This window comes from Lycium barbarum, chromosome 11, assembly GCF_019175385.1.
Source record: "Lycium barbarum isolate Lr01 chromosome 11, ASM1917538v2, whole genome shotgun sequence".
Classification (NCBI taxonomy): Eukaryota; Viridiplantae; Streptophyta; class Magnoliopsida; order Solanales; family Solanaceae; genus Lycium; species Lycium barbarum.
In genome coordinates this window covers 122,089,571-122,233,749 of record NC_083347.1, presented here as the reverse complement: position 1 = coordinate 122,233,749, position 144,179 = coordinate 122,089,571, and the positions used below count along the sequence as shown (strand labels likewise).

General features: G+C 35.3%; 5 protein-coding genes and 2 long non-coding RNA genes across 8 annotated transcripts; 5 read left to right on the top strand and 2 right to left on the bottom strand.

Annotated features, from left to right (window-relative positions):
• Positions 1–6,985: 6,985 nt before the first annotated feature.
• On the top strand, positions 6,986–8,497 carry LOC132618785 (uncharacterized). Its single transcript, XR_009574319.1, has 3 exons — positions 6,986–7,157; positions 7,324–7,777; positions 8,191–8,497. It is a non-coding gene; the product is annotated as an uncharacterized LOC132618785 (long non-coding RNA).
• Positions 8,498–17,163: 8,666 nt separating this feature from the next.
• Positions 17,164–19,176, bottom strand: LOC132620257 (disease resistance RPP13-like protein 4). The gene has a single exon (XM_060334934.1). It carries the CDS (start codon positions 19,171–19,173, stop codon positions 17,164–17,166), a length of 2,010 nt encoding a protein of 669 aa, XP_060190917.1. The 5' UTR covers positions 19,174–19,176.
• A 9,293-nt stretch (positions 19,177–28,469) lies between these two features.
• On the top strand, positions 28,470–30,159 carry LOC132619339 (uncharacterized). Its single transcript, XR_009574693.1, has 3 exons — positions 28,470–28,676; positions 29,015–29,070; positions 29,981–30,159. It is a non-coding gene; the product is annotated as an uncharacterized LOC132619339 (long non-coding RNA).
• Positions 30,160–71,300: 41,141 nt separating this feature from the next.
• LOC132620255 (uncharacterized mitochondrial protein AtMg00810-like) lies at positions 71,301–71,702 on the top strand. The gene has a single exon (XM_060334933.1). It carries the CDS (start codon positions 71,301–71,303, stop codon positions 71,700–71,702), a length of 402 nt encoding a protein of 133 aa, XP_060190916.1.
• A 9,608-nt stretch (positions 71,703–81,310) lies between these two features.
• On the top strand, positions 81,311–93,794 carry LOC132618246 (probable LRR receptor-like serine/threonine-protein kinase At1g53420). 2 transcript variants are annotated; one of them, XM_060333305.1, is made up of 26 exons: positions 81,311–81,511; positions 82,156–82,288; positions 84,022–84,093; positions 84,877–84,948; positions 85,129–85,200; positions 85,412–85,483; positions 85,590–85,661; positions 85,758–85,829; positions 86,377–86,448; positions 86,592–86,663; positions 86,750–86,821; positions 86,902–86,973; positions 87,076–87,147; positions 87,934–87,999; positions 88,146–88,208; positions 88,652–88,717; positions 88,811–88,846; positions 88,961–89,025; positions 89,626–89,996; positions 90,070–90,262; positions 90,356–90,469; positions 91,132–91,253; positions 92,150–92,477; positions 92,588–92,807; positions 92,909–93,056; positions 93,164–93,794. In XM_060333305.1, exons 1-26 carry the CDS (start codon positions 81,343–81,345, stop codon positions 93,404–93,406), a joined length of 3,129 nt encoding a protein of 1,042 aa, XP_060189288.1. In that variant the 5' UTR covers positions 81,311–81,342; the 3' UTR covers positions 93,407–93,794. The 2 variants fall into 2 exon arrangements, with proteins under 2 accessions (XP_060189288.1, XP_060189287.1); XM_060333304.1 differs by having other exon boundaries at positions 85,400–85,483.
• A 2,289-nt stretch (positions 93,795–96,083) lies between these two features.
• On the top strand, positions 96,084–99,915 carry LOC132618430 (E3 ubiquitin-protein ligase RSL1-like). Its single transcript, XM_060333485.1, has 2 exons — positions 96,084–97,557; positions 99,645–99,915. Exons 1-2 carry the CDS (start codon positions 96,944–96,946, stop codon positions 99,715–99,717), a joined length of 687 nt encoding a protein of 228 aa, XP_060189468.1. The 5' UTR covers positions 96,084–96,943; the 3' UTR covers positions 99,718–99,915.
• Positions 99,916–108,672: 8,757 nt separating this feature from the next.
• Positions 108,673–141,985, bottom strand: LOC132620254 (uncharacterized). Its single transcript, XM_060334932.1, has 3 exons — positions 141,292–141,985; positions 116,701–117,109; positions 108,673–109,012 (listed from the first exon to the last, which is right to left on the bottom strand). The coding sequence occupies exons 1-3, from the start codon at positions 141,983–141,985 to the stop codon at positions 108,940–108,942; spliced, it is 1,176 nt and encodes a 391-aa protein (XP_060190915.1). The 3' UTR covers positions 108,673–108,939.
• Positions 141,986–144,179: the final 2,194 nt, after the last annotated feature.

The following is a 144,179-nucleotide window of genomic DNA, read 5'->3' as shown; positions in this document are numbered from 1 at the left end:
CATTGACTTGTCAATGTTATCCTCCAATATCTTCATTCCCATTGGAGAGATGTTGCCTATCCAAGATTTTGTAAATTCACTTAGCCTAGCTAATCTAGTCATCACTTTTACTCTAATCTCCTCAAGCATGGTAATAATAGTTTTGTGTCTTACTGCCAGAATCCAAGCATTGAATCTTTCACACATGTTATTGTCCACTGAATCACACTTGACTTCACTGTTAAAAAACACCTTGCACCAAAACTCTTGATCATAGTAGAGAAGATCATCCACTATTTCCTCACCAAGCTTGGACAACAATTTCAGGTTTTCCCTATATTCTACTTCATAAGTGCTTCTAGCACACATCCAAAATAATTGCTTCCTTTGAAGCCCTCTCCATTCCTTTGACCAATTTGCATAAATGTGCTTAGCACACCTCCTTCTTCACAAGCTGGAAAAAGTTCCCTAGCTGCTGATTCCAGTCCCTACAAAAATAGAAAGTATGAAAAAAAAAAACAGAAAGAATGAACAAGTAATTTGTTGGCATAAACAAAACAGAAAGAATGAAAAAGAACATACCTTTTGCATGTCTGACATTATAGTGTAGCTTGTGCCATCTACTAATCCCAAGTCCTCCTTCAGCTATGTCAAAAACCAAGTCCAAGTATTTTTGTTTTCATATTCCACTACTGCCCAAGCAAGTGGAAACATTTGGTTATTCCCATCTTTAGCAACAGCAACTAGTAATTATCCCCTACTTATTACTTTCAAGAAACAACCATCTATGCCTATGCATTTCCTAACATGCATGAATGACTGCTTGAGTGCACTAAAACAGATGTAAAATGCTTCAAAAACTGGCTGACCAAGTTCATTAGCATCACCAAGCTTCACAACACAAGTACTCCCAATGTTTGTCCTTAACAACTCATCCCTATAATCAAGAATTTTCCCAAACTTAAGAATATGATCACCCATGATCTCCTTCAACAACCTAGCTCTTGCTCTCCTGGTTGTGGTCTTACCAACATGTACTTTAAACTTCTTCCTAACCAACTCTTGCAACTTAAACACTCTTATATTTGGTTGTTCAACTATTCTTAGAATTGCACAAGTAATTTCTAGTGGACTTCTCACACTTGTGTACTGGAATATAAGTCCTGATGACAAAGTTATTAGTTTCATTATCAAGGCTTCTTACAACACCTCACTCTTACTCTAGTTGGCTCATTAAGTTACTTTTCAATCTGCACTCTTCTCTGAACTGCATACTTAGTAACTGCATCTCTAAACTCATTCACACTCCCAAAAATCATACCTAACTACCACACTATTTTCTTACAAGTTTTATCAAATCTCACACCCTTTGTAGCAGTTTTGTATCTAGATTTTGAAAGTTTTAGCTTCCTATTTTCCACTTCTTCAAAACACTATTCATAATCATCAGATCCTAAGCTAGAATCATCAGAACTTGGGTGATATGGTTCATCACCCCCTAGCCTCCCTTCAAAACTTTTTTTTGCTTGTTTTAGTCTCATCAAACCCCAAATCTGGTCCATCTACACCACATGGCACTTCTTTAGTATCTGCAGGAATTCTCTCCCTTCTTTTCCTCCTCAGTGCTTCCCTTTTCTCAGTCCTAAGCTCTATGTACTCCTCATGTACATCACTGAAGTAATCATCATCTCCAAGTATGTCCCCATTTTCAGAAATTGGACTATCATCAGTTGATTCATCAGATCCCTTTACTGAAAAATCACTAATTTCAGAATCTGATGGATTAGTTGCTGGATCTAGTGGATCTTGAGTATTTGGATATACTATTTCTAATGGAGGAATAGTGTTTGGGATAGTATTTGTAGATGAAGTTGCAGCATTAAAAGTATCCTCACCAACTTTAATATTTTGACTACCACTTCTTTCAATGGTCCCTACCCCTTTATTAAAAGTTACATTAGATTCCCCCTCAGTCATGTGCACATATACATCCAAAATCTGCCCATTTTGCAAAAGTCTAGCAACACTAGAAAGAACCCTATCATTGTCAATATCTCCTAAAATGCCACTGTTAGGTGGCTGAATACTATGTTTGCAACTTGAGCTGTACCCTAATTCTTTAATATAGTCCTTCAACTCAAAATAGGAAAGTGTATCCACATCAACATTAACATATTCACTCATTATCCCACCAACATATTTTGGTTCATCATCCTCTCCAAACACTAAGTCCCCACCATGATACAATCTATGAGTTATGAATGTAAATCCACTCATAACTAACTGCAAACAAAGATAAATAACAACAAACTAAGTAATCAAAAATTTTGAAAATTCTATTTTCGATTAAGCAAACTCACAAACCTTAAAAACCCTAAATTAACAAGACTCCAATTAAATGTAATAAAGAACTAACCTTTGGACTAAATGCAAACTTAGCCTTCCAACTGACCTTGAATTTACAAATTGTAACACCGAAGAAATCACAATACTATTCTTGTTTTGAACTGGAGCGAAATTGACCCTTTTGGAATGAAGAACTTAAGATGTTAGATGCTTTTTTCCACTCTATAAAATGCTGAATTTTAAGATTTTGGGATATAATCTTCAATGATCGAAGAAGGTTTTTTATCAGTTGATTTTTTGGTTCGGGTGAATTTTTTGATCGGGTAATATTTTGGGAAATGCATGGATACTGTTACACCCCACACCTTCAGAGCATGATCATGCCACGTACATCACAGTGGTAATGGAGTATCGGAGACGTCCCATGATGTTTTGGAAGGTACAAGTCATGGGATGTATGTAACAATGAAGTAAAGGATGAATTACGATCTCGTAAGTCGTAATCGGGAAAGACTATTTTGAAACACAAGAACATGGACATTATCATGTATAATAAATAATAAATATCATGTATGGAGAGTTTCGGAAGATTTCGAGATCAAGCAAATTGAAGAAAATAAGTTCGACGAAAATTTGAGAAATGTTGGGCAGATTTTTTTTAGTCAACTTTGGAGGGACATATCTCCTAGTATATTAGGAGTTTTAAGGTGAAACAAAAGCCTAAAATGAAGTTCGTCGAGTCTAGTTTCTAATGCAATAAGCCGCTCATTGATAGGATATCGAAGTAGAGAATTATAGACGTTACAAACTGAGCTGTCAACGCAGAAACAGTACCACTACAGTACTGCTACAGTACCACTACAGTATTGCTACAGTCTGCCGACTTAGCCACTATAAATCCCATTTTTCTTCATCCAAATTCTCCAAAATGTTCCAGAATTTTCAGCCAACAAAAGGGGCTCTTATTCCCTCTAGAAGTGAGGATTTTGAGTGAAATTCAAGCTACGGAATATCAATCGAGGTCCGGGCAACGCGTAGACGCAATTATAAATTCGTTTTGTGTTGGAATGAGCTTGGAAACAAGTGGATATTGAAGATCTTGCCACTTTAGTAAAAATAAGGTATGAATTATTGAATCCTTTTCTTTATGAATATTTATTAAGGAATAATTGCAAGAATAAAAGTTATTGTTTGTTGTGTTGGTGTTGTTGGCTTATGGATTGAGGTTTGAAGAGGATTTTGGATGAAAATACATATATTTATCTTGTAGAATGTTGAGGATATTGTTGTTTATGTTGTTGGTTGTTGAATTGGAATTTCGGGCAAGGCATATAAACAGGGGAGATGCTGCCCGAATTTCGACAGAATCTAAAAGGATTTTAATTAAGGGCTAAAGACGAGCGTATGATGATGATCCTAACAATAGTATGAATGGTTGTATATGTAGATTACGAGGATACGAATGATCTTAAGTGAATTGCAAGACAGGAAGTAGGTTGGAAGTCGAGAAATTATCTTCTAGGTATGTTAAGGCTAATCCCCTTCTTTCTAAAGGCATGATCCTTTCGTTATAAACCTTTGTGTCGTACCATAATATCATTGGTTCCGCAAATTCTAGAAGTCCACGAATTTCGTGATCCTTATGATGTTATTGAGCTTCTAAAGCATGATTCTTTTCCTACCAAACCATGTATGAATTCCATAACAATTTTTCATTTCCAAGAATGTTAGAGATTCATGACTTTTAAAGTTTTCATGATGCTAAAGATGAATTATTTTTTTATGATAACCATGACGATGATTATGAGGGATTTATTTATCAAAGCTCGAAGGCATATGGATTTCATGATATTATGAGATGATTTTATTCATAGAGATTTTCATGTACATGAGCTTTATATTATTATAATGACTATGATGAGAATGATTTTATGTTCAAAGGTTCCAAGTTTATGATTTCAATGACGATATGAGAATATTGAGCTATCTTTTGATCTTTCTTAATTTTATTCCTTGTTGTTGATCTCACCTTATAATAATTGTTCCTTCAAGGTGAGATATAGCGATGATGATTGCTTCATAATATAAATCGGAGGTTACCGACCTTACGTCACTCCGATAGAGTCGTAACTTTTATTTGGCTCCCATGCATGCTTTATAAATATATATGTGTGTATTACTACACCGAGCCGCGCTATAGTCGGCCGGGTACGACACCTATTGTGCAACCACTGATCAGTTGGTATTACACACCGAGTCCCGAAAGGGCAGGGTACGTTACACACCGAGTCCCGAAAGGGCCGGGTACGTTACACACACCGAGTCCCGAAAGGGCCGGGTACGTTACACACCGAGTCCCGAAAGGGCCGGGGGCGTTATGATGATGATATTATATATATGTATGTAAGAAAAAGTTTTTTTTAAAAGACTAAGCATGCATGAAGTCCGTCTTATGAGGCATTCAGATGTACATGTTATCTCTCTTATTCCTTGTTACCTTTCATATCTATATTATGTTGTTATTCATGCCTTACATACTCAGTACATTATTCGTACTGACGTCCCTTCTTGTGGACGCTGCGTTTCATGCCACGCAGGTGTATACAGATGAGTAGAAGATATTGCTAGAAGAGGTTCCAGCTAGATTGGCGAGCTCCATTTCTTTCCGGAGTGTTGCCGAGTCAGAGCATCTATGTTATGGTATATTGACTTATGTTAGAGACTTTGCAGACAGAGTCACGTGTATAGCATGTCAGTCTTGCAAGCGGCTCTGCAAGCCGATGTATCACTATGCATTATGTTACAAATTTCATATGACTACAAATTTTACTTGATTTGAGAAAGACGAAAAAAATGTTTTTGAAAAGCTTTCATTATGCATTTCATTTCGTGAATTAAGAGTCCAGTGAGATTATGAATATAACGAGAACCAGCGGGTTCGCTCGACTCTAGGTAAAGGGTCGAGTGCCCATCATGCCCTGGGGTATGACAAATATGATTTAACCAAGGTAAATAAATTAAAAGGGAAAAGAAAGCTGACTTGGGGGCCCACAGCACGTGATCACACAACCACAAATATAATTGGGATAGTGTACAATAAGCCTCCATGTCAGCGTTAACGGTGCAAAGAATTAAGGAAAAAAATAGTTTAGGCGGGTAATAGGACCCAGGGAAAGGAAAGGTGTGTCGTAGGAACTTAGGGTATAGTTCAGGGGGATAATAGTGCTTTATCCCTAATTTCTTACTATAGAATGAGATTAAAAAGAAGGATATGACGACTCAATATAGAGGTTTTGTTGATCTGTCAAATGTCTTAGCATAATGTGAAATTAAATATGTGGATTCAACAAAGAGTTGTTACCACTAAACCAAAAGTTATCAACTATTCCCTCTGTTTCATGGGAAGCTACCTTATTCTTAAGGTAGTGACGTAAACTCCAGCTTTGCAAGCTATTGTGTATTTAATTTAGTAGAAAATTCTATAATGGACTTAATATTATAATGAGTAAGACCGTAGGGTACTAATCTATTGAACCTTTGGACTAATTAGCATTGGGCACATATAATATGGGTAGGGCTAAATAAAAGGCATAAAATCCGATTTTCGGGCTGCAGTGGTGCCATATCTGGTGCTGTTTTCTCTCTTGAATTCTTTGAATCATCTCTATTACTATGGCAGATTGATGAATCTGGAATTGGATGTCTTCTTTACTTGGTAAGCATCATTGCTTCTTCTAATTGATATTGTTAAAAGAGGTAACTTTATGAACATTTCTCCTTTCCAATAGAGTAAGATCCAATCTGTACTCCTGAGAGAAATGGGGCACAATTCAAACAAAATGAGAGAAATGTAAGTTGTGTTTCATGATCCATTGGCATTTGATTAATTAATAGAACTCTTGAAATGTACAGATGGATGTAATTGCGAACTTGGCCAAATTTGAGCTTCAGTGGTCTCCATTGAAGGAAAATGGCGAAGAAGAAGAAGAAGAAGAAGGAGAAAAAGGAAAATAAAAAATGGAATCAGATTTAATGGATGGAGGGTAAATATGACCAAAAAATAGAGTACAAGGGCAAATATGGCTCCAAACTTGGATGACAAGGACGAATATATCAAAAAAGGTATAATGAGGACAAATGTAGCTTATTCTTGAGAGTACAAGGGCAAATCTAACCCTTTTCCCTTTTTTTGAAATATAGATAAGAGAAAAGGGTAAAAAATGCCCCTCTACTTTGGGAAAAGGGCTAAGTATATAAGGAACGATGAATTAGCTCATTCGATATAGTTGCTAAAGTCGTCTATTTGACTTCCAACCAGATGTGAGATTGCCTTCTTAGGAAAATGGAAAAGGCATATCCTATTTCCACTTCCAATGGAAGTCATCGACCCCTGTTATACTGCGTTAAATTTACAACTTCAGGTTGCTAAAGACGCTTGTTCTTTTTTATCGTTTCTAGACTCTTGATACTCAGGAAACTACCAAAAGAAGGATAAACATGCCTTATGTTGTCGTCAGAATATAGATTGGCGGCGGATGTCTGGCTGATTTTGTTGTCGGTGATCATATTAGTTAGTCTGCAGATTTACTGTTCTATCTATATTCAAAAGATACTTCTTCTTCATTCTTATGTAAATGGATTTAATAAGTTGGATGTGATTTACGCAGTGAACTGAAAATTGCTGCAATTTCTTTTGTTTGCAGGTCCTTTCTCTAGAAGAACTTGATATAGAAGATGAGGACCTACTCACAAAGTGGATGGGAAGTAAATCTATCAAGAAACAGAATAGATAATACTCGCAACGAAGTGATTTAAGCTCAAACTTGCTGCAGGTTCCAATTGCTTCTTTTCTTATCTTTTAAGATACTACTAACACTTCCAGTGACATCTGAAAACATATTTAAAATATTTTACTGGGAAAGAGTCATAATTACAAGTCATATAATTTTTGTATCGGTTTGATTTCCTCCTCAGATTTCCTTCTCTATGGCTGAACAGGTAGTGCATAATATGGAAAACGGAGATTTCTTTCACTTGCATAGCCTTGACATAATTGATTTGGCTGGCAAACCGCTCGAAGGAAGACGGTGGTGGTTGAGTGCAGATGACCCCTTTCAGTGCCTGACTGCATGCACCAATCTTAGTGAAAATGTTAGAACTTCATCCCCGGGGCGACGACTATTAAGTTTCACCATTAATTGAGTCCTACAAATTTGATTTGTCTGGCGATGTTCGGCTCACATTGGAAGTATTGTAGTACGTTCGTTTAAAGTGATTGCTTCAATTCAAGTTATGAGAAGCATGTCAGGTAGATTAGAAGGTGTAGAAGTTTCTGATATATTTGGTCCTTAATAAATTTATTTTTCCGCAGAATTTAGGTATTCATGTGAATCTCATGATCTTGAACAATGAACATACATAAAAGTGTTGAGCCTCTTGTTTTCTGAAGATGGTAAGGTCCGATACATAAACGTGTTGAGCCTTTTGTTTTCTGAAGATGGTAAGGTCTGTTTCATTTTGCTTTAAACTATAGTTTTCATGAATGTTTTGTTATGAATTTTAGCATGTTGACATTGAGTATTGCAACTCTTCTATACAGAGGTGTTCACTGTTTGGAAGTCTATTTGTCTCCCTTTAAATTACTGCAATTTGTTTTACCACGTTTGATTACATATGAAACTCTTTCCTACTTTTAACTTCTAAACTGCTATCTCTGCAGATTCTATTTAACTCTTGATCTGCAATATTGCTGGAATACTAACATGCTCTTTTTATTCCTTCATCCAGAAGTTTTGACAAATGTCTATCGTCTTTATTCCCTTCTTTGTTTGAGATATAACCAGTAACAATTGATAATTACTACAGGTGTCTTGTGTCAAAAGTGGCTAAGAAGGAGGCTTCAACTAAGACTAAACGCCGGGAAAAAATGCATTACCGATTTGCAATAGGTAAATGGTTGTGGTCTGTAGATAGTTCTCCCATATATGTTGTAAAGAATATGTACTATGGCATTTACCAGTATGATGCAATTGCTGATGTTATTCCAAAAAATGTGTGAATAGCATCCATCAAATTGTTGTTCCAGCTTTTATAACATTGGGCCCGATTGAGGAGTGCACTGCTCCATACAGTTGTGTTTAGTGATAGTTCATTAAAAATTTAAAAATGTTTCTCATTAAATTGCCATTTTCTTTACTATCAGCTGGTTACATATCAATCTATACAGTGTTTTTAACTTCTAAGCCGCCATTTCTACATATTCTGTTTAACTCTCTATCAGCAAAATATTGGTTTAATGTTAACATGCTCCCCTTTTTCCCTTCAACCAGCACTTTGGCAAATATATATGTTATGTCTATTTGTCTTTAAACCTTCTTTGCTTGAGATATACGCACTAACAATTGATCATTACTTCAAAAGTGCAATCTAATATGTACCAAGCTTATCTCTTCGTTCTTAGTATCTTTGCATTTCAACAACTTATGCGATATGCTCACAAACTGAATTGGTCAACTTCCAATTGGTATCAAGTTTTGGACATTCTATCTAAATTTAAAATAGTCAACTTTCTGCAAATAAAGTTGTCTATATATCCGTTAAACCTCCTTCATGTTAGCACGGGCCATTCTCTGCTAGTTACGTTTATATTTATTGCTGCTGTTGCAGATGAAGAAATAAAATATTTTGCAAGCCCAACGATTTTCCAATTTGATGAAGCACCGGCCTCGGTTAGAAAATCTCGCCAAAACATTTATTTTGGGTATTTATTGATAACGTTACAACATCAATCTTCACGTCTCTTCAAAAGAAATGAATAGTTCGCTAGGCTATTATGAGGTCATACTAATTGATATCAGCGTTTTAAAAGGCAGTTTCAGGACTCGCCTCGGGGTGGAACACTGACAAAATGTCTCGGGGCTCACGTGCAGGGCTTAGTTCCGACTGTACTCCCTAAGCACGCCTAACGCTCATGCTCGGGGCTCGCCTAACAGTTCTTACACAAATTATATGTTGAATTCCTTAATTAAAATCGTTGACCTTCATAATTCATTGATACTTAATAGGTTTTCATCCATAAAAATAAGAAGATTGGGTGTAACTCAAATAACAAGTCGTAGTATTGCATATTTACCATTTGAGACTATCGTGAGGGTGAATATGACTTGATATTTCTTTTAAAAAGACATAGCCGAATTGTAAATTTTCACTTGTCATTGGTCTTTTGTCATATGCACCAAATTGTCATATTTTATTATTTCGCTATTTGAAAATAACTTTATTTTTATTCATGAAGGAGTTATGTTTTAATTATAATACTGATAAAGTTTATTGATTATTTGCTTACAGGGACATAAAATGAATAATATGATAGTAATATTGTTTTAAGAAACTGTGATTTTTTTATTGTTTGAAAGTTAAGATGCTAGAGTTGATTTGCATTTCATAATAGCTTTTATTTCATTATATATTTTGTACTTGTAAAATTATGTCAAACTCCTTCAGTTTCAATTTATGTGAACCCATTTGATTGGGCACGACATTTAAGAAAGAGTGAAAACTTTTTAAACTTGTGGTTCAAAATAAGTCTTGAATATTTGTGTGGCTGTAAATCACTTCATAAAGCGAATTTGTTTCTAAATTAGGAAATAGATCATTCATTTTGGCACCGACTAAAAAGGAAATAGGTTCACATAAATTTAAACAGAGGGAGTATATGATTACAATTGTAAGTGGCATATAATGGATTGCTTTGATTAGCTTTTGTGGGGATCGAGAGCGCGCGCGCGCGCGCGCGCGCACACACACACACACACACACACACAGATATATATATATATAGTTTTATTTTATTTTTTTAATGTAATTTTACCTATTTAAAAATATTTATTGTAATTATATTATTTTATGAAATGTTAAAAATTAAATATCCGTGGGGCTTAAGCCTCACAAGCATATCTAAAACGCCTTTCCTTACGCCCCCGCCTTTTAAATCACTGATTGGTACTACCTCACTTTCATAATAAGTAATGATTTACTATTTTATTTTTTTCAAAATAAGTGGCGTTTTACAAAATTAAGAGGTCATTAATGTTCTTTCTTCCAAATTTTCCCTCATTTAAATGAGTGGAGTTTCACATAATTAATAAACATGAAAGAGAGTAATCCCTGTGTCCCAAATTATATCACACACTTTACTATTTAGTCAGTCCAAAAAAGAATAACACATTTCTATAGTTAGTAACAATTTAACTTTAAATTTACCTTTTTACCCTTAATAAGATGATTTCTAGCTAACAAAAAAAAATTATGGTTCCTTTTAGACCAAAAATTTCAAAAGTTTTTCTTAATTTCTTAAATTTTGTACCTAGTCAAACACCTTTATATAAAATTGGACAGAGGGAGTACTTCTTGTTCAAAGCATTTGATTAATGGTAAGTTAGTAATAAAACTTCTTAGTTTCTAAGTGAGTTGTTTTCTTTCAACTTTCTTTTCTGTTCTAATTCGACAGCAACAACAACAACATACCCAGTGAAATTCCACAATCTGGGTCTGGAGAGGGTAAAGTGTACACAGATCTTATCCCCACCTTGGGAGGTAGGGAGGTTGTTTCTGAAAGATCCTCGGCTCAAGAGAAAACAAGACAAAAGTGCAAATATTTGATTAAATGCAGAATATAACCAAAAAAAAAAAAAAGATTTTATTATGTGTTAAATGTGTAATCTAAAATATGTCATATACTTTTGTGTGAGTATAAATTATTTTACAAAGATTTAGGAGTGAATGATAAGTTTAAAAATTAATTATTTTAAATAAAAAAGTAAAACATTTTTTAAACATGATAATAAAGAAAGTATGGAAAAGGGTAAAAAAAATACCCCTGAACTATTCGAAATAGACCATATATGTTACACCTCTCATTTTCATACGTTGAGTTTCGCCGAATGCTAATTGTCCTAGTCTTGGGAAGTAGGACAAATTTTTCGAGGTCGTGAGGATAGATATGTCCATCTTGGGTATATAATGAAGTAAACCCATGTTTAGTAAGCCTTGGGAAGGTTTAAGACTCGTCGTATCATTGGAGTTAAGTTTCGGCGAAAGTTTGGCAAAATGTCACATTATGGCGCAATATGTGGTGCAATATGCTAGTAGCAAAGCACGCTTTGCGGTAACGCAATTGCTTAGCAAAGTGTGACAATGAAATTTGGTGATGTTGTGAGGTCTGCGACACAACATGCGGCTAGCAAAGCACGCTTTGCGTCTAGCAAAGCTCGCAGCATGTTGTGTCGGTCCAGAATTTTCTAGACCACTATAAATAGACCAAATTCGACCCAAAATCATATTTTCACCATTTTTGGACATAGAAACCTCTAGAAACTCTCTCAACAAGTCTTTTTATGAGCTAAGACCAAAATCAAGAGCAAATCCAAAAGAAATCAAAGATCAAATACCAAGAATCAAGAGACTCAAGCGCAAAGAGGCTCAATATGGTTAGTGGAAGTCAAGAAATCCTTTGGTATTGGAGTTGGGGTTTTTCTCAAGCAAAGTATCTTCATCCAAAGATCATTCCTACATAATCAAAGGTGAGTTTTACATCTAGCTCATGTTATTCAAAGTATTGAGTAGTTGAAAGACTTGGATTAGAGAAGAAAGTAGAATATGAGCTCAAATAGGGAAATAATGGTATTTTGAGTAGTAAGTTGAATTGAGCCATGATTTTTAGTATGAGATGAGTGTAATCTTGTTATGAATAATGCTAATGACCTTGAGGAAATATTATGGGAAGAATGAATATGTTGTTGTATTGTAGTCATGGTTATGGATGACTTTGAAAGTAAATTTGAGAAGTGAACAATGTTTAGCTAGAGAAATATATTGATTGTGATATTATGTGAGTTGCTATTTCTATTTGGGAGTTGTTTTATTACATGGAGAAAGTCGTTGAAACAAAGGAAATGCTGCCTAATTTTCTCTAGCTTTAGTTGAGCATGTTCATGTGATCGATTAGCGAATGTTAATACGAACTCTCTTGAAGGTAGAAATGTGAACATTGGAGGAGAACTATCAAGCGATAAAGTAGCTAAATGAAAAGGTATGTAAGGCTAGTCCCTTATTTTTCTAAGACATGATTCCTACGACACGACGCCCTTTATCTTTCCATGACCTTCTTACATTTAGGAAAATATGAGTCAATGTTTATAAAGAGCTTCCTGTGGAATAAAGATAAGAGATATGTCATGAGTATGGTAATGATGGTGATGAGTCTAAGCCTAGAGATCCTAAAGCTCCCGGTATGATATTTCCACAAAGTTAATGATCCTTATACGATTCTTTGATGTTATTCATTGTTGCTAGACCCAACTTACAATGTTAGTTCCTTCAAGGTGAGATATGATGAATATGATCACTCCATAATGTGATCGGGGTTTCTCGACCTTATGTCAGCCCGATATAGGTACAGGTTGTCTTTAAGCTCTAAAGTATGTTCTACGACAAATGTATGATGATGGTGAGTTATGGTGAGTTCATGATGATACGATTACACCATGCCTAGATGGCCGGGCATGCCACCGCTAAGGGGGGCTGCATACGATTACACCGAGCCTAGATGGCTGGACATGTCACCGCTAAGGCGGACTGCATATGATTATACTGAGCCTAGAGGGCCGGGCATGACAACACTAGTGGGCGGCGTATGATGGTTACCCGGACGCGGGTAAGTGACGATGGTACATGAGATATGTTATATATATATATATATATATATATATATATATATATATATACATGATTTGTTTACTCTTAAAAGTTAAGCAGGTTATATATTCATCTCATGTCTTATGATTTCTCTATTATGTTCATTTTATTCATGCCTTACATACTCAATACAATGCTCATACTGACGTCCTTTTTCTTTGGACGCGGTGTTCATGCCCACAGGTAGACAGGGAGGTGATCCAGATTCGTAGGAACTATCAGCAGACTTTGAGAGCACTCCATTGTTCCGGAGGTGCCATTAATTACTATTTTGTGTACATATATTTTGGGCACGGCAGGGCCCTGTCCCGTCCATATGTCTAGTACTCTATTAGAGGCTCGTAGATACGTATGTGTGGGTAGTATGGTCTCACGATTTCCCATTTGTATATATGTATTATTTTGATAGCCAAAGGGCTTATGTACATAAAGGTGATTATGTTTCAAAGTGAAAATGGTTGCCCTATGAATAGAAGCATGAGAATAATGAATGAACGCAGGATGAGTATGATGAATAGTAGTATGAGCTGTGCTCGGTGGTCAGCCCCGGGTACCCATCATGGCCCCTAGTCGGGTCGTGACAATAGATACCCTCTGTGGATGGCCACGTGGAAGTATTTTTACACTTGGGCATGCCACGTCTGCTTTTCAACAGGTCCATTAACGCGAGGGGTATTTGTGATCCTTTGGATAGACGGCGAGGGTATTTTTGCTACCAAATGCAAACGGAGGGTATATATGGTCTATTTCGTATAGTTCAGGGGTATTTTTGACCCTTTTCCGTAAATTTAATTACCTTGAGCTTTTAGTTCCTGGATTTTTTGAGATATTAGATTTGGTGCTCATCTTAAAGTCTATGACTTTGGATAAAGATTCAAAATTTTACAGAATAATAGGCATATCTATTGGATGAGTGATAATTTATGCAAGATCACTGTGAGTGATATACATGCTGAGATTTTAGACATGCATCTTCGACAACAATGTAATAACTCATGTTGAGATTGAGTTATCCAAAGGTGTAATCTTGGTAGCGACAGAATAGAATTCTAAAAAATAAGAATAAAAGAAAATAAGGAGATAATAACCCGAAAAATAACTCTCTTTACCAGTCACATAGATGTTATAAAAAGAGAGTGAAGAGATACCATTGATGATTTGAAATTAGGTATTGTTTTCCTGAGTCACAAATATTGGAGCAGCAAGGGACATACACAACAAACCGCCTGAAAGAGCGACAGAAATTTAATGTGAATATGAATATACTATAGCGTATTCCGAACCACAGGAAAAGACCCCAAAAATCCATCTTCAAGTTTCAATAGAATCCCCAAACCCAGTTTGACAACCGAAAGTTCAATAGTTATAAACTTTAGAAAGGTTGTCTGGCGATGGTCCTCAAGTGGCGGGAGCTTCTTCATCGCCCTGTTTATTTGTACATATAGATGGAGTTCTTCCATATGTATAAGATCTGAAACGGAATGGTAATAAATTTGAAGCGTTGCAGTTTAGTGAAGAGACAAAAACATGGGAGCGGAGACTAAAATGTGGGAGAGAGGGAAGTGTTATGAAAACAATTTAAGAAGTGATTTTTGGTGTTTTTAATAGAACATAAATGGGAGAAATAAGAGAAAAGAAAAAACAATTGAGAAAAAAGACAATGTGAATGCTGCTAAAGAGAGGTGTCACATCACCTCTTTTTTCCAAATTTCTGATGGATAGATATATAATGATACTACTGAATCAACAAACATACTGATGGATTGATAAAGAAAGAAACTACTAAATCAACAAACCGAGCAACCTAAAATCAATTTTCTTTTTAAAATGCAAATAAACAACACTTGTTATTCACACCTAACCTTCCTACAAATTTTAAGACCCAAATCTTTAGAACCTTACTGTACTCTCATTAATAGATTTGTTTTAAAATCGACCATTTTCTTGAAGAATTTCCAAATATTATTTTGAAATAACTTTCATTTTCCTTTGAGGGTTATTTCTGAAAAACTAAATTAAAGGAGGCCTTGATGTGCTTATTTCACTAAACATGTTTTTTCATCTTTACAACTAGTAATGAATCGCTCTAGATCCCGAGTTGATTGAATTTCTTAAATTAGGAAACTAAAACTTCCGACGCGGTGGGAGATTGGGAGTTGAAGATGATGGTGACTATTCTATTCTCTCCCCCCGCGTCGGTGGTTTTACCTTCCTAATTTAAGAAATACAATCAACTCGAGATCTAATTCAATACTCCTTGTAAAGATGAAAAAACATGTTCAGTGAAATAAGCACGTCAAGGCCTTCTTTAAGTTAGTTTTTCCAAAATAACCCTTCAACTTTCTTTTCTGTTCTAATTCATGTGCAAATATTTGATTAAATGCGGAATTTAAAAAAAAAAAATTATTACGTATTAAATGTGTAATCTAAAATATGTTATATACTTTTGTGTGAGTATAAATTATTTTACAAAGATTTAAGAGTGAATGATAAGTTTAAAATTTAATTATTTTAAATAAAAAAGTAAAACATTTTTTAAACACGATAATAAAGAAAGTACAAAAAAGGGTCAAAAATACCCCTGAACTATTCAAAATAGACCATATATACCCTCCGTGGATGGCCAAGTGGATTTTTTTTACACGTGAGCATGCCACGTCAACTTTTCAACAGGTCTGTTAACGCGAGGGGTATTTGTGGTCATTTGGATTGACTGCGAGGGTATTTTTGCTACCAAATGCAAACGGAGGGTATATATGATCTATTTCGAATAGTTCAGGGGTATTTTTGACCCTTTTCCGTTAAATTTAAGGTTAATCAATGGATTAGATCAATATTCATCCAATAAAATGCAAAGATAGTCCAAGCAACTCTATCTATAAACCGTCATTCTTCTTGTAGTTTTATGCTTCGACTTTTTAACCTCTCGGTTGATTATAATTCTTGTATAACAACTTCTTTGGTTACATAACTAATACAGTGATTGATTGCTCTCTCTTTATCTGATGCTCTTTTGATAGCTTCAGGTCCATCATTTAGCACCATTTAACTTATTTGGTTTTACATCCAGAATTGATCCTTATGTGCAACAATGGTTTGGAACTAGAGCATTTATATATTGGAGCAACCTCATCAACATCAATACTTGCAACTTCTTTTGGAAGTTCAAATACTCTTGGTGGTAAGAAATTGAATCTGACTTGCGTAGTTCAGTTCCTTTTTTCCTAACGGATTTTGGAGAAGCCAGTACTTTTATGCTTTGTGTTGGAAATGTAGGATTTCATGTGTCATGTTGTGAAACCTTAATTGGAGAACCCAAAAGGTATTGCTGATTTCTTGAAAATCATATAAAACACATGGTTTCAACGAATTGCATCAGTTGTGATTATCTGTAGTATCAAATTGAATTTGCGTGATTAGGAAAGAAGTTTGTAGCTTACTTTTTTCCTTTTTCTTATTGTTCAGGAGAGTTTTTGTTACAAAAAGAGTTGGCAAGAAAAATTGGTCCCAGTTAAGATATAATTAAAGTTGAGCGGAGCCTCCACTATATCGCCTGGTATTATTCCGATATTCAAAAAGTCTCCGGGGGGAGCACTAGATTCTTGGGTTTGACACAGCTGTGGATGGTTGCTATGGTGAAAAGACACGAGTTATGGTTGGTACTGAATTTTAAACCAAACAAGCAGCAGAATTGATATGGTGAAGGAGAACAAACAGTGAGTGAAGTAGAATTCCTCAAAGCTTTCTTTAGTACAAGGAATACTATATATCTGTTAAATTTTTATTTTATGGGTAGCCTTATATACGTATTTTCATTTCCTAAAACTCCATGAATGTTTCTCTTTGTATGGATATATAATTGTATTAGTTTCCTGTTAAAGACGAATATATATCCTGTGTTACCTTTCTTTCTGATAGTAATGGGAAGGTGTTTAATTGAAATGAAGCTAGAAGTCCTATTTTTGAAGTTTTTTCTTTCATTGTGGTGTTTAAAGATTATATTTTAACTTGTATATATTGAAAAATGAAAGTGTGAAAAGTTTCACTGTCAATGATATTCTACCTGTTATAAAATGTCTTTTATCAGTTGTTATAGTTCAAGAAAGAAATACTGGTTCTTAGAGAATGCCAGGAACTGAAAAAGCTACCAACATCAAGAATTGCCAATCTTGGAAGTGTTGTGATTGATGTTGGTAGCTTTTTCAGTTCCTGGCATTCTCTAAGAACCAGTATTTGGAGACCCCATAACTTCCTAACAGAATCTGGAATTTCGTCCAACTTATCAACACCTCGAAGATTTAAATAAGCTAGTCGCTTTAGTGATGTGATCCAGCTCCATAGATCGACTAAACAAATGTTTTCTAGCTTGACACATGACAGGTCCAAGACCCTGAGAGTCTTGATTTCAGCTAGAGCGATTTTCCTGTCGAAGCCGATGATATTTGTCGTAGTGAGAAGAAGTGTTGTAAGCTTTGAATTCCCAGCCAAGGATTGAAAAGTTGTTTCTCTGGTGACCCCCAAGTGCCTAGAGTTAACTGTGGCTATGTTCCTGCCTCTTTTAAAGCTACAAAATGACTCTTCTTCTGCAACCAGGATTACCATGTCCCGAACCATGTCATGCATTTTGCAACTGTAAACTCTACGATCAAAGTTTCTTCTTTGGGCAGCTTCAACCAAGCACCTACTCACCAGTTCAGACAAGTAACTAAAAGCTACATCTGTTGCAGTTTCTGTGCCATTGCCACGGACTAATCCTTCCCCTACCCACCAACGAACCAATTGTTCCGCCTCAATCTCATGGTCATCTGGATAGATTGAGAAGCACAATATGCACTGCTTTAGATGAGTTGGAAGCTCATCATAACTTAGTTGCAAAGATGCCATTACGGATATATTGCTCTCACTATCCAGTACCAATTTCTCTCGAAAGTTTTCATATATTCGCGTCCACTCCCCGAGTGAATGTGGTTTTGATGATAACACCCCACCTGTGGTCTTGATGGCTAGAGGAAGACCACAACATTTGCGCACGATCTCTCTCCCAACATCTTCCAATTGAGCATTACACTTCCCTTTAGTTGACAAAAATGCAAACTTGCAAAACAATGACCAACTCTCTTCATCATCAAGCAATCTTGGTCGATGAATTCTTGTTTCTGTGGCTCCCATTCTCTTAACAACATCCTCATTTCTTGATGTGATTATAATACAACTATTGTGCTCGATAAACTTGGGTAATCCCCTTGAGATCCTATCCCACCATCCATCATCAATGCTCCATACATCATCCATGACAATCAAGTATGACTTATGTGAAAGTGCTTCAAGAATTCTGTTAAGCATCTCTCCTTTGTCAGTAACACTATCATCTACATTTAGCTGTCTCAAAATTCCCTTCATGATTGCCAGCTCATCATAAGTTTGAGATACAGAAACCCAAACTTTCTTTTGAAATCTCACATTCACTTGTCTGTCGTGGTAAACCTTTTGCGCGATTGTGGTTTTACCCAAACTGCCCATACCAACAATGCCAACACGATGTGATGACTCGCTGTTTGAGAGGATCCATTCTTTGATTTTTCTTGTATTTTCTGATAACCCCACAATTTTAGATTGGTCAAAAATGTGTGAGGTCCATCGTGTCCGTCTGCTGCTGCTATCCTCGCTTCTAGATTGTTCAGTTATTGGACCAACAAAAGTCCTCAGCCTCTGATGCATCTTCGCTATCTCCTTGTTGAGTTCTGTCAGTTTCTTTCCAGTTTGGTATCTGAAAGAAATTTCCCTTGGGGATGGAAACAAGCAAGAAGAATTCCCTTTTATCTTTAGATAATCTTCGCGAATTTGGCAATCCGTGATCACGTTATCTGCTTCATAAGTTAGTTCTTGAATATCAGATAAGCTTGACTTGACAGAATTATTGTTTCCTTTCAGACTATTTGCTTCAGCGAGATAACAACGCATGAGATTCAGCTCTTTCTTCATCTCTTCAAACTGACTTTCAAATTGCATAACATATTGAGCATGCCTATTCACTTGTTTTGCCAAGTCTTTCAGAATGAGTTCAGTTACAGCACTCGTGATTGGTTCGCCCATTTCTCAGCTGCAAATTTATCAAAATAGAAAACTTAATGACCCCTCGTAAACATTCAACGAAGCAGAAAATAAGAGTTTTTGATAACTATCGGTTCTGGTTACACAACATGGCTCGAGTACATGTCAAGCTTAAGGCCTTGGAGTGCTTTAAGAGATCAAGGATCAAGCTTAAAAAAATAACTAGTTTTATAATTAAGTCCTAAGGTCCATTTGGCCATTTATGTAATAAGCTAGTGGTACTATAAATAGTGACACTGAGGATTATTTTGGGAACATAGTTTTGGATGATTACTTTTTTGTGAGTGATTAGGGTTTTCATGTATCTCTTTACGAATCTTCATTGGATTCATCAATGAATGAATTCTTGTATGTTTTCTTTCTTCTCTTTCTTGAATTATTCTATAATTAAAAGTTAATTTAATTGTTACAATTATCCTTTCTTTATTCTAATTGCTTGTTATATTTCTTTCTCCCAATCTTATTCTTAATTTCTTCCTTCCGCATATTCGATTGTTATATTTTGGTATCAGAGCTTGGTTAGTGTTTGTTTTTTTACATACACTGTCTAGCTTTTTTAATTCAGAAAATCAATTCAAAAAAAGAAGTCATTGTGTCATTGTTTTTTTTTTAATTCCCTGTGTCATCTCTTGTTCCTGAAACTTTGTGAAGTGATTTAGAATCTACATTTGAAGTTTGGTTATTGAGTGAAATTCATTTGGGTTTCATTGTTTGAGCTTAAAATCGGAGGTCACGAACGGATCCTTTTTGTTTTTTTTTTTTGTTGTTTGCGGTTCTTTGAATATCATTTTGGGTTCATTTGTTGAACGTAGCTGCTAGTTGTTGAAGGAGTTCACCGGAGGCTTATAAAAAAGAATTTGATTTTTTTTTTAAATCTGAAAATTGTTGGATATTGATTGCTAAGCTAAAGTTTGAAGAACCCAAATTGAAAATGATGGAAAAAATGGTTCAAATCATGTTAGTCATTGTTAGAGTTTGAGGCTTGAAGAAGAAACTTGAAAATGATTTTTGTTGATTTTGTTTTTGTTTGAAGAAATTGGTGGTTGGGATTTGTTCACAGAATTGTGGGGAAGTTGTATCTCAAATTTGAGCTCATTTGATTGAGAGTTGTAGCAGATTGAATCAAATTTTTTGAGCTTCTTCTTAGAGAAGAAGATGAATTTGAAATTTTCAGATTTGCAGAAACAATCTGTCACAATTTCAAAATGGGAAAAGGGCCAAATTTACCCTCCAACTATGGTCTACAGTTTAGATTTACCATTCATTCGAGTTTTGGTTCATATTTACCTCTCCCGTTAAGTAACTTGTTACATTTTCCCTTATCACTGACAAGTTACTGACTAGGAGTTTTTTATCCACATAGAAGCCACGTGTATATATCAATTTTCTTTTATTTTATAACATACGCAATTGAATTTTTCCATGTAATGTTCTTTTTCTACAAAAAAATAAAATAAAAATACAATACCTAATCTTCTTCTCCATTAAACCACCACTCTCGTTAACCAGCGGCGGTGGACGGTGGCGGAGAAGAAGAAGGGGAAGTGGTGGTTTGATGGAGAAGAAAATTAGGTATTGTATTTTTTTTTTTTTATAGAAACAGAAAATTACATGGTAAAATTCAATTAGTATGATATAAAATAAAAGAAAATTTATATATACACATGGCGTCTATGTGCATAGATAAGGACTCCAAGTCAGCAATCTGTTAGTTATAAGGGCAAATGTAACAAGTTTCTTAACGGGAAGGATAAATATGAACCAAAAATCTAATGAAGGGTAAATATAAACTACAGGCCATAGCTGGAGGGTAAATTTGACCCTTTTTCCATTTCAAAATTGACCACTTTTGTCTAATAACCAATTTTGGCCCAATTTCAAATATAGCCCCTTTTTTAGTTTGTTTTTCCTTGTTTATTTTAGATAGTTTACTTAAGTATTAGTTCATACTTAGTAATAAATTAGTTTCTTTTGTGCTTCTATTTTATCTCGTGATATTTTTTTTGTGCATTTTTTCCCTTTAATTTTGTTGTGAATAGGCTTGTTTCCTAATCTGTTAGTTTGATTATCCTTCTTTCATTTAAACATAAACTCCATTCCGAACTGATACTTGGAACATACCTGGTGTTTTTTGAGGTGTTGGTTCTTAGAGAGATATTTGGGAATCCCTTGAGCGGAAAAGGCAAAGAGTAGTGAGAACATTTGAGTGTGGTTTAAAAGCCATCGACCTTGAGCGTATACACGAGAGGAAGTAAAATTGAGTGCCATTGTAACATTCCGTAAATACAGATTAGGTGTGGAGGTGTTAAATGAGTATTAATGTGACATTTTAGACATGTGAAGTACTATCGGGATGATTATGGGTGGAAATAGTTGTTTTGGAATCAAGACAGATAGTGAGGTGTTTAAGATTCGATAGAATCGGCTAAGTTTTCGATACGTCTGTATTTCAGCTCAATTTCGTGAAAATCCGTTGAGGATTTGATAAAACTTAAAACATGAAAGTTCTATCTCTTTGAAATACCTTTCCAACGATATATTATGGAGCCCAAAAGGAGCTCTGTGGTGGGAGTTATGCCCATTTTTCTGAACTCTGCCAGAATTGCCTAGCGCCCCGCGAGGCTCGCCAGGCCAAATTTCCAGGAAAATTCAAAATTTTGATGCCGTCAGAAAATACACCATGCTTGAAGCTGGCCACTGCGCCCCACGCGCCGCGCCAAGCCATTTTATGCTTGAAGCGATTGTTCCTGAATTTTATAAAAGCCTAATTTCGTAAAACTTTTCCCACTTCGTTCTAAACCTTCTTTTTGGAGAGAAAACACCCTAGGGCTTCCACAAAGCATCCAAGGTGACTTCCTACTCAAACCCCATTGATTATTACATCATTCTAACAAAGATTAATGCTAAAATCCTCATTGAATCTTCGTCTTGGACAAAAGAACCCTTGAATCTGAATTCGAGATACTTGAACGTCTAAAGGTAAGACTTTCCTACTTCAATTTATTTTAACCTTGTATCGGTGATAATAGACTATTCAAGAGTTTTGAATTGATGAGTTCTTGGGAGATAAGTTAATAGGTTTGATAAAGAGAATCATATGAATGATTGTAGGGTTTTGGTTTGTTGACTTATGATTGTTATAATCATATGGGTGATGAAAAATGGTGTTACTGCTATCTAATTGAGATTCTAAAATCACCTATAAGTAATAGAATGGGAATTAGGTGAAGAAAACACCATTTATGAAGGTTGTGGAGCTTTATGCCCACCAAATGTTTGATAAAATGCCTAGATGGCAAAAACATGAGTATTGTTGCTAATGTTGATTCCATTGACATGTGTTTATATAGATTAAAGTCGAAAGGAAGCATGGATGTTGTATTATGCTGAAGATCAGGAAGTTGAGGTATGTGAGGCTAACTCTCTATGTTTGGGAATGTTAATGACTCTCCCTATGACACGTTCTTGTACAGCGTTACAAATTGCCTCAGAAATATAGTTAAGCTTAGTTCCTTGAATAATTGCAGAACTTCTATTCTCTAGTTTCGTAGTTCATTCAAGACTTTCATTCCGAACGTTGTGATGAGCTCAGCACGAATCAAGATAGACTTGTTTTGATACCCATGAGTCTCAGTCTAGAATCCTCAGCATGTTTTTAAACAATTAAAGCTTCGGGTTTCATAATTAGTTCACGAATACATGTCTCAATGAGTCATTGCTCAGTATGTCAGTGTTGTACCTTTGAGCATAATTCTCAGTTCATTTATGTAACTTGTTAAATGTTGAACACATGTGTTTTGGGCCTAAGGCCACAATTATGTATACATACTTGGGCCTGAGGCCATAAACCTGTGCACTTATATGGGCCTGAGACCACACGTTATATGGGCTCGAGGTCATATGTTTTATAGGCCCAAGGCCATATGTTATAAACAGGTGATTCCACATTTAGAACAGAAAGTACTCATAACTTTACTTCTTTGTTCATTTCAGTTATCAGTTTCAGTTTCAACACTTACTATATGTTTATTGATTTGGGTTGCCCTTTCCCCGAGCACCCCACTTACAGTTCTTTCTTTTAGTTGTTTTACATACCATTGCAATTCAAATGTACTGATGTCTCTTTTGCCCGGGGCCTGCATCTCGCGATGCAGGTAACAATTTATAGGACGACGAATATGCTCGCTAGGATTTCCAGTATCAGCTTATTGGTGAACCCCAGTCTTTCGGAGAATCATCATTACTTTACAGTTTTTCAATATTTACAGACAGTCAGGTAGGCTGGGGGCTTGTCCCAGCAACAAACAGTGTTTTCAGTACTTCATTAGAGGCTTCATAGATTTGAGTGACAGTTAGATAGAGTCGTAGGCTTTTCATGTTAAGCCATGTTGGCTACAGTTTATGCTTCATACTTATGTTAACATTTCCACATTTTGATTTATGTCATTCAGACTTTTCAGTATATCAGCATGTGTTGGTTTATTTAGCATATTCAATATGTTATAATACCACATGCTGATTCAGTCAGCTAGTTGGTTCGCTCGGTCACATGGTGGGTCAGAGTTCAACTGAGTTTAGGCAAATCTCGGGTAGGCGAGGCAAACCTTAGTGTTGAGTCTAGGAAAATCCCATACCGTGGGGCAAACCTTAGCGAGAATGCTGAGTCCATAAGAGGGGGTGTATGTGATGCCCCAACTTAGGAGGAAAGTCCCAGATTGGTAAAACACAGGAGAGATGTTGGGTATATAAGTAAGCAGGCCTTACACACTAGTGACGTATTTTAAAGCAGTGTGGGCCTAGGCCCAAAACGGATAATATCACTAGTAGGCTGGACTGTTACAAATGGTAACAAATCCACTCTTGTGTCACCCTTGGCGATGATGGGTCAGAATTCAACTGAGTTTAGGCAAATCCCAGGTAGGCGCGGCAAACCTTAGTGTTGAGTCTAGGAAAATCATATACGGTGGGAAAAATCTCAGCGAGGACGTTGAGTTCATAAGAGGGGGTGTATGTGACGCCCCAGCTTAGGAGAAAAGTCCTACATCGGCAAAGCACATGAGAGATGTTGGGTATATAAATAAGCAAGCCTTACACCCTAGTGACTCATTTTAAAGCCGGGCGGACCTAGGCTCAAAGCGAAAAATATCACTAGTGGACTGGACTATTACAACTATCATTTTGAGTGATACACTTGAGAAAGTGCATTGTTGAGGTCCTTTCGTTACTAACACTTTGTTTATGTTTGAAATATTGTCTATTGCTTCGGATAGTCCTTGTGACAATGATTTTGAAGATTATGGCTATGATGAAGATGGGGAATATTATGATAATGATTATGGAACAAATGAAAATTGTGGTACATACAATGAAAGGGAAGGTTACTATGGTGAAGATGTTGGAGAACATGAATATTATGGAGCTTATGAAAATGAATGTGAGCATGAAAAGTCCCATGCCTCTAGTCAAGAACATAAGGTTGATGATGCTACAAGGTATAATTCTTTTACATACTTTGCTTGTGAGGAATATGATCATAGAGTATAGTGAAAATGAGTATGATGGTTAGAGGATAATTCTAGGGAGTATTCATCTTCTAGTGGCTATGGTAGTGTCGGTGAAGGGTATTCAAGTTCATCTACCCCTAGTATTTTCAATCCTAAACATAATAGTAGTAGCGGAGGATGTTACCTTTCTTTTGTTGGAAGAAGTGGTAATAGACATGTGAGAAGAAGAGAGTTCACAACTCCTACTTGTGCTAAAGTGTCTAATGTTTTTCATTCTAATACAAGTTTGTCTTATGTTAAGTATGAGCGTGATTGGTATGATCCACAGTGGTATGCTAACCTTAGTGTTGTGGTTAAAGGTGATCATTTTGTTAAGAATCATGGGTGTGATGAAAGATGTATAGATAAACTTGTGGAAGCAAAAAAACACTTGTTTCATTCTAAGTATAGAATTATGCAGGGCGGGCGGATCTAGGGCCCAACGAGGGTGTTCACTTGAACACCCTCGACAAAACATTACACTATATGTATAATTTATTTTTTATATTGTATGTACATATATAGTTTTTGAATACCCTGAAGACAAGAGTAGAGGTCAGTTCAGTGGTTTCGAAACCCCCCCCCCCCCCCACCCCCCACCCTCCCTCTGCAGTGAAAATCTTAGATCTGCCACTGGAATTAGGGATAATGTTTGTGCCATAGTCATAAATGAAAAGAGTTGTATAAGTGTTGCAAGTTTGAACATAGTTGAACAATTTAAGTTGAAGACTTGGAATGATCCTCAACCATACACTTTGCCATGGTTGAATGAAAAATGTGCTTTAGAGTTTACAAAGCGTGTATTGATAAAGTTTCAAATTGGGCATTTTCAAATTGAAGTAGTATGTGATGTCATCCCAATTAGAGCTTGTTAATTACTACTTGGTAAGAATTTGACGTATGCAAGAAAGAAATGACCGATGATAGCTAGACTAACAAGTGTCAAGCCGTTCTTGAACAACAAAGGTATGCTTTGAGACCTTTAACACATGTGAAGGTGAAAAAAGGTTATTTGGGGATGTTGGCAATGACAAGAAAAGCAAGAATTAGTGCATGAGACACAAAAGCTAAATGTCAAGTTGAGTTTGGAGATTCTCCAAGTAAAAAATACAAGGTCATAGTGAAAAGTCACCCCAATCCTTCTAAGGTAATTCTTGGGCCTTGTCCAACTTTAATGAAACTTGAGAGAGAAAAGATTGAGAGGAGTAAGAAAGTGACAAGTGGCATCTCAAGAGTGGAAAAAGGAGAGCTTGTGTTGAGAGTTGTGAGTGGGTTGCCAAAAGAAAGGAGAGAAATCGTTAGAAAAGAGAGACATGAAGTTGAAGTGAGTGAAAACCAAGAGAGTTTGAGTGAGGTTACTTCTTATTCTAACTCACTCTTACTCTAATGCTAGTCCGTCTTCTAGTTGTGTAATTTCTTTTGTAGGTACTCTTGGAGGTGAAGATGTAATGAAGCCAATCTTGGGAGACTTTCCACACATGAAGGAATCTCAAAAGACCAAATCTACTACTTCAAGAGAACAAATGAGATTAAATGATGAAAACAAAGGTAAAGAAGAACTAATTAAAGCTATACAAGATAAAATCACTAATCCTCTTACTTTCTTTCCTTCAAGTTCGCTTGATGGAAATTCTAATTGGATTATAGTCATTCTTCTTATGAGTCATGTGATTCTTTGCTTTGTAATAAGAGTCAAGATAATTGTTGTGCACTAATTGAATTTTCTTATGCATATCTTATTGATGACTCTTTTGAGTATAATGTATTTGCAACTAGTGTTGAGTAGTTGCTGATTTGAGAGAAATGAGAATGATGAGTATGATTCACCATCTATCTTTGATATTGATGAAAATGAATTGTTCTATACTAATAATTTTGTATTCGATAGCACTTTTGATATTGGCGGTAGTTTGTGTCAAAATGGAACGAGTGAGAACATTGAGCTACTAAATGGGGGAGGGGATTACAACATGAGAATTCGAACCCTCACCAACAAGGTGAAAGTTCAGGTAACCAACCAACTGAGCTACTAAATCCCTGCATTCTGAAGCTTTTAGTATATGAATAGATACATTTTATAGAACGTATTCCCAATAATCCAACACTTAAGTGATGTATCACATCTCATGTATCATTCTATATTCCCAATAGAATGATACATGATACGTCACTTAAGCAATTGCATCTATGAACAGATGTTTAAAGTTGAATTCCAGATTTCACTTTTTGTGATAGACACTTGGGTGAAACATTAGAAGGTTTCCGGATCAAAGTTTTAGCAATACTAACAGTGGAACTATACATGCTGGTTCACAGTGCTATTGGAATGAACATGTTTGGGAAGCAAGGGAATATAATTGGTTGAGAAAACTAAATCGATTTATCACAAAGATGCTCTATTAATATAATTTATGATGCTCTATTAATATAATTTATGAAGAAAATACTCTGTTGGTGAGATAGCATAAAATGGGAAATTAGCACTACCAAGAAACTAAAAGAGAAACAAGTCTGAAGATTTCTTACCTCACCGTCAACTGATACCTGATAGTTGTTTTACTCAGAGAACTATGAAATTCAGCAGTGTCTCCGCAAAACTCTTCAAGACCTAATCAACACATTAACTTTAAAAAAATAAAAATGGAACTGGTTATATGGCAAATTTAAAAATAATTAAAAAAAGATACTATGACACGTTTTACATCTACTGTTAGAAATGAAGTGGATTAGATGACTCATGTAACCAAGAAAAACTCATTTAACAGCTGGTAATTAGTTTAAAGTGAGGTCTCCCTTGACAAATCTTTTACAAAACAATAATATTTTCAAGTTAGTAAAAAGATTTAATTATAAGAAAATAAGAAGCATGACATGTTATGGATAGGAAACATTAAAACTCTGAAACATTGCAAGGACCTGAGAGAAGCACAAAATAAGAATGGATAAAGGAATTGTAACACCTCGTAACTTCGGACGAAAAGTTTGACTCATAAGATGATAATATAATGGAACCAATATGACGGTTATAGGAAGTGTTTTGAAAACCAATTATGTCATAAGAAATGTTTTTGAGCAAAGAAAAGTTGGAAGCCACTCTATGGGGCATGTTTGCAAGTGAGTTTATAGATGGTCTTACTTCCAACGACCATAACCCCATTATTAATTTGGTATTTGGGAAAACTTCCTTGATAAACGTTGTAACCCTTTGAAATAGCTTTCCAACGGTATATTATGGTCCTTAAACGGACATCTGTGCAAAGAGTTATGCCCATTATACGACAGACTGTCTGAGCAGAAGAATTTTGACGGTTCATTTGACGGTCCGTAAAACATTTTGACGGTCCGTAAAACATTTATACGGTCCGTCAAATGGTCACAGAGGATCATTTTTTTGTTGGTCAGTTTTACGGTTCATTTTACGGTCCGTATAACATTTTGACGGTCCGTAAAATAACTATACGGTCCGTAAAATGGTCACAGAGGATCATATTTTGTTGGTCAGTTTTACGGTTCATTTGACGGTCCGTAAAACAATTATACGGTCCGTCAAATTGACTCAAGCCAGCGTAAAATGGTAACAGAAACTCGATTTTTGCTGGGTAGTTTTACGGACCATTTTGACGGTCCGTCAAACAGTTTGACGGTCCGTAAAAATGGGCGTAGAATTGCCCGATGGGTCAGATTTTAAGATGTTAATAAGAGACCCAAACCCATTTTTTTCATTCCCATTTCTCCTACACGACTCAAGGGTTCTCTAGAGCCATCCAAACACTTCATATGCAAGAATCCAAGTGAAACTAAAGATCCACTTCATCAATCCACAAAACTAAGTGTGAGAAACACATCAAATCCATTCAAGTCAAGAAATTCCATAGAAGGTGGAACTAGGGTTTTGTTGAAGTGAAGTATTTCAACTCAAGGCTTATTCCTACAATAACCAAGGTAAGTTTTATGATGTTTCATGATGATTAAAGTGTTGATAAGTTCTTGGGAGAATAGTAAATGGGTTTGATAAAGAGAATTATATGAACTATGCTAGGGTTTTTGGATTGTTGACTTGGGATTGTTGTATTCATATGGGTGATGAAGAATGATGTCAATTACATCTAATTGAGATTGTAGAATCAGCTAGAAGTAATAGAATGGGGATTGGGGGAAGAAAACACCATTAATGAAGGTTGTGGAGCTTCATGCCCACCAAGTGTTTGATAAAATGCTTAGATGAACAAAACATGGATATTGTTGCTAATATAGAGTCCCTATGACCTGTATTGCTATAGATTAAAGTTGAAGGGATTGAAGGACGTTGTGATACGCTCAAAAGCAGGAAGTTAAGGTATGTAGAACTTCCATCCACATGTGGGAATCTCTACGTTCTTCCCATGATCCGTTTCTTAAAATTCTATGAAGTTCAAATCCTAGGGCATTAAACCCAACATATTGGTAGCCCGTAATTACGTATGTATGTACATGAATTTTGTATCTATGTTCGTTATTGTATTCCTAACCTTCCATTACGGATATTAGGAATCCTAGCTTACTCCATGAATCATGAATTCTTTCTCATGCGTTCTCATTATGTTCATATGAAACGGTATGATTTTATTTTACAAGTTACAAGCATGTTTTCAAGTCAATTACAAATATATGATTATGAACTATTGTATTACTCATAAATCAAGAACATGTTTGCAAGATATTTCATGAAACCATGTTTACAAGTTATTTCGTGAAATCATGATTTCAAGACAAGTACAAGTTAATTCACGAAAGTCATGGGCTTCTTAGCCAACTATATTATGTTCATGTTTTGGGAGTTGCACGAATTACCGAGAAGGCTCAGATAGCCTGAAACTATGTAGCCACCATAGGACAAGGATCGCTCCGCCCAGTTAGGACGATACCTTAATTTTTCACTGAATGGATCCATCAGGTACGTTACTACCTTATACCCTGGCAAGGTATAGGGGCTCTGCTGGTCCGGCGAGGTACCAGACTCCACGTATCCACGTGGTGATATCATGTGTCGGTTTATGAAATGCTCTCCCTACTTATCATGTTTTACTCATGTTATATATATATATGTACTCATGCTCATTCTCATGTTCATGTCCAAGTTTTCAGTTTCAGTTCTTATCATGTTATTCCATGTCCCATGTTGTTTCTTTCGGTTGCTTTACATACCAGTACATTCAATGTACTGACGTCCCCTTTTATTGCTCGGGGGCCTGCATTTCACGATGCAGGTACTGATATACAGGACGACACATCTGCTCAGTAGGACAACATTCGTATCAGCTTATTGGTGAGCCCCATCTCATTCGGGGTTTAGTCAACTTTTGTTTTATGATTAATTATGCATCTAAAGGTATGCTGGGGGCCTTGTCCCAGTAAGTATGTTTTTCAGTCAGACTCATGATAGAGGTTTCATAGACTAGACAAGTCAGACATTTGGAGTCGTATAGCCATTTTGGCTCACTCATGTTTAAACAAGTATTTTATTAAGTATTATGACTTAACATGTTTTATAAAGGCTCATCATGCATTCACGTTATATTCCGCATATGTTATGTATCATGATGATTCAGCAAGCCATGTGGTTCGCTCGGTCACATGCAGTCAGGCACCGAGTGCCGTGTTACGTCCAGGCCATGGTTCGGGGCGTGACAGGAATATTTACCTTAAACTAGAGATTACAAGTCTAGAATTCAGAAGAAAAAGAAAGGTTTGTGCTCCTTCAAATTTGGGAAGTGCCTATTTATTAGAAAGGGAGAAAACTACAGATAAGAGCAAGACCCCTTTTCGTAAATTTGAAACCTTTTTGTCACCCATTCATTGTCCCACTTTTATTGATTCAAATTTGGAAAGTGCCTATTTAATAGGAGATTTGGTTTTATTTGTGTTTCAGTCACAAATCTTATTTTAGTTATATGACTTTTTCTAGGAGATTAGTAAATAAAACGCATAAGAACTTTATAGGGTCATTTTCTTCTATTTGAATTGTAAGTGATCCTTTGTGAGCCGAGGGTCTATATGAGATTAGTAAATAAAACGCATGAGATCTTATAGCGTCATTTTCTTCTATTCAAATTGTAAGTGGTCCTTTGTGAGCCGAGGGTCTATCGAAAATAACATCTCTACCCCACAAAGGTAGGGGCAAAATCTGAGTACATACTACATCCGACCCTCCCTGAACCCACTTGTGTGCACTGAGTATGTTGTTGTAAATTGTATATGGTCATAGGAAATGTCCTCTGGTCAGTGTTGTGTTGACACAACTAAAAAAATGTCTTATTCATTTTATTTTTTAGTAGCTCTAAGTCAGAAGTACTTAGTGTAGGTCATGGGTTCGGAACATGGAATCAGCAACTTGTAAATTTGCACTAGGGTAGGCGGTTTGCATTACACCCTTTGAGTGCGGTCCTTTTGTGGATCTTACGTAAATGCGGAATGGTTTGTGCACCGGGCTTCCTTTTTTAAAGTCAGGATTATTATGACTAATAATTGAGATTTAGTGGGCAAATTAACAGAATAAGCATTTGCTTGCGTTACGATAGATGTTTCATGCACCTACTCTTTAATCAATCTTGCAAAAAGTAAATTCTAAAAGGAGTCCTCTTATTGTCTTCCGTTAAATTGAAGGTTAGGGGAATTTGATCCTCATGAATTTTTCTGCTATTGTAATAAGGGCCCACAAATGTATTGTAATTCCAGTTTCCTTCATAATATATGTGTAAACAAATAATTTTTTGGCTGGTATAATTAAGCCATATTGGGTAAACATATAACACCAATTTGGTTGTGCGATGAATATTTCCATTTCAGGGAAACTTAGCCTTTTGACTTTGGAAAGAACTTGTAAAGCAAAACACAACCTGCAATAATAAAAATAACTATCAGAATTTAAGTGCAACTCATCACTTGTAACATCATTAAAATTTGATTAGAGTTGCTGTCTGATAGTTGTAACTTCACACTGTATCAAGCAGTACATGTTTTCAATTACACGAGAAATCCATCCTCCTCCTTTCTTCTATGTTCGACAATCACGGTGCTATCTTATCTTAAAAAGTGAATAAAATCATAATCTTTATTAGACAAAATCCCTTGTAATTGTGTAGCAGAATGGCAACTGATCAATTCATAATTCATGGTATTGCAAACAATTGCGGAGCTAGGAATTTAAAAAACAATACTCTTATGTCAAAGGAATTCAACAATTTATATGTACTTAATTTGTTTTTACACTATTTACATAGTATAATTTTTCAACCAATAGATTCAAGTATTGCACACCTCTCTTTCGTCCCTAATTGCAATCAAGTCAGCAGAATATGGCAGTGGGCCTCGGCCTTACAGAAATGAGTACTGTATAATAAAGTTGACACAAGTGATAAAAGTATAAACGCAGGATTTGTTTTTGTTTTTTATTCGAGCAGTGCTAGCATAGTACAAAATGAAAAGGTGAAATGTATCGCTGGAAAGTAGTTTCTTTAAAAATGTAAAAGATTGTTTTGGATATATTATTTATAAAGAAAGACCAAGACTATAATATTGGGGTCCTCTTTCTGGAAGTCTAGTAATGGAAGACTAGCTATGTAGTTTTCATTGTGGAAAATATGGAGGATTCCTGGGGGACAGATGCCTATGATAATTCTACATTATTGGAGAAAAAGAAGAATGTCACAAATGCTTTCCTAAAAAAAGCTGATTGAATCAACATAAAGTTGCTCTTGTGGAAAACTTTCCAATAAAGATGGAGTTAATTAGACAGAAACCTGGAGAGAAATATGAAACACGTTGATCGTTGGGCGTTGGAACATTGGGACGTTAACGGGGAAGTCCATAGAGCTAGTTAAGATTCTTAAGAAGAGGAAGATTAATATAGCTTGTGTCCAAGAGACTAAATGGGTAGGTCCTAAAGCTAAAGAGGTAGACGGGTATAAGTTGTGGTTCTCTAGTAGGTCGAAGTATAGAAATGGGGTGGGCATTTTAGTAGATAGTGATTTAAGGGACCAGGTGGTAGAGGTTAGGAGAGCCACTGATAGGATGATGTCGATTAAAGTGGTCGTCGAAGGGCTCACTTTGAACATTATTAGTGCATATGCGCTGCAAGCGGGCTTAGGCGAGGAGGAGAAGAGGCGCTTGTAGGAGGATTTGGACGAATTAGTGGGAGGCATACCGCCTACTGAGAAGTTATTCGTGGGAGGTGATTTCAATGGGCACATCGGGCCTATTTCGGGAGGTTATGATGATGTGCATGGAGGCTTTGGCTTCGGGGACAGGAATGGAGGAAGAGTCTCACTTTTGGATTTTGCAAGAGCTTTCAGGTTGGTGATAGCCAATTCGAGTTTCCCAAAGAAGGAAGAGCACTTGGTAACCTTCCGTAGTTCAGTGGCTAAGACCCAAATAGATTTTTTACTCCTTAGGAAGGACGATAAAGGTCTGTGCAAAGACTGTAAGGTCATTCCGAGCGACTATCTTACAACCCGACATAAGCTCTTGGTGATGGATTTAGGGATCGAGATGACGAGGAAGAAGAGGGTCGTGGATGACCGACCTAGGATCAGATGGGGGAGTTTGACCACGACTAGTGCTGTGGAGATGGGAGAGAAATTAAAGGTTATGGGGGCTTGGGATAGTATTGGGGATGCGACAAGTATGTGGGATAGGACGGCTAGTTGCATTAGGCCGGTAGCAAGGGAAGTGTTGGGGGTCTCGACAGGTAGTCGTGGCCAGCATCGAGGGGACTGGTGGTGGAATGGAGAAGTTCAAGGGAAGGTGGAAGCAAAGAAGGTGGCGTATGCGAAGTTGATAGAAAGCAAGGATGAGGTGGAGCAGTGGACGAATAGGGAACTTTATAAGATGGCGAGGAAGGAGGCGAAGTTGGCGGTTTCGACGGCAAAAACGACAGCTTTTGAACGCCTTTATGCTGAACTAGAAGAGAAATGAGGGGATCAGAAATTGTTCAGGCTAGCCAAGGCGAGGGAGAGAAAGGCATGTAATGTGGTTAAGTGAAGTGCATCAAGGACGAGCATGGCAAAGTATTGGTAGAGGAGACTCTCATTAGACGGAGATGGCAGTCATACTTCTCCAAACTCTTAAATGAAGAAGGGGACAGAGACATTGTGTTGGGAGATTTAGAACATACAGGAAGGCATCACGATTTTGGGTATTGCAGGAGTATTAAGGTTGAGGAGGTTAAGGGTGTTGTTCGTAGGATGCGCAGGGGAAGAGCGACCGGACCTGACGAGATTCCTGGGGAATTTTGGAAGAGTGCGGGCCCGACAGGTTTGGAGTGGCTGACTAGGTTGTTTAATGTCATCTTTAAGACGGCAATGATGCCTGAAGAATGGAGGTTGAGTGTAATGGTCCCTCTATACAAGAACAAGGGAGATATCCAGAGTTGCAACAACTATAGAGGTATCAAGCTGCTAAGCCATACTATGAAAGTGTGGGAAAGGGTGGTGGAGATGAGGGTGAGGAAAGGCGTGTCTATTTCAGAGAATCAGTTTGAATTCATGCCGGGACGCTCAACTACAGAGACCATCCATCTTGTGAGGAGACTGGTGGAGCAGTATAGGGAGAGGAAGAGGGACTTACACATGGTATTCATCGACCTAGAAAAGGCTTACGACAAAGTTCCAAGAGAGATCCTATGGAGATGCTTGGAGGCTAAAGGTGTACCTGTGGCATACATTAGGGTGATCAAGGACATGTATGAGGGAGCCAAAACCAGGGTAAGGACAGTAGGAAGAGACTCAGAGCACTTTCCAGTTGTGATGGGGTTGCATCAAGGATTAGCTCTTAGTCCGTTTTTATTTGCCTTGGTGATGGATGGATTGACGCGGCAAGTTCAAGGTGAGGTGCCATGGTGTATGCTTTTCGCGGATGACATAGTCCTGATCGACGAGACTCGTAGCGGAGTTAACACTAAGCTGGAGGATTGGAGACAAACTCTGGAGTCTAAAGGGTTTAAGCTGAGTAGGACCAAGACAGAGTACTTAGAGTGTAAGTTTAGTGAAGCACCTCAGGAGGCTGGCTTGGAAATGAGGCTTGGTACCCAAGCCATCCAGAAGAAAAGTAGTTTCAAGTATCTTGGGTCTATTATGCAAGGTAGCGGGGAGATTGACGATGATGTCACACATCGTATTGGGGCAGGGTGGATGAAATGGAGGCTTGCTTCTGGAGTGCTATGCGACAAGAAGGTGCCACCACAACTTAAGGGCAAGTTCTACAAAGTGGTGGTTAGACCGACTATGTTGTATGGGGCGGAGTGTTGGCCAGTTAAGATTTCTCACGTTCAAAAGATGAAAGTTGCTGAGATGAGAATGTTGAGATGGATGTGTGGCCACACCAGGAGTGATAGGATTAGGAATGAGGATATTCGGGACAAGGTGGGAGTGGCCTCGGGAAAAATAAGTACTTTTGGGAAAAAATAAGCTTAGCGAAACAGGCTATTAGTTATACATAGGTTAAAAACAGCACCAAAAAAAAAGAAAGGGACAACCCAATGCACTAAGCTCCCGCTATACGCGGGGTCTAAAGAAGGGCCGGATCACAAGGGTCTATTGTATGCAGCCTTACCTTATATTTTTGCAACAGGTCGTTTTCACGGCTCGAACCCGTGACATCCTGATCACATGGCAACAACTTTACTAGTTATCCAACACTCCCCTTCTTAAAAATACTACAGGAATTAGATAATACCTAAACTGATACCATTATTATTTTCTCTAATACCTCCTATCAAATTGTACAGCTATAGAGCACTAAGGAGTCGTTTGGACATGGTTTGAAACCATGTTTGGACATGCAATTTGAATTTCTTAAGTTGTATTTTTTCTTATAGACATAAAGACCCCACAAGTTGTGAAAACTATCAAAATATTTTCAATTCTTATACAATCTTACCAAATGAGCAAGGCATAGTTCATAATAAAATTAATACGCTACTAGAAGACCTTTCTAAAAAATACAACATCAATTGATCAAACTTTAGTTCAATGAAAAAGAAAATTTAACATGAATTGTTATGTAACTACTCTTTAATATAATCCTCCCACAAGGTAGACATAAATAAAGGTTGGTAAATGCAGGGGCGGATCCAGCCTATTAATTGGGGGTTCAATTGAACCCCTAACTTTCGACACGGAGTATAAATTTATGTGTAAGTAAATATTAAAATTGTAATATATAGTAAATATGAATCCATAACTTTTAGAACATAAAGGGTTCAATACTAAAAATCTTAAGATTGAACCCACAAGATTTAAATCCTGGATCTGCCTCTGGGTAAATGGTTGATGGGAGTAATTGTTAAAAATATCTACCAACTTATGAGTCTTTTTTTTTTACAAAATATAAATTTATGGGTCAAGTTTTATATTTAAAAAACTTGAAACCATAGTTTGAAATCCCAAATTATGCCTTTTTGGATGATTTGTGTTTTCAAATCATGATTTAAAATTATGAGATGAAATGCATGTGCAAACGCTGATTTCATATCATGATTTCACATCGCATGTCCAAACGCCTATTAACACTAGTGAAGAAATGCGAATATTGTATGTCCTTTTCCTTTTTTAGTTTTATTTTATTTTGTTTTTCTAAACTCCATTTTAGGTTGACCATATCTGACCAGTTCAGCTCTATAATGATGTATGTTTGTATAGTCACAGAAATATATCACATGTAAGATTACAACCAATTCCCTCCAAAAGTACATTTATGAGCGGTTTCTTTACTGCATCTGAGTTTTGAAGCCATAATCAGTCTGTATTATTATGGTATTTCAGTAAACCGTTTCTTCCATTGCTCTATACCGTTAATAGAAAGGTATGCCCTGAGTGCTCTTACTAATTATTGCTATTTTGAGATTCTTACATATCATACTCTTACCCAGTAACTTGCTCTTTTTACTTGCTGAAACAAAGATCAGTAGCTTCATTTTTCTTTAAATTAATTTGGCAGGGTTGCTATCGGCTAATATCTGCACTTTACCCTGAAGAAGTCAGGTAAAAAGAATTCACATCTCTTGTTCTTCAAGCTGTGTATTAGACCAAAATTTTACATTACTGTACTTGTTTTTCCTGCATCTCCCCTTCTCTTTTTTCAAGTTTCATGTTTGTCCTGTATCCCCTAGTCTATTATTGGACTTAGATTTCTAGCCAGTGGCGGAGCCAGGATTTTCACTTAGGGGTTCAAAAATATAAAGAAGTAAATACGCGAATGGGTTCAACATCTACTATATATACATAAGAAAATAATTTTAACCTTAACGAGGGGTTCACCAACCTACCTAGCTCTGCCTTGTTTCTAGCTACGAGTCTTTCAAAATTCAGTAACTTTGGCTAAAATTTTACTTTGGCTAAAATTTTGTATTTATATTAAGAAATTCACTTAATAGGTATAAATAATATATTCAAAAACTATAAACTATCTTTTCTATAATCTAGAAACCACAAAGTCAAAATTTTGAATCCGTCTGTCTTTTTCAAATTGGCTTTGTGTGATTATTGATTATCGTTTAAGAATAATCGTTTCTCCACTACCTTAATTTATTTCGCATGTAATTACCTGATAGTTAATAATATGGATTCTGGAAGTGAATACTTTGCCAAATATTGTGCAGGTGCAGTAGAAGTTTGAGAAAATAGTCAAATGCCCCCTCAATGTATACTCGGATTAATTATGACGCGTCCAATCTTTGCGGGCGATAATACGCTCAAATTATACCTTTTAATGGCATAACGCGGACGTTGTCAAATATAGTAACCCAACAAGGTAGGAGTCGAATCCCACAAAGAACAATATGTAGGCAATTTAAGCAGATTAGGAATTATCACTAACAATAGCTAGACCGAACGCATCAATGGTGGTTTTTGATAAGGTTTTGATAAAATCCTGAAATATAAATTCTAATATAAAAAACAAGTAAATTGATCAATGGCCACAAGCAAGGAATTAAGGAATGTATTTCTCAAGTAACGATCCAATCTATTTCACGAATTATAAATAATAGCAAGTTTATGTTATTTAGCCCCGGATAATGACTCTAAATTAATTTCTCCCGAAGATTAACTAGACTACCCAATTGAAGATCCCTCAAGCAATTAGGAGCATTAAGAACACCTGAATATGGCTACAAGTGGTATCGCCTATTCCTAGGTTAATTTCCATTAGATGGGGGTTAACGCCCCAAATTAATGTTAATTATTCTATCTCAACCCCGTTCTTCGTCTTCCGAGTTTCAAACAAAGTAAATGGGTGAGCCTAGGGTTAGCTAATCCCTTGAGAAACGTTAAAGAACAAGAATAATCAAAATAACAAGAACTTACTTGATTAAAAATAATGTCAATGAATAAATAATCAAAACAAGAGTATCAATCTCAATTGTCACAAAGAAATTTCCATAAACAATGTTCGAATAAAAGAAAGAATATTTACGTAGGAACCCTAGCCTCCAAACTCGAGTTTTATGCCAAAGATGTCTAAGAATTGTGGCTTATGAAATATTTATAGGTGTAAAAAAAAAACCCAAATAAAATAACCAAGTCCATAAAGGAGTTGGAAATAATTTAGGTCTATGGGTACGCAGCACCTGTGACGAACGAATTCATAGCGGTGTTTGTTCACATAGATAAATTTCAACCTGCCTCTTTTATTTGTTTGCTTCTTCACGTCAAATTCCAAAGTATTCATCCTTTTTCATATCAACATCTTATGTCATATAGATAAAAATCTGAAATGCACTCCTTTCAGCTAAGTACTTCAAATTTATTCCATTTTGTTCTCCAACGTGAAGTCCTCTTTGTTTTCTTTTTATTAATTTCACTACGTTACTCCAATTTTAGCTCCAAATCTTCTTATTCTCACAATGCTTTATTCCTACATAGTAAAAATATAATATTAAGCACAACTCATTATAATTAATACTCAAAAGACAATTAAAAGTACTAAAATGTGAGACAACAATGGCTAAATATATGCATTTTTGGCCGAACATCACTACCCCACACTTAAATTCTTGCTTGTCCTCAAGTAAGCGCTAAAACCACTCTCGATAAATCAAGACTAGAAATACCACCACTTTGATTGATACTAACAATTAGGCTCTATAGCAACTCAAACCGTCAAATATATACTTCCTGATCATCATGCAAGATATACAAATCAACAAACAAATAACAAACGTCTAAAATCTCATAGACGGACTCTAACTCATCAAATTTAAGCTCGCTCACCTACTCTGTCAAAGAAATCTAGTAACATCACATATCTATCATGAAACAAGTGTCCTCACAAGAAGAAATAGTCCACACACTCAAATCAAGGAATGAATGTAAATTAAGGACTTAGCATCAAAGCACAACTCTCACGCTCACAAAGAAATTCACATGTATGCACAAAGAATCATAGGACTGCCCATTATGTACATCTTTACTAATTAAGTGTGCTCGAATAGAATCAAATAGGACTTTAACGGGTTGTAATGTTGGCTAGGGGACGGGTAGGAAAACTATTTAATAGTGACTTACACTTCCCTAAGCACTTTGCACTTTTAGACTTCATCACCCATTATTTTCTAATCTTCACTTTATTTTTCAGCCATCTCTTCATCAATTATTTCACTATACGCTCAAATTACACCTTTTAATGGCATAACGCGGACGTTGTCAAATATAGAAACCCAACAAGGTTGGGGTCGAATCCCACAGAGAACAACTATACAAATATTCACAAGTTCGGTTCAAAGCAAGTTAGCTTATTTCCTAAATTAGCCAAAATACGCCAATTGTTCCCCGGCAATGGCACCAAAATTTGATACGCTCAAATTACACCTTTTAATGGCATAACGCGGACGTTGTCAAATACAGTAACCCAACAAGGTTGGAGTCGAATCCCACAAAGAACAATATGTAGGCAATTTAAGCAGATTAGGAATTATCACTAACAATAGCTAGACCGAACGCATCAATGGTGGTTTTTGATAAGGTTTTGATAAAATCCTGAAATATAAATTCTAATCTAGAAAGCAAGTAAATTGATCAATGGCCACAAGTAAGGAATTAAGGAATGTATTTCTCAAGTAACGATCCAATCTATTTCACGAATTATAAATAATAGCAAGTTTATGTTATTTAGCCCCGGACAATGACTTTAAATTAACTTCTCCCGAAGATTAACTAGACTACCCAATTGAAGATCCCTCAAGCAATTAGGAGCATTAAGAACACTTGAATATGGCTACAAGTGGTATCGCCTATTCCTAGGTCAATTTCCATTAGATGAGGGTTAACGCCCCAAATTCATATTAATTATTCTATCCCAGCCCCATTCTTCCTCTTCCGAGTTTCAAACAAAGTAAATGGGCGAGCCCTAGGGTTAGCTAATCCCTCGAGAAACGTTAAAGAACAAGAATAATTAAAATAATAAGAACTTACTTGATTAAAAATAATGTCAAGGAATAAATAATCAAAACAAGAGTATCAATCTCAATTGTCACAAAGAAATTTCCATAAACAATGTTCGAATAAAAGAAAGAATATTTACGTAGGAACCCTAGCCTCCAAACTCGAGTTTTATGCCAAAGATGTCTAAAAATTGTGGCTTATGAAATATTTATAGGTGTAGAAAAAAAACCCAAATAAAATAACCAAGTCCATAAAGGAGTTGGAAATAATTTAGGTCTATGGGTACGCAGCACCTGTGACAAACGAATTCATAGCGGTGTTTGTCCACATAGATAAATTTCAACCTGCCTCCTTTATTTATTTGCTTCTTCACGTCAAATTCCAAAGTATTCATCCTTTTTCATATCAACATCTTATGTCATATAGATAAAATCTGAAATGCACTCCTTTCAGCTAAGTACTTCAAATTTATTCCATTTTGTTCTCCAATGTGAAGTCCTCTTTGTTTTCTTTTTATTAATTTCGGATGACACAGTTATGCCAAAAGGGATGTACCATACTCAAGATGGCCCATTTCATGATGGCCCTCCTATGCAGGTTGAAGATGCTAACTACGTGAATAACTCTCAAGGGAGTTATCAAAGACAGAACTGCCAAGGTAGTTACCAGAATCAGAATCAATGGATACCTCAGCAAGGTCAAGGTGCTTATAACAACTCAGGAAACTACAACAATAATTATGGTGGTGCGAACCAAGGAGCTATAACAATAGTAACAATTTTGGGAACGAGAGTTCCAATCCTTATATACCACCGAAAGGGCAGTCAACAGAGCAAGGTAGTTTGAAGGTTGAAGCAATGCTTGAGAAGATTCTGGGAAATCAGTCTAAGTCTGAGAGGACTCTATCTAGGCTGACAGACATAGTGGGTTCCCATACAGCGGCTATTCAGAAGCCTAAGTCATAGATGATGGATATTTCTAGAGAGCAGCACCCTCCTAAAAAGGGAGGACTTTCAAGTAACACTATTCTGAATCCGAAGAATGGTCGTGTGTTTGCCATCACTACTAGGAGTGGTAAAATACTCCAAGGGGCTAATAAGAAGTTGGTTGATCTTGAGCCGATAAATGAAGAGGAAGAGGTGCAGTCTGAAGCACCCATTATTGCTGATGAGAATCCTACTGACAAGAAGGTTGCTGATACCATGAGCAAGCAGACTGTAAAAAGGGCTCCGCCCTTTGACTCAGCTTTTCAAGTCCAAACCTCCCTTTCCTCAGAGGTTGGTAAAAAAGAAGGAAGATGCTAAATTTGATATTAATAAAGAGAGAGATTCAATGATTCATACCTTATCTTTAATAAAGTAGCAAGATCTTCAATATTTAATTTGTACCCAAGCCTTTCCAATGCAAAACAAAATTATAATCGCGACTACATGTTACCGGGACCGTGACTAGTACTTCGTTACTTGAAATTACTCAAAATTCTCGCTTTTATGATGTATATATGCTCTCTTATGCTTGCTAAATTTTTTAGAATATTTGGGAAATTATTATGACAAAAAAAGAAGGGTTTTAACCTTTATATAGTGTGGTTTTAACCCTTATATAGTGTGCTAAAGTCAGTGGCACTGTAGCAGCACTGTAGCAGCGCGTTTCTGCTCTGTCAGCCTAACTTGTAACGTTCATAATTCTCTACCCCAATGTCATATCGACGAGCGGTTTGTTGCGTTGGAAACTAGACTCGACAAACTTCACTTTAGGCTTTTTCAACACCTTAAAACTCCTAATATACTAGGAGATATACCCCTCCAAAGTTGACTAAAAATCTGCCCAAAATTCTGTCAACTTTTTCTTCCAAATTTTTTGACAAATTTATTTTCTTCGATTCTGTTACACCTCGCATTTTCATGTGTTGAATTTTGCCGAATGCTAGTTGTCCTAGTCTTGGGAGGTAGGACAAATTTTTCAAGGTCATGAGGATAGATATGTCCATCTTGGGTATATAATGGAATAAAACCATGTTTAGTAAGCCTCGGGAAGGTTTAAGACTCGTCGTACCATCGGAGTTAAGTTTCGGCGAAAGTTTGGCAAAGTGTCACATTATGGCGCAATATGTGGCGCAACATGCTAGCAACAAAGCACGCTTTGTGGTAACGCAGTTGCATAGCAAAGTGTGACAGTGAAATTTGGTGATGTTGCGAGGTCTGCGACACAACATGCGGCTAGCAAAGCGCGCTTTGCGTCTAGCAAGGCTCACAGCATGTTGTGTCGGTCCAAAATTTTCTGGACCACTATAAATAGACCAAATTCGATCCTAACTCATTATTTTACCATTTTTGGACCTAGAAATCTCTAGAAACTCTCTCAACAAGTCTTCTTATGATCTAAGCCCAAAATCAAGAGCAAATCCAAGAGAAATCAAAGATTAAACACCAAAAATCAAGAGAATCAAGTTCAAAAAGGCTCACTAGGGTTAGTAGAAGTCAAGAAATCCTTTGATATTGGAGTTGGGGGTTTTATCAAGTGAAGTATCTTCATCCAAAGATCATTCCTACATAATCAAAGGTGAGTTTTACATCTAGTTCATGTTATTAAAAATATTGGGTGGTTGGAAGACTTGGATTAGAGAAGAAAGTAGCATATGAGCTCAACTATGGAAATAATGGTATTTTGAGTAGTAAGTTAAATTGATTCATGATTCTTAGTATAAGATGAGTATAATCTTGTTATGAATGATGCTAATGACGTTGAGGAAGTATTATGGGAAGAATGAATATGTTGTGGTATTATAGTCATGGTTATGGATGACTTTGAAAGTGAATTTGAGAAGCGAACAATGTTTAACTTGAGAAACATATTGATTGTGCTATTATGGGAGTTGTTTTATGACATGGAGAAAGTTGTTGGAAACAAAGGAAATGCTGTCCAATTTTCGCTAGCTTTTAGTCGCTTTAGTTTAGACTCAAGCATGTTTGAAACGATCTAATTTAGCATGAATTCTCTTCATGTAGAGTTGTGAGCTTGGAAGGAGAACGCTTAGTCGTTAAGGAGATGTAAAGGTATGTAAGGCTAGTCCCTTCTTTTCTAAGGCATGAATCATATGACATGATTTTCCTCATCTTCCATGATCTTCCTATATTCTGGAAAAATATGAGTCTATGTTACAAAGAGCTCTCATGAGATAAAGTTAAGAGACATGTTCTATGATAATGACATTGATTCCATAGTTATCAAACTACATACGACACTCACGGCGCTCCTAAGCCCAGATATACTAGAGGTCCACAATTTTCATGAATCTTACGATAAAATTGATAGTGGTTCTTATGATAGAAATTTCTATGTTGTAACCCCACATGTGATTTCAATATGCCCTTACTCCTAAATGTTAGGCTTCCATGATTCTTAAAGCCCTCATGATGATGTTGATGAATGTTTTTCATGACAACAATTACGATGGTCGTTCCCCTCTCAGTGATACCCAAAGACTAAAGTTCCACATGTCCTCATGGGACGATTGAGCATACCATATGAGTCTCTGTCACATTCATGATAGTTGTCCTTGTCTTATGTCATTATTTTCTTCAAAAGTGAGACATGCCAGTAATGATGATCATGATAGCGGAAATGATTGTGCTTTCCAGGGGATATAGAAGCATAATTCCCTTATCACAAATTCAGTTAAAATGTCTGAAATGTCCCACTCCCAAGAAAAGCTAGAATTTACGACTTTCAAGACTCTTAAGATAATATTGATAAAAGACTCCCATAGTGATGGCAATGATAATGATGAGATATACCGAGCCTTGTTATGGCCGGGTATGAATGACGTGTATGTGAATCTGTCAAGCCACTATGTGGCCGAATACGGATACTGTCGAGCCACTACGTGGCCGAATATGGATATTGTCGAGCCACTACGTGGCCGAATATGGATAATGTTTAATGTGTATGAGCAGATACGGTACTATGATATGTATATGTATGTGCATTCCACGATTCTTGAGAAAAGGTAAAGTAAGCGTGACGAACACCTCGAAAGGTATTTGGTCTTTTATTTTATGTTGTCCTTCACGTTTTACTTATGTTACTACTCATGCCTTACATACTCAGTACATATTTCGTACTGACGTCCTTTCTTTTGGACACTGTGTTCATGCTCACAGGTAGATAGGGAGGTGATCCAGATTCGTAGGAGCTATCAGCAGACTTTGAGAGCACTCCGTTGTTCCGGATATGACATTGATTTATTATTTTCTATATATAAATGTTTTGGGCACGGCGAGGTATTGTCCCGTCCATATGTCTAGTACTCTAGTAGAGGCTCGTAGATAAGTATGTGTGGGTAGCATGGTCTCGCGATTTCCTCGCTGTTTATATATTATTTTGATAGCCGAAGGGCTTATGTATATAAAGGTAAATATGTTTCAAAGTGAAAATGGTTTTCCTATTATTAAAAGCGTGAGAATAATGAATGAATGCAGGATGAGTATGATGAGTAGTAGTATGAGTGGTGCTCGGTGGTCAGCGCCAGGTACCCGTCATGGCCCCTAGTCGGGTCGTGACAGATTCGCTTGGTCCTGGAACCTTTAGGCACTTGCTTGACACTTGTTTAGAGTATTCATTAACCTTATAAAGGTTCCATGACCTCTTGATGTGCCGGAAAATTGTGGCATAATTGATACTCTTTTACGAGAAGTTTTACTTGTTTTTAGGCAAGTATGTGTTGTTTTGATGTGTTTTTGTCATGTTTCAGGTAAATCATAAAGTTCGGGTTCAAGAATTAGAAGTTACAGAAAAGTTGCACTGAAGCTTGATTTTCACGGTCCGTGGAAAGTTACACGGACCGTATCTGTGGTCGTACAAAAAGAAGAAAGGCAGCAGAATGTCGCAGTTGGAAGATGTTGAAACACGGACGCTTATACGGACTGTATAATAGTGTACGGGGTGTATAAGTAGATTCGTAGAAATGTTGAAGAGGAGACAAAAAGTTGTGATTGGAAGAAGAGTTCCACGAACAAGTTGTACGGTCCGTATAAAGTTATATGAACTGTGTAATACCAAGTCGTATTTCACTCTGAGACCTGAGGCTGAAGGTCGTAGAAGTTTTATACGGTCCGTACAGTATTATACGGACCATATAAGTGCCGCATGGGACTGAAGTGCAAATTCTGTAACTTTACGTTTTGAAACCTATAAATAGTCTAATGTAGGGTTTTATTTATCATGAGTTATTATATTTTGACTTTTGGCTTAGAACATTAAATACTCTCTAGTTTTCGAAGGTTCAAACATCAATTCAAGTATATTCAATTCCTCTTTTCTTCCAAAGTAAGCAATTATGAATTTTTCAATTTCTTATTTCTTGTTCTTTGTCATGAATAGCTAAATTCTCTTACTAGGGTTGTGAACCCAATGATGGGTGTTTTGTGATTGGGTTTGTGATTGATATACACATAATGGGTTATTAGGATTTATTTATTCTTCATTCTTCATTCATAATTAATGGTTGCAAACATTGATTAAAGCCTTAACCCTTGATTTATTTGGGAAAATAATTAGGGTTAGTAAGAATAAATAACAAGGACTCAAAGCTTTAAACTTTGTTTAATAAATTCACTTAGGAATAAGAAGAATTTACTTAGCATAATTAATCGTTTTTATAGTTACTTTCTTATATTTGGGAAAATCATAGAAAGAGATAATCTTTATTTATTGTAAAATAGTAGAGACTCACCTAGAGGTTAAGTGCATTCATATAATGATCCATTAGAAGTATATCAAGACCAATACTCATGATCATACACTCTATCAAAAGGGGACACAACCTTAGTTTCTTTTGTCATAAATTACAACCCAAAGCAATTAGTTAGCCTTTAATCTTCAAAAAAAAAAAAAAAAAAAAAAACAACTTTTACCAAAATCATCGGATTAAGATATTAGACCTAAATTAAGCATCCTACGACTTTAGTAACCTTTTCACACCATATTCCCTGTGGGATTCGACCAAAATCTCGTTTGGTTACTATGTTTGACAACGTCCGCATTATACCATTAATAGGCGTAATTTGAGCGTATCACCTCTCCGAGCTTACCTTAGTTTACTTACGATGCAAACGACGCGAAAATTTTTGAGGTGCAACAGGTTGAAGTGTTAGTTATAAGAGTATGCTGAAATGAGAAAGTAATAAATGTGCTAAGTTGGATATGTGCTCATAAGTAATGTGAACTATGCAATGATTAAGGGGGAAGACGTGTTGACAAATTGTGCTGAAAATTCACAATTGTGGGAAGATGTGTTGAACACAGGAGAAGAACTGGAAGACTGATATGTGATGATATTGTGGCAATTTTTGTCCTCCCGCTGAAATTGGTATTATATGTTGCTAACATATTGCAAGTGCCCTGACAATGATGGTCAGCTTCGTCGAGGGAACAAGTAGGAAGCTAGTTCTCAGGGGGAACATCAGTCTATGAGTTTGTCATCATCAAAAAGGGGGAAATTGATAGTTCCAAGTTCATTTGTGTTATGATGATTGTCAAACTATTTCAGAACTAGATAGAGGCCTCGTCTGTAATTTGCTCTTTATGCACCCTGCACTGTCTGTAGAGAACAGTTGTAAAGCCAAGCCACTTGCTGCACACAAGTATAGCTGTGAGTTGGCCCATGTTTTAGGTAAAAATGAATGAGTAGTCTCTATCCATCCCACATGCTCCCACTATATACACAACATGTTACAATATATTGTGTATCACATGGAAAACCTAAAAATCACTGAAAAGGTGCAGCCGTCATAAGACACTATAAGGGTTCAACAAAGCTAATTACAAACTAAAGGATATGTTTCCAACACTGAAGATGCCTTATTCTCTTAGTTTGTTTTAAGCTTTGGTTTATGTGCTTTAACTTGTAAACCTACTCTCCTCTTATAAGAAGTTGTAGGTATTTCAAATTCTTAGTAGTTGTTAGGTAGTTTACCTTTCAATCTATTAGTGGTACCCTTGGCTAGTGTGTAGTCTTAGGTGTATTAGTTGGGTTTGGCTTGAGGTAGCCAACCTTAGTTTCATTGGCTAGAGTTAGTCAAGTGGAGGTGTTTGCAATTGGTGTATTGCAAAGGTTGAGGGACTACGGGACTTAGTTCCTAGGTTGATACTGTTGTAAGGGTTGAGGGATTATGGGATTTAGTTCTTAGCTTACAATAGGTTCTAATATAAATTTGCTCGTGTAGCGGAGTTGAAATCCTACTGGGGTAGGTTGTGGTTTTTAATCCCTCAAGCAAGGAGTTTTCCATGGTGAAAACAGTGCCTTCTTTACTTACTGCATTGCATAGGGGAACTGGTACACAACCAGGTCCCTCACATACACTATTTGGCGGACGCATAGCCGACAACAGTCATCATAAAGTTTATAAAATTAAATGTTTGACCTTATTAAAAATCAAATTGAACTACTAATGTCATATTTTATTCATCACACAAAATTGTAGTTTTGGTTTTTTCGGAAATTTTTAGTTTTTATATCTCTTTCTAATTTGTCATTTCTGGTGAAATGAGACTACAGGTTGATCATACGGGTAAGCTGCTAGGTTATCTTTTTTAATCTCGCACTTTTAAGATTTAACTCTGTTGAATTCTGAACATCATAACTCCCCGTTTAATTTCTTAAGCTGTTATTGTGTTCTAATACTTTTAGTTCATTAAATTATTATTATTGAAAAGATTTATTTATTTTCTTAAATATGTTTATTGCAAATTGCTTGTAGATCTATGGCAGATTGCTTGTAGATCCCTACTTTTTCCTTAAATTTTGCAAAACAATTTCACCCCTCTTACAAAAGGAGTACTGATAATTACGAATTACAAAATAAAACCTTTAAGAAATAACAGATATCTTGTCATTACAAATAAAATAAAATAAAAACATATCAATTCTTTCTTAAGATAAAGTAGAAATAACTACTAAAAGTACAGTAAGAATATTTGAATGCCAAAACTAAAATATTACAGGCTAGGATAATAAAATATGCTTTTAAACATTCCTGTACAATTACATATAGAGTACTCCAACTGCTCTAGGTACTTCCCATCATCTCAATCTTGCTTTTTTCTGCAAAAACAAAGAAGAAGATGAAACCTGACAAAATTTAATTGATGCTAGACCCCACAAAAATGGTGAGTAAGAATTGAAGAATCCTTTCTTTCCTTTTTATAGCTCTTTTCTGATTTGCATTCCTTGAATTTCCCTTTCATGTATTTATTACTCTTAATTAATTAGTCTACATTTAATTGTTCCATGCAACTATTCCAATTCTCCTAATTATTTATAGCAAAAAAATAAAAAGGATTAATTAATGTACTAAATTAAGAGCTGCTTTAAAGTAGGTTTGTTGAACTTCTTATTTACACAACCTCTATGTAATTTAAATATTACTACTATTTAATTAGATCCTTGATTATGTTTTGATTCAATGCATTACTGCTCCTGAACGTATTCAACTTCATGTATTCCGTTGAACTTCTGATTTACACGCATTACTACTAATTAATAAATAAAAGCATTACTTATTATTTAATATTTAATTAAATATTTTATTTATTACATTTTTTATTTAGTGCAAGAACAAAATTGTAATCTGACTTTGAAGATAAGAGCTTCTCACTTTTAGTATAATAATATGATAATGAGTTTGAAGCCATAAAACTAAATCATGGATCCGCCTCTTTATATGGTGCACAATAAAAATTAAAGCCAATGATATTAAAAGTGATTTATGAGTTTAATTATATCAAAGTACTTCGTCGTTCGTTGAGACTATTTCCTTATTAGTGTCTTACTAAAAGATGATGCATTTTTGAATTTATAAACAATTTAACTTGGACTTCTCATAATTTTACTCCTAATTAATGAGAAGCTTTTATAATTCAAGGGCAAATATACCTTGCTCCAAGTGTCATGGGATACCAATTCATTTATTTTTTATTAAACGAGTATATATAGATAATAAACAAAATAAAAATAGTGGATATAAATATAAAAATGACATTATTTGTTATTATATTGATTTATTTTGGAAACAACCTCTCTATCTCTACGAGTAGGGTAAGGTCCGCGTACGCTCTACCCTCTCTAGACCCACTTGTGGATTATACTGGTTATATTGTTGTTGTGGTTATTCTGTTCAATTCTTTGAATGCTAACACTATTTATGAAAAATCCTACGTACGACATGATAATATTATGACATATTTAAGAAGATGTTATAAAATAATAAAACAAGCAAGAATAATATTGTAGACAAAGAGAGAAGAGGGTTCTTATTTCTTATGAGGGATGAAATACAATGAAGAGAACATCTCTATTTATAGGAGAGAATTGACTTGGTGCCAAAGTCACAAACCCTAAAATCCCTCCTAAAGATAGAAATCACAATATTATAATAACATTTATAACACTTCCCCTTGATGTCTGTTTCGATAGATAATATGCCTCATTAAAATCTTACTAGAAAAAATCTAGTGGGAAAAAATCTAGTGAAAGAAAAAGAGTACACATTTCTAATAATACGCTATTTGGTTGCCTCATTAAAAACCTTACAAGGAAAAACCCAATGGGACAAAAATCTTGAAAGGGAAAAAGAGTACAACGCGTATTAACTCCCCCTGATGAGAATTTCAATCCAAAAACTTGAATCTTCACATCTTCACTCGAGATTTGCAGTTGGTATAGACTTGGTGAATAAATCAGTCATATTATCACTCGAACAATTTGTTGCACCTTGCTATCACCATTCTTTTGGAGCTCGTTTGTGAAGAACACCTTTGGCGAAATGAGCTTTGTCCTTTTATGAATCCACTCTTTTGTTGGGCTATGTGTGTTGCTGTATCTTCAGTCTTTGGATAGAGTTGCATCAGCATATAATATTGTTGAAATCACTCCAAGTGCATTTCTGCCTTGCTTTATAAACAAATGTTATCTTTATATGATTTGATTGTCATGTAGACCAACATCATATGACTATAATCCCTCATAGTCATTGCAAAATATATAAATGCATCAATTGCATAAAGATATGGCACTTCAGGACCAAAATATTCTGCAAGTTTCTCATTTCAACTTCTTTCAACGGATAATATACTGCTTTTGAGAACTTTTCAAGAGTTTCAATAATATTCAAGTAATCAACTTGCACCAACAATATGACATATTTTGATTTTCACAAAGACGTGAGGATAAAAAGAGTCATTTGTGCCCTTAGTCAGTAAATATCCATTAAGGTGATAAAATCGCATTCACCTTGCTTAACTTAATTCATATAAGAATTATGAACAAATTTCTACAACTTGTATATGCTTCAGGCATTTAAAATTCTGCAAGAATTTTCATATAATTTTGTCAAGTAATTCATATAGGTTGTGACAACATCTATTTCTATTTAAATATGTGACATCTTCTGGTGTCCGGACAGCAGGTTCAATAAGCTTTATGCTTACCAAGATGTGTCATTTCACTTGATAATATTTTCTACGTTAACATGCTTTAATAGACGTAGAATTTAGATCCTCACAATAGAATTTAGATCCTCACAATCGTTTACAATATTGCGCTATATTGTACCAAAGATATCGTCGACGATATATCATTTGTATCGGTTCTCAATATGACATAACTTATTGAGATCTCATCACTTCCATTATTTTTAGGTACCTAAATCTCTCATGAGGTTTCATGAAGTGTTATGTCGTAGGCTCTTCAAGAGCATATTGCCTCCTTAAAAGGATCATTAATCATTTGCTCCTCTTTCTTTTCAATGATTATTGCGTTTGGAACCTATTAGTCTACCACGCTTTATGCATGTTGTAGACTCTGTCCTTCAGGGACATGAATTTAATAGAAGCTTTTTGCAGCTGAAATTAGAAATTAATTTTGGGTCAGCAAATGCTTCTAGTATTTGAGTTGAATTATCCTTTAAATGAGGATCATACTAATAATAATTCATAACATATTTCTCAGCTGCTTCTTCTCTCCCCCTTATGTTAGAAAAACTAACATATATCCCATCTTCTTTAGGGGAATCCATCTTTGTGCATCACGGTAGATTAATTAATCATATACCACACATAAAGTTATTAGATGGAAATATCTGGTTCCTGACCTTGAACCAATTGTGAGGGGAGAATTTATCATAATTCTTTGGTCTGAAGCATATAACTGTTGTTGTATGCAATATATCATATTTCAGATCACCACATGAAGTTTTGTTCTCATAAACAATGGTTTAGCTATTTAGTAGAGGCATTTAACGCCAAACCAGCATTAACAAGATGAATTATCTTGATAACATATCTGAAAATTGTGCTCTCAACTCCATTATTTTGAGCAAGTAACTTTGCATATGTCAAATTGCGGGTTGACAATAAAAGCACATGTGACCGTCTTATCTATGCATCTATTTAAGACATCACATAACAGGTGAACAGGCCCATATTCACCTTCTATATTTTTTCAGAATTTAGGGAACTCAATCCCAACTTTAGCCAATATAATCAACTTATCATGAGAACAAACAACAACAATAAATTATTGAAGAATCTTCTAGTTCTTCAATATATGTCAAATACTCAATCTACACATCATATTTGAATTGGGATGATCAAATCGCTCATGCCGACTAATAAAATTATTTATACTAGTAAACTTCAAGTTTACCGTGTCATGTGCTATTTGTTTTAGTAAACTTCTGGTTTACTATGACATGAATTTTATATTAATATAAACTTCTGGTTTATTGTTCATGTGATTCATCATGCTTATATTTGTAGTACAAATCGGGCAACCTTTCATAAATATATTTCTTACCCGTAGTAACTTGAAGATATTCAATCTTCCAATCCTTTGTAGTATTAATCATTTTTATTAGTAAACTTCGGGTTTACTACAACTTGTATTTCGATCATAACAACTTTTTCTATATTGCGATACAAGAAGAATGACATAATAATAGATAAACTCTTCAAGAGCTCTCAATATGCTTTCCATAATCATATAATGTTTGGACACTGCTGAGTCATGATTCTTGTGCACAAATAATTAAGCTCTTCTGGAGACCTTGGTCACTAATTTTGCACTACCAAATATTGCTTTGACACTGCTGGTGTTACGAAAGAAAATTTGATGATCTTTCTGATGTCATGTAAGAATACAGTAAACAAATTTACTTTTAAAGATAATAAATTCATAAATAACTAACAATAAACATTATGCTTTAAACTTCAGTATTTCAAACATCTCCTTCAGGGAGATTCGCTATTAACATCTAAATATTTTGTATCTTAGCGGTGACCACATAAAATTACATCCTTGATCAAGAAAAATATATGAATTTGTTATTTCCTTCAGGAAAATGAATAACAACTAACCAATGCTATATCAATGTGGTTATAATAGAAAATATTCTACAAAATCCCTTGGAATGATACGTTATAAAGGTATCCAAGATAATTTGATGTACGACAGGTACGTGCAGCAGTGACCTTCATACCACAAAATAACATCTATATCCTTTGTTATTTTATCTCTTCAGGAGGTGTGTTGTGGTATTTCTTCATTCACTTCAGGGAATGAAACTTGGTCATTTAGATGAGCTTTATACATAATTTTTAGCGGCTCATTATTTTACTCAAGCACAATAAACATATGACAATATTACGAGCATATAATTAACACCATCGTCTATAAGCAAATTCATAATAACAATTGTGGATAAGCAAATTATAATAAACTTCTGGTTTATCATGACATAAGATTTCATTACACAACTATGAATTGATTCTAACATCACATTTGGTGAATTGGTCATGGTAGAAATACAGGCCATACATTTTGCTGGCTTACTCAAATATATTAGTTAAGATAAATCACTGACACATATGGGTAAGATTGGGATCTTATCAATTGAAGGCAAACAAATAAGAATCAAGGACTCAATGCTTAATACATAGTGAATACTTAAATAACCAAAACTGAAGCTTGCAGAAAAGTAAGAAAACTCTTTATATGCATTATAAAGCCACAACAAATTTTGGGGAGAAAATTTCATTATCTTACTAATTTAGAAGTAAATTTCAAAGTTGAACTTTTTCGAGTGTAAAGTTCAAAACCTTATTATTTTGAGAGTAAAGTTCAAAATCTAATTACTTCAAGAATAATTTTTAAAGTTTTACCACGACAGGAGTAAATTTTAAAGTTCTATTACTTCGAAAGTAAATTTAAGTATTTTACTACTTCATGAGTAAATTTCAAATTCTTACTACTTCGAGAGTAAGTTTCAGGGTTCTACTACTTCGAGAGTCAATTTCAGAGTCGTACCACTTCGGGAGTAAATCTCAAAGTTTATCTCTTCTGGAGTAATTTCAAAATTTGCCTCTTCAGGAGTAAATTTTAATGTTTACTGCTTCAGGATTAAAAAATACAATATTCAGATATTTCTTCTCAATTATTCTACCTCTTCTGGAGGTGAGACATGATATTCTTACTACTTAGAGCACGTCTGTATTTATAGTCTTTACTAAATATTGTCACATTCACTTCAGGGAATGGATCTATGTTTATACCATCAAAATTTCTATTCTTCATGAACGAATCATAATCATCTGAACTTGCCTTAACCATATAAAATTATGATCACTTAGAACCTCCTTTAAGATGTTGCTACTTCAGGAGCAAATCGAGGCATAAATACAAATATTTCTCTAACATATCTTCCTTTATAATCACAATAATCCTATGAAAATATCACCACTTCCCAGTGTTCATAAACATAAATATAATATTATCATGTAAAAGCATAATTGGAATTTTAGATAATTCAAATAGTACATATACGAGGCATTGCAAACTAATTAACGTTTTGCTATCCTGTAATTAAATATCCACTGAAAAGAATGGATACAAATATTCAAGGCCTTTATGCAGTTCATTGTCATGGAAAATATTGTTTCTTTTACATATAGTACGTAAGCATAATGTCCACTAGACTGTTTTGAGGAAATATGGCAATAGATTTACCAGAGAGAAAATTACTAACCTGTAAGGGTGAGAAAATAAGACTATAAAGTCAAAGCTCAAATCTTGCCTCAGCAAAGCCTTTTGTGGTTAGAGGGACCGAACAATAGCATATTCCAACCAAAAAAATAACTCATCAATTTTGAATTTCTAGATTAAGAGTGGTAGAGTCTTGTGCTGATAACGTGTTATAAAATAATAAAACAAGCAAGAACAATATGGTAGACAAAGAGAGAAGAGAGTTCTTATTTCTTATGAGGGATGAAATACAATGAAGAGAACATCTCTATTTATAGGAGAGAATTGACTTGGTGCCAAAGTCACAAACCCTAAAATCCCTCCTAAAGATAGACATCACAATATTATAATAGTATTTATAACAGAAGATAAGTTTTAAAAGTCTTATAGCCACACAGATGTTATGAAATATTTAAGATCACATATTTTAAAATTTTCTTTTCTTTCTTAAACTTCGTATCCAATTAATTGTCATATATATTGAAATAAAGGGGGTATTAATTTGGAAATAATAGAGAAAGAATTTCAGATTGTTCAATATGTTAAATGAATCTCTCTCATTGCACATACTTAGAAGTGAAATTAAATCATGGAACGAATAATACTGAAAGGAAATAAAAAACAAATGGCTGGAATATTCCAGCAGACCTTTTTGTCCACGAGGAAAATGAACACTAGCAAGAAGCTATAGCTTACTCATCTATATCTATATCTATATCTATATGTTATATAAATCCAAGTAACCGTCTGATTGAGTAAAAAATGATTGCACATGTTTTGACTACATTATGGAGAATAACTGCTCCCATTACATGCCAATATTAAACCATTCATTAGGAAATTTAAAAGTGGCAGCACTTTTGTGTTGTCAAGCATATATAAGAGGAGAAACCCTACAGCTTAATTCACTCATCTTTATTCCATACGTACTAAGCCATGAAAGGATACTCATGCTTCTTTCCAATTTATCAATTTTCGGCTTTGATTCAAAGTGATACACAGAACAATCTACAGGAAGGGTGTAGAGCTTTTGTGCCAATCTAGGGATATCAAAACGGAATATGACGAAATAATTAAGGAAGTGATCAATGTATATAGGTAAGTATGTGGAATTCTGTTGATTCTTTACATACACAATAGAGGACTTATTATATTCATAATAGAATGGAAGTAATATAAAGGTAAATAATTGTGTTAATCCCTCAATAATTATGTGAAAAAATATGCTTTCTTTGGCATGTTAGACTTATTCTTCTCTTGAATCTTTTCCCCCCTTTTCTTATGCTTCATTTTTTCTTTTGATATTATCAAATCTAACTTCTTCTCTTAATTTGGTAGCCTAAGCCTATGGTGAATTCAGAGGTTCCTTCTTATTTTTTTAATTATCAATTTACTAATTGTTAATTGAGATGTACAATCTACTTTTTAATCTTTTTTCTTAGATATGATATAGTCATTTTTCTTTGGTTTCGTGGATAAGTAGTTTAGTTTTTTTTTTTTTTTGGTTGTTATGCCCTTAACATGCACTATATCTATGATTATATCGACATTTATGATATGTTTAGCCCCATCTTTTATGATAATTTAGAAGAAATAAGACCTCTTGGCCTCTTACAATTTGAATAGAAGAAAATGATTTTTTCCGATATCTTAATTATGTGATTTTTTTAGATCTCTTATGTGTAAAAAATGAAGATCTCTTGTAAAAGGGTCATAAAACAAAAAAAAAAAGTTTGTAAAGGGGCAAATAATCATTTCTCCTGATAATTTATAGGTGTAAGTGATGAGGTCTTGAAAAATAAGAGAAACTATTCCGACAAAAATCGAATTGTGAAAATTTTAGATTGGAGATGAGAAATTGAAAATAAATATGCTGCAAAGAAGGAAGACAATTTGTAGAAGTTTTCTGATAATTAAAAAAAAAGAAAAAAAGAAAAAGAAATTGCAGAAGCGGAATAATAGTAGTGAAGAGAGAAAGAAAAGAACGAAAGGAAAAGGAGGAAAATAAGGCAAAAATAAAAATAAAAAAATCGAAGGAAGTTATAAGGAAGGGGAAAGTATATTTATTGCTTGCAGTTGAACGGAATTGCATCCATTATGTATGAAGCTATGATCATATTTTTACCTTTTCCTCTCTCAAATGTTTTTATTTTGAAGTAGAAAATAGACAAAAGAAAATACCTACTAACTATAAAAACACAAGAAAACTTAAATTAATTATACTAAATTAATGTATACAAATAGAGATATGAAAAAAAAAAAAAAAACATTATTGTAATCTATCTTTGTGACTCAATATCAAGAAGTCATACTCCAACAATCTGTGATGACTATGTTTATTTTCCTAAATCTTCTTAATATATCTAATTACCTTTATGCATGTGAAGCTTGAGTATAATTTTAAATTTTATATATATAAATATAAAATTTATTTATTCATCTTTCCTCTAGCTAAAGAATGAGGCAAGTTAATATATGAAAAATACACGAGATATATCTAAGTTCCCGGTTTCACTTTTTTTTGGGACAATTGTTCATGGAAAACCTATCAAACTATTAATTCCTTTTATTTTGTCAATATAAATTTATAAATAAAAAAAGGTAAATGAAGTCTCTCATTCTCTTTAAATTTTTATTTCTTCTTCTTCTTCTTCTTCTTCTTCTTCTTCTTCTTCTTCTTCTAAATTTTACAACCACGCGAAGCGCAGATAAATTTACTAGTTTTAAATTAAGACAAAAACTATATAGTATTATTTCACTGCATTTAATTTGACGTCAAGTTTACCTCAATTAACATTTACAGTTAGCAGTTTTCCTGGTACGGTACGGTGTAAGTTCTGAAAATATCAATTTGATAATTTCAACTTTCGATTTTAAAAATATCTAATCAGAAGAAAAAAAACAAATTAATCTCCATGTATTTTTGGACACTTGAAAGCAAAATAACCATTTAAATGTTTTGTTAGATGAATGTCAATTCTTTTTAATTCGGTGCACAATCTCATATGTTGCTCGGGCTCTTCAGAAATGTCGAAATGTCGAGTGGTACATGTGGTATTCTCCAAAAGTAGGGCATTTGATGTGCCGTGAAATTACGGGATATTCGATGCTAATTCCTTAAGATTTTGTGACTCTTCAAGCACTGCTGTTGTTACTTTTTGTGTATTTATGTTGTTTTGTAGGATAAGATGCCCGGAGAGCATAACGGAGCAAAACGGAGCAAAAATAGAACAATCAGCACTTGCTGCAGCATGTTGTGGCAGATGCTGCAGCATGTTGAACATGCGAGCAGCAGGTTGTGCAGCAGATGCTGACAGAGAAATTGGCACAACATGCTACGATTTTGGCACAACATGCGACTAGCATGTTGCACCTGCGACACAACATGCGAGTAGCATGTTGTGCACGAGGGTATTATTGTCCAGATTTTGTTCCCGTTTTTGGAATGATATAAATACTCTTTTAGGGTTTGTAAAACACATCTTTGGCCATTCAACACAAGCTTTGGAGCTAGGGTTTTACACCACACCTTTGGAGGAGAAGATTGGAGCTCGTTAATGATAAATTTCTCAACCCTTTCTTCAATTCCTTGTTTTGTATTGCTTATTTAAGGGTGTTGTATTTTACTCCATAACTTTAATCTTGTTTATGAAAATATTCATTTGCAAAGTTGGATGAAATCTCTTGTTATGCTTATGTATTGAATGATTGTTATTTCTAATGAAGTGGGTTTATTGTTTCTCTATTAACTCTTCAAGCTTTAATGTCATTTAATGGTGTACAACATTATTTGTGCCTAAATACCCATACTTTGCTTGGAAAAGAAAGTAGAGGTTAGGAAAAGAGTTAATAGCAAGAATTTGGGTCATTAAACCCATCTAATAACTTGAGCTCGGAAGAGGATAGTTACTTGAGATTCAATTGGTTGTGCTTGATATCACACTCTAAGGCTTGGAAAAGCTTAGAGTGAAATTCATTGATCTGGTTGGAAGACTTTCAATGAGATTGTAGAAACCATTATCTATTAACATAAACCTGCTCTTAGTTGTAAAATCATGAAATACATTGGATCGTTACTTGAGTGTAACTTCCTTTGTATCCAAACTTGTGGCCATTGATCATTTTACTTGCTTTCTAGGTTAGTTTACATTTCCGCATTAGTTATAATTTTCTCAAAAAACCAAAATATTATCTATCGTTTGGCTTAGCTTTGTTGGTGATAATTCCTTACTTGTTTAAATCGCCTAGTATATTGTTCCCTGTGGGATCGACCCCGACTCATAATTGGGTAAATTATATTGCATACGACCGTGTACACCTTCTCTTTGAGGAGTGGATTTGGACGTTATCAATTTTGACGCCGTTGCCGGGGAACAATTTGGCGTATTTGAGTTAGTTTGGGATTTAAGCTTGCTTGTTTTGGTCCAAACTTGTGAATATTTGTGTTGTTGTTTCGTTGCTTTATTTGATTTTTATATAAAAAAAATGGCATCATAAAATGAAAATTGGTCGGATGGTAGTTGTTCATACTTTGATGACCCATGTCCATATTGTGGAGGACCCCACTTTTGGCAAGATTGTGAAAATTTTCCCGGGAGAGAGATGTGTGCACCATCTCAATCCTATGATGGGAATATTTGTAATATACGTGGTGGTCAAGGTGGACATTGGGGTGATTGTCCCAATTATTTTGCTCTCCCTCTCCCAAGTTGTTCTAACAAAAATGCTAGTTGTGCTTTTGAGTTTGATAGGGACAATGGCATGACAAGTGAAGGACAAAGTGCCGGATATAAAGGCATCATGGCAATGCTCCAAACATACTTAGATCGGGAAGCTAAAATGGAGGAAGAGCGAAAACTCGTCCAACAATCCATTTTAGAAAATGGAGAAGCTATGAAAAGAATGATTGATTCATTAGAAGATGCCAATTCCTCAATTGTCATGGAAGTGTCGACTCCTCAAAATGAAATGGTTGAAGAAGAGATTTCAAGTTTAAAAAATGAGCCCGAAAATTCTTGTGACCACAACGAAAGTTGTGAAATTGAAGAAATAGTTCAACTTGAAGAAGAGCAAAATATTGATGAAGAAATCTCCAATTCTCAAAAAGAAGAAGTTGAGGAAATTTTGAAAAGCATAATGGGGAGGAATAAAAGCTATGGGCAAGTCTTGACCAAATTGTGGGAAGAAGTTCAACATGGAGATGATGAAACTATCCAAAAGGTATATCTCACCGTGGATGGATTTTTACAAGAGTTGGACGACTCTCACAATGAAGAAAAACTTGATAAGATGGAAATTTTAAGCCAAGATTGGCTAATGAATCAAGCTCAACAACTTGAAGCCTATGGGATCACCGTGAAGGAATTTCACGGATGATGGAAGAATTTCTAAAAATGCATGTTGAGCAAAGTCAAGAAGTGGAGCTACTTGAAATTGCTATCCAAAAATTGGAGGCCGAATTGAATGCAAAGAATGAGGCATGTGATGCTGAATATCAAAGGGCCATGGATTGTAGTTTTGAGTTGGTTTCCAATGAAGAAGAGGTCAAAATTGATTTTCATGAGCTAATGGTAAATTGCCAGCCTACCAACCCAAAAATAGTGAATGATGCCGAAGTTGAAGAAATGATACTAGAGTTGCATAAAAAGTTCATAAAATAATTTTTGAAGACTCTAGTTCATTTTTGGTTGAGGATGTCAAAATTCATGCAAATTTAGAATTTGAGCGCGTTGGACCTCATTCTAGCCATTTTTCAACGTTGTGCTTGGTGAATGATATGGAAGTTGAACCAACCAAGCTTATGGAGAATTTTGGAGATGAAAATCAAAGCGTTTTCATTTTGAAGTTTGCTATGCCAAGAAGACAAAATGGCATGCCTCACTTACGGGCCAAGAAGTGCAAAATGCGATACCCGAAAGTTGGCCTCCTTGTTTTTCTAACACCGCTCCATGAGCGTCATCATGATCTAGATTCAAAGTTGGGGCGCAAATTCATATCTTCTAGATGGAAGGAAAAGTGGTAAAGGTAATCGTCGTGCCACGACGTTAACTTAAGCGCTTGGTGGGAGGCAACCCATCGTTTTAAAAATTTTAAGTCGTCTGTGAAATTTTATTTTTTTTAGAATAGTTTAGTTTATGGTTTTTGACTATTCTGCAAAGTTTCAGAATTTTTGGAATTGTTTTGAGCAGGTCGGGTTTTTAGAGCAGCCACAAACCAGTAGCTGCTGCTAAAAAATATTTTCAGGTGACATCACCTGCGAATCGCAGGTACTGTTTCGCAGGTGCTGACAGTAAAAAAAAAAAAAAAAAAAAAAAAAAAAAACCCCAGGTGACATAACCTGCTAGTCGCAGGTGCTAAAAAAAAATTTTTTTTTTTTTTGCCCTCAAACTATTTTATGCTTTGTTTTGATTATATGCAGTGAGGATACTGCAATGTTTGTAGTTGGGAGTGCCATGTGGTAGCACATTATATTTTGGTTATGCATAAATTGTGCCCTTACCGGGCTTTTGTCTTATATATGTATATTGTGTGCCCTTTCCGGGTTTGTTTTGTGACTGTTGGTGTGGCTGTGGCTAGACGTTGCTGCAAATGGAACTTGCTCAAATTTTTGAAGATTTTGTTTTCTTGGCGTGTTGTGGATTAGTCACTTTTATTATTTTATTTTCTTTCTTAGCTTCTTTCATTAGTCTTGTAGTTTAGGTGTAGGTGCTTCTTTGAGGAAAAATGTGGAAACTCTTGGCTTGTTTGGTACTAATAGAGTTAGTCTCTTGCATGTGAAATTGAAATGCGAATACCCCTCCAAATTGTTTTGTGAAAGTTAAAAAGCAAGGAGCATAGGAAAGAATGATCTTTGTGACAACTTTTTGGCTCATTTGGTGACTCTTTACCTACTAGTTATGTTTACTTTGGATTATGAGATATTGCATTAGTTGTTCTTGCTTAGGAAGTGAAATTGATCCATCTTGACTAGTTCATATGCCATGTGTGGTAAGTGTTTGTTGAATAATTCTTGTGTTTACTTTTATCATCTAGAACTTGCCCGGTTAGTCTTTCAATGCTAATTTTGATTATGTTGGTTGGAGAGATGACCTTGGGCTATCTTTGTGATTTTTGAAAAAGCCTCTTTAGCCTTTCTAGCCTACCATTGCATAAATAATATCACTAGTAACCCCATTTGAGCCTATGACCTTTTCTTTGATTGCCACATTACAAGCCTTTACCCTTTTTGATGAAAAGTCTCTCTTTTGAACCTTTCCCTCCTTAAATATGAAATTGTGAATTTGAGGCCAAAAGCCTAAGTTGGGGGTGTTAGTGTTGCTTGAGAGTGGTGAAGGTTGGTGTTGTGGAAAAGTCAAAAGAAAGGAAAAAAATTTGAAAAATACAAAAAGGTTGCAAACTTTTTGTGCAAAAAAAAAAAATGTATCTTTGTAAAAAAAAATAAAAAAAAAATTAGAAATCAAGAAAATGGTTGCACAAAAAGAAGTCGGAATAATTGGGGAAACTAGTATGCAAAGGAAGGAGTGATGATTTGAAATGAAGAGGAAAGTGGACAAAAGGTATGTGTAGTGTTCACGGAGGGCGTAGTTACTTGTATCCCAAATACTTATCCTACCCTTCCCTAAGCCTACATTACAAGCTTAAAAAGTCCCTATGTGATCTCCAACCGAATGTTCTTGAGTTAGTGATGAACGAAAATAAGGGCAAGCTTCTGGTGTGATATTTGTTAGCACTAGAACTTCTTTGTTGAGTGTGAGCGACTTTTGTGTATTTGTCCCTTGCGTCGTTGTTGTGAATATAGTGATTTTGGGACTTTCTTTCTTGTGAGGGCATATGGATTACGATAGATTGGTGATGTTAAAAAATTCAAAGTTGAGTCAACTGAGCATATCTAGTAAGCTAGTGGTTTTGAGTCACTTATTGAGGCTTGAGTGTAGTTGCTTGATGGTTTTAAATCTCTATTGCATTCTTGAAATTGTATTTTGAAATGAGGGAGTTATTTGGTTGAAGCTTCACATGCTTGTAGCCTAATTGCTGGTACTAACCAAAGTCATGTTTTTGTGCTTAAAGTGGATCCTCATTGAGATTTTTGTTTTGATTTGCTTGAGGACAAGCAAAGGCTTTAAGTTGGGGGTGTTGATGTGCCGTGAAATTACGGGATATTCGATGCTAATTCCTTAAGCTTTTGTGACTCTTCAAGCACTTTTGTTGTTACTTTTTGTGTATTTATGTTGTTTTGTAGGATAATGTAACACCCCACATCTTGGAACTGAGTTTAAGCTCATATTATTAGAGTTCTAGTGGAAACATTGAAGGTTTGAACGTTTTGCGAAAATGGTTGATAGGCCTAGTTCGGGCAGCAATAACTCCTTGATCGGTTTGGAATATTGGAAGGTACTATCAATGAAGTTGTAGTACGTAGAAATACCTTTCTAACGATATAATGACCAAGCCAATCAGAGATCGGAGCAAGGAGATATGATCGTCTCAATATGGCTAATAGTAAGGCACTTGAAATCCTATAGAATCGGCTAAGTTTTTGATACGTCTGCCTTCCCGTCAAATTTCATGAAAATCCGTTGGGAATTTGAGAAACCTTCCTTGATGAAATTTGTATCCCTTTGAAATATCTTTCCAACGGTATCTTACAGGGGTCAAACGGACATCTGTGCAAAGAGTTATCCCCATTTTACTGAAGCCTGTTCGCTGGAAATTCTGCCAGCGTAACGGTGACGTTACGGACCGTAACACGTGTTACGGGCCGTAACAGTGGACCGCAACGTCCCGAAAATTTCCAGAACCTCACTGGAAATTTTCACCAAGGTACGGTACCAAGTTACGGTCCGTACCTCGTGTTACGGGACCGTAACAGTGACCGTATCTTGGTCCGTATGTACGTTTCGGGTCACCTGACTTCGGGAGGCCATAACCCTATCATAACTTGGGAATTTGGGAAAACACAAAGAACGAAAGTTGTAGATAATTGAAATACCTTTCCAACCATAGGTTGTGGGTTCACAGGCGACATCGGATAGGGAGATATGGACGTTTTAAGACAAAAAGGTCTCAACCCGTTTTCAAGTTGGGTCAAACCCATTTCCCCTTGGTATATAAGGGAAATGTAACCCTAGCAGCCCCATTTTTCCCATAACTTCAGATTTTAGAGAGAGGAAGTGAGAGAGAGGGGAAATTAGAGAGAGAAAGTAGAAAATCAACCAAGTTTAAGGCCCCGAATCCCGAAGCTCGTGAAGGATAAAGTGTAGTACAAGTTGTTGCCGTCATTCTAAGCTAAGGATCGAACTTGGGGGTGTTGATTTCGTGATTACTACTCTTGAAAGGTAATTTTTCTACTCCCTAATCATTTATGGTTGTGAATTGATGAATTCTTCGAAGAATAATAATTGGGTTTGATAAAGAGAATTATATGAACTATGCTAGAATTGTTGGATTGTTGACTTGGGATTGTTGTATTCATATGGTTGATGAAGAATGATGTTAATTACATCTAATTGAGATTGTAGAATTAGCTAGAAGTAATAGAATGGGGATTGGGTGAAGAAAACACCATTAATGAGGGTTATAGAGCTTCATGCCCACTAAGTGTTTGATAAAATGCTTAGATGAACAAAACATGGATATTGTTGCTAATATAGAATCCCTATGGCTTGTATTGCTATAGATTGAAGTTGAAGGGATTGACGGACATTGTGATACGCTCAAAAGCGGGAAGTTAAGGTATGTATAACTTACATCCACATGTGGGAATCTCTACGTTCTTCCCCAAGATCCGTTTCGTAACATCTATGAAGTTCAAATCCTAGGGCATTAAACCCAACATATTGGTAGCCCGTAATTATGTATGTATGTACACGAATTCCGTATCTATGTTCGTTATTGTATTTCCTAATCTTCCATTACAGACATTAGGGATCCTAGCTTAATCCATGAATCATGAATTCTTCCTCATGTGTTCTCATTATGTTCATATGAAACTGCATGAGTTATTTTGCAAGTTATAAACATGTTTTCAAGTCAACTACAAATATATGATTATGAATTATTGTATTACTCATGAATCAAGAACATGTTTGCAAAACTATGACAAGTCATCTTATGAAACTATGTTTACAAGATTATTTCATGAAACCATGTTTACAAGATTATTTCATGAAACCATGTTTGAAACCATGTTACAAGTTATTTCGTGAAATCATGATTACAAGTTAATTCACGAAAATCATGGGCTTTTTAGCCAACTATATTATGTTCATGTTTTTGGGAGTTGCACGAATTACCGAGAAGGCTCAGATAGCCTGAAACTATGTAGCCACCATAGGACAAGGATCGCTCCGCCAGTTAGGACGATACCTTAATTTCACACTGAATGGTTCCATCAGGTACGTTATTACCTTATACCCTGGCAAGGTATAGGGGCTCTGCTGGTCCGGAGAGGTACCAGACTCCACGTATCCACGTGGTGATATCATGTGTCAGTTTATGAAATGCTCTCCCTACTTATCATGTTTTACTCATGTTATATATATATGTACTCATGCTCATGCTCATGTTCATGTCCAAGTTTTCAGTTTCAGTTTTTATCATGTTATTCCATGTCCCATGTTGTTTCTCTCAGTTGCTTTACATACCAGTACATTCAATGTGCTGACGCCCCCTTTTTATTGCCCGGGGGCCTGCATTTCACGATGCAGGTACTGATATACAGGACGACACATCTGCTCAGTAGGACAACATTCGTATCAGCTTATTGGTGAGCCCCATCTCATTCGGGGTTTAGTCAACTTTTATTTTATGATTAATTATGCATCTAAAGGTATGCTGGGGGCCTTGTCCCAGAAAGTATGTTTTCCAGTCAGACTCATGATAGAGGTTTCATAGACTAGACAAGTCAGTTATGTCATGTCAGACATTTGGAGTCGTATAGCCATTTTGGCTCACTTATGTTTAAACAAGTATTTTATTAAGTATTATGACTTACCATGTTTTATAAAGGCTCATCATGCATTCACGTTATATTCCCCTTATGTTATGCATCATGATGATTCAGCAAGTCATGTGGTTCGCTCGGTCACATGCAGTCAGGCACCGAGTGCCGTGTTACGTCCAGGCCATGGTTCGGGGCGTGACAGATAAGATACCTGGAGAGCATAACAGAGCAAAACGGAGCAAAATAAAGCAAAAATAGAACAATCAGCACTTTCTGGCAGCATCTGCTAATAGCAGATGCTACAGCATGTTGTGGCAGATGCTGCAGCATGTTGTGCATGCAGCATCTGCAAGTAGCAGATGCTGCAGCATGTTGAACATGCGAGCAGTAGGTTGTGCAGCAGATGCTGACAGAGAAATTGGCACAACATGCGAGTAGCATGTTGCACATGCGACACAACATGCGAGTAGCATGTTGTGCACGAGGGTATTATTGTCCAGATTTTGTTCCCGTTTTTGGAATGATATAAATACTCTTTTAGGGTTTGTAAAACACATCTTTGGCCATTCAACACAAGCTTTGGAGCTAGGGTTTTACACCACACCTTTGGAGGAGAAGATTGGAGCTCGTTAATGATAAATTTCTCAACCCTTTCTTCAATTCCTTGTTTTGTATTGCTTATTTAAGGGTGTTGTATTTTACTCCATAACTTTAATCTTGTTTATGAAAATATTCATTTGCAAAGTTGGATGAAATCTCTTGTTATGCTTATGTATTGAATGATTGTTATTTCTAATGAAGTGGGTTTATTGTTTCTCTATTAACTCTTCAAGCTTTAATGTCATTTAATGGTGTACAACATTATTTGTGCCTATATACCCATACTTTGCTTGGAAAAGAAAGTAGAGATTAGGAAAAGAGTTAATAGCAAGAATTTGGGTCATTAAACCCATCTAATAACTTGAGCTCGGAAGAGGATAGTTACTTGAGATTCAATTGGTTGTGCTTGATATCACACTCTAAGGCTTGGAAAAGCTTAGAGTGAAATTCATTGATTTGGTTGGAAGACTTTCAATGAGATTGTAGAAACCATTATCTATTAACATAAACCTGCTCTTAGTTGTAAAATCATGAAATACATTGGATCGTTACTTGAGTGTAACTTCCTTTGTACCCAAACTTGTGGCCATTGATCATTTTACTTGCTTTCTAGGTTAGTTTACATTTCCGCATTAGTTATAATTTTCTCAAAAAACCAAAATATTATCTATCGTTTGACTTAGCTTTGTTGGTGATAATTCCTTACTTGTTTAAATCGCCTAGTATATTGTTCCCTGTGGGATCGACCCCGACTCATAGTTGGGTAAATTATATTGCATACGACCGTGTACACTTTCTCTTTGAGGAGTGGATTTGGACGTTATCAGCATTTTTGGAGAATCCGACACGAATGCGACATTTCTGGAGAGTCCAAGCAACTAGTCAATCTCTATTTTGGAGCTCAACTAATCTCGATAAATTTGAGCCAAAAAAATATATTCTATTTTGGGGTAATTAAAATGATTCATACCAAAGGTGATTTCATTTGTATAGCTAGAACCCAAGACATGTAATTAAGCATCTATTTACCATTCTATCACAACCTTCGATGATGATTATCGACTATCAAGAATTATATTCCTTGAGGGTCCATGGTAAATTAATAGAATATGTTTGCTTTCTTAAATATCTTTTGGCAACATCCCAATGTGTTTCTAATATGGCAAACAAGTTAGTCCACTTTAGTGACGGAGAAAACAAACTCTCCATGTATTTTGTATACTTGAAAGCAAAATAACCATTTAAATGTTTTGTTAGATAAATCTGGACTTTTTTATAATAATAATAATAATAAATCTACTAGGCATACAATACCTATTTTAGGATTAGATTAATTCGGATTTACACCAGAAACAGTTACTCTGGAACTATACCGCTCTTCAAAGGTGACTTAATTCGTAGAGCTTATCTGAAACTTTTGATATAAGATTTTTTTTATATAAAAAGTAGGGAAGAAAGGAGGAGTATAGAAAATAAATAAATAGAAGGGTAGTTTATCCATTGCACTTATTAGTTGTTAGTTAAAGTCCTAACTATAAATAGGAATGTACTTAATCATTCTAAGGTTAAGCATTGTATTTCTCTCTCTAATGTGACCGTCAATAACAACTACTCCCTCTCTACTGTTCATCATCTTCTTCCTCTATTTGCTCATATTTCTTGTTCATGATTCAATAATCAACATGGTATCAGAGCAGGTTGACCCGATTAATTAGGGTTAATCAGTGTCAAGTTCAATCAATTTCAATCGGACATTGCTGAGTGATCGAAGCTCTAAAATTCGAACAAATTCAAGTGAAACTTCAAAATTAGGGCACGAATTTAATGGCGATTGATGAAATCAACAATGTTAATACCGCAAATTCAAGCATGACTACACAGGTATTGGATTACAATTATCCATTATTTTTACAATATACGGATATAAGTGGAGTTGCTATAATATCGTTTCAGTTGAAAGGTAATGAAAATTACATAGTATGGAATAAATCAATAAGTGTTATTAGGGAGGAACAAGTTAGGGTTCGTAAATGGAAAATGCAAGAAAGAGAGTTATCCTCAAAGTTTATGGGATCAGTGGGAGCGTGTCAATGCAATCATTTTGTCCTGGATAATGAATGCTGTAGACTTAAATTTGATTGGAGGAATTGTATATGCTACTGATGCTCAAGCACTATGGGATGATTTGAAAGAAAGGTTTGAGAAAGTAGATGATTCTAGGTCGTTTAACATCCATCAAGAAATCTCTTCATTTGTGCAAGGAACTCAATTTGTTTCCACATATTACTCAAAACTAAAATAATTGTGGGATGAGTTTGAATATATGGTTCCTATACCAGGATGCAATTGTGAAAAATCAAAGGATTTTGTAATGTATATACAGAGACAAAATTTGTATCAATTCCTAATGGTACTTAATGAGTCTTACAATCAAGTGAGAAGTTATATCTTACTCCTAAGTCTGTTACCTAGTGTGAACCAAGCTTACTCCATGATCGTAAGTGATGAAAATCAGAGAGCTATTTCAAGTAATACAAGTTCTACTGGCTTACTTGGATCTGTGTCTGGGAAAGTGTATGGCACAAGTGAAGCTGAGGCTATTGCTCTGTATTCTAAAGCTGGTGGTGGAAGTCAGAGGTTTGATAAGAAAAGAAAATACTATAATCCTAACTACAACCTAAATGACTTTTGTGACCACTGTAAGTTCAAAGGGCACTACAAAGTTGATTGTTATGGACTAGTAGGATATCTTCCAGATCATCTCAAAGCCAATCAAAACTTCCAAAATCAACAAAACAATAGATATTATCAGCAGGAAAGGTTTAAGAAAGTTGTAAGAGGAGGAGGTAATACTACCTATAATGCACACAGTGCTGCAGTGTGTGATGTGCCAAAGCTGGATCAAACAAGCTTCGCTAGGTCTCAGATGCACCAAAGATATAGATCACATGGTTTCAATCAGGGGTTTAGTCATGGGCTCACTCAAACATCTCATCCCACTTATCTAAATCAGGAATAATTAGCTCAATTTCAAAGAACAGAGAATGTGCAATTTACACCTGCTCAGTATAGTGAAATTTACAAGTTGATTGAACAAAATCAAGGAACTGTTAATACAAGCTCATCTGCTAATCAACAAACAAATGTGCATGCTACAAATGTGTCTGCAAACATTTCAGGTATGTCTACTGCTCTTAATGTAACTATTGTTGTACCAGAGTGGATCATATACTCTGTAGCATGCAATCATATGACCTCAAACCTTGACTTATTGAATAAGAACTCTATAATCAAAACTGAAATGGAAAAGAAAGTAGTTTTACCTGATGGAGGAATTACTTATGTAGAACACACTGGCACTAGCAATATTTCTCATAACAGTAGAATACAAGATGTATTTCACATACCTGCATTTAAGTTCAATTTGTTGTTGGTGTCTAAATTGACTAGGCAACTTAAATGCTCAGTCAAATTCTTTCATGAATTTGTGGCGTTTGAGGATCTCTTCACTGGCAAGGTGAAGGAGATTGGTAAAGAAGTTGGTGGTCTATACTATCTGCTAAGGTCTCAAATTGTCCTCACCAAAGAACAAATCACTGGTTTATACAATCTAATGATGTTGATGCTGATGTTGATCTCAATCTATGGCACAAAAGAATGGGTCATAGTCCTGCTAGCATTTTACTTAGGCTGTTTCCTTCTAAATCTAGTTCTGTTAATTGCTTAATCAATAATTGCACAGTATGTCCATGTGCAAGACAAACTAGATTGCCTTTTCCTAAAAGTACTATTTTCGCTACTAGACCTTTTGAGCTTGTACATATGGATGTATGGGGACCTTATGAAGTTGCTATTGTTGATGGTTTTAAATCCTTTTTAGCTGTTGTGGATGATTTTTCCAAATTCACTTGGATATTCATGTTAAGAATGAAATCTGATGTATTTGAACATGTCAAAATTTTCTTATCTCTTGTCAAGACTCAGTTTAACCTCAACATAAGAACTGACAATGGCACAGAATTTGTGAATTCTTTGTTTACTGAATTATTTACTAGATTGGGTATTGTACATCAAAAATCCTGCCCATATACACCCCAATAGAATGGACTAGTAGAAAGAAAACATAGACATATACTTGAAATAACTAGAGCTATAAGGTTTCAAGCTCAAATTCCTATTAAATTTTGGGGTCATTGTGTCCAACCTGCTACATATATTATTAACAGGTTATCTTTGGGAGTACTTAAAAGTGTATCTCCCTTTGAAAAATTGAATGGTAGGAAAACATCTCTGGTTCATCTCAGAGTTATGGGATGTTTATGCTTTGCTAAGATTATTCCTCAGCCTGACAGACTGAAATCCAGAAGTAGAGAAGCAGTTCTCATGGGATATTCAGAAACTCAGAAAGCATACAGACTGTATGATCTCACCAGTAGATGTTTTTTTGTGCATAGAGATGTGATATTTAAGGAGGATGTGTTTCCTTTTGTCACTCTTTAAAATGAAACTTCAACTTTGTTTCCCTCAATAAATAGTACTAATGATGGTTGCATATCAGATATACATGTAACTACTAACAACTCTGAGAGTGCAGGGCAAAGAGCACACACTAATGTAAATATGCAGGAGATTGTCCCTCATGCTACAGCTAGTCATGACAATGCAGAGATTCCATTGGATCCAACAAACAAGGAAACAATGCTGAGGAACAACACCAACAACATCCATCAGTGGAGGCTCAAACACAACAACTGGTACATCCAAGAAGTCAAGCAAGTAGACAATCTGCTAGACAAAAATATCCACCATGTTGGATGAAGGAGTTTGTGTCCCTTAATGCTTATAATAACACTCCTTATACTCTATCTAATTATTTGAGCTATGAGCAACTGTCTTCTCACTATCAAGATTTCATATCTGCTATGACTGCTATCACTGAACCTACAACATATGCAACAACAATTAAGGATCCTAAGTGGATTGAGGCAATGAAGGCAGAAATGAATGCACTTAAACAAAATAAGACTTGGCAAGTAGTGGACTTACCAGAAGGAAAAACACCCATTGGATGCAAATGGATATTCAAGATAAAATACAAAGCAAATGGGGAAATAGAAAGATACAAAGCAAGGCTGGTTGCAAAGGGATATAGTCAACAAGAAGGGATAGATTACCAAGAGACTTTTAGTCCAGTGGTAAAAATGGTAACTGTCAGAACTGTGCTTGCACTTGCTGCATCTAGGAAATGGCAAATACATCAAATAGATGTATATAATGCCTTCCTACAAGGAGACTTACATGATGAGATATATATGGATCTTCCTCAGGGATTTCAGAGTCAAGGGGGCACTAGACAAGTATGTAGACTCACAAAATCCCTGTATGGTTTAAAACAGGCTCCAAGGCAATGGAATGCCAAACTTGCAGAAGCTCTAGTTAAGTTTCAGTTTGTACAAAGTCACTATGATCACTCTCTATACACTAAGAAGACAGACAAATGATTCATAGTTATTTTGATTTATGTTGATGATATGCTACTCACAAGTGAAAGTCTGGAACTGATAGCAGAAAATAAGAATTCCTTACAAGAAGCATTCAAGATGAAGGATTTGGGGGAACTCAAATATTTCCCTGGGATAGAGTTTGCAAGATCAGAAAAGGGGATTCTACTGCATCACAAAAAGTATGCATTAGAATTAGTGTCAGAATCAGGCTTAAGTGCTTCCAAACCTGCAATTACTCCTATGGAAGCAAACTGCAAGCTCACTACAATAGAATATGATAAAACTGTGAAAAAGCTAAACAAAGAAAAAGGGATCAAGCATGAGGGAACACAAGACAGGTTACTAGAGGATCAAAGTATCTATCAAAGACTGATTAGGAATCTCTTATATCTCACAGTAACAAGACCAGACATAGCTTATACAGTTTAGAATTTAAGTCAGTTTTTACAACATCCCAAACAGTCACATATGGATGCAGCATTGAAGGTTGTAAGATATATTAAGAATCAACTAGGATTAGGTGTTATATTGTCCAGCAACAACAAGAATGAAGTGGTAGCTTATTGTGATGCTGACTGGGCATCCTGTTCATTTTCAAGAAAGTCTATGACAGGCTTCTTATTCAAGCTAGGAGATTCCCTAGTTTCTTGGAAATCAAAGAAGCAATCTACTGTGTCTAAGAGTTCAGTAGAAGCTAAATACAGAAGCATTGCCATAACTGTGTCTGAGCTAACCTGGTTAACAGGAGTGATCAAGGATCTAGGAGTTTAACTTCAGCTGCCAATACTTCTTTACATTGACAATAAAGCAGCATGACAAATTGCTGCTAACCTAGTATTTCACGAGAGAACCAAACATATAGAGATTGATTGCCATTTCATAAGGGAGAAAATTCAACAAGGTTTGATCAAGACAGAATACATGAGAACAGATGAACAGCCTGCAGATGTTCTAACAAAAAGATTAACCAGAACTCAACATGAGCACTTATTGTCCAAGCTTGGGTTGCTGAATATATTCATGGCATCCAACTTGAGAAGGAGTAGGGAAGAAAGGAGGAGTATAGAAAATAAATAAATAAATAAATAAATAGAAGGGTAGTTTAGTCATTACACTTATTAGTTGTTAGTTAAAGTCCTAACTATAAATAGGAATGTACTTAATCATTCTAAGGTTAAGCATTGTATTTCTCTCTCTAATGTGACCGTTAAAAACAACTACTGCCTCTCTACTGTTCATCATCTTCTTCCTCTATTTGCTTATATTTCTTGTTCATGATTCAATAATCAACAAAAGGAACAAAATCACACGTTTAAATTAATTAAAAACTAAATGTGCTTAACCGAATATCATAATTCATGAGGATCAAAACTAGAATTCAACAATAAGCGGACGACCAAAAATACTAGTATCCCTTAACATTAATTACCATCAACAAAAAAGAAAAAAAATTGTCTCAAATGAAAGTAAAACTCCCTCTATTTTAAATTTGTTTGGCAGGAGGTTTAAAAAAATTAGAAGATTTTAAAATTTGTAGCCATAATATGTCATAATATTTGCATGACTATACAATTTTTGAAATTTATAAGTATAAACATGCCATAATATTTGTGTAAATTCAATAAAAATTATTTTTGAAAATATAAAAATCCTCCTTAACAATTAAATAAATTAATACTATTCAAAGTAGCATGAAGGAATACTTTATTCTTAACAATGGACATATTCCAACTTTTTTTATTTCTAAGCTTGTTTTGAGACCCGATAATTCGGATTCGAGAAGTTCCACTTTGAATGTAAAACTCGTGAAATCTAATTAAAAACATCCATTAGTTACCAACCTTGTCATACTCTTCAGTTCTAATAAAATAAAATTGATTCAAGTAAATTCACAGAGCCAGTTTTTCTTGTCCCTCACTTTCTTCAAGTTCAGATATGTAGTTTCATAGTTGCAACAATTTAAAAAAGCAAAAAGGATAGGAGAAGTATTATTGCGGATCCTAATGTAAACAGGTAAATTTTCACAAAAGAAGATTGTTAGTGCAATCATATGGAGAACATTCGAATTTCTCAAAAAAAGATTATTTATGTAATCATATGCTGATATACAGGTCATTTTATTTTTTGAAAATGTTGCATTCTGCAGAAGAGTAATATGCATACAATAGACCCTTGTGGTGCAGCGTTCTTCGGATCCATGCATAGCAGGAGTTTAGTGACCGGACTGCCCTTTTTATACTACTCCCTCTGTTCTAATTTAAGTGTCTTAGTTTGATTTGACACGGAGTTTAAGAAATAAAGAAAGACTAAACAAACCTCGAAGCTGACTAGGCCAATTATCCGATTTTTTTTTTTGACATGAACTATCACATCTATGTATTAAAATTCACCTTATAGCTATTCCTTGTTCTGACCTGAACTATCACTATCTATTTATTAAAATACATCTCGAAGCTGACTAGACCAATTATCAGTTGTTCTTTTTTCTACTTGAACTGCCATCGTCTACTCAGCTATGCTGTTTTTAATACATAGATGGTGATAGTATCAGTATTAGTGTTGGCTGAAATTATGTCACAGCCCATTGCCGTGGTCTTTGTTTATTGAGAAAAAGAAAGTAACATCCCCGTTCTGTGGCTATGGTCTTTGTTTATTGAATTCTGTCTCAGTCATTTTATCAAACACCTTCCACACAAATTATGAGTTACTTTAATTTTACATAGGCTGAATGCATAGTAGCTCCTTAAACTTGTCATTTTTTTCTTTTAAACACTTAAAATAAAAGGTTTTCTTATTGAACACCCGAACTCAAACTATATTGTGTCTTTGAACACAATTTTTGCAGCAAGCTTTATGCTTGAGGTTCAAATGCTGCTAATGTAACAAATAAGTAGAAAAAGAGAACACCCTTTTCTTCCACCTCCACAAAACGGCCACTACCACCTGTGAATACCATGCCATTGTAATCACCCCGTTGTTTATTAAACAACTACTCCATTGCAGTCAACTTCGTGTATTCTATTTCAGATTTTTTTATACAGTTTTCATTGTAATTTCTAGCAGAACTTGTACAAAAACACTTTAAGGGAAAAATATTTTTCTTTTTGGAGGTGGCGGTTGAAGGAGACAGAAGTGAAATAATTATCAAAAGAAAGAAAGTAGATTGGGGTCTTCCACTCTCTGAAAGGAGAGTGTACTACACATGCTGTGCCATGTCAGCATAGTGTGCCTAATAGGCACAGTATAGTTTGACTTTAGGAGTTCAATAGGTAAATCTTTTAATTCGAGTGTCTAAATATAAAAATTAGACAAGTTTAAGGAGCCACATATGTATTCAGCCTTTTACATAATATACTCTTTTTGTAATGGATTCGTGGTAGCGAACTGATTCTCTGAAAAGGGAATTGCTGAGATAGAAACGAGGCCATAACTTTTGCAAAACTATAAAAACATTCTTATTACGAAAAGAAACAACAACGGTAAAAAACAAACATGAAGTATCATTTTTTTGCGAGTTTTCTAAATTCAGGTCTTTGTGTTTTCCACCTGAACTATCACTAACTATTTATCGAAACACACCTCGAAATTAATGAGTTCGTTGTCAGGTGGACGAAATTTTATGGGCAAATTAAGCTGTCACGCGCCTTTTAGCGATTGTGTTCAAACACTTGGTTTAATCAGTTTCGAGGTGCATTTTTTGAAAAATAGTTAGTAATAGTTTATGTAAATAACTCGGAAAAAAGTGATACTTTGACCATTATCTCTAATTTTTTTCTTTAAAAAAAAAGGGGGGAGGGAGAAGTACTATTTTGTGTCCTAATGTTTAAAATGGGTAAATTTTCTCAAAAGAAGATAATTAGTGCAATCACGTGTAGAAAATTTTATTTTTTAAAATGACTCCGACTGAGACTAGTAGTAGACTTTACATGTCTTTTTCAGCAAAAGCTAGAATTTTTTCATAATCTATTGGCAGGGTCTTTGTTTATTGAGAATAAAAGTAGACACAATGGTCATAAAAACGTCTGAACTATCACTGTTTTGACGATTTTCATATCCAATTATCAATTGCTCATTTTTTCTACCTGAACTATCACCATTTATATATTAAAATACAGCTAGTTGATAGTTAAGGTATGAAAAGGTAACAACTTATAATTGACCTAGTTAGATTTGAGTTGTGTTTTATTACATCGTGATAATTCAGGTAGGAAAAAAGAACAGCTAATAGTTGACCTAGTTAGATTCGAGTTGTGTTTTAATATATGATAGTTCAGGTAAAAAAAAAAACGGAAAAGGGTCAAAATTACCCCTGAACTTTGAAAAATAGTTCATTCATACCCTTCGTTATACTTTAGGGCCAATTATACCCTTACAGTTATACTATGGGGTCAATTATACCCTTATGTCTAACGGCTGCCACGTGGCATCATCTCAGCCCTTCAAAATTATTTTACCCTCAAATAATTTTTTACCCACTAAAATAACTCAAAACGACCCGAATTTTTTTTTTCCAGCAAAAATAATAGGAAATTAATTTTAGCCCTTTTCTGATAAAAAAATCACTAATAATTGAATGTGAAACTCACAAAAAAAAAAAAAGTGATAGTTGACCATTAACTCAAAGGTAATATTCCTGTTCTGTTGCTATGGTATTTTTTTATTGAGTTTTCTTTCGGTCATTTCATCAGACACCTTCCATGCAGAACAGTAGTTGCTTACTTTATTAGTATCAATAGTGCTTTAATTTCAGTTAAAGATGAAATATTTATCACAATCCATTGCCATGGTCTTTGTTTATTGAGAATAAAATAAAGAAGGTAATATCCCCATTCTGTTGCTATGGTCTTTGTTTATTGAGGTTTCTTTCAGTCATTTCATCGAACACTTTCCATGCAAATCACGAGTTGCTTTAATTTTACATAGAATATGCCTTTTTGGTAGTGGAAATGTGGAATTTGTGGCAGTGAACTGATTCCCTGGAAAGGGAATTGAAGTGGTTACATGAGATAGAAACGATGCCATAACATTTGCATAGTGATAAAATTTTCTCATTTCAAAAATATAGAAACGTGTTGTTCTTTAAAACGAACTAATAAGAAAATAGTGTCAAACAAAGTAGATCGCAGGGATTACTAAATTGTTAACCATGGCAGGTGTCATATTCTTGATCTCTAGTTCAAGTAAATTCCTAGAACTAGTTTTCTTGTCGTTCGCCTTCTTCAATAATTTATAACGTTAATGGTTTCACATCACAACAATCAATTGTTCTGTTTACTGCTTGAACTATCATCATCTATCTATTAAAACATCTAATTGAGTAGACGGTGATAGTTCAAAAAATATCGAGGTGTGTTTTAATACATATCGAGGTGCTATCAATTTTTTTTCCTACCTGAACTATCACCATTTGTGTATTAAAATACATTTTGAATTTAGGTATGTATTAAAGCACACATCAATATTTCCTACCTGAACTATCACCATCTACTCAACTAGGTATGCTTAAATATATCGATAGTGATAGTTTAGGTAGTAAAAAAAAAAAATGATAGTTGAACTGTAAAATTGGCAAAAAAATAATAGTTCATGTGTATTTTTTTAAATACTTATCTTTAATTTTAATGAGCGAAAAAATAATAATTCATGTGTATTTTTTTAAATCCTTATCTCTAATTTTTTTAAAAAAAAAAAGCAAAAAGGAGGAGATGACTATTGTGGGTCCTAATGTAAATGGATACATTTTCTCAAAAAGATTGTTAGTGCCATCATATGTAGAAAAATTTATTTTTGAAACTGACTGCTGTTGAGACTAGTGGTAGACTTTACATATCTTTTTCAGCAAAAGGTGAAATTTTTCCACAATCCATTGCTGTGGTCTTTGTTTATTGAGTTTTGTCTTAGGCATTCATCAAACACTTTGCATGTAAATCAGGAGTTGCTCACTTTATTAATTTTAATTTTAGGGAAACTTACCTAAATGCACCCTTCGGTCATTTAGTTTACCAAACATGGTCAAAGTATATACTGCCTGTACACTTTAGCTGTATAGGTACTGCATAGGTATGTATATTATATGTATAGGTATGTATAGTACATGTATATTTAGTATACTCTATGCACTACCTATTCACTGTGTACATATTGTGTAAACTAGATGACCGAATGGTATAAATTTGACTGTAATTTCCCATTAATTTTAGCCGAAGGTGAAATTTTTCACAATCCATTGCTGGTGGTCTTTATTTATTGAGTTTTGTATTAGGCATTTCATTAAACACCTTGCATGCAAATTAGGAGTCGCTCACTTTATATGTATAGGTATGTATAGTATATGTATTATATTTAGTATATTCTATACACTACACATACACTGTGTACATATTGTGTAAACTAGATGGCCGACTGGTATTTGGCCATAATTTTCCATTAATTTTGGCCAAAGGTGAAATTTTTATCACAATCCATTGCCATGGTCTTTGTTTATTGAGAAAAAAAGAAGAAGAAGGTAATATTCCTTTTCTGTTGCTATGGTCTTTGTTTATTGAGGTTTCGTTCAGTAATTTCATCGAACACCTTCCACACAAATCACGAGTTGCTTTAATTTTACGTAGGATATGCCTTTTTGGTAGTGGATTTGTGGTAGTGAACTGATTTTCTGAAAAGGAAATTGAAGTGGTTACATGAGATAGAAACTAGTCGAGGTCTCTGTGGAACATTATTGGAGCTACTTTATGGAAAAGAAAAGCTGTGCTGGAAGGGCCCAGAAGTGGAAACAACGAGAAAAATGATAGTTTAGGTAATAAAAAAAAATAAAAAAATTGATAGTTGGAATGTAAAACTGGCGAAAAAAATAATAATTTATATGTGTTTTTTTAAATTCTTATCTTTAATTTTAACTGGCGAAAAAGTAATAGTTTATATTTGTTTTTTTTAAATTCTTATCTTTAATTTTAACTGGCGAAAAAGTTTAAATCCTTATCTCTAATTTTAAAAAAAAAAAAAAAAAAGGACGAAGATGTACTATTGTGGGTCCTAATGTAAATGGATAAATTTTCTCAAAAGAAGATTGTTAGTGCCATCATATATGTAGAAAAATTTATTTTTGGAAATGACTGCTGTTTGAGACTAGTAGCAGACTTTACATGTCTTTTTCAGCAAAAGGTGAAATTTTTCCACAATCCATTGCTGTGGTCTTTGTTTATTGAATTTTGTCTTTGGCATTTCATCAAACACTTTGCATGCAAATCCGGAGTTGCTCACTTTATTAATATTAGTGCTTTAATTTTAGGAAAACTTACCTTAATGTACCCCTTGGCTATCTAGTTTATCAAATGACCGACGTATACATTGCCTATACACTTTGGTTGTATAGGTATGTATATTATATGTATGATATATGTATAGGTATGTATAGTGTATGTATATTTAGTATATTATATACACTACTTACACACTGTGTACATATTGTGTAAACTAGATGACCGAATAGTATTTGACTATAATTTTCCATTAATTTTAGCCAAAGGTGAAATTTTTCACATCCATTGCCATGGTCTTTGTTTATTGAGAAAAAAGAAGAAGGTAATATTCCATTTCTGTTGCTATGGTCTTTGTTTATTGAGGTTTCTTTCAGTAATTTCATCGAATGCAAATCACCAGTTGCTTTAATTTTACGTAGGATATGCCTTTTTCTCCTCTCTTGAGCCGAGGGTCTTTCGGAAACAGCCGCCCTACCTTTCAAGGTGAGGGTTAGGTCTGCGTACACTCTACCCTCCCCAGACCCCACATAGTGGGATTATACTGGGTATGTTGTTGTTGTTGTATGCCTTTTTGGTAGTGGATTTGTGGTAGTGAACTGATTCTTGAAAAGGAAATTGAAGTGGGTACATGAGATAGAAACTAGTCAAGGTCTCTGTGAAACATTATTGGAAGTTTCAGCTTTATAAAGTAGAAATTTCAAGAAGGAAAGTGACAAGAAAGAATTGTTCCACACACCATTATAAAGTAGAAATTTCAAGAAGGAAAGTGACAAGAAAAAGGTGGAAAAACCAAGAAAAAGTGAAGAAAGAATTGTTCCACACACCAGGGAAGGATCCACAATGTTGTTTGTGCGTTCACGCGAATTCAGTAACTTTTGCTTAGATCCTGTATTTATATTAAGAAATCCACTAATTATTATTAGGGGTCGTTTGATAGGGTGTATAAGAAGAGTACTGAATATGGTGCATTAGTAATGCTGAGATTAGTTATGTTGTTAGCAAAAACAAAAAGAGATTAGTTATGCGGACATTATGTTTTATGCGACTGTTTGGTTTGTTATATTAAATGAATAGGGTGTATTAGAATAGGAGTAGTATGTATTAGAATAGGAATAGTACTGGTATTGTTACTGTGATTGTTTCTTATGTATAAGAATAGTACTTAGTATTGGATATTACTACCGTATAGAAGCATGGGTAAAACCCATGCTTCGTCGTCATTCACTCTTTAAAAAAAAAGGGTGGGTCCCATACTAAATTCATCAAGCAATATTAAAAAATAAATAAATAAGGTGGGCCCCATACTAAAAACATCAAGCAATATTAAAAATAAAAATAAAAAGTGGATCCCACCATCTCCAAACTCATGTTAAAAAAAAAACGTGCATCCTATATTAAAAAATCAAACAATATTCATGTAATTCCCAAAGTATTCTCATTAAGTCAATAATGGTGGATTCATTGCCACATACGTATCAACTCATTAGTGGAAGCAAATAAAATTATTGTACAGCAAAAACATGGACCCCATATTATTATTTTTCTTCAAAAGGAGCCAAACCGTACAATTTCTTTTCTTTTCTTATATTAGCCTGAGATCTAATCTAGATATTTAACTATTGTATTTGCTATTCCGCCATGTCATTTATTTATTATATTTATTTATTTATATTTTAAAATAAGATAGAATTTAATTACTTTTTCATTTTTTTCCTTACTCTAATAAATGTGAAAAGAGATTAATGTCGTAAAATAAAAAATAATATTAAATGGAGATCAAATAATTAATAAGGTAAATTAGTCAAATTATAATTCTAATTGACGTTTCCTTAAAAAAATCGTGTAAAAGACAACATGACAAGTAAAATGAGCTAAACCAAGAATATTTACCAAAAATTAAAAAATACTAGTTCTTCGTTTAAATAGAAAATCAAATTTCTTCTTTGTTTCATTTTAAACATGTAAAATTAATTTAATAATTAGAATTAGAATTATCAAAATCAAAATTTGATAAAAAAATAATAAGTATTGTTTAGGTCCAATCTACATACATTAACAATAGAATATTTTACACCTTTAAATTAATCGAATTAAAATTCAAAGTATCAACTGATGCTTAAATATTGCTATTGTTTTATCTCAAAGAAAGGAAAATAGTTTTTCTTTTAAACAAGTCTTCTCTTTTAAAAAGTATTGCTAAATTTTTGCAAACTTCGTATTCATAGCAAACCCTAATATAATAAAGTTTTGGATACAGAACACAAACTACAATGTTATATTAATCGTGTTTTGAACATAGTGTGTGTATATATATATATATATATATATATATGTGTGTGTGTGTGTGTGTGTGTGTGTGTGTGTATAAAAAAGTGCAAACTTATGTATGTTTATTAGCAATATAAAAAATATATATATATATATATATATTATCACTACCCAAACACAATTACATACGCATAGATACACTATAATTCAAAGTGCACAGGGGCATACGCTGTCTAGTATTAGTTATACATAGGTTAAAAATACTACCAAACAACAAAACACTGCTAAACAAGGGATTAAATAATACTAAAGCTAATACCAGTATTATTTTCTTTAATATATCCTACCAAACGACCCCTTATATATCAGCATGAGGTTGTTGTAGGAAGTTATAAACTTAAAATCCTGGATTCGCTTCTGTCGCAATCAATATTACTGTTTAAACTTGAAGAAAGGATGCTATTATAAAGGTATGGGCACATATTTGAGAAATCGTATGGTTAAAGCTAAAGAAGGATTAAAGCATTTTCTTTTGAGCTAATATGGCAATGTTCATGTATGTTTACAGGGTTTCCGTTTCTCTTTTGCTGCTTTTGGTCCTTTGTGAGAGAACTGTGGAACAGGCTGCGCGAGGTCCTCTTAGCAAAATCTGTACAACAACGTGGTACGACACAAGTTTAACGACAATACCTCCTCTTGCCGAAGAAGACGGTAAGAATGCAAATGTGTTAGTATTCATGCTATTCTTAAGTTAACGGCTATTGCTTGAGTTCCCTCAAATATATTATCTTTATAGTTTCAGAAAGTGATATTTGCTTTATGTTAGCTATCATTTTCACCAGATAAGTGTGTTTGAGGAAAGATAAAGCATAGCTTAGTCTTTTGGGGTTTAATTCATGCATTATTATTCCACGTTATAGTCGGTACAAAATAATACACCAATTTGTGTATTAAATTGTAAAATGTAAATAGTTGGAATAATAAAAGAAGTGGAGGAAGAAGAGGAGTCAGAAGGATGGAAAGACAAATGAGTAATTAGGCCCTTATATAGGAAATGTGTCCATGCAGAGGTCAATACAAGTTGGACCATCCATTTGAGATCACAACATTTGTTAAACTAACATGGAGCTCTTATTTGAGGTTGTTATTTGCTGTTACATTCTTCTATTTAACTCTAAAAGTTTACAAACGATCATGCTCACTTTGATTATTTGTCTAAAATCCCATATCAAAAAACCACCTGGTGTATTCTTCAGGTATGCATATAGTTTTTATCAAAATATTCATGACGTCACATGTTATCCATTTTAACGTTTTTTTCCTTGCTGATGCAATTTTCTGCATGTGGATGCCAGAGGATGCCATCAAAGCTCTGCTTGGGTGTTCTTCTAGCAAAATATTACGCCCAAATTGTTACATTGGATTTACAAATGCCGTTACCTGCAATTGTTATCCTGAGAAGCATAAAAGATGTCGAGTGGTACAAATGTATCCCTTCTAATCCAAGATATTTACTATTGTTGTTGTTTTTTTTTTTTTTTTTTTTTTTTTTGGTATTTTTCTGAAATGCTCTTCTTGTTAACTGATTTGCTGAATGATACGTTATTTGGAAATATTACCAGTCCTTTGATAGCATGATCTGGAGACATTGATTGAATAAAATTCATCTATTTTTGTAATTGTAATTTGCACAGATAGAATTAGTGAACCATTATGCTGTCAGTTTTTTGGGGTTTGGTTGATTTGTTCACGGGGAGCAATATATGCTTATGGTTATCGTTTCTTTTTTTGTGGTTATCGTTTCTAATTTCTTTGTGGTTATCGTTTAAATAGGATGAAGTTCTTTATTGTTTCAAGTAGCCTAACATTTATGTATCCATTTCCTACCTTTTCTGAACTCACTATACCGTCCGTCCCCCTAGAATCTAAAAATGGTAGTTAATCTTTTTTTGTTCTTGTAAAAGTTCATCTTTTTAATCTGACTTTAGGATCATACATAGTAACACCTAGGTAATATTTTTTAGCATTTTGTTTTCCTTTGTCTGAGGACAAACATAGAGATAATGGAGAGTATGAAATTGCTCCCTCCGTCCCAATTTATGTGGCACGGTGTAGGCTGTCTACATCACACCCCTTGGGTGCGGCTCTTCCCCAGATCCTGCTAACGCTGGATGCTTTGTGCACCGGGCTATCCTTCTTTTATTTTCTTTTTTAGTCTGTCCCAAAAAAAATGTCGCGTTTCTACAATCAGAAAATAACTTAACTTTAAAATTTCCCTTTTACCCTTAATGAAATGATTTATAGCCACACAAATGTCTGAGCTTTATTTTAGACTATAAATTTCAAAAGTCTTCCTTTCTTTCTCAAACTTTGTGTCAAGTCAAACGGTATCACATAAATTGGAAAAGAGGCAGTAAGTAACATTGTTTCTGTGCTGAGAACGAATGCACTGAATTTAGTGCATTTGTGTTGGTCGAGTGCTTTTACCAACTTATTCTATCTGATCAATCATTTTTCACAAAGGATCACAAATATCTCGGAGTGAGGATTCTATGAAGTTCTTATGCTGATAAAGGAAAAGTTTACCCGTGTGATTGATTCATATTACTAGAAATTTTGAATGGTATGCCAGATTCATGACGTTGGAGGGTTAGAGGTTTGTTTTAAACTGTCTTTATGTTTGTACAGATCGATTTTTTAAGTTTCCCACTTTGCATGGACATAGCTGCAAAAACTATATTGCTAAAGCTAAATCTGGTTTAGTCATGATGCAATCTGAATCATTTTTTTTTTCCTAGTGCCAACAGCATATAACTACAGATATGGATGTATTTCTCCAAATTACAAATTTGTTTTGATTTCTTCTTTCCAGCCGTCATTCCTCTAAAATTACGTCTCTTTACATTTCTATATATTTTGATTAATAAAGTCTTGTTTGTACTGCAAGATTTTCCATGAAGCAGGAATATTCATCTTTGCCTACTCGACCAAAAATGATTTAGAATAATTTCACTATAATAGTAGCAACATCTGCACAATGTCACCACTAAAGTATAAAGCAGCTCAAGAGACATTTTAAATTAGTACTATTCATGCCAAATATGTGCAGGTCATCCTTGTTTTATGTTCATTATAGTTGTGGTCTCAATTTGTCACTTTAGTTTTTAACTATGCAACTTCGAGACTTCTGATTGATGTTTTTGCAACATAATGAATTGCAGTGATTTCTCCAATAGACGATTAGAAGGTAAGATCCCCAAGGAGATTGGTGACCTTCAGTATTTAGAATCCCTGTAAGGATACCTAAACAATGTATTATAATTTGTATTGTGCTTTTCAGTTTAAATGCCATTTCAGAGGTATTAAGCTATTTAGAGATCATAATCATACTTGAAGACATTGCATTTAAGTATCATTCCATTTTTCAGATTCCTGTTGCATTTTGTACTTGAATGTAATCAATATTATAGAAAAGAGAATGACGGATAATTATGAATTGAATATTATAAGATCTCATTTTCCTCTGACAATACTATGGCCTGTAGGCCTGTATATTTTGAGGCAGGAGATTTTTTATCACTAACACCGTGGAAAAGGTGGAATTCATGCCCCAAGAAATATACATAAGTAGGAAAGCATTACAAAAATTGGTGCAATGTTCTTAAAGATGCTAATCACCTTGTTGCATATCAAATGCACTAGATTTATACATTCTATGATCAAAAGCAAATAAACAAGAAATCAGCACTCTATGCTGATTTTGTGTTTTGCATCCTTAATTGAATAATAGCAGGGGAGCTCATGGCTAAAAAGTTAATGTCTTAAGTACTCATATAAAAAGCGATCTTATCTCCAGGGCCACGCGTTCCACCCTGTCCTGGTATATTAGTACTAACCATTAAATAAGAGGTAATCAAAGTCTAAAAGGATCTCAATATATTATAAAGTCTAAGACTAAACTCCATCATATCCAAGATTCCATAATGTAATATCATTTATGGATCTCTTATCTCTTTAAAACTAAATTGAAAAATCTGTCTCTCTTCTCTAACTCTCTCTATTTTGGTTGATCACAGTTATTTGAATGGAAACAATTTACGTGGATCAATTCCTGAACCGTTCAAAAATCTGAAGAATCTGGTGAATCTGTGAGTAGCTTCATGACTTTCACTGTAATTCTTTCATTATATTCTAAATATTTTCCTGTGGCCATTAGAAACTTATTTATCTGTTTTTAAAGTCTTTCATCACCATTGATACAGATGAAGCTAAGTAAATAATTTTTTTTTCTTGAATTACTGTGATGGTTATGATGTTTTATCTGACAGTTCCCTCTGTGATAACTCATTGGAAGGACCCATTCCACCTTTCTTTGGCGAGATGAAGTCTTTAAAAAGCATGTAAGTCATTGACATACCTTTTTGTATCAGCTTTAAGACTCAACCCGGCTAGATGTCAGACAATTGTCTGCAGTTCTGCTGCACTTTTACATGTCAACTAATGCAGAGTTAACATGGATCCGGCATTTTAAAATTGCAGCTTTAATTCACTCAAACTTCTATATTGGAATTGTATTTAATCATTAAAATCTAACCGTAGTTGCCACTACAGAGATCTGTGCAAAAACTTCTTCGACCAAATAATTCCTCCAGAATTGGGTTCTCTCCCATCTTTGGAAAATTTGTAAGTCTAAAGCTGCATTTTATATTGTCCTTTCTATTCCAAAATAGAGTTATTAGTATCTACTGTCTGGAGTTCATAATTATTTTCTCTTCTTCTTGCCTTTCAGAGACTTGGGCCATAATTTCTTATCAGGGAAAATTCCAGAAGAGCTGGGAAATATTAAGAGCCTCATTAGATTGTAAAAGCCTTGATAAAATCCATATTTCTACTTTATCTCACTTTTCATTTGGTTTAGTGCAAACTTGAATCCCCATCTATTTGCCTTCACAATTAGGTACCTGGTGGATAATCAACTCTCAGGTGTACTCCCAGTCAGGCTTGGAGATCTTATGAATCTAGAGGAGCTGTAAGTGTATTTTTGTTGGTTATTCTTAAGATAAAAATTATCTTTTTCTGGTTGAATACAATTTCTTGATTAAGTTGGCGGACTTACACACAGAGATGATTACTTGTTGGATTATACCAGTTTAGAAATGTAGCTACCCACTTACATTTCAGACTGACCTTTAGTGGATTCTTGTGCATGTACTTAGCTGCGTACAATGGGATAAAATTGTTTTCTTTCTGTCTATGCCCTGGTCCTGGAGAGCATTCACAACACAGCTCTATCGAAGTACACACACACACATATATATATATATAGAAGTACACACACACACACACACACACACACACACACACACATATATATATATATATATATATATATATATATATATATATATATAATGCAAAACAATTCTACTCACTCCTTGTATTTATTCTTTTAACCTGGCTGTAATTATGGGGATGCAGAAGCTGCTAAATTTTAATTGCATAGTACCGGATAGAGTTTCGTTAAAGGTTAACAAAAAACATGGAGATACCTATTATTATGTCGTAAATGATTTCAGGAACTTGCAGAACAATGAATTTATTGGTGCCTTGCCGCCGAGCTTCAAGAGTTTAAAGAAACTGACGTACTTGTAAGTATCTAATCTCTTGTCTTTAATTCGCATTAGCATAGAATTGAAACAAGAAAGAGGAGGGTGGAAGAGAGAGAGAGAGAGAGAATATAGATCTTCAGATTGGACTTTTATATCAATTGATTAATCTTCTTTCTCTGTAGCGATGTGCGAGGGAACAAGCTCAATGAAACAATTCCGGATATTTTCGAACTGTGGCAAGATCTGCGTATCTTGTAAAACTCACTAACTGTACACTTTTATACGATCTATGCATGTTTTTATAAAGACTGTTGATTTTTTTTTCCCACATGTTGAGAAGGAATCTGATGGGGAATAGTTTTTCTGCACCTTTGCCTGGCCAAATCTCAAAGCTGAAGAATCTAACGGAACTGTAAAATTCTGTACCTTTTTTGATGTACGCAGCTCGCCCAAACTTTGAATTATTATGGATTTTATAATATCTTCTTTCAGGCATATCAGTGACTTAGTTGGAAAAAGCTACTCATTTCCAGATTTATCTAGAATGGAATTTTTGAGAATTTTGTGAGTCCCCTGGCATCCAAACTTTCATGTTATTGGAGTAATAATTTTCTTTTGCTCTTCTCCTAAAACTAAATTCTATTTTCTGGTTTGTTGTTTATCTAGGACATTGAGGAATTGCTCAATAGATGCCAACATCCCTATTTGGATATGGAAGCTATTTCGCCTTCAGTATCTGTAAGACAGCTTCTGCAGTAAATATCTACATATTCTTTTATTACAAAGAAAAAGGCGTGTACTTATTTGATAGGGGAAAGTCAATGCTAGGGGTGTCAAATGAGTGGGTTGGCCGGGTCAAAATGGAGTGAGCTAATAACTAGGTCCAAAAGTTACTTGGGTTAAAGTGGGTAAAAAACGGGTCATAACCCAACCTATTCAATTGTTACTAAGTCTTAATTTTTTTGTTTTTAATTTTAAGTACGTAATAAAACTATTTTCTTTCTATGGCTATATCAAACCAAAAAAAAAAAAAAAAATTGACAAAGATTTTGATCTATATCAGCCCAAATTTTTGATGGGCAAAAATGGGTTGTGCTGATTTGAGCCGAGCTAAAGAATGGGCGGGTCAATGACCAGTCTAAACCTGGGCAGGTTGGCAGGTCATATATTCGTGAGCTAATTTTCCGCCCCTGCATACAGTAAATAAGAAAATAGTTGGGCCCACACCTTGAGAAAACTACTCATTCATACAAAGTAAGATGTATTTTTACTAACTTACCCTTAATAAATACCTTGAAACAGATTTAGCTCTTTAGTAGTTTCTTGGGTATGTAAAACTCCCTTTATTTAAAAAGAGGGTAAATGGAAAGAACATCATTAATGCCTTCTTGATTATGTGAAACGCCACTCATTTTTTAACAAAATGAAAAAGTAAAAACACCACTCATTTTGAAATGGATGGAGTACATGTTTCCTGAACAAATATATATAGTAATTCTACTTCTTCTTTTTCTGCTGATGTAGGGACTTGAGTTTCAATAGTTTGTTTGGTGCAATTCCAGAAGTTGTTAACTCCTCGTTGAATTATATGTAAGTGACCTTACTTCTCTAACTAATCATTAGATATAAAAGGTGATCTTACTTTTGTAATGAAATGTGGAAGCATTGATTTTTATCGCACTTTTTTCCTTTTTGTGTCTTGGTATTAAATGTCATGATCCAATGCATTCTTGCAGATTTCTAAGAAGAAATAAGCTCAATGACACAATTCCATCTTGGATGAATGCTACTTCATACGTGTAAGTGCTTTTTGCATTAATTTATTACTTTTTTGGTTTTAAGTTCAGACATTACTAGCAGCTCCTAGGAAATCTATTTTGTCAAGCTGAGGAAGGGAGTAACAGAATGAAACTAAAGTGAAGTGATAAAAAGGAAGTAAAAGCAGGCGCGAAATAAAGGGTAAAATTGCAACTGTAACTTTAATTATATTTAACGGTAAAGTTGCAAGTTGCAGCTATAGCACAAATTGAAGAAATATATTCCTTGGAGCAAGAACTTCATTAAATTCAAATTTGAAGGGTTTCGTGGAAGAAAATATATTATATTTCGATTGTTGTAAAATCGTGGCATTTAATTTCTTCCAATTGAAGTTTGATTTAACATGATTTTCTCTGCTGACTTTCTCTTTTCATTAATTTCTACAACATATTTTGCCACTCACTCTTCCAAGTTAAAAATGCAGGGATGTTTCTGAAAATCGTTTCAAAAATGTGAGGACAAGCTCCAAAGAGTATCTAAACCCTAACTTGTAAGGGTGATTTTCACATATCTAGAAAAATCTTATTTATGTTCTTCTTAGTCGCTTTTCTATTCCGAATCCAATTATTTTGCTCTTTCCCAGGAATCTGTTTGCGTGTTGCCCCAATGAAAAGGATGAGTAAGCTCTTCCACCTATATCTCCACATAAAGAAAAGAAAAAAGAAATAAATTGGAGTTAGAAGAAAATTGGTCTGAGTTCTCTACTTAACTTTGTGCATAAATTTGAATATAGGGTTGCAAAGCGGGACCAAGTTGATTTCCATTTTAAGAATGGAACTCAGTTCTGTACTCAGTTCTGTAAGTACTAACAACTTCAGACATGAAGTGATTTTTGTATACATATTATGTTATGTTATGTTCCTTATGACTATCTTTATAGATATTTCTTTTGGGATTGAATGTGACTCTACATAAAAGATTCTGCAAGACTAATTATTTCTATAATTAAAAGTGTTGTTTGTGTCATTATATTAGGAGCTGTTTGGCCATGAGAATTATTCACTTTTTTTTCCGGATTAATTTTTCACTTTCTTCAAAATCAATGTTTGGTTATAAAATTTCGAAATCCAACTTGAAGTTAATTTGCAAATTTGGGGAAGTGCTCCAAACCTGTTTTCCAACTCCATCTTCATAAATTCCAAATAAAGTGTTATTTTCTCTCCTTTGCTAAAAGTATAACTAAACACAACTCCAAATTTCATAAAATCCAAATGAAGTGAAAATTATTTGGAATCTATGGCCAAACGCCTACTAAGATTGCTATTTGCTAGTCTGTCTTTACACAATGTGAGCTGTAGATCTTCACAGTATATTTCTAGAAACATTTCCAGATAAAAGTTTCTCGTATTTTAAGATTGTAAATGCACGTTGTGCTGAAAATGCTGTTTCCATTTGTAGATGACCATTTGTATATAAACTGCGGTGGTGATTCTGTCCCTGTTAACGGAAATGACTATGAAGCTGATGTACATCCACGTGGTGAATCAACTTTCTTCATGAGTAAGAGGTCAAATTGGGGCTATAGTAGTATGGGAAGCTTCTTATGGGCAAATCGTAATAAGTACACTCTAAATGAGACCGGCGAAATTCATGCTGGTGATGCCCAATTGTATCGAACAGCACGTTTATCCCCAATCTCCTTGAAATATTATGGATTTTGTTTGAGAAATGGTGAGTACAAAGTGAAGCTTCACTTTGCTGAAATATCAAGTAGCAACACTAAAGATTCGCACAGCAAAGCAGGGCGACTCTTTGATGTGGATATCCAGGTAAGGTACCAAAACCAGAAGTTGTTGATCCATATGCAAACATATAGAAGACTTTTAAATTATATTTACGCAGGAAGAAAATGTGCTGAGAAACTTCAACATCGAAAGAGAAGCGAAAGGTGTGAATAAGGCTATAACAATGGAATATCCCACTTCTGTGAATGAAGGTAGACTGGAGATTCACTTATACTGGTCTGGAAAAGGGTCAGTCTTATGCCCATCAGGGTACTATGGCCCCCTTATATCTGCAATTACAGTAACTCCAGGTATTCATTTTATGCCTTTTACTGTTTACCATTTTACATGTTTTTGGTCCCTATTTTGTGACTGATATTTCATGGTAACAATTCATGAACCAGTTCAATCAGAACTGTCCAAAGGAGTGCTTGTTGGAATTTCAGGATTTGCACTACTTCTTCTAATATTGTTCATAGGTTTTTCCTGGAGATTCCAAGACAAATTACGTCGGGAAGGTAACACTACATTATTATATATTTTATTTGGTTTCCATTTGGGATTTGAAGTGAAGCCAACTCTGAAAGGATTTTTTAGTGTACCTTAAGATTCTGAATATTCCTGCTAGATCCCCAAAATTTTAAAATGTTGTCCCTCCTCATTACTCACACCTTACCATCCTCGATAAGGAGACAAGTAAATAGTTGATGCAATGATATGTTGCCGCTTCATCTTCAAAGTTGTAGTTTGTCTTCTTTAAGTTGTCCCACATCGATTGTGGGATGCGGAGTTGGTCCAGTTATATGGTATTCGGCAATCCTAACCTGATGAGGTAGTTTTTCGTGTTGAGTTAGACCCAAGATCCATTCTTATCATGATATCAGAACTAGACCCATCCCAATACTTGATTTACCCGATGTTTGGCCCCCCATATTATGTTGTCCACGATTCAGTTGGTAGGCTTTGGCGTAGGTTGGAGGGATTTTAAGTTGTCCCACACTGGTCTCATCATATGAGGTTAGCTAGTGAGTTAAGATTCTAGCTAGCTGTTGGGGTTGAGTTAAGCTCAAGATACATTTCCATCATGTGAATCATAGGTCTTTTTATTTGTTGTAAGCTTCTTTACTTTCTTTCGGTTTTCAACTCCGCTGATATTTTATTTACTAATGTGTTGATGTAGAGCTAGAAGTTGTTGAATTGTATCCTGGAGGGCATTACAACTTTCGGAAAATTAAAGCTGCCACAAAGAATTTTGGTGATGAGAACCGGTTTGGTGAGGGAGGTTTTGGGACTGTCTATAAGGTTAGCTAGAATCTTAACTCAGTATAGTTTATGATTTTTTGTATTCTTTGTGATATATCTTTTACAGTTTTCTTCAGTTAAATAAATTTTGCTTATCACTTGAGGGCATTTTTTCCGCCTTTGTATTCTTCATTTCTTTCGAAAAAGATATTCTCTCATGACAAAAGTTAGAGTACTAATGCACCCAAGGGTGTAGCCTAGTGGTCAATGAAGTGGGTTGAAAATCATGAGGCTTCAAGTTCAAATGCAAGTAGAGACAAAAACACTAAGTGATTTCTTCCCATCTGTCCTAGCCTTGTTGGACAGAGTTAGCTGGTATGTGTTGCTAGTGGGAGGTGAGAGGTATCCCGTGAAATTAGTCGAGGTTCGCACAAGCTAGCCCGGACACCACGGTTATAAAAAAATAAAAAAAGTTGCAGTACCAATTTTGTGGTTTCCTGATTCTCCTCATCCTCTATGCAACTTAACTGCACATCTTTGTTCTTAGAGGTATCATGTTGATTTAGAGCCTGCACCTGCACTGTGCACAAACTTTCTCCTTTTGCTAGCTGGATGACCTTCAATTTCTATAGATATATATGATTATATTGTTTTTCTGATTTGCAATTTCATCATCTGTAATTATTATTATTATTCTACCATTATCTTATTCTTCAATTTTATCACTACTATTGTTTCTTTTATCATAGCTTTTTTATTCTTGTATTTTTCAAACCTGTTTTGAAAAATGCTTTTCTTGAGTCGAGCATCAATGGAAAACTGCCTGTCTACTCTACAAAGGTCGGGGTAAGGTCTGCGTACAGGTGCAACCCGCCCCAGACCCCACTTGTGAGACTACACTTGGTATGTTGTTGTTGTTGCAGTTTCATCATTTGAAACACTTAATCAACATTCAGGGCACTCTTGCGAATGGGACTGACATCGCAGTTAAAAAGCTTTTGGCAACAAAAGAAGAAATGCACGAGTTTGTGGAAAAGAGTCATACAATTGCTGGCATGAAACATCCAAATCTTGCAACACTAATGGGATGCTGTGCAGGAGACAATGAGCTAATGGGATGCTGTGCAGGAGACAATGAGCTAATGGGATGCTTTGCAGGAGACAATGAGCTAATGGGATGCTTTGCAGGAGACAATGAGCTAATGGGATGCCGTGCAGGAGACAATGAGCTTCTGCTCATCTATGAGTACATTGGAACTAACTCTGTTGAAGATGCATTATTTGGTAATGTCTTCCATTTATGAAAAAGTTCATTTAGCTTCTGCAGTTGTAGTAAAGAAGGGGAAAAATAATTTTAGCTGTACAAATAATAGTTGAGCTTTGATTACTTACAGATTCAGACGAACTTAGAGAAAGACTGGATTGGCCAACAAGGTATAGAATTTGTCTTGGCCTAGCAGAAGGTTTAGCTTTCCTTCACGAGGGGTCCAAACTGGAAATTATACACGGGGATATTAAACCAGCAAACATTATTCTTGATGACGATCTAAATCCGAAGATATATGACTTTGGATTTGCAAAGCTTCATCACAAGCAAAAGTTGGAAGGAACACTGTAAGGGAGCACCTTTGACCGATTTTGTTTTCAAATTGGTCAAAACTTTGTATACATTGGCTATCACAATTGCAATTCTCAATAATGGAAGCCGTTTGCAGGTCATACACAGCGCCTGAAGTTAAAGATCACCCCTTAGAAGCTAGCGCAGATGTGTATAGCTTTGGAGTTGTCACACTTATACTTATCAGTGGAAGGAAAGTCACAACCCCAAGGGCAGGTGGTGATACTGAATACCTCGTGGAGGAGGTGAGTGAAACTCAACTAACTGCAAGAGATTATGTACATGAATCCACATTTTATGGTTGAAATCTAGGAAACTAAACAAAGTTATTGGCTTTTATGGACCATTATAGGCACAAGTAAAGGATCAGAGGGGAACTCTAATGGACCTAGTTGATAATCAGCTTCTGGAATATGACTGGGAAGAAGCAGATATCATTCTAAGATTAGCAATGAAATGCATTAGTTCACGCCCATTCAGACCGACAATGTCTACAGTCGTGAAGATTCTAAAGAAAGAATGCTCAATCGAGACCATTGAGCCAAAGCTGGGTGATTCTCCATATAGAAAAACCAAATCATGTTTGCTTTTCTGAAAAAACCAGATAGAGAAGTAAAGGAGTATAATATTTGCTTTAACAGTGTGCTTGACCAGGCGCGGGGCTAGAAATGGACTTAAGCATTATGCGTTCGGCTGAACCTAGTAGGTCTGTAAATTTGTGTTAAATTTCACTAAATATGTGCAAATTTTAAATTCAGAGTCCAGTTATTCGCACTAGAAGTTGTTATTGTAAAATTCAGAACCCATAAAATTCAAATCCTGGATCTGTCTCGACATGACTAGTGTGCTAGTACTCACCTGGATTTGATATATAAGGGCTTGCTAGGTTATGTAAATTTATGGTTGTGGTGCCTTGTTGAGTTAGAACCTTGTTGTATCTATTAAAGATGATGAGATATAATGAGAATAAATGTTTTGCTGAACTTATCGAAATTCAAAGTTGATATTAATGGCTAAGCGTTGATTGAAACACGATTGAGATTGAAGAGTTGGCATAATTTCAAGGAAAATGATTCGTGTTTTTTTTTTTTTTTTTGTCCTTTTGGTGGAAAACATCTTCCAAATTTCAAGGTACCAAACAATGGTGCTTGTGTTTGGTATGATGGAAAATATTCAATTTTGTTATCATTATTATCAAGGGAAAATTTGAAAGACCTCCCTCACGTTTTTGCTTCGTTTCATTGACCTCCCCTCACGTTTGCAACCTCCCCTATTTTAACTTTTTTGTAACAATTATTTTATTCAATTTATTACGAACGAAAAAATAATATATCTGACTGATTTTTACCTCCATAAGACCATGCTCTTTTAATTAATTCTTATTTTACATTATTTGGATTATTTTTTATTTTTTTTAGGTCTTCCATATTTGGATTTTTTTTTTAAACTCTTCCATATTTAAAATCTTTCCATATTTTTAGCTCCATATCTTTTCAAAATCTTTCCTTACGTATTTAGATCATTCTCTTTTAAAGTCATTCCTTTCTAAAACTCTCTTACCCTTATTTTTAGGATTTCCATATCTTTCTAAGTCCAAGTAATTAATTACAAATTAATTGAACTAACAATTCCATCCAACATGTAAGGGTATAAAAAGTTGGGATTGGACTTCTTTCCATTTATCGTCTCTCCATTTTTTTCAAGTTCTAGCTTAAATTAGGGACACTTGGCATAAATTAAAATTAATGGCTAAGATTTAATTGATTAAAACAAAGTTGTAATTATGATTTAAATAATCAAATAACTTGTCCATTAAATTAAAAACTTTTCTCTCTCTTCTTATTTTTCCTCCCACAGCCGTATCACTAATCTTCCAATTTTACTTGAATTAATAATTTACAATTTATCTTCCATTTTTTTTTTTTTTGAGTCATTTCTTTGGAATTTTCTCTTTAAAGTTAGAAATCGCAGGGATATGACACTTCAATATTTTTGTTAACTAGGTGCCTTAATCGTAAGGCTACTATGATTACCTTATTCACATATGTTCTTATTAAATCTATTATTAATGTTTTTGTAATAATTCGAAGCAACTCAGATTTCCTCTTTGCTACACAATTAGCCAAGCCTAATAAAATTTCTGAAGAAAATGTCAGGAAACTTGCCCTATAGCAGCCTCCATATAGTGGCATTTTCATGTGGTGGAATAAATGCTATCTAGTTACCCCAATGAAAAGCACACAAATTACAAATGTTTGATCCCTAAAAAATCGAAAATGGATAAGGAAGGACGACTATACAGCTGTGGGAGAAAACATAGGAAGAGAGAGAGAGAGAAAAGAATTTAATTTATGGACAAGTTAATTTAATTTTCTAAATCACGGTTAGAACTTTGTTTTAGTCAATTAAATTTTAGCTATTAATTTTAATTTATGTCATATGTCCTTAACTATGCTAAAACTTGAAAAAAATAGAGAGAGAAGAAATGGAGAGGAGCCCAATTCAAAGGGTTAATATCGTGGAAATTCACTTTTTTGTAATATAATAATATCCACAAATAGATTATTTGGAATTTGGTACTCCGCTTCCTTCATAGCAAGGTAACCAGTAAAAGTATTATTCAGAGTTCTAAGTTTTTTTTTTTTTTTAAATTAATTCCCACTAAGTTGAGCTTGGTGGTTTTATTTATTATTAAGATAAATAAAAATATATACAAAGGCAGATAGAACAAAGCAACAAAGCCAAAAGCTAAAACACACTTTCCTAATCTTCTATGCATCAAAAGCATTGACTGACAAATTACAAATGTTTGATCCCTAAAAAATCGAAAATGGATAAGGAAGGACGACTATACAGCTGTGGGAGAAAACATAGGAAGAGAGAGAGAAAAGAATTTAATTTATGGACAAGTTAATTTAATTTTCTAAATCATGATTAGGGCTTTATTTTAGTCAATTAAATTTTAGCTATTCATTTTAACTTATGTCATATGTCCCTAATTAAGCTAACACTTGAAAAAAATAGAGAGAAGAGAAATAGAGAGGAGCCAAATCCAAAAAGTTGATATCATGGGAATTTCACTTTTTTGTATTATAATAATATCCACAAATAGATTATTTGGAATTTGGTACTCCGCTTCCTTCATAGCAAGGTAACCAGTAAAAGTATTATTCAGAGTTCAAGTTTTTTTTTTTTTTTTTAATTAATTCCCACTAAGTTGAGCTTGGTGGTTTTATTTATTATTAAGATAAATAAAATTATATACAAAGACAGATAGAACAAAGCAACAAAGCCAAAAGCTAAAACACACTTTCCTAATCTTCTATACATTAAAAGCTTTGACCGACTATTACCCTAAATTCTCTCCACTACGATTCAAGCACACCTCTGTACAATTCCCCTCTTAACTGCTTGTGTGACATGTCTGTTGGTATCATCATTCTTTTGTTTTCATTGTGATCAGTAAGTGCAACTACTGATTATTGTACTTGTTGCTCTTCTTTACTCACTTCCTCTTCATTTTTTGACAGTGCATCAAACTTTTTGTGATCCTGCAGCAGCCACTTTTTCTCCAGATGTTTGCACACTATTTCCTTTTTCTTCTGTACCTTGTTTAGCATTCCACTGTGCAAGAACTAGCCAGCTTCCTAGGAGGAAAATTGTTGCCCTTTCCCTGCTTCACTCTTATCTCCAGGCACTGCTTCTTGTTTCCTTGGCTCCTTCTCTTTGTTATCCACCTTTCCTTTCTCTGTGTTATCCCCTTTAGAGTTCAAGTTATATACATCGCAATATAAAAATAAAAAATTACACCATCAAGTCATTTTTACTTGTTATAGTAGATAATTATCCTATTTTCAAGATTTATCCTACATTTTGAAACTTATTTATAGTTAATATAAAAAATTATTTATACTGAAGGTGTACATAACTTAAAACTCTTGTTATAAAAAGATTTAGCATAGAAGTTAAAGGGTTAATTACCGTATTGGAATTCCCCCCAAAAGGAAAACTCATTGTCTTCTCTATCACCAAATTCAAAAGTATCTTTATTTGCCTCTATAATCTCAAGAGTCACAGACCCCTCGTTTAATATTCATTCTTGTGGCTTAATCCAAAAACTAATTAAGCATCAATGGAAGTCACAACAGGTCTCAATTTATCTGTTCATATAGATGGCCATAATGACATTTTCACGTGTGATATTTGTGCTGATGAAAAATCTACAAGTACTGACATGTTCAAAATTTTGGGCTGCAATCATTCTTATTGCAAAAATTGCACGGCTAACTATATAGCCTCAAAACTCCAAGAGAACATCTCTCGAATATCGTGCCCCGTTATGGAGTGTAACATGCAATTAGAACCGCATAATTGTCGTTTGATTTTGCCTAATGATGTGTTCGATAAGTGGGGAGACAAGTTGTGCGAGTCGATGATTTTGGTGTCCGAGAAATTTTATTGTCCGTTTAAGGATTGTTCCGCACTTTTAATTGATGAATGCCCGGGCGAAAATATGGTTATTACTCAATCGGAATGCCCGGAATGTAGAAGGTTGTTTTGTGCAAAGTGTAAAGTTCCTTGGCATTCAGGATTTGTGTGTGAAGAATTTGAGAAGTTGAACAAAGATGAAAGGGAAATAGAAGGTATACAACTTATGCAACTTGCTAAGAATCAAGAATGGCAAAGATGTCCAAGTTGTAGGATGTATGTTGGGAGATCAGAAGGCTGTGCACAAATGAGATGCAGGTTCGTTTTTAGTCCATATGATTTTTTAATTTTTTTTTTCTACTTGTCTTGGAATTTTGTAGGGCGAAACATTCTTAGCACCTTTGACTGATTTGTGTATATAGGGCAAAGAAAATCATTTCTTTTGTTGTGTTGAGCAGTCTTATCCTCATTGAGAGTCGCTATGTGAGACGTCTAGCTTCTGGTCTCTGAGAGTTGTTTTGCCAAAGTCTAACGTCCTCACTGAGAGTAGCTTTGCGACACATTCTTAGCACCTTTGAGTGATTTATATATATAGGGAAAAAAATTATTTTGTTGTGTCCGCGCAGTCTTAATGTCCTCGTTGAGAGTCGTTTTGTGAGACGTCTAACTAGTCGTCTATCAGAGTCGCTCTGCTTTTTAAAAAAAAAAATATTCCAAGTCACGATTGTATTACCACTCTTTTGAAGAAACAGATTTGTGATAGGGGGGCAGCACCTGACCTTTCATACAAGATGGGAGTAGTGGAACTCCAATTTGACTAGAGACCTTTGACAATAGACAAGAAAAAAAAAAGTAGCAATAATTCTGAGAAGCTCAAGATGGCTCGAATGCGAGGGTGCTTGGTTTTCTCCTCTTGACTCGGAAGGATGGTAATTGTCATCTATCAACATTAATCAGACCTTTAACATACCTGCGAATCATATTAAAGTTTATAACAACAGTTGCCTCCTCCATTTGATGACCGAAAGAAACTAGTTTGTCCGCAACTTGGTTGCCTTCTCTGTAACAATGCTTAATGAAAATACCGTTGGCATTCACCAGTTCTTTGATCTCTCCAATCACTCTCTCTATTCTCCATGGAGCAGTCCATATGTCATGGATACAGTTGTGAATATGCATGGAGTCAGTGTCACCAATAATCAACCCATGGCCTTGTTCAATACACCATTTCAACCCAAATAACAGGGCAGCCGCTTCAGCCCAATTACTTGTCCCATTACCTAAAGGAATCGAGTACACCATGAGCATTTTGTCACTGCTGTCCCTGGCCACACCACCCCCGCAACACTTCCCATTGATACAACTTCCATCACTATTAATTTTCACAAAAAGTAATGGAGGTCTGGACCATCTGACAACAGTGATGCTTTTTTCGAAGATAGTAATGTCAAAAAGCTTACAAATATCTTCCCAAGTGTTACCAATGGAGATTCTTCTAAACTGGACACTGGCAAGTTGAGAGATGTTGAGAGTTGCTCTGCTAGACGTCTATCGTCCTCGTTGAGAGTCGCTCTGGTGAAACATTCTTAGCACCTTTGAGTGATTTAGGTATATAGGGCAAAAGACCTTTCTTTTTCTTTTTTCTGTTTGAGCAGTCTAAATGTCCCGTTGAGAGTCATTTTGAGAGACATTTATCTACTAGTCTCTGATTTGGTATTCGTATCTCTAGTCTCAGTTATAGTTCCCGGCGTGCCTCAATCTCAGGTTAGCCTTTCTACTTGGCTAAGTAGTACTCCGCTTATGTAATGGTTGTATATACGGGCTAGCCTATGATCCTGTCACTTAAATATACTCAACTTCTTCACTAGTAGATTCATTAACTAATCATAAGTCTTGGCTTGTCTCGCTCTCATGTTAACCTTTTCCACTTGACTAAATAGAATTCTACTCATGCAATGGTCGTATGGGCTAGCCCATGGTGTGTCACCTATGATATACTCGACTTCTTCTTCAATACGTTTATCTATAACAGTCATTCTTCAATCTTCCCACATATTGATATTATCAAATTAAATAGATAAAATAGTGATTTTGGTCTATGAAATTATGCGATATTTCAATCTTGATCAATGTGTTATTTGACTTCGCACATTTTATCTTTGCAATTATAATTTCAGCTTTTTAATGTGCTTGAGTTTAAGGTAAGTGCTGGTTTAAGGCTTTATTTCTAGTTCCAAAATATTTATGTTGTACTATTATATTGTTCAAATGGTGTCGGTCTATTATATACGTACATATTTTTTCTTACAAAATAAGAAAAATTCTGCATTTTTGAAAGATCCGAACAATCCATATTAGTTGTATATTGAACTCCGGATGCATTTTTGGTGTCTTTACAATTGCAGATGTGGATGTGACTTTTGTTACAAATGTGGGGCACACTCAAGTGATCACTACTGCAGTAGTTGTGGTACTTAAAAGACATTTACTGTACTTCTAAGGGTTTTTTCTTTCTTTCTTCTTTCGGTTATGTTATGTACTTCTGTTCTAGAAAAGAAAAAGTCCAATATTTCAATGAACTTGTTTCAAGTGCTTCTTGGCACATAGAGGTGGTTTTGTACTAATTACTAAAGGGCTACTTCTTATCATGATTGCATGTATTTACATTGTTTATTATTTGTGAATCCGGAATTTCAATAGAAATAGCATTTACTAACTGCTTTCCGGTCATGTTTTCTAGAAATAGTTATTGTCATGACCTGAAGTTTCAAATTTCACTTGTGAAACTTCATTATAATGTCCTGAAATCATACCGGTACAATCTGAAACGCCGTGACAATAGCTATTTTCTAATTACAAGGATTGAAAAGAGGCTATTTGTGAATTTTATTCTAAATTTCACTAGTTACCCGAACAAGCACGGATGACATTAATGAGGTTGAAACGCAATAAACAAAATATAATGTGAGAATCGACTAGTGAAAATTCGGGGAAAAAAATAAATAGTCTCATAAATATGGTGTATCAGAAAGCTTGATGTTGATAGTTGGTGCATCAAGCAGCCAATAACATGAAAGAATCAGAAAAATAGCTAAGCAGGTATGTCATAGGTTTGTGATATTAGTGTGTTAAATGGGGCAATTTGCTCGATTACCCTTATTCGGGGTTGGTTTTTAATTTTTGTCCCTCAAATTACTTGTTTTTAATTTTTGCCTTTTGCCTAATATTCTAAGTGGTCGTTTGGTTGCTAGTCAAAATAGTCCCGAGATTACAATCCCGGGACTAATTTATCCCATCTATTGGGATTATTTTATACCATCTAAAAGATGGTATAAAATAATCCCAGTATAAGTGGGTTAAGAAGGTATAAGTTGAGTTATTCCAGCACTAATTTTTATACCACGTTTGGTACAAGATATAAAATAATCCCGGGATAAATCTATACCTTATACCAAACGTGGTATAAAAATTAGTACTGGCATAACCCATTTTATACCTTGAACCAAACGACCACTAAGGTTTTAGGTTCGAATTTCGGCTCAGTCAAAAAAAAATCGCTAGGTAGAGTTTCACAGCGAAATTAGGCATATTTGGGCAAAAATTAAGCCTTAAGGCAAACTTTTGCCCAAAAGTAGGTCTTATGGCAAACCTCTGCCTAAGCCCTAACTTTGGATAGAATAGGCCTAATTTTAGGCAAATGTTAGCCTTTAAGGCAGAGTTTTCGCGAAAGTCTTGCCTTGCGATTTTTTTTTTTTAATTTAACTGAGCGGGAGTTCGAATCCTAAACCTCGGGGTATTTCTTTCACTTTTTTAAGTAAAGGACAAAAATTAAAGACCAACAATTTGAGGGACAAAAAGACTAGTGCATTTGAAGGGAAATCCGCACAACAAAGTGGTGTTAATATCATCGGCATATATGTGTACTATTGAATACTCTTAACATACAGGTTTCTATATTGTGTGATATATTTTTGCTTTGAATCCCTTTGCTTAAATTCTGGCTAGGCGACTGATTGTTAGGCACATCGTTATGCTGCGGACCATGATGTGTTAAGGGCTATATACTGATATACAACTTGATATACATATATTGCAAATACGATTTCTAGGTTTGATTTCTTATTTGAAACAAACACAAAACTTCTAATCTTTCTCAAATTCTGTGTATAACCTCGTTCGAGTGTTTTCAACCAATTCCAACATTGCGTAATCACAGAGGAGGACGAAGATGAAGAAAAAGATCAGGAGTATGAGAAGGACGAAGAGGAAGAAGAAGGTGAAGATGAAGAGGATGAAGTGGAAGAGGATGAAGAAGAAGAAGAAGAAGAAGTGGAAAAGGACGAAGATGAAGAAGACCGGGGGGGGGGGGGGGGGGGGGGGGAGGGAGGAGGAAGTATTGGAGCATCATTATCTAGATGTCGTTTATCATTGTTAGGAGTCTGTTATATTTATCCTTATATCGTTATGCTTATCTCTTAGCTTTATCCTTTAGTATAGATTAGTCTCTAGAGTTCTCTTTTAGTTAGAATAGTATTCTCAGGAACAACATGTATTTAAGCTCATTCAAACATTCAATAAGATACACAGTTTTTCCATAGCTTCTTCAAGCTCTTATATGGTATCACAGCCAACACAACTCTAACGAGTACGATCCAACTTTTTTTTTCCCTCTCCAACATACTCAGATGGGTACCAATGGCAACAACAACAATTTCAGAGTTGTCAATGCTGACAACACAACCGGTACCAACATCATTATTCAGTTCAATCCTGCTTCCAATTACCTATCAAACTCAGCGGTGGCCATAACTTTGCCACATGGAAAGCTCAATTTTCCATGCTTATGTGTGGCTACAATCTTTTCGGTCATCTTGATGGGACCACTCCGGCCCCGAGTCGCACTATCACCCTTGGCACAAACATATCACCCAATCCTGCTTTTTTACCTTGGTTCCGTCAGGACCAACTCATTCAGAACGCCCTTATGGCCTCTGTTGAACCCACCATTGCCTCCACTGTTGCTGCAGCCGACTCGGCAAAAACGGCTTGGGACGCCTTGCATACCACCTATGTAAATAGGTCTCAAACCAGGGTCTTCAGCCTGCGTGATCAACTTGCCCGCATCAGTAAAGACTCTCGCTCCATCACCGAATATCCTCAAACTATTCGGTCCCTCTCAGATGAGTTAGCCACTGCAGATGCCCCTGTGTCCAACCCCGAACTCATCGTCAAAATACTCAGTGGTCTAGGCCCTGAGTTTCGTGAGATTTCTGCTGCCATTCGTGCACGTGACACAAATGTCACCTATGAGGAACCTTTTGAAAAGTTACTAGACCATGAACTCTTCCTCCGTCACGAGGATGCTAAGAAACTATCCAGCCCCATCACTGCTGCAGTTGCCACAAATACAAATTATCGCAACAATCGCAAGCAGAACAATAATTTCCAGAATGGGCGCCAGAATTCACACTCTAGTACTCAACCACAGCAACAGCCAAACACGAGCCCAAATACTGTTGTTCGCTGCCAACTATGTAACAGGATTGGCCACACCGCCAATGTTTGTCGCTCTAAATCCCATGATCACCTTCAGGCCTTCGCCAACTATGCTGCTGGATTCAATGCTTCCACCAACCCTTGGGTAGTCGACTCAGGAGCCACTCACCACATCACAACGGAGCCGCACAACCTAAAACCGTATAACGGTAACGAGGACGTCTCCATGGGTGATGGTAACAAAATTCCCATTTCACACACTGGTTCTACTAATTTAAATGCATCAAATAATGTTTTTAAACTAACCGACACTTTGTGTGTCCCATCCATTAAACTCAACCTTCTCTCTGTGTCCAAATTTTGTCAAGATAACCTAAAGTCTATTGAATTTTCCCCTTTGATTTTTTTGTGAAGGATCTGAAAACGCGCAAACCGTTGGTGCACGGCCGGAACAACAATGGACTGTATGAGTGGCCTGTCTCACATCCCCAAGCTCACATGTCCGTCTCATTCCCTCCCCTCACCACTTGGCATCAACGACTGGGTCACCCCCACTCTAGAGTTCTTAGGTTTATTTTAAATAAATTCTCGCTACCATTTCATGAGCGAGACAATTTTTCTCATTGTAATTCCTGCTTATCTAATAAAGCCCATCGGCATCCATTTAGCCAATTAACTTTGTGTAGCTCTAAACCGCTTCAAATTATTTTCAGTGACTTATGGGGGCCATCACCAGTTTTATCTCTCGACAAAAAATTGTATTACTGTATTTTTGTTGATCAATATACCAAATACACTTGGCTTTACACTTTAAAGAATAAAAGTGAAGTTAAAGAACTTTTTCAAAAATTCCATCCTCTGATGGAAAAACACTTTGACACCAAAATTTTATCACTTTACACTGATGGCGGAGGAGAGTATAAAAGTCTTGATTCTTATCTCTCTCTTCACGGCATTGAACACCTTTCTACCCCACCTTATACGCCCCAACGAGTTGCCCTTGCGGAGTGTCGACATCGTCATATCGTCGAAACTGCAAGAACAATCTTACATGAGGCGTCTCTTCCACCCCAGTTTTGGTCTTTTGCGTGTCATCATGTTGTCTACCTCATTAACCGTTTGCCCACTTCTCAGTTAGATAATCAATCCCCGTTCCACCGATTACTTGGAAAACCACCGGATTACAGTTCCCTCCGAATTTTTGGTTGCTTATGCTATCCATGGCTTAAACCCTACTCCAAAAATAAACTCGAACCCAGATCCACACCATGTATCTATCTCGGATTCTCATTATCCCACTATTGTCACCAGTGTTTTGATCCAAATACGTCTAAGGTTTATTTATCCCGCGATGTAAGGTTTGTTGAGAATAATTTTCCTTTTAAAACCTTGTTCTCCAATATTACATTTAAGCGTTCTAACTTGGAATGGACTGATACTACAATTACTAATTCTTGCAAAATCCCCCCTCCCCTTCCCATTATTCCAGCTCTGCCCCAACCCCTCAATATTGACGCACCCAAGAAAAACAGTATGTCCCAATCCACTGCGTCTTCTCCAGCAATCCCCTCCTCTAACTCTACCTCGCAGTCCAAGTTTTTCGAGTCTCCACCAGCGGATGAAACAATTTCAGAGCCTTTGCATACTTCTTCTTCAGGTAAGACTCTCTCTCCCTCTCCTACTACAATTCCTAATTCCCAGAACCTAAGTTTCAGTCCATCCCCAATTCTACCCTCATCTATACAACCCCAATCCCTACCTATAAATACGTCTACACCCACAACCAAACCTACAACCAGTTCCACAACCCCACTGTTAGTATATCAACGTAGAAATCTTCCCCTATTACCATCCATGGCTTCACGCCAACCTGCCCCAGAACTGTTGCCCGAACTGGCCCCATCCCCGCCTCACTGTCCGTCTCCCGTAAATCGTGTTGTCACTAGGTCCCAGAACAACATCAGCAAACCTAAACAAATCTTTGATTACCTAGCAAACTTGACCCTCATTATCACAGCCACTACTGTGAAACAAGCACAAAAATACCCCGAGTGGCGCGAAGCGATGAAACATGAACTTGATGCTTTAATGAAAAACCGTACTTGGAAACTTGTTCCACATGATCCTTCTAAAAATATTGTGGCTTGTAAGTGGCTTTTCAGGATCAAAAGGAAAGCAGATGGTTCTGTTGATCGCTACAAGGCGCGGCTGGTTGCGAAGGGCTTTACTCAGAGACCCGGAATTGACTTTCATGCTACTTTCAGCCCTGTTGTCAAACCTACCACAGTGCGCATCATCCTGTCCATTGCTCTTCGCTTTCACTGGCCGCTTCGTCAACTGGACGTCAATAATGCCTTCCTTCAAGGCGAACTTGATGAGAAGTGTACATGATGCAACCTCCCGGATTTGCAGACAAGGTAACTCCTTCTCATATGTGTAAGCTGCGCAAGGCCATTTATGGACTGAAACAAGCACCTCGAGCTTGGTACACTGCGCTTATAGGTCATCTGCTATCAATGGGCTTCATCAAGACAGAATCTGATAGCTCTTTATTTGTTCGACATGGTCTCGGCGATGTCACATTCCTTCTGGTTTATGTTGACGACATCATCGTCACTGGCAGCAACACTACTAGTGTGAATCATGTTATTTCCTCTCTTGCTGCTCGGTTCTTGATAAAAGACCTTGGGAATCTCACATTCTTCCTGGGTGTTGAGGTCATTCGGAATTCCCATGGCTTTGTGCTCTCACAAGCTAACTATGTCAATGAAATCCTGAATGACGAACTCATGTCTGATTGCAAAAGTGCCAAAACTCCTATGAGTGCAACTGAGGTGCTCAAACGCGATGATGGAGCCAAGTTGACAGACGGCACTCGCTAGCGTCGAGTTATTGGCAAGATACAATACCTCTCTTTCCCCAGGCCGAACATAGCTTATGCTGTTAATAAGCTCTCTCAATTTATGCAAGCACCATCTGAACTTCACTGGAAAGCTGTCAAAAGAGTGCTCAGATATCTTTGTGGTACAAGCGAATTTGGCCTCCGTGTATCTCCGGATGTCGATCTCAATATCCATATGTACTCTGATGCCGATTGGGCTGGTGATCTCGATGACAGGAGCTCCACCTCTGGGTATATACTGTTTCTTGGCCAAAACCCAATTAGTTGGTGCTCACGAAAGCAACGGACTGTAGCTCGCTCTTCCACAGAGGCTAAATATAGAGTTGTGGCCCATGCCCTTGCTGAAACACTCTGGGTGCACAACTTGCTGATTGAGTTGCGTCTAAAGCCAACCAAAGTTTCGACAATTTATTGTGACAACATTGGTGTCACCTTCTTGAGCAAGAACCCTGTCCTTCATGGTCGTATGAAACATGTTGAGGTGGATTTCCACTTTGTGCGCAAGAATGTTGAACACAACAGAGTTCGCATAGTCCATGTCCATGGTGCTGACCAGCTAGCTGATACCCTCACCAAAGCACTTGCCAAACCAGCGTTCGACCGCAACTTGTTCAAGCTAGGCTTAGCAACACCTCGCCTAACTTGAGGGGGGCATATTGGAGCATCATTATCTAGATGTCGTTTATCGTTGTTAGGAGTCTGTTATATTTATCCTTATGTCGTTATGCTTATCTCTTAGCTTTATCCTTTAGTATAGATTAGTCTCTAGAGTTCTCTTTTAGTTAGAATAGTATTCTTAGGAACAACGTGTATTTAAGCTCATTCAAACATTCAATAAGATACATAGTTTTTCCATAGCTTCTTCAAGCTCTTATAGGAAGAACACGAAGACGAAGAAGATGAAGATGAAGAAGAAGAAGATGAGTAGGGTGGAGGGAAGAAGAGGATGAATAAGTTGAAGATGAAGAGGAATATTAACTAATGCTAGGTGCTTTTTTGAATTTTCAGGTAGGCTTAACCATTTATAGATGGAGCAAACTGCAAATGCCTGAAGTTTCGTTGTCTAATTCATTACGGAGTAGAAGTTAAAGTAAGACTATACATTAATTAATTATAGTTAAGTGATAAATTATTGCATGAAAGGCATATGTCTTGCATTCATTAGTTTGGTGAACTCTATATATTCAGGTAAGACTCTAAAGAACTTGTATTACTTTATTTTTATTTTATATAATATTAGCCTAAGACCAATTTAAAAGTAACGAGTTGATTAAGAAATCATATAGCCGATCCTTATTTTTTTACTACTAAAGAGTAGTTGTATATTTAGGAAGAAGCTACCAAATTAATAATCAACATTAAACAGCATTCATACGAAGGGTACTTTAACTAGCAGAACTTAAGAAACCAATAGTTAGAAGACAGTCACCTCTATATGTGTTCAGATTTCAACTATTTCTTTAGCTATCTCCTAATGCACAAATCTAAAAATGTATATCCACAATCTAAGCAAAATCAGAACAAGAAATCATGCATTTGCAGTTTTTGCAACCCTGGAGATATCTATAATCTGTCCAGTTTTACCTGAAAATACCAAAGAGCATCTCAGCATCAGTTAAGTTAGTTTCCTTTTCCCTGGAAGATAATATATCTTGAAGAATTAATCTAAATAGCCGCCCACTTAACTGCAGTGTATAATCAATATATAATCTCCTAGGAAAAGTAAAATGTGCTCCCCGCCGGCTATTTGTGCAAAGATCTCATATATCCTTAATGGCACAAATACTTGACAGACATTACATGTTCCATCACAAAAGCAAAAAGAGGACAAAGACAAGTTTACAGATAAATGTCGCTTGAACAATCAATATGTTTTTCTTCTTTTGGCCAGACACAGAACAATTGATCTTCTGATATGAGCTTAAAATGAAGAAGTGGAATTCTGAAAATCTATATCCAACAATTTAAGCAAAATTAGAAGAAGAAATTGTGCATTTGCAATTTTGCACCACTGGAGATATCTACAATCTGTCTAGTTTACCTAAAATACCAAAGCACATCTCAGCAGTAGTTCCGTTAGTTTCCTTTTAACTGGAAGACAACATATCTTGAAGAACTAACCTAAATAGTCATCCACCCAACTGCACTGTTAACATACCAGCTAGGAAATGTAAAGTGTTCCCAGCCAACTATTTGTGTAAACATCCAATATATTTTAATGGAACAAAGACTTGATGGACATGCAACATTTTCCATCACAACATCAAAAAGATGACACTGACAAGTTGACAGATGAACGTGCTCGGAGAATCAATATTTTTTTTTTTGTCACACACAAAATGATCAATCTTATGATATGAGCTCAAATGAGGAAGTGAAATTTATATAACAAACCCCAACTTGTTTGAGACTAATTGTGCAGTAGTAGTTGTTGTTGTGCAAAATGATCGAACTTCCAAGAATGGTAACTCTGTGTGTGTGTGTGTGTGTGTGTGTATGCATATTTATGGGCAGAGGCTAAAGACATAGAATCACTTTATTTTAGTATAATATTAGCCTGAGATGAATTTAATAGTAATATGATCAGTGAGAATTCATACAGCCCATTTCAACTTGTTTACGACAGAGGCATAGTAATTGTATATTTAGGTAAGAAGCTACCAAATTTATAATCAAAAACATTCAGACAAAAGGTTCTTAAATCAGCAGAACTTAAGAATCAAATAGTTAGAAGACAATTATATCTATGTTCATATTTCAGCTACTTCTCCAACTATAATCTCCTAAGCCACAAATCTGAATATCTATATCCACATTTAACCACTCCATCAACGAGGTCGTCAAAGCAAAATCAGAAGAAGAAATCACGCATTTGAGTTTTTGCACCCCTGGTGATATCTACAATCCGTTCAGTACACCTAAATACTAAAGAGTATCTCAGCAAACAGCATTAGTTCTGTAAGTTTCCTTCCGTTTGAAGAACCAATATGTTTTTGTTTTTGCAGACACAAGACAGTTGATCCTATAATATGAGCTTAAATGAAGAAGTGTAGCCGACCCCAACTTGTTTAAGACTGAGGTATAGTAGTAGTTGCTGTACAAAATGATCGATCTTCGAAGAATGGTGAACTATATATATGCATATCTATGAAATGTTTCCATGTAATCACCACTATATACAATTGAATTATAACTCGCAAGTCACAATTTATATTCTAAACATAGTGCTACAACCACAGCGGACTCATATTTGGCAATGAAAAATAAAGAACAGTACTGATAAGTTGAAATAAAATATGTTTTTAAGTACCACAGCGTTTGCAGTGGTGATTAGTCGACTCAGCTCCACATTTATAACAGAAGTAGCATCCACACCTGCAAATGTTAAACCAAAATGATGCATCAGAATTCTTAGCTAGATTTATCGTAACTACAATAGGTTTTGAGTACAAGCAAACAACAATTCCGTGGCAGCAGAATAGTTAAGGAAAATTGTACAAATCAAGCAGTTTTGTGATAGTAATGACTTATCAAACTGTGAGTCTATAGTTCCCGCTTCATAATACGATTCTTCCTACTAATTTAATACACATCCAACAACAACATAGACAGTGTAATCTGACAAGTGGGGTCTACAGAACGTAGGATGCACGCAAACGGGTGGAAAAGTTGTTTCCGGTAGACCCTCCGCTCAAAAGAAATGTAACTGACGCAAAAGTGTGGGAAGGAAAAGGGTCAACAAAATAGCAAATGTACAAAATAAGTGCAACAACATATATCAATACACATTAGCTAAAAAGAAACTATGCAGATCCCTAAATCAAGCTACTAAAAGTACAACAACATTCAACTATCTACTATCCTTCTTTCCTAATACTCAATCACCATAAAAATAAATATCATTAGGTACTCTGTTCTTTTCAGTCACCAAAATAAAAAATATGCAGCAGAGAACTCATACAATGACATACAAAAAATAAAAAAATAAAAAAAGAGACATAATTTGCATCAAAATGCAAGTAAAGAACTAGTTCTGCCTTAACTTTTGCAACCATCTTAACTTATATATAGCATAAAAGATCATCAATCTACTACAAAAGAGTTAAATCACTTTCTAAAGTTGAAGAGAGCAAAGGAGGGCCTAAACAATTCTTGGAGTTTGGCAGGTATAATCCTAGTGAGACAGATCTGATGTAGTGAAGCATTTAGTATATCTAAATATACAACATACACGATTCACATACTTCCATCAGTCGACATGGCAAATCTGAAAAATTTCTATAGGGGTTGTGTGTACACTAACAAGCAATCAAATTATTAGAAAATTTGTAGTTTACAATCAAGTAAATCATTCTTTTAGCATACGAGAAAAGTTGTCTTTCAAGTGTGTTCTATATATTGGCACTTGAGCTTATAAAGTAGTGTTATTTGCAAGTGTGCTATAAATTGGCATTTGAGGTAATTGTCTCTGGATTTGATGTCTAAACCTATATTTCAATTTCAAAGCCAGTATGTAATCCCTCAAATATCTTCGGTGTAATATTGTCAAGAAGTAAGAGTTTGGCGCCTGTGTTCTGGCTCTAGGGGAGTTTGTAATCCCTCAAAAGCTTGTCTTATTATATAATATTATAATCTGTATTCTGTTTAAGGAGATTAAAACTTCTGTAGTTTTCTACTCCATATGAATATTAGTATTCTGACTTGAAGATATAAAAATTTCGTTGGAATACCAAAGTTCATAAGTATACTGCGATTTGAAGAAATAAAATCTTCATCGTTTAAGTTTGTGATTTAATTGTTATTCTAGTTTTATTAACTAAAACAGTTTGTCGATTTGACAGTGACAAAGAAAGAATGGCAATTGAGACTGAAACTCCCTCTGAGACTGGAACTCCCTCTGCAACTGGAACTCCTTCTGTGAACATTGCACCAGCGGTCACGCCTACAACCCGTGCCGCTGTGCCACCGGCTGAGAAACCTGCGAAGTTCACCGGTGCCAACTTTAAAGGATGGCAGCAGAGAATGTTCTTTTGGCTTACCACCCTTGGTATGCAAAAGCTCACCAGTGAGGACCCTCCCGTGCCTGCCGCCGACATGCCTGACAACCAGAAGTTCATGGTTACTGAGGCTTGGAAACAGGATTATTTTTTGTGCAAAGGCTACATTTTGAGTGCCTTAGAAGATGATTTGTACAACGTCTACAGTGCAGTAGCTACCTCCAAAGAATTATGGAGTGCACTGGAAAAGAAGTACAAAACCGAAGATGCTTGCTTGAAGAAGTTTGTGGTTGCCAAATTCCTAGACTACAAAATGGTGGATGGAAAAACTGTTGGAACCCAAGTTCAAGAGCTTCAACTTATCTTCCATGACCTTATTGTTGAAGGTATGGTAGTGAATGAAGCATTCCAAGTGGCTGCAATGATTGAGAAGTTGTCGCCCTCATGGAAAGATTTCAAGAATTATCTTAAGCACAAGAGGAAGGAAATGAAATTGGAGGATCTTGTGATTCGTCTCAAGATCGAGGAAGATAACAAAACCACTGATAAGAGGTACCGTAAGAGTTCACCGATTGAAGGGGCAAACGTCGTTGAAGATGCTGCTTCGAAAAAGAACAATAAAAGGAAGAGGCATTCTGGAAAGGAGAAGTATCCTAACAAGAAAAAGTTCAAGGGCAACTGTTATAATTGTGGTAAAGCAGGCCATAAAGCTCCCGACTGCCGTGCCCCCAAGAAGGACAAAGAGAAAAACAAGGGTCAGGCAAACATGGTGGAAGATGTTGATGACCTGTGTGCAATGCTGTCTGAGTGCAACCTGGTTGGTAACCCAAAGGAGTGGTGGCTTGATTCTGGCGCCACTCGACATGTGTGTGCCGTTAAGGAAGCATTTACAACCTACACTCCTGCTGGACCCGACGAGGAGCTATACATGGGAAATACTGCAACCTCCAAAGTTGAAGGATATGGAAAGGTTCTGTTGAAGATGACATCCGGCAAAATGCTGACTCTCAACAACGTCATGCATGTTCCATCAATTAGGAAGAACCTAGTTTCAGCTGCACTACTCGTGAAAAATGGGTTTAAGTGCGTGCTGGTTAGTGATAAATTTGTACTTAGTAAGAATGATATGTTTGTAGGAAAGGGCTACCTCACCGAGGGCCTTTTCAAACTTAATGTAATGGTTGTTGCCATTATTAATGGAAAATCTCCTTCTTCTTACTTATTGGAGTCAAATAATTTATGACATGTTCGTTTAAGACATGTCAATTACAAAACCTTGCGGAAAATGATTAATCTTGAAATATTGCCTAAATTTGAGTGTAATATATCTAAATGTCAAATATGTGTTGAATCAAAGTTTGTTAAGCATTCGTATAAGTCCATTCAAAAGAATTCAAATCCTTTAGACTTAATACACACTGACATTTGTGATATAAAGTCAATACCATCTCGCGGTGGGAAAAAGTATTTCATAACTTTTATTGACGATTGCACTCGATATTGTTATGTTTACTTGCTAAACAGTAAGAATGAAGCAATAGAAGCATTTAAGCAATATAAGAATGAAGTCGAAAATCAACTGAATAAAAAGATAAAAATGATTAGAAGTGATAGGGGTGGAGAATACGAATCTCCTTTTGCAGAGATATGTTTAGAATATGGAATCATTCATCAAACCACTGCCCCCTACACACCACAATCCAATGGAGTTGCGGAAAGGGAAAATCGGACTTTGAAAGAAATGATGAATGCTTTACTAATAAGTTCCGGTTTACCGCTGAGCTTGTGGGGGGAAGCTATCCTTACAGCTAACCGAATACTCAACAGAGTGCCCCACAGCAAAACACAATCCATTCCATATGAACTATGGAAAGGAAGAAAACCCAACTTGAAATATTTCAAAGTGTGGGGGTGTTTAGCAAAAGTACAAGTTCCTTTACCTAAAAGGGTAAAAATCGGACCAAAAATTGTGGATTGTGTTTTTATTGGATATGCTACAAACAGCAAAGCTTGTCGGTTTTTGGTTCACAAATCCGACAATCCCGAAATTCATGTTAATACGGTAATTGAATCAGATAATGCTGAATTCTTTGAAAATATTTATCCGTATAAAATTGAATGTGAGTCGTCAAGTGAAAGATCTAAACGACCGCAGGAAGAACCAAAGGAAAGTACACCAACTGAAAAGGATCCAAGGCGTAGCAAACGTCAAAGGACATCTACTTCCTTTGGACCAGATTTTGTGACATTCTTGCTTGAAAATGAGCCTCAAACATTTAAAGCAGCGATGTCTTCTTCTGATTCAGCATTTTGGAAAGAGGCAGTCAATAGTGAGATTCAATCAATCTTAGATAACCACACATGGGAAGTGGTTGATCTTCCTCCTGGAAACAAGCCTTTAGGTTCTAAATGGATTTTTAAAAGGAAAATGAAAGCTGATGGCACTATTGACAAATATAAGGCAAGACTTGTAGTCAAAGGTTATAGACAAAAAGAAGGCCTTGATTATTTTGACACATACTCGCCTGTAACAAGAATAACGTCCATTCGGGTGTTAGTGGCTCTGGCAGCCGTGTATGGTATTGAAATTTACCAAATGGATGTTAAAACAGCTTTCTTAAATGGTGATTTGGAGGAAGAAATTTACATGGAACAACCCGAGGGTTTTGTGGTTCCTGGTAAAGAAAAGAAAGTGTGCAAACTTGTAAAGTCGCTTTATGGACTTAAACAAGCACCCAAACAATGGCATGCTAAATTTGACCAAACCATGTTGGCAAATGGCTTTAAAATCAATGAGTGTGATAAATGTGTTTACATTAAAAACACTCCAGGTCACGAAGTCATTGTTTGTTTGTATGTTGATGACATGCTGATAATGAGCAAAGAAATGGAAGATATAAATGCTACAAAGCACATGCTGGCTAGCAAATTTGAGATGAAAGACTTAGGAGTTGCTGATGTAATCTTAGGAGTCAGAATTCATAGAACTCCACAAGGTATAGCATTATCACAGTCTCACTACATAGAGAAAGTACTTGACAAGTTCAAGTACTTGGATTTCAAGATTGCTAGAACTCCAATTGATGTGAGTTACGCACTTCAAAAGAATGAAGGTGAAAGTAAATCACAAGGGGAATATGCGAGAGTGTTGGGAAGTCTGATGTATATCATGAATTGTACACGACCAGATATAGCATGTGCCATTAGCAAACTGAGTCGGTTTACAAGTAATCCCAATTACACACATTTGATGGCAATGAAACGAGTTTTGGGGTATCTGAAACATACTCAAGACTATGCTTTGCATTATAATAAATATTCCGAAGTGATTGAGGGATATAGTGATGCAAATTGGATCACTGGATCGTCTGAAGTTAAATCCACGAGTGGGTATGTTTTCACAATTGGGAGTGGAGCAGTGTCTTGGAAATCATCCAAACAGACTTGCATCGCCCGTTCCACTATGGAATCTGAATTCATAGCTTTAGACAAGGCCGGTGAAGAAGTTGAATGGCTCCGGAATTTCATAGAAGATATTCCATTCTGGCCCAAACCTTTGGCTCCTATATGTATACATTGTGGCAGTCAAGCAGCAATAGGAAGGGCAGGGAGCGTAATGTATAACGGAAAATCTCGTCACATACGACGAAGACACAATACTGTTAGACAACTCCTCTCTAGTGGCGTTATCACGATTGACTATGTAAAGTCAAGAGATAACGTAGCGGATCCGCTTACAAAAGGCTTATCTAGAGAGGGAGTTAGTAGATCATCAATGGGAATGGGGTTAAGGCCGAGGACAAGTCATCATGGCGGTAACTCTACCTAGCAGACTGGAGATCCCAAGAGCTAGGTTCAAAGAGATCAAACAAAGTTATGACTGACGGTTCAACATTGTCAAACAACTCAACCCATTCTCGGATGAAGACAATGTTCAGAAATAAGGATAAAACTTTATGGCTTGTTAATGAGTTAATAAATCTGGCAGTGTATGACCAGATAATGTGGCTATAAGACCACATGTTTAGAAATCACCTATGTGAGTGTTAAGTGTAAGCCGCTTTAAAAGGGAATGACAGTGAAGGCCCATTCTCTATGCACTCATGAAACCAGGCGGTGTTCATGGCTGAAACGAACACAACCGTGAGAACCATAAATGGTTGAAGGTTGATTGTGTGATTTATGTTGTCTAGGTATACAACAAAGTTAGACGGTTCAAAGATATCAAATCTACCGATTGATCGAGTATATCCGATATAAGTTCACTACGGAAAGTTCAAAGGGAAACCTACTTATCCAGATGCAGTCAATCTTCGCTTGTATATCACACTTGTCCGCACATTCTTTTATATTATGGCCATTCCCCATTCATGTGGGGGATTGTTGGGTTTTTTATATTGGTGAATGGGAAATGATGGGATGAAAAGTGAAGGGAATATAAAAGGTTCCTTGTGCTTTGGTTAAAGCATCAGTCCCACATAGAAAAAGAGAGAAAAAGAGAGGTGTACATATTACATTACACCTTCTCTAGTTGCTAAAAGGGTTGAGGGGGAAAGGACCCCTCGCGCCGTCGTCGCTCGCTCGGCTCGGCTTCGGCTTCGGCTTCGGCTTCAGCTTCGGCTTCGGCTTCGGCTTCGGATTCGGATTTGGATTTGGATTTGGTCAAATGATCTGATTGATTGATAATCTTTTTGGACCAAAATTCTTTTAAATTTTAATTTAATTATTTATTTATTAATTAATTAATTATTTCTGACCCGTTAGTGACCAGGATCCGCGTGTCTGACCCGCGACCCGTTTCTTCCCGGATTAATTTAAATTTCCCTCCTTTTTTAAAAAACGTATATTTTCTAAAAGGTTGCAAACCGTTCTGAAAAGGTGCAAACCTTTTCCCAACCAGTGCGTTAATGGCTATAAATTCCAATTAATATTCAGATTATGCTTTACGAATTCTCTGAAATCCTCTATTCTTCTACTCTTCTTAAAAGTTTTCTTTTCTGTGTGATATACTGCCATTGAGTGGTTCGCCGCTACCAGAATTTGGAGTACTACTATTTTGGTAAGATAATCGTTCTATCCTGGGAGGGGATATTCCATCAACCTCGAGTACTGTGAGGGGAATAATTTCTTTAAGGACACACTTTGAACTAAGTGGGCTCGATTATGTTCTGAATATATTTTTCTAACACTGTTTCTGTTCATTTGTCCAGTTTTTGTAATTTACTGGTTTTAAGTTTTTACAGATTAACTTTATTTAGACTTATACAGATTATTTTAACAACAAAATTGACCCCTCGTTAAGGAGGACAACAAAACCTAAACTGCTTCTAGCTTTGCCGCGGAACCACCAACTCCATTTAATACTAGCGCTTTCTCAATTATGATGTAATCGGGAATTGAAACATTGAAAGAAGGTTTAAGAGGAGTAGGAATAAACCTTTTTAGGTGTTGCTCTACTAAAGTAGTTGGCATAACCTTGTTCCCGTAGCCAATTTTTCTCTTTCTCACTCCTACATTAATTTTTCTACTTCATCCACACTTTTTTATTTTTTTCTGAAGTGTGGAGCAAAAGGGGCACTCGAATTAATTACTCCCTCCATTTTAATTTATGTGAAACTATTTTTTTATTGAACTGTGCAAAAAGAATGACCTCTTTCTATATTTGGAAATAATTCACCTTTATGCAATGATTTATATTCACACAAAATATAAGTCACTCATTTAACACCATAAGTTTAAAAATCTTCTCTACTTTCTTAAATTTCGTGTCCAGTCAAATGTGTTCACATAAATTGAAACGTAGGGAGTAAAAGCAAACAACCGACATTACAAGCAAATAGATTAAGACATCTAAGCTTGGACATCTTTGATCACACAAATTTAACAGGACAAATAGAAAACAACAAAATAGAAAACACAAATTTTGATGAGTTGGACGCCACATGGCATGTCGCCTCGGCTCCCCACCCCATTTTACCCCTCCTCTCCAGTTGTTCTTCAACCGCTAGCTTGAATATAATATAATACAATACAATTTGATAGGTTATGAAACAATTTGTAACTGACCTGCATCGCATTTGAGCGCAACCAGAAGACCTTACAATGTATATCTGACACCTTGGACACCTCTGCCATTCTTGCCCCTTAGCAAGTTGCATAAGCTGTAAATCCTCTTTCTCCCTTTCATCTTTATTCAACTTCTGAAATTCTTCACACAAAATACCCGAATGCCAAGCAACTTTACACTTTGCACAAAACAACCTTCTACATTCGGGACATTCACTTTGAGTCACCACAAAATCACCACCATCACAACTACTATCATCAATCAAAAGGGCAGAACAGTCTTTAAGCGGACAATCAAATTTCTCACAACCTAATATCATTGCCTCACATAACACATCACCCCATCTATCAAAAACTTGTTTAGGCAAAATCGAACGACAATTATATGGTTCTAATTGGCCGTTACACCCTAAAACCGGACATGATTTTTGGTGTAGCACAAACACCCCTATTTTTGGTGGTCCTTTTTTGCCCTTCATCATTTTTGGCGTAGCACAATTTAGATTATGTAAGACATATAGTGTTACACCTCAGAAAAAAAATTGAGTCCATGAAATAATTCTGCGGGCGAACAGTAGTCGCGGATGAACAGTAGACGCGGAGGAACAGTACCGGTGAACAGTAAAAATCAGAGACTAAAAAAATGAAAAAGAATCTGATTTTTTTTCATTTTCTACCCCTCTCTCTCACTCTAAACTCTCTCTAAACCCTCCCAAAACCCTCCTAAAAGCTCTCTAAATCTTTCAAGTTGAACTCCTCCAAATCAAAGCAAGATTTCATCTTAGGGAATTGGAAACTAGTTAGGAAAGGATTATAGTATTTGGTGCTTGATGTGTGGCTGATTATTGAAGCTTGGAGCTAGGATTTTAGTTGAGTTTTCTGGGCAATAAGGTATGTAATATACTCTATTCTTGTTAATTAAGTTATTCATGGGAGAATTCCCTAGTTTAAAGTGAAGGGAATTATGTTATGAAGTCATAGATTAGTTGGTTCATATGGTTGCCTTGAGGGTTGTTTTTTATTGGAACTTTGAGAGATTTCTAGGTGCTTATATTGCTATATGAGGTTGTTGATATTGTTGTTGATGTTGTTGATAAGTTGTTGTTCTTGAATTTGGGAGAATAAAGTGTATAAAGATATTGTATACAAAGCGTATACCGGGCTGTTTTGTGCCGATATTTGGGGCTATTTTATGTAATTTTCGTGGCTGTTTTGTGACAATATTTTGGAGCGGTTTTATGTAATTTTCGTGGTTATTTTGTGACTATATTTTGGAGCTGTTTGGTATAATATTTGTGGCTGTTTTGCGATGATATTTTGGGGACTGTTTTATAGTCGTTATGGATTGTTTTGTGGGCTGGAATATCGGGGGATTGGCTGTAGTTGTTGTTGTTATATTATGGATATACGGAAATAAGGAAGTGTATACAAGCATTGGCATCCGAATGCATGTTGGGCTGTTTTGGGAGTAATCTAAGAATGGATTTAATCCTAGTTTGATATGAAATTGTTGGTATTGTTGTTGTTGGTACTTTGATTGATGTTTGGCTAAGTTGGAATTTCGAGGATTGTTAAGTTTACAGGGGAAATGTTGCCCAATTTTCTCTAGAATTTACGACCCGTTCTTATAGTCGATTAACTAATGTTAATACAAATTCTCCCGTGAAGGTAACGACGTGACATTGGGGGAGAGCAAGTGAACGATAACATAGCTAAACGACAAAGGTATGTGAGGCTAGTCCTTTCTTTCTAATGGCATTAATCCTATAGCATAAGTTTTTTTTTCCTCTTCATGAGTTCTTATTTTCCGAAAAGCTAGAAGCCTAAGTCCATAAATGTCTATATAAGATAAGAGATAAGAGATATGATATGATGATGCCATATTGATAATGATGCTATTTATTTCTTACACTCACCTTATGTACTAATTCCTTCAAGGTGAGGCAGAATGTCAATAATTGCTCCATAATGAAATCGGGGGATCACGACCTTACGCCACCCCGACAGAGTATAGTTGATCTTGAGTCTTATGCATGTACTATGATAAGCATATTATTACAAGTATTTTTTTTATGAGCATGCCATGATCATATTACACCGCGCCTAGTTGGCCGGGCAGTCACCGCCAAGGCGGGCAGCTATACGGATAAACCATGACCTTTTGGCATGGGCAGACACCACTAGTGGGCGGCATGAGATGGTACCCCGGACGCGGGCTAATGTTATTGATTATCACACCGTTCCGATATGGACGGGCAGCTTGCATATTATGCATATATGAAATTATGATGAGTATGAGTAAGACAACATGCATTACTTCTTTTATGATTGTCATTCAGATTTAGATGTTTCATATTGATGTTCACATTATATTAACACTGTCTTTCTTTATTATTTATGCCTCTCATACTCAGTACAATGTTCGTACTGACGTCCGTTTTCTTTGGACGATGTGTTCATGCCCACAGGTAGACAGGGAGGTGAGATTGGTCCAGACCCTTAGTAGCTGTCAGCTGATTGAGAGCACTCCATTATCCGGAGGTGCTTATGATTCTTATTTTGGTATATATGCATATTTTGGGCACGACGGAGTCTTGTGCCGTCTATATGTTTAGTATGTCAGTAGAGGCTCGTAGATATGCAGTGTGGGTCAGATGGTCTCACAAGATGTTATTATTATGTATATATTATTTTGATGGCCGAGAGGCAAATGTATATAAGTATTTATGTTTCTATATAAAATATGATTTTCCTACAATTCGTGTATAAAATTGGTAAAAGGGCATTAAATGAGTAAGATGAGTATTAGAACGAGTGGTGCTCGGTGGCTAGCCCCGGGTACCCGTCACGGCCCCTAGCTGGGTCGTGACATATAGTTTACGTTTAACTTCGACATATATATCATAACATTCCAGGGCTGAGGAAGGAAGGGCTGAGGGGGTTGATCTGAATAGCCTTCGGTAGAAAATTACACAGCTTATACATGATTAAAATTATTTTTTATGTCTATATAGTGGACATTGAATCCCCTTTGGCTTCTTCATGTGTTTATTTTTTTCATAGTTTGAACTCCCTTAGTAAAAATCTTGACTCTGCCACTGATAACATCCACACAAATCATAACTTCGGCATATATATCAACGCTCAACATAATCTGAAAAATACTACAAATCTTATGCCGCTTAACTTAATTCCTACATAATTTATGCTGAGCGAAGCAAAAGTTCAGTTTTTGAAGATAAAAATGTTACAAAAATTTTGCCTTGAAACAATCCTGGATATTTCATTAAATAAGTAGCAGGGGAAAAATTAAAGACCACAGATTTGAGGGGCAAAAATTAAAGACCAGTGAGTTTGAAGAGTGAGTTTGAAACAATCCGCGCAAAAACAATGATGTGTAGGGGTGGCCAAATGGGTCGTTTCGGCTGAAGTTGGGCATGTTGACACCCAATTTTCACCTCATAAACTGCGTATTTTAATTTTTAAATTTTTCGAGTCTAAGGCGGAGTAAGGATTCCCTTAAAAAATTTAAAAAATAAAAATCATGAGAAAATTGCAAAAATTGACGTTTAATTATTATTTTTCATAAAAAATAGCAATTACAAGAAATTACGAGTTATTTACTTTTACAAACGTGATTTGAAAAGAAGATATGTATCCCACCCCGTCTAACTCGAAAAAATTATTAATTAAAAATGACGTATGAATTACAACTCATTTTGACCGCATTTTTTTCATATTTTTAAATATTGCTCAGAAGTATATCAATATTAGACTCATTTTGAAGCTTGTATTTTAAAACGACGTGTTATAATTTTTATTTTGTCAAAATATTATTTTACGAGGGGCAAATTCTGGATAATTCTATCTACCCCACTTACTATTTCATCTATCCCATATTTATTTCTCCCCTCATTTTTCTTGACTTAGGCCCACATGTTTTCCTTTTTCTTGACTTTCTCCCCTTATTTTTTTTTTCACCCGTCCAACTCTCTCTCTTTTCAAACTACTTCCTTTTATTTTTTTCAACTCTCTCTCTTCTTTTTAAACTCACTTTTTTTTCTTGTCAATTATCTCTCCTGATTTTCAACTTTTCTTTCCTATTTAATCTAACCTTACATCAAACACCAAACTTTTAATCTGATCAAAAGCAGTCGCACACCCCATTTCTTTTTCCTATTGTACACGAGATTCCAAACCTCTTTCTCAGCCTTTTATGAAAGCTGTCTCTCCATTTTGGTGTAAATATTTTAAAATCCTCCCTCTTTCCTATTTAATTCTCTCACCCCTCAGTCAAAACATCAAAAAAGTCCTGCCTCTTCACGTGAAGAGTAATATTCTTTCAGAAAACTTTTGACTTGAGAGAATACGTCGTCTCTTTCTTAGCCTCTCTCCATTTTTCTCCACACGCGTCATCACCTCCATCTACTATGGCAGAGCTTTGTCCCTTCAACTTTGGCTAACTGTTCCTCAATTCAAACGACTCTTTTGACTGTTTTAATTTTGAATTCCCTCTTGGAAGCCCTAGCTTCCTGCTATAAATACTCCTCTTTGGAGTCCGAAAAAGGGGGGAACTCAGCAGCCTCTATATCACTATAACTCTACTGGTCATACACATCCTTGCTCTCTATTTACTTACAATTTCTCACTCGATTTATTCCACAAGAAATACGAAAACTTTGGTTCCCTAGAACCCTCAACACTTTCATTCGAACTTACTCGGCTCAAGGTTAGGATATGTTCATAACGAGAGAGTAGATTTGAGGCCTTGACATCCTAGTTCGCTGCACCCACAAAAGGTAATATTCGACTCTATTTTGTTTCTTCTCTTTTGTTTTTAAAAGAGTTCCACGTTTACTTAAAGAAGTCATGACTTAGGTTCATTCTATGTTCACACTGATATATTTATGTGATAGGTGTGTTGACACCCAATTTTGTCCCGCTTTCCTCCAACATATCTATTTACGCTTTTAATATTTTGGGCAATTTAAAAAATAATTATTTATAACAACGTTTCATTACCCTATTGTAGTCATTAGCTATTGTTATTTTTATCATTATCGTTACTACCTCATTATTATCATTATTATTATTATTATTATTATTATTATTATTATTATTATTATTATTATTATTATTATTATTTTGGTTACCAGTATTATTATAATTCACATTTTTGTCATTTCAGCATTTTTATCAGCCTATGCACACGCATCGCATTTATCTTCGCATAATTAAATAATAGCGTTTATTTACTGTTGACTTTCAAAATATTATTGCACGGCTATTACGACGTAATATACTTTTATTTTCATCCGAGCGGTAATAAATACATACTTTTATATTAAATAATATTTAGAAGCCCAAAATTATTTCTTCCATTCAGCCCACATTTTAATTCATCTAACCCAAATCCAACCCCAATCAACTTATAATTATTTTTGGACCAGGCCAGCAATGCCCAGCCCATGTTTTTAATTCATTAACCCATTTTAAATCGACCAGCCCAATCCACTACTCGAAATGCCCACGACCCTTCATCTGACCCAGCCCACTAAAGCCTTAAATCCCCAACTTTTTTTTTGTTTCCTTTGTGAAGAACGAACAGCAGCCAAACGAACCCTAACGCCGCACTTCCCCGCCTTCTTCCTCTCTCTCCTTTCTCTTCTCTCACGCTTTAACACCAAATATGGCAAGATCACAGTCGACTTTCACCTTCCCCAGACCGTGCATGGTCTATTTGGGGAAGGGAAATTAATGCTCGATACCCCCCCCCCCCCCCCCGGTCCCGTTCAGAGTCAATCTTTGAAAGGGGTTAAAGTTTGTTTGCTTCCTTTTTCTCTTCGTTTTTGCCTCTGAAACGTATTCATGATTTTTGTTCGTTCATGAACCCATCATTTTCTTATCAGTCTCTTTTTTATCTTTCGGGTACGAAGCTTTAATGAGCTTTGTCCATTTCTCTGATTCGTTGTCATCCGAACGTTGTTGAGCCTAAAAAAAATCCCGCCTAATTTTCAATTTCTAAACCCCAGCAAACCCTAACCTAAATCCTATAAATAGTCGCTAGTTGAGTCGTTCAAGAAAAAGTTTTTCGGCCGCCAGAACTCCGAAAAATAAAAGAGTTCTTTTTGGTCACGGAAATTCCCTAAAAGACATAAGTTTTCAGCCAACCGAAATCCCTTAAGCAATATTAGTTCATCAGTTTTATATTTCTGAAGATCGAGTCAAAAATACTAAGTCATTTTTTTTTTTGGTTTTCGTTGTCTTGGCATTGCTTGGAATCCGAGCATCGCAAGCTCGGATTGGGTAGTCTTCGAGGTGAATTGGAAACCCCGCACCCTGTTCGCTGCACCCGAAGAAGGTAAACCCCTTTCCTTAGCTATTTCTCTTTGTTTAAATTGTTGTTTATACTGTTTATGCTATGTGTTTAATCCTGTGTTAGTAGTAAGCTTGATTAGGGTAGTTATGTTGTTTGTTAGTTTAAACTAGGATTGTACACGTTAAAGTTAGTTAGGTTTAGTCGTATTTGTATCATTTGCAAAGTTTAATCATGTTTAAGAGCATCTAATTCCTGCTTATTTGTTAGCTGGGGTCCTGTTTAGCCGAGATTCAGTATGTTGAGTAGTCTGTTCGATCGATGGTATGCCTACTTCAGCTTCTGTTTAGCATGTTCTTAGTTTAAATCATGTTTAGCTACACCTCTCTATTAGGCGCTTAATGATTCAATCCCTATTATGTTGAGAATATGGTGTTAGTAGTAATACCTCCCCTGTTAGACTCCATGTGTGTTTTAATCCACTAGTAATGACTGTTGCTGCGTGTTTGAGGTTTAATACTAGGTATGGTATGCACATGATTGATAACTCACATAGGTTGGATTTTATGTTGCTAAAGGAAAATGGAGACAGCTCCATGATAGTTCAAGTAAAAAGGGAATAGACTATTATAGGTGTAACCTTGTGTTTGTATACAACTGTATGTTTCCAGAATCACTTTGTTAGCCTGAACTAGAATCTGACTAAGTTGTGTCAAGGTGATTATGTGTTGTCTTAGGCTTCAATAATTCTTAAACATCATGGAAGCTGGATAACCTGCAGCTATAACTATATATATGTGTGATATAAATTGATGAAACAGAACTCTTTTGTTTAAATTTGGTGCACTGTGATAACGTCCAAATACACTCCTCAAAGAGAAAGTGTACACGGTCCTATGCAATATATTTACCCAACTATGAGTCGGGGTCGATCCCACAGGGAACAATATGCTAGGCGATTAAGAAAGTAAGGAACTTTCACCAACTACGCTAAAGCCAAACCATGGATAATATTTTGGTATTTTGTGAGAAAATTATAACTAATGCGGAAAATGTAAACTAACCTAGAAAGAAAGTAAAATGATCAATGGCCACAAGCATGGATAATAGGATATTACACTCAAGTAACGATCCAACGTATTTTACGATTTTACAACTAAGAGCGGATTTGTGTTGATAGATAATGATATCTAAAATCTCATTGAAAGTCTTCCAACCAAATCAATGAATTTCACTCTAAGCTTTTCCAAGCCTTAGAGTGTGATATTAGGTACAATCAATTTAACCTCAAGTAACTATCCTCTTCCGAGCTCAAGTTATTAGATGAGTTTAATGACCCAAATTCTTGTTAATTAATCTTTCTCAACCTAGATTTCCTCTTCCAAGCTCAATCTAAGTAAATGGGTGAGTCCTAGGGTTAGCTAATCCCTTTGGAAACATTCAAGAACGAGATTAATTAAATCAACAAAGACCCACTTCAATAGCAATAAGAATCATTCAATACATAAGCATAACAAGAGTTTCAAACCAAACTTTAATCAAGAATACTTTCATAAACAAGATTCAAGTTATGGAATAGAAAGCTACACACTTAGATATACAATACAAAGCAAGGAATTGAAGAAATGAATTAAACGTTTAAGAAATACTCAACCAAATCTTCAAATCTTTAACCCCAAAGTGTGGTGTAAAAACTAGTCTCTAAACTTGAAGAAAAACTGCCAAAGATAAATATTACAAACCCTAAAAGAGTATTTATATCATTCCAAAAAACGGGAACAAAATCTGGACCAAAATACCCTCTTGCACAACATGCTGCACCACATGCTATTCGCATGTTCAACATGCTAATTGCATGTGGTGCCAAAACCGTAGCATGTGGTGACATTTTCTCTGTCACCACATGCTGCTCGCATGTGCGACATGCTGCGCCATATGCTGCACTCTGCGAGTAGCATATGGTGCAATTTACACTGGCAGCAGATGCTGCTAGCATGTTCAACATGCTGCACCACATGCTATTAGCATGTGGTGCCAGAAACGTTGATTTGTTCTATTTTTGCTCTATTTTGGTCCGTTTTGCTCCGTTATGCTCTCCGGGCATCTTTTCCTACAAAACAACATAAAAACACAAAAAGTAGCAACAAAAGTGCTTAAGGAGTCACAAAAGCTTAAGGAATTAGCGTCGAATATCGCGTAATTTCACGACTCATCAACACCCCCCAACTTAAATTCTTTGCTTGTCCTCAAGCAAACTAAAACAAAAATCTCAATGAGGATCCATTTTAAGCACAAAAACATGACTTTGGTTGGTACCAATAATTAGGCTACAAACATGTGAAGCTTCAACGAAATAACTCCCTCGTTTCAAAATACAATTTCAAGAATGCATTAGAGATTTAAAACAATCAAGCAACGACACTCAAGCCTCAATAAGTGACTCAAAACTACTAGCTTACTAGTTATGCTCAGTTGACTCAACTTTGAATTTTTCAACATCACCAATCTATCGTAATCCATATGCCCTCACAAGAAAGAAAGTCCCAAAATCACTATATTCACAACAACAACACAAGGGACAAATACACAAAGTCACTCACACTCAACAAAGAAATTCTAGTGCTTACAAATATCACACCATAAGCTTGCCCTTATTTTCAATCATCACTAACTCAAGAACATTCGGTTGGAGATCACATAGGGACTTTTTAAGCTTGTAATGTAGGCTTAGGGAAGGGTATAAGTATTTGGGATATAAGTTACTACGCCCTCCTTGAACACTACACATACTTTTTGTCCACTTTTCTCTTCATTTCAAAACATCACTCCTTCCTTTGCATACTAGTTTCCCCAATTATTCAATTTTATTTATTTATTTATTTTATTTTATTTTTGCACAAAAAGTTTGCAACTTAGGCTTTTGGCCTCAAATTCACAATTTCATGTTCAAGGAGGGAAAGGTTCAAAAAAGAGACTTTTCATCAAAAAAGGGTAAAGGCTTGTAATGTGGCAATCAAAGAAAAGGTCATGCGCTCAATTGGGGTTACTAGCGATATTGTTTATGCAATGGTAGGCTAGAAAGGCTAAAGAGGTTTTTTCACAAAGATAGCCCAAGGTCATCTCTCCAACCAACATAATCAAAATTAGCATTGAACGACTAACCGAGCAAGTTCTAGATGATAAAAGTAAACACAAGATTTATTCAACAAACACTCACACACATGGCATATGAACTAGTCAAGATGGATCAATTTCACTTCTCAAGCAAGAACAACTAGTGCAATATCTCATAATCCAAAGTCAACACACTAGTAGGTAAAGAGTCACAAAATGAGCCAAAAAGTTGTCACAAAGATCATTCTTTCCTATGCACCTTGCTTTTTAACTTTCACAACAATTTGGAGAGGTATTCACATTTCAATTTCACATGCAAGAGACTAACTCTATTAGTACCAAACAAGCCAAGAGTTTTCACATTTTTCCTCAAAGGAGAACCTACACCTAAACTTACAAGACTAATGAAAGAAAATAAAATAATAAGAGTGACTAATCCACAACATGTCAAAAGAATAAAATTTTCAGAAATTTAGAACAAGTTTCAAAATATAATGCGCTACCACGTGCCACCCCCAACTATAAACATTGCAGTATCCTCGCTGCACATAATCAAAACAAAACATAAAAATAGAAAAGGAAAAAAAAAAAAATTTTTTACTCGCTGTCATCACATGCGATTCGCATGTATGACATGCGAGTCGCATGTGATGTCACCCGTAAAAAAAAAAAAAAAAAAATTTAAACTCTCTGTCACCACATGCGACGCGACACGCGATTCGCATGTATGACATGCGAATCGCATGTTATGACACCAGAAAATATTTTTTTGCAGCTTTTACTGGTTTTGGGGGTTGTCCGGGTATCCGATATGCTCAAAATAACTCCAAAAATTCTGAAACTTTGCAGATTAGTCAAAAACCATAAACTAAACTATTCTAAAAAATAAAATTTCAAAAACGATTTAAAACTTTTAAAACGATGGGTTACCTCCCACCAAGCGCTTGATTTAACGTCGCGGCACGACGGTTACCTTTACCACTTTTCCTTCCATTTGGAAGATATGAATTTGCGCCCCAACTTTGAATCAAGATCATGATGACGCTCATGGGGCGGTGGTAGAAAAACAAGGAGGCCAACTCTCGGGTGTCGCATTTTGCACTTCTTGGCCCTTAAGTGAGGCATGCCATTTTGTCTTCTTGGCATAGCAAACTTCAAAATAAAAACGCTTTCTTCTTCATCTCCAAAATTCTCCATTGGCTCGGTTAGTTCAACTTTCATATCATCAACCAAGCACAATGTTGAAAAATGGTTGGAATGTGGTCTAAGGCTCTCCATTTTCAAATTCGCTCCATTTTTGCCATCCTCACCCTCAAATGAACTAGAGTCCTCAAAAATTATTTTGTGAACCTTTTTATTCAACTCTAGTATCATTTCTTCAATCTCGGCATCTTGCATTATTTTTGGATTGGTCGGTTGGCAATTCATCATTAGCTCTTGAAAATCAATGTTGACCACTTTTTCATTGGAAACTAACTTAAAACTACTATCCATGACTATTTGATGTTGAGTATTGCATACCTCAACTTTTGCATTCAATTCGGCTTTCAAGTCACGGATAGCAATTTCAAGTTCCTTCAACTCTTGACTTTGCTCAACATGGATTTTTAAAAATTCTTCCATCATCCTTGAAATGCCTTCACGATGATCTCATAGGCTCCAAGTTGTTGAGCTTGAGTCATAAGCTAATCTTGGCTCACAACTTCCACTTTGTCAAGACTTTCTTCAAGTTGAGGGTCATTCAAAGCTTGTAAAAATCCACCCTTGGAGAAATTCATGTTTTGGCCACTTTCTTGTCTACTTTCAACATCCTCAAGTTGTTGAGCATTATGAATCTGAGCCAATAATTTCATTTGATCCTCCAAGGTGTGAATAGCTTTGTCATTGCAATTAATTGCTTGCCTCAAGTCATCAAGTGGTTGCCTCAAGTCCTTAACCGCTAAGTCCTGTTTTTCAAATTTTTCAAGGATGGTCTCTAACATGAGCATTATCCTCTCATTTTGAGCATTTGAGGCTTCTTCCATTTCCATATCCCTACTATCATCAAAATCAAAACTAGAATAGTCATAGTGGGGGTTCGGGGAAGGGAAGGACAAATAATCACAATTATCCCAATGACCATTTTGACCACCACACCTATCACATATACTCCACTCATAGGTTTGGGATTGTGCGCACAATCCGCCCCCGGGAGAATTCAAACAATTTTGCCATGAGTGTGGTCCTCCACAATAAAGACAAGGGTCATCAAAGTATGCATAACTACCATCCGACCAATTTTCATTATATGATGCCATTCTCTTTTTTTTTTTTATATAAAACAAAAACTGGACAGTTTTGCAAAAACTGGACGGTTTTGCAGAAGCAAAAACTGGTCAGTTCTGCAAAAACTGGACAGTTCTGCAGAAGCAAAAACTGGACAGTTCTGCAGAAACTGTGCAGTTTAGCACAAACTGGTTTTTTTTTATTTATTTATATAATAAAGCAAAGAAAGTTTGGACCAAAGCAAGCAAGCTTAAATCCCAAACTAACTCAAATACGCCAAATTGTTCCCCGACAACGGCGTCATTTTTTATAACGTCCAAATACACTCCTCAAAGAGAAAGTGTACACGGTCGTATGCAATATATTTACCCAACTATGAGTCGGGGTCGATCCCACAGGGAACAATATGCTAGGCGATTAAGAAAGTAAGGAACTTTCACCAACTACGCTAAAGCCAAACCATGGATAATATTTTGGTATTTTGTGAGAAAATTATAACTAATGCGGAAAATGTAAACTAACCTAGAAAGCAAGTAAAATGATCAATGGCCACAAGCATGGATAATAGGATATTACACTCAAGTAACGATCCAACGTATTTTACGATTTTACAACTAAGAGCGAATTTGTGTTGATAGATAATGATATCTAAAATCTCATTGAAAGTCTTCCAACCAAATCAATGAATTTCACTCTAAGCTTTTCCAAGCCTTAGAGTGTGATATTAGGTACAATCAATTTAACCTCAAGTAACTATCCTCTTCCGAGCTCAAGTTATTAGATGAGTTTAATGACCCAAATTCTTGTTAATTAATCTTTCTCAACCTAGATTTCCTCTTCCAAGCTCAATCTAAGTAAATGGGTGAGTCCTAGGGTTAGCTAATCCCTTTGGAAACATTCAAGAACGAGATTAATTAAATCAACAAAGACCCACTTCAATAGCAATAAGAATCATTCAATACATAAGCATAACAAGAGTTTCAAACCAAACTTTAATCAAGAATACTTTCATAAACAAGATTCAAGTTATGGAATAGAAAGCTACACACTTAGATATACAATACAATGCAAGGAATTGAAGAAATGAATTAAACGTTTAAGAAATACTCAACCAAATCTTCAAATCTTTAACCCCAAAGTGTGGTGTAAAAACTAGTCTCTAAACTTGAAGAAAAACTGCCAAAGATAAATATTACAAACCCTAAAAGAGTATTTATATCATTCCAAAAAACGGGAACAAAATCTGGACCAAAATACCCTCTTGCACAACATGCTGCACCACATGCTATTCGCATGTTCAACATGCTAATCGCATGTGGTGCCAAAACCGTAGCATGTGGTGACATTTTCTCTGTCACCACATGCTGTTCGCATGTGCGACATGCTGCGCCATATGCTGCACTCTGCGAGTAGCATATGGTGCCATTTTCACTGGCAGCAGATGCTGCTAGCATGTTCAACATGCTGCACCACATGCTATTAGCATGTGGTTCCAGAAACGTTGAATTGTTCTATTTTTGCTCTATTTTGGTCCGTTTTGCTCTGTTATGCTCTCCGGGCATCTTTTCCTACAAAACAACATAAAAACACAAAAAGTAACAACAAAAGTGCTTAAAGAGTCACAAAAGCTTAAGGAATTAGCGTCGAATATCGCGTAATTTCACGACTCATCACACTGCCTAAGGAAGATGATTGTCCAAGTTAGTTCCTTCATTGTTTTCTTTCCCAAATAACAAGTCTTTTCCCAAACATGAAGCAGTTCAGTTTTCTTTCTGAGTTTGAATTTGGATAAATTGGTTTTCTTCTATTCTCTTGAGACTTTTTCTAGTTGAAATCTGAGTTCTGAAAATAGTTGATATCTATTCTTAAGATAACCTGACCAAATGTGTACATTTGTTTCTTTCCTTTCTTTATGTTAATCCTAATGTTTCTTTCTTTTGCGGATAATGTCCTTGAGATTCAAACTTTGCTTCGTTGGAGTCTTTAAACTGTTTTACTGCCTTAACTTGGACATACCAATGTCCCCAATTAAATGGCTGTCGTACGCTGATATTATTTGAACCCAAATGTGTCAGCTAATTACGTAAATTACTAAAGAAGGGTTGATTGTATGAATTCCTATATTTGTCTTTGTCTATTACCATTGGTGCCTCATCTGATATCCAGTAGTTCTGGGCAGTGTATACATTGAATATAAGTTTGTAGAATGAGATTTCTCTCAAAGCTACTCTCTCTCTGTTCGACCATCTAAGTATACAAATAAAATGACTTAATTAAATGTGCAGTTAGTGGGATTGATAGTGGAACAACAGTACTGATGAAAGTTTGCTATGTGTGTTTTTGTCTGAGAGGACCATGTTTTGTAAAAATTGTCCTGATTTGGTTCATGTTGCTTCCATATTGATGACACGAAATGCTTTGTATCTTATTCGTTTGCCTTTGCAAGTGATTAAACTGAAGTACTGATTTGAGTATTATCATAGACTATGAAAACTGGCAGTTAGTTCAATACCTTGAGGTTGTTATTGATTAAAACATGAGATATACTTAAAATATACACAGAATATATACAATCTACTGATCTATTTTGAACTTATATTCTACATGTTTAACCTTACTCATTGATTAGATACTAATCCTTATCTTTCTTTTTATGCATGACCATTGCATACGAGTCCGAGGGACTCGTTCTTCTTCCTTACTTTGGTGTTGGGCTGAAAGCCCAACATAATCTTGCTCGAGTCATCTCTGTCCAGCCCTCCGCAGCAAAATAAAAAGGGTTTCTGGGCTAAGCCCAACAGCAGCAGATCAGCAGTCCCAAAACAGGCTGGCCCATTTGATATTATTTGCCCTTTCATTTTATTTTGTGCATATTAATTTGTATTATGCAACTAACTTTTTGTTTGTTTTGTTTTCTTAGTTTAGATAAATCCTGATGAATTAGTAGGTTTAGTTTAGAAATGGGTAGTTAGTTTAAGGAAGACTAACAATTAATTCCATAAGTTCATTATCTTCTTTTCATGTTTAAACTATTTATAATGTCTAATATTTATTTTATTTGGAATAATTGATTTGCAAAATAGCATGACTATATATTTTGAGTAAAGGGAATCATATTTTATTCTCACTATCTTAAATATTTCAACACGTCACTAATATATAAATAGTAACTTAAGTATATTTTATAAACAACGTTTTCAAGATTCATCCAATTATACATTTTTTTTAGCCGAGCATAGTTAAATAAAGTAAGCATATCTAACCAATTGAAATTTAAAGCCTCATTTACATTATTTTAAATCTTTTGCATTCTATTTATAAAATAAGTCTAGATTTTCTACATCACTATACTCATATAATGTGATTTTATTCCAAGTTTAAATTGGCTAGGTCTTCTCTTAAAAGCTTCTATTTATATGCAAATCGTATATTTTGCAAGTCCCACTTTTAAAAATAACATTATTATTTAAAATTTAGCAATATTTATAGTTTATTTTAAATAGCATTTTAAGTCTCTTTTTGCGAAAATTATCCTACAAGTCTTGTTTTTAAATAGCATTTTTATTTAAAGTCTTAGCGCATATTTTTAAATCTTATTTTTAAGCAGCGTTATTGTATTTTCCCATAAAATCTTAGTAATATTAGAAGCCATTTTCTTAAAATTTAAGCACTACATTTAACCTTAGTTAATTAACCTAAATTTGGCCGGATAACCGTAGTTAACGGATTCTAAAGGGTGCCTAACCCCTTCCCTTTAGGATAATTAGAACCCTTACCTAGAATTAAAGTTAAGCAGACCATTAACGGGGTTTAGTTAGCTTTACCTTAGTTAATAATTAGGTGCTCTAATTCACCTTAAAATCAATTAGGTGGTGACTCCTTCAAATAAAGCAAAATAGGAATCTCCAATATGTTGTACTCTAATTTAACCCGTTTTAAATGGGGTATAACAAGGTGTATTCTATATTCAACTGATACATTTATGTGATATTAAGAGTCATCCTGTTTATTTTTTCTTCTTCTTCTTTGTTCTTGTTGTTTGTTAAGTTGTAGTTGGAATGTACATCTGAACATGTATTATTACTGCCCGTTTCCCATGAAATTATGTGTTTATTAAATACTAGAAATTCGGTTTCCATATTCGTTTAGATAAAAGTTGAGTATGTATTGTTCTTCCTTAAGTACATGACCCCGTTTTAGTAAAATAAATGACTCTGTGACTAAGATTATTCTGCTCTAAAAATCACGTTTGTGATGTTTGTTATGTGCATATAACACAGTACTTGTTTGCTGGTTTGGTTCTGCCTCTTGTGCTAAAAAATTGTTCAGCTCATTGTAGAAATTATATATAGGTTACTGTTATTGTTTGTATTTCTTATGTATGAAAAATGCTCTGTCATACTTTCATTCCAAGTTTAAATGCATTCCCTTGCTAGTTTAATCAGTGCATAAAGCGTTGCATATGTGATTTGCCCGTTAATGTTAAACCTGGGATGGGATTTGCCACTGCTATGTGTATTTCATCCCGCTACAATGTTAATATTTTTTTTACCCAGCTAATTTTTATTTCCCCTTCTTTTACATGTACACTTCGGAGCAAAAATGGAATCTTCATAAAGACTCTCACTGCCCGAGCAGTCTCATTTTGAGACTATGCCGCCCTAGATTCGGGACCAACATACAATCCTCACTCATTCCTCGCATCTGAACAGAAAATGATGAGGGGCGAGATTAGAACATTCTGTCATAGTCCTCTTTTGTTGCTTACCACACAAACATTATCCTTGCCTGTTCTGTGTTCATTATGAATGTTTTGTTTGTCATTGGTAGTTTTTGTTTTAAGAAAAGAGCTTGAAGTATTTGTCTTCTGTTTGACCACTTGGAAAATCACTAGTAAAAAAAATCTCTTAACCTTAACGTAATTCAGAAATAAACCAATTCCATCTTTTTTTTTAGTTCTAAAGAAGCTTTATTTGAACACCTGTAGGGCATTTTGAAACTAATCCCCTTCTACGTTAAAAAAAATAATTTTGGCAGAAAGCAACTTTGGTTTTCTTTATTCACTTTTTAACCATGTTTTTTTAATACATAGTTATAAATTACTTTCCTATCATATGATATATTCATATTTTGCACTTGACACATAGTCTTTTTAATTAACTTTAAGTCCGGTCGGTTAACAATTTTTAATGGATCTTAAAGGATGCTTAATACCTTCCCTTTAGATTAATTGAACCCTTGCTTAGAATCTTTTGATTTCGTAGATTTTAAAACGAAGTAACTTTAGACAATGACTTAATTAATTTTAGGTGTCCTAATTCACCATAATAATTAGGTGGCGACTCCTTTACTTTAATTAACCTCGAAATTACCGAAATGTTGTAAATCATTTGACCTCGGTTAAAATGGGGTATAACAGGGCGGGTCAAGATATGTTGAACTAATAGATGGGTCAATGTCCAACCCTGCCCCAAAGATTATTTAGGCTAAGATGAGTTGGGTCAAGATAGGCTAAATGATGCGTCATAATCCAACCCGTTCAAATTAACCCACTTTTTAAACTTTTTGAAAAACTAAAAGTATCAATATTCTTTGATTGCAAATCTAACCGCACTCATTTTTTTCTAAACGGTGTTTTTAAAAAATCAAGTCTAAATACTTCTTATACATAAGAAATCTCAATCAATGCTTTCACTCCAACTAATAAAAACAAGGGCGACTTACAAAAATGACTACATTTTGGGTTTTTTTTAGGCATAGCTACACTTTTGCCAATTACGTTTCGTAGCTACAGTAGATTGTATTCACACGCTATAGTAAATTGTATTCAAAATTCGGCGCGCTACAGTAGATTGTATTCAAAATTTGGCTGAGTCAGATTTCGCTGTATTCAAGTCAGATTTATTCAACTAAGTTGTATTCAAGTCAAATGTATTCAACTAAGTTGTATTCAAGTCAAATATATTCAACTCAACTGTATTCATTTGTAGCCACTTTTACACCGCATTCACTTTATTATATTTAAAATCGGTTGTATACAAAAAATATCCTTCAAAATACAAGCAAAATATATATAAAGAAACACTGTATTTTACACTAAATTAACGATAGACTCAAAATACTAAATAAAAGAAATAAAATACACCCCCAAACATTGAATTTTGCACTAAAAATTTAACGAATACACTCAAATATTGAATGCAAGAAAGAAAATACACCCAAACACTGGATTATACGCGAAAAAATTAACGACTACACTCAAATGTACACCTCCATCTCAGATACAAGACAATGAAATACAGTCTGATTTGAAATATATATATAAAAAATATAAAAATAAAATAAAAAAAGCTCAGATCTGAGCCAGTACGCCGGAAAACGATCGGATCTGGAGAGCGCCGGCGGTCGTGACAGTAGCAGATCTGAAGTTTTTAGGTAAATATTAGAATTAGAGCCCACAGCAGAGAACTGAAAATTCACCCTCGTTCAACTCCGAGAAGAGTTAATGACGATAATGGCATCATCGACTGCTTGAGCTTCATCCATTAGTAATGCTCAACATATTAGATCACTACACACGTGTTAGTGGCTACGATGCTCATCAGTACCAAAACTTCCATAGCCACGGTGGCGATGGCTATGGAAGAGGTGGTGGTGGATACGACGACGGTGGTGGAGGAGGCAGTGGTTGTATTAAGTGTGGTGAGAGAGTTGAGGGAGAAAGAGAGTGTGTTAAGGGAAAACATTGATACAATGGAATTAGGGGGATGGGTTTTGAATTAGTTACTTGTTTAATTGACATATAAAATTTAGCTATGAGATGTAATTTGGGCAATGTATAGCTACTAAATATAAATAAAGTCTAATGTTCTCTATACCATGTAGATTTCCCAAAAAACATTTACTTTAACTATTTCATCATAAGTTATCCCAATACAAAAATTCTCTTTGAAATTATTTTAATGTACCTTGTGATAAACAAAACAAAAAAAAATTAAAATTAAATTTTTTTAAAAATTTAGAATTAAAAATTTGAAAGTTAAAATTAAGAAACGAAATATTTAGTTGATGCTATTAGTATTAAATGAAATATTGTGAAAAATTTGCGTGAAAAGCTTCTTTTAACGCGAAATTTCTGTCGACTAGACCTTACTTTTCTTAGAATACTTAATTAATGAGTTGCAAGGACGGACTCTTATGTCATCAAACAGAGACTAAAGCAATTGTTTGACTCAAATTTGGTGTTAAAGAGATCAACGTGACTTATTATATTCCTAGATAGTCCAATTTATGTGTTAACGTTATTATTAGGGGGGTCAAAAAGCGAAATTTTAGTTAATACCGAGATTACTTGCACCACAATCGAGATTAATCAAATATAGAATAAAATAATCTCACAATTTATTCCTAGATTATAACTCTTATTATGCTAACCAAACTACCCCTTAAACTATTGGTCGTCTCCTTCTGCTCCTATTCAAGATTCAGTTATGGACCAATAATTTTCACATTATACTATTTGATAAATTTTCCCTTCTATGCAAATATTCTCAAAAGCTTAAGTCAAGATAAGGGTGTCAAGTGGGCCGGGCCGGGCCATTTAAATGTGGGCCACAAGGGGCTGGGTCGGGGCCGGGCCGGGCCGTAAGTTAAGTGGGTCGGGCTGGGGGCCGGGCTTGGAGAGGGAAAGGGTGTCCGGCCCAACCCACCTCGGATAGGGGCTACACGTCGAGCTAACCGGGCCCGTTAGTGGGCCGGGCTGTTTTAGTTAGTGGGCCGGGCCAAGTTTTAGTTAGTGGGCCGAGCCGGATTTTAATTATTTTAAAAAAAAATTCTAATGCTAAAATTTATTAAGTTTAATACTTTAAAATCTAGTTGTTGTCAACTTTATTTTAACCTTCAAGTTCCTTAAATTATACTTTGGCCCTATTTTCAAACTATAAATACCATTCATTCTTCTCCATATTATCTCACAATTACCTACTCTCCTCTTTCTCTAAATTTCCTACTCATCTAAATGGGAACTAAATGGGAACAATGCACATGAGTTTTGATACTAAACCAAAGTTCTTAATTTAATTATCTCATCTGATCCTAAGTCCTAATGTCATGTGCAGATTGTCACGTCTCCATCATCGGTGGAGACATTTCAATATGCTAAAAAATATTAAATTATTATTATATATAAAATATTTGAAACTAATAAGATTATATTAATATATTATTATATATATAACTAATAGTTTATATTATTATATAGTATACTGTATAACCTATTGAAATATTTTTGAACTTGTGTAAGCCAACAGCAAGATAGTAACTTAAAAGGGGTATTTGATTTATTTCACGCATCAGCAATTTCAGAGGCTTGTCATTTCACTGATTTTGTCAGCCTATTATAATGTCTTGTTGCTTTTGGGCACTGATCAATGTTTGTACCTCCTTGCAGAAATTTATCTTGGAGTTGCTACTTGTGTAGGATTAGTTTTACACAATTACATTTATAGTTCTATTTTGACTGCGTACAGATTATTATTCTTGTAAATAAAATTATAAATAAAATTATAACACAAATTTGAAAAGAAATTCAAAGGCTCAGTGAGCCTTTAGTTTTATTAATCGATAATTGCAATTTTGAAGAGAGCTAATTAGTTTTCATTTAGTAGCAATTAAATATTAACGAATCTGATTCCTCTTCATTTTTATTGTCTCCATTTTTCTCAAGTTCTTACTTGAATAAGAGACACATTACATGAGTTAAAATTAATGGTTAAGTTTTAATTAACTAAAGTAAGATTCTAACTATGGTTTGAATAATTAATAAATATTTCATATATTTGCTTCCAAAATTTTAAGAATCCCACAATTATAGCTACAACTATTTTATTGGGATACAATGTTTTTAAAATACTTATTATTAGTAATAAATGTAATACTTTTTTTTTTTTAATTTGAAGTGGGCCGGGCTGGGCCGGGCCGGTGCCCCGGTGGGCCATCACCCGGGCTGATGGTGGGCCGGGCTGGTGGGCTGTCCACCTTGTCCGGCCCAGCCCCCTAATAAAACCCACCTAGCCCAGCCCCTTACACCTATTAGTGGGCTTGGGCGGGGCCGGTGGTGGGCCGAGTTCGGGCTGGCCCGACCCACTTGACACCCTTAAGTCAAGAAGGTACGAACGAAGTGACAGGTCCTTTTAAAAGATAGGAAGCGACTTTCTTGTGGTGATAATTGAAATATTGATTATATCCAAACATCTAATTAGGGAAGGGCGACGTCCATGAAGCTCTGGTGGAAAGGGAAGGTCTGTCAGGCCGTATGCCCATAGGTACTGTATTCTTCGAAAAAGCGCGAGCTGACTCGAAGACCTAGAACCTTGGCTTAGTAATGAATGAAGGGAAAGTGGTTTTGTGAGTGGTTGATAAACTGCAGTTGCATCTTTAGGAAGTCCCGTAGCAGTGACGCTTAACATAAAAAGAAAAGGCTGGATACTTTTCTAGGTAGAAGGTGACAATCCTAATGAACTGACTATGAAGGAGGCTCTTAGCTACATCAGCACCCAAATTCCTTAATCATTGTTGCTCAAGCTTTGATGTTCAACCCCCGGCACATTTAGGTTTTGATCTTCGGCCATCCTGGTCCTCAGAATCAATGATCACAATGATACTTTGTGCACCTTCCCCACCCAAGAACAAGAAAAAGCAAAGAAAAAAACACACACATGGAATTATCATGCTTCCTCTAAACAAATTTATGTCTAACACAATCAAGTTGGAAACAGAAGAAACAAAAAGCAAACTTCAAACTTAGTCCAATCTAATTTTGTAATAAATCTGCTATATATATATTTAAAACTCTCCATGCAGACAAGAGTTATACGATATTCTGCAGAACTTAGAATCAGAAAAAGAAAAGCAGATGTTTGCTGTTTGGCGTGGGCATCATCTATTGTCGATCCAGTTCACCTGAAAATTCCGAAGAACATCTCAAAAAATTAGTTTTGTTAATTCCCGTGTATATATATATATATATATATATATTCAAATTATATAAGGGCACAAAGACTCAATGACATACAACAAATAACAACAACATACTCAATGTAATCCCACAAGTGGGGTCTAGAGAGGGTAAGATGTATGCAGACCATATATACTTCTAACTTTGTGGGATAGATAAACTGTTTCCGATAGACCCTCAGCTCAAAAGAAATGTAATCGATGCAGAAACGTAGAAAAGAAAAAAAGGACAACAACATAGCAAAATGAACAAAATAAATGCAGTAACATATATCAATACACATATACGGAAAAAAAAAAATACGCGACCACCCTAAATCATACGAAAATGACTTTATTACCTACTAATCATCTACCCTAATCCTCAACCTCCACACCCTCCTATCCAAGGTCATGTCCTGAGTCAATTACAGTTCTGTCATGTCCTGTCTAATCACCTCTCCCCAATTCTTTTTCGGCTTACCTCTACCTCTCCTAACTCCTGCTATAGCCGACCTCTATATACCAAGTGAACTAGTTTAGGTACATGTCAATTATAGGTAACAGCTTCTAAGTAAATTAAATTATATAGACACAAGCAAATTATCCGACACCGCCATTATGTTATATTATCTATATATTAAAAAGGCATATCATGAACTAGAGATATGCAAGCCGCTCAAAGAATCAAGATTTTGTTAGAACAGAAAAGAAAAAGAAAAAGGAAGATCAATAAATTTAAGTAAAGGTAGTACTATACTTATGTCTTTAACCACACTTGCAATGGTCAGCTCCACGGTCAGCTCCACATTTGTAACAAAATGAACATCCACACCTGTAATTGTAAAGACAAAAATAATGCATCAGTTAAAAGATTGTTCACAACTTGTTAACAATTGATAATGCTAATTAATTTACCAAGTATATTTATTAGCCACTTAAAGACAGAGCAATCAGATTCTTATAAAGTTGTAGTAGTACTTATTTATCAACCAAATAAGTCATTCTTGGAAGTTGGATCATACACACTTCGTTTCACTTTGAGGGGTCGTTAGGTAGGATGTATTAGAAAGGAAAAAAAATATGTATTAGCTTTGGTATTATTTATTCCTTGTTTGGTAATGTTTTTTAATCTATGTATAACAAATACTCTCTACTTCAATTTGTTTGTCTTATTTTCCTTTTTAATCCGTTTAAAAAGGAATGTCTCTTTCTTTTTCTGGCAATTCTTTAATTTCAACTTTATACATGATATATTTAAGACCAAGTGATTAAAAGACATTTTGGTACATTCATCATATTTTTAATTTAACACCACAAAATTCAAATGTTTTCTTTATTTTCTTAAACTCTGTGTCAAGTCAAAATCAGACAAATAAATACTATTCATAGTCTAATACATCTTATTCGGTACTATTGTTATTCTAATATACCCTATAATTTAATACAAAAAATCAAACCGTCAATAAAAAATAGGCTTAAGTCATCGACAGACCCCTGAACTTGTCCTGATATTTTATTTAGACCCCCCAGCTGAGGCGTTGACCATCTCGACTCTCGAACACAAGCTAAACTGTGCCATTTGAACACAGTCCATATCAAGGGTGGTGTGTGAGCTTCACTTGCTGTGACATGGAAATATAGACCAATTAAAATAATCCATGTCAACAAAAAAAATTAATTTTAAGAAAAATCTATTTTAAAATCTATTTAAATATTTTTTTAAAAATCTGGAAAACCCAACCCATCCTCTCCGATCTGAAAAACTAACCCACGTCAGCGGTGTCGCCACCGCCGCCACCACCACTGCACTTCAAAATCTAATTAAATAATAATAAATAAATAAAAAGAGTGTCGTTTTTCGTCGGAGATTTGTTTAAATAGATTTTGAAATGGAGTGGTAGCGGTGGCGGCGATGGAGGCGAAGTGGGCTAGGTTTTCAAATTGGAGAGGATGGGTTGGGTTTTTCAGTTTTTTTTAATTATTTAAATAGATTTTTTTTAATTAATTTTTAATGATTAAAAAAAAATTAAAAGGAAAAATTTGGTCTCGCACGCTCTTTTTAAAGCAGTGTATTGCACGCATGTACCAAGCTGGCACGATGTGTTCAAATGGCATAGTTTAGCTTGTGTTCGAGGGTCCAGATGGTCAACGTCTCAGTTAGAGGGTCCATATGAAAAATCAGGACAAGTTCAGGGTGCTGTCGATAACTTAAGCCTAAAAAATAATGCCAACATAACTAATTCAAGCATTACTAATACACCCTATATATTCAGTACTATTTTTTTCTCATTTTGTCTTTACTTATTATCTAATAATCCTATTTTATTGTTTACCGTAACTTTCATAAGTTTATTCTTCAAATTGAACATGTATGGCATTATGTAACGACAAGAAACAATACAATCTATCTAAACGTTGTATCCATCAAAACAGTACAGTACAATATAATACATCACAATAAAAATCAATATGATACATTATGAAACAATATTTAACGAGTGTTACTAACCTGCATTGCATATGCGGGCAACCTTTATTTCGTGCAACATAAATTCTACATTTTGGACATCTTTGCCATCGTCGACGCTTTGCAAGTTTCATTAGCAATTGATCTTCTATTTCCCTTTCGTCTTGATGCAATTTCTGAAAATCTTCACACACTATTCCTTTATGCCATGGAACTTTACAAGTAGTGCAAAATAACCTCTTACATTCTGGACATTTTGATTGATTAATCGCCAATTTTTTGCGATTCATAAGTGCAGAACAATTTTTGTAAGGACAGTAAAATTTATCAGAATCCAAAATCATCGTCTCGCGTAACGCGTCTCCCCATCTATCGTACACTTGTTTAGGTAAAATTGATATGCAATAATAGGGGTCCAATTGTCCATTGCAACCCAAAACTGGACATGAAATTCTTGTTATGTTTTGTTGGAGCTTTGAGGCTATATAATTAGCCGTACACTGATTGCAATAAGAATGATTGCATCCCATAATTTTGAAATTTTCAGTCATTGACTTTTCGTCAACGCAAATTTCACAGATGAAATTATCATCAAAGGTAGGTTTAAGATCTGTGTACGTCCTATACTCCTCAGACACCACTTGTGAAATCACACTGGGTATGTTGTTATTGTTTTTTAAATTCTTATTTGATGAATTCGAACACCCTTTTGGATCTTTAGAACTAGGTAGTGAATATTTTGAGCCAAATATTTGAATTACTTGTGGGATCACACTAGATATGTTGTTGTTGATTGAATTCGTGTTCGATGAATTCGAACACCCTTTTGGATCTTTAGAACTAGGTAGTGAAAATCTTGAGCCAAAAATTTGTATTTCATCATCTGGATATTCTTTCGATAGGTCAATTATGACTTTGCCTGTTCCATTGCTGCTGGCTTTTGAACGAAAAATTTCGAGGTTTTTTTTCTCGAAGTAATCTTCTACTGAAATAGGATCAGTAATTTTGGTTCGTTTACGCTTTGAGGTTCTTGGGGTTGAATATATTACTGAAACATCGTCATTGTTGTTGTCTTCGTCAGCAATTTCGATTATCTTCACAGGATTAATGGAAGTTGTTACGTCCATTGTTAAGTTTTTTGTTTTTTTGTTTTTGGGATATGGTTTACTACAGTGATGAGCCTTTTTACGGTTTAGAGGAAAATGGGAAGTTGTGTTTGTGAATTACGTGATGAATAAGACCATGCGTTGTTTTAGGATTCTGTATCAGTACGGTAAACTTCGAAGTAGTACTAGGACTCTAGGAGTAGGGAACTATTTTTTTAAGGTTTTCTTTTCGTTTTCCTTTTTTATTGGAAGTGGGCCCATGGATTAATAGCTAGTATAGAGAAAGGTACAAGAAAAGTCTTTAATATGGGATGCTGATTAAGTTATTTGTTCTAAAAAGAACAAAGATAGCTGCTCGCTACTTTTGATAACCCCGTCAAACTTTAAAACTTTTTTTAATGATATAGCCTTAGAAATTTTAGCTACTTTAGTAAACTTAGTTATGAAAAAAAAAAAAACTTTGACCAAAGCTATTAGCTTTCCATCATTGTTGATTTAACCTTGATTATCGAAATACACTTTACCCCAATCTCTTTAGAGTGATGCTTTTTTTAAGGCTGTTGATGTCTATAAAATTTAATTGTGTTTTTCTATTTACTCAAGTTTCCACCTTTTGTTCAAAATAGAGTATTTCTAGTATTTTTAATCACCTTCCCATTAAAACCAGGAATTTCAATTTTTGTATTCTGCGAAAATCACTTTGTCATTTGTGCCAAAATTGAAACTCTTTGAAAATAACTTATTGATGAAGTGTGTAGTTAAATATACAAAAGTTCCACAAAAAAATTAAAAAAATAATCAAGAAAACTGAATTAAGAGAATCTGTCAAACTTCAACATCTACTTGAACCTAAATTCATTATAGACTGCGTATATACATTATAATCTATGTATAACTATTGCATAATATGGGTATAATTTATGTATATTCTGATTATACACTTGTTATACAAATTATATAATTTATGTATAATTATTGTACATTGTATATTCTGATTATTCACTTGTTATACACATTGTACATTGTATAATTATGCATAATATGAGTAGAATTGATGTATATTTTGATTATACACTTGTTAAACATTCAGAATGTACCAAAAAAATCTATATCTATATATAATATAAAGCTAGGCATAGACAAGGTGATGTGATACCTGTCTATGGCCTCCATTGGTATTTATCTTTTTTCTCTTTTTTAAAAAAAAAATTTCGTACTTCTAATACATAATAAATTAACTAAATGACTTAAAAAAGACCTCACAAATTAAATGTAATTCTACAGCCACTTATGAGTAATCAATTCAGATCTTTAAGACAAAACCAATAAAAGCCCAAGTAACCTCTTTCCCTTATCAGCCCACGTAGTAAACCCCTTAATTACGGCCAACGTTTTTAGTCCTCTTAACTACGGCTAATTGTCTTCCTTTTCTTTCTTGCAGTATAATCTCTTCAATTTATAGAACCTTCATCTTTTCCTCTTCTTCCTCTTATTTTGCCTGTCCATCTCTCCGTGTCCTTATTTTTTAGTTTTCTCTCCCAAGGTAAATCTCCTTAAATGTTTTTTGTTTGGTATATTTCATCTATGTATTCAATATGCTGGAATTATATTTGATGGGTATGTTTGGTATATTTCACATGTTTGAACAATTGCCTTATCTAACAATACAGTACAAACATACTTTTGTCATACTAAATCTTTTTAGTTGTTCTTTATGAATGCTTTAAATTGCTTATGCTTTTACTTCAATTTTTAGTTTAATAAACCATCGATAATTTATGTCATAAGTGAGATTAGGGAAGAAGAAGAAGAGATTTTAGCAATGGAATGTAATGGGATTAATTTTAATTCATGTGTAATGGGGTTCATGGGGAGGCCAGAGTGTAGTTTATAATATCCAAAAAAAAATAGACATTATTGTGGCTTTGGTTGTTAAGAAGTAAGAGAGTTTTGGATTAATAACCTCTTATGTTTGTATGATCTTGAGTTTTGAGAAATAAGATGAAAATGTAATGAGTATTTTTCAATTTTCTGGATTCTTAAGTTGGTTATCAGTTTAAGTGCTCATTTATGTGTATAATAAAAATCAACAGGTTTATCAAGCGAGATTGATTAAGCATAAACATTTTCTGTTAAAGAAAATGAGGTTAAACTTTGTGAGGTGAATCTCTGACATGTCTTCTTTTTAGTCTAATTTGCTAAATATCTATTTTGG

What these genes read in the sequence shown, in the direction of transcription:
- LOC132620254 (XM_060334932.1), bottom strand. Translation starts at nt 141,985, where the DNA reads ATGGACGTAACAACTTCCATTAATCCTGTGAAGATAATCGAAATTGCT. An exon ending in AATTTCATGTCCAGTTTTGG is followed by an intron (nt 117,110 to 141,291) that starts GTTGCAATGGAC and finishes GTCCGGTTTTAG; the next exon opens with GGTGTAACGGCCAATTAGAA. An exon ending in TGCGCTCAAATGCGATGCAG is followed by an intron (nt 109,013 to 116,700) that starts GTCAGTTACAAA and finishes TAACATTTGCAG; the next exon opens with GTGTGGATGCTACTTCTGTT.
- LOC132620257 (XM_060334934.1), bottom strand. Translation starts at nt 19,173, where the DNA reads ATGGGCGAACCAATCACGAGTGCTGTAACTGAACTCATTCTGAAAGAC.
- LOC132618430 (XM_060333485.1), top strand. Translation starts at nt 96,944, where the DNA reads ATGGAAGTCACAACAGGTCTCAATTTATCTGTTCATATAGATGGCCAT. An exon ending in TGTGCACAAATGAGATGCAG is followed by an intron (nt 97,558 to 99,644) that starts GTTCGTTTTTAG and finishes TTACAATTGCAG; the next exon opens with ATGTGGATGTGACTTTTGTT.
- LOC132620255 (XM_060334933.1), top strand. Translation starts at nt 71,301, where the DNA reads ATGCTACTCACAAGTGAAAGTCTGGAACTGATAGCAGAAAATAAGAAT.
- LOC132618246 (XM_060333304.1), top strand. Translation starts at nt 81,343, where the DNA reads ATGGCAATGTTCATGTATGTTTACAGGGTTTCCGTTTCTCTTTTGCTG. An exon ending in TCCTCTTGCCGAAGAAGACG is followed by an intron (nt 81,512 to 82,155) that starts GTAAGAATGCAA and finishes TGTGGATGCCAG; the next exon opens with AGGATGCCATCAAAGCTCTG. An exon ending in TTAAAGAAACTGACGTACTT is followed by an intron (nt 86,449 to 86,591) that starts GTAAGTATCTAA and finishes CTTTCTCTGTAG; the next exon opens with CGATGTGCGAGGGAACAAGC.